Source organism: Lytechinus variegatus, chromosome 14, assembly GCF_018143015.1.
Source record: "Lytechinus variegatus isolate NC3 chromosome 14, Lvar_3.0, whole genome shotgun sequence".
Classification (NCBI taxonomy): Eukaryota; Metazoa; Echinodermata; class Echinoidea; order Temnopleuroida; family Toxopneustidae; genus Lytechinus; species Lytechinus variegatus.
The window spans coordinates 11,089,625-11,200,880 of record NC_054753.1 but is presented as its reverse complement, the minus strand read 5'-3'; the positions used below and the strand labels follow the sequence as shown (position 1 = coordinate 11,200,880).

Here is a 111,256-nt window from a genome sequence, read left to right as displayed (position 1 = left end):
CTCCCTTATAATGAAATAAGTTGCAGCAATAAATATCTAATGCACTAAATCAGTTGACAATCCAATTTTTCTAGTTCTTGGAGGAAAAAAATGAATAAACCTAATTTCATATAATAAAATACAAAAGAACAAGTGGAGATGTGACATCATCAGCCCACCTAATGAATATTCATGACGACTGTTTTAACAAGATATTGCTAAACTTTAAAATTCAATAACTTTGTTATTTGTTATCCGATTTTGATGAAATTTTCTGCATTTTGCTCAGTGAATTCTACTCTATTTATACAGCTATACATACCATCAGCCCGGACCATCCCTTTAAGTCACTGTAAAATGTTATGAACGACTTTAAAACCCCCGAGGTACCTTTTCTATTCAATATTCAATGTATTTTGACGGACAGACTGGTTCTCGGTGTTTCCCAAAATTATTCTTGCGAAAGAGTATTAGCACAGATAATTTATGGACCATTTTTTGCCACTCAATGACAGTTCAAACGATTTCAGTGTGAGAGAAGAACTATAGCATACTTTCATGATTGTTTCATGTTGGAGGTGTAGCTCATTAAAGTTCAAGGAGGCTACGCGACTGAAAAAAGGGCATTCGCCAACGCCAATATCAGCTCCACCAAATCTGCATCATTTTTCATATCGCTTATTTGTTTTCTCTATCCAGGAGCAGTTGTCGAAGGAACAAAATGTCGTGGAACCAATTCATCACCCAAAACTACAACGTCATTATCGTCATCTCCATTCCCATCAGTATATAAATATCACCGTCACTACCTTCACCATTATTTTCTCATCAAATCATCATCATCATCATCATCATCATCAAATTATCAGCATCGTCATTAACATCATCAACATTATCGTCATCATCATCATCATCGTCATCATTATCACCATCATCAAATCATCAGCATCATCATCAACAGCATCATCGTCATCATCACCAACATTACTATCATCAACATTATCGTCATCATCAGCATCATTATCGTCATCATCAGCACCGTCATCATCACCATCATCATTACTATCATCAGCATTATGGTCATCATCATCACCATTACTATCATCAGCATCATCGTCATCATCTAATCGTCACCCCCATCAACATCATCCTCCTCCTCCTCATCATCACATCCACATCCTCCTAACCTATTATCCTGGCAGAGTTTGAAGCTATTGTGCTGGTAAGAGTCTGATGCGGCAAGGCAATAACAGAAGCCACAAAGTTGCAGCCTCCGCCTATCATTGCTTATCTTGGCCCTCAATATATTGCCATCAAAACATTTCATATCACAATTATGATCTCCATAACCGGTATCATCACCTGTTCACCCCCACCACCATCATCATCATTAAACCAGACCTGCCAACCTCTGGGAATGAAAAACTGTATTCTGTGATAAGAAAAACCCCTGTATTTTTCCCCAATAAAGTGTATTTCATAATAAAATGCTTGGCGCACTCGCTCATCGCGGCACTCAATTTGCATGCAAGCTAAAATGCCCACTGCTCTTGCAGATGAAAAAAAAAACAATGAAACATGTGTATATCTCATCCTGGTTTAAACAAACTGATTTAAAAAAAAGTTACCTGAAATTACATTGGTCTAATAACCATATTTATGTACATTTTTTATATATAGAGGTATATAAAGATGATTTTTCTCAATAAATTATGATTAAAAAAAAGGTACTAAATACACCTAAAACGTACTAACTACACCTAAAACGTACTGGTTGGCAGGTCTGTTAAACTCCACCCCCCCCCCCCATCATCAAATCTCATCATCCATAAATCCACTTTCACATCCAAAAGGCAATTCAACATATAAGTCCAATAGTGCATTACATATGTGCCTAATACCATCAAAATTTGTTAGCATTTATTTTACTATCACCGTCGCCCTTTATGAATTCTGTACTCATCCAATTTACAATTTCTTCAGATTTGCCGTACACAAACCTTGTGACCGAGATAAACAATAATTGGAAAAATACCAAAGAACGATTTGAAAGCATTTAACAATCCATATAAGTAATAGTGCAGAACTAACTTTTTTTCTTCTTTTTACAAAAGTTTTACAACTACAATTTCTGACGAAGCATCGATAACACTAACTGGAATATTAACATATTGTATTGATTGGAATCCAAGGGCAGAATTAACATTGAAATATATCACACGTAGACAACAATACATGAAAGTGCATGAGAACGTACAAAATAATCCAGAATAAGTAAATATTGAAGGATGCTCGACTGTTTCTTGGTCAATTTTTCTACCTTGCCCTACTTCTTCAATCACATACGCCAATATGGCTTTACAAAAGAGAACATGCAATTCTTTGATATATGATAATAATAACATGAAAGGCATTTGGATCTTTTTGCAGAACATATAGTACATTTTATCAATAAATTAAGTCAGAATACAAAGTTTAACTACCTGATGGGTTATAAAAAGCGGCTAAATAAACAAATTACAATACATTTACCAGACTCTCTCACACCTGTTGGTCAATCTCTGCGCTACAATGACTAGTCCCAATCGACTCTATCATAGTCATATAGTAGTCAATTTCATTTGTGACTAGTCATCTCTCATAAACAATGCGCAATAAAGAAACTTTCATTTTACAGAAACCTTTGGCAAGTAATATATTACAATGATGCATACAATTTTACAGATAAAAGATAAAAAAGGTTCCAACATTCATTCACTCTCTCTCCCCAAGCGTTTTCAAAAACAAATACTTCAATATAACACCTTCAGCTAAAAAGCTCATACTCATTTCATAATTTATGTAGGTAAATTTCTAGTTTGATAATATTTCAGGAAAATCTACAACAGTAAAATATTTACCTACAAAAAAAGGTACAAAATTGCAAACTGGATAGAAGCAAGGACAAGGTAGATAACAATTGACCAAGACCTAAGCATCATTTATGCAATGCAGTTTTTCTTTATAGGTTTGATTTGCACCAAACCTGAATATTTTGGTGTATCTTTACTTTCAAGGTAGCGATTAAAAACAAACAATATATGGTAAACAATACTGAATAATATGAGCACTTCTTTCTTATATATGGATGAATTTGTACATTTAGAGCATTTTTTCCATAAATACTGATAGCAATGGAAAAAAATGCATGCATCAACACAAAGTTTGCCTTCATGCCACGGGGAAGAATATATACAGTGGATTGCCATAATGCAAACCAACAATCACATTCATAATTAAATGGGAAAGGAGTTGAAGAGTGAAAATTCTGTTTTTAAAACAACTTCTGTTGAAAATGCAGCATTTTTATTCATAAATCTGTGTCCTGATGATTCAACAATTTTTCTGAGAATAAATACAGTGAGATGATGAAGACAGTAAAAAAATGAGTTGATTTAAAGTTTGATTTGCTAATTTACATCGCCCTTCATAGTTTTGCAGTCGACATGGTTTACGAACACTATGCACATTTACATCCGGCATGCAATTATTTTCCCTTTATATTGTACATGGATAAATATTTTGATTCCATAACACAATGATCGACCAGCGCTCATCTACAAAGCGGAGCTCATTTACAAAGCCTTTGAATAGATAAAAGTACAAACAAGGACAGGGGAATTCTTTGAAAATCATATCATGTGAAGCAGGACAACATCTTGCATCTAGCAAGACGACATATTTGTCTAAACTTAAGACAATAAAAGAATCAAATGTCAAACTATCACAAGCAGTTTGAATTCATTTAAAATATCATGATAAATATAAATTACCATAGGTCAACATACCACTTCATATTCAACGATGCATATGTTACATGGATAATTAGGCAAATCAAAAAAGTTTCAGTTGAAAAATACTACCATGAACTAGAAAGCTTGCAAATTCCACTCTAGTGAAAAAATATACAAATTACAAGTAAAAAAATTCATCAAACACGTAAAACGAACAATGTCTACAAATACAGTACATCTAAAACATCTGAGTCATTTTTTTGTTGTTAAATTTGTTAGTGAACCGAAGGCAAGAAACTACACTACGTTTTCTTGTTTCTTGATTTCTTTACAATAGACTGTACAAGTGTGTGTGTAACCTCGTGATAGCTTCTTGGCCATGGAATATACAATGAAGGCCATAATGTGACTGAGGTACCGGATCGTTGGGTGTAGAGGGCGCCCTTCAAGATGCAGCCTCCGCCTGCGGTGCCTCTTCCGTCGCATCTCCGTTCGTCTTCTGCCTCTTGAGGAACTCTTCACCTTCCTGTAAGATGATAAGGGGAATGAAAATGAGAAAATCTATGACATCATTTTCAAATTTATCAGTACAAACAGAAGAGATTCCAAAATACACTTTTGTTAAAACTTGACTGAACATTCAACTTGGTGCCCCCACCCCCAATTCTCTTGTAAGAGACAAAAACCTAGCTAAAATTCCTTTATCTGCACATTCACATTCCACTCTAAAAATTTGACACAAAGGATTCTGATTACACATGTCCACATGTTCTTTAATAATCAGTCAAACTTGGTTTAGCTATTCATTAATCCCTCTCAATAAATTATCCAGGATAAAACTAAATTTTGTTTAGGTAATTGGTATAATACCCCCTCCCCCAGTTGATTATGCATCAAAATGCAGTTGGGAAATTTGTATAATTACATCTACATGTATGTAGAATGCAAATTTTGCTTTTCATTATTTCTATTTAGGTAAACTCAATGCAAGTTTCTGCTCATCTGAGATAGTGAAGAAAAAAAAATTCATGTTGGAAAATTTTTTTTTTTGTTCTGTAAACTCACAGCAAGTGTCTCTGTCATTGTGATTGTTCGTTTGAGGTTTTTCTGTTCTTCATCTTCTCCTTCCTCCTCATCACCGTTCTCCTCGTCATCATCGCCCTCGTCATCGTCATCTTCATCATCCTCGTCACCCTCTACTACCTCTGCATCTGCACATGAAACAAAACAAGGTAAATACACTTTTCTACTGCCTAATGCTATGATTACATTTGCAAACGATCATTCGCATCATTTTCCGTTCAAATTCTGTAGGAGATAGCCCTAAGTCTCTAGCCCTAAGCCACTGTGCTTTTATGGTGAGCTTTCCAACACTCTTTTCATAAAACTTTGAGATATATTGATAAGTAGTCCGCAGCCCAGCGATTGTACATGTTTCAATACATTCATTTCTAATGGTCAGACTATGCTCAAAGAATATGCTCGATAGCACAACAATTAATAAGGTTATGCATGAAACATCACAGGCACTTTAACAATTAATTATTACTTTTAGACAGACTTCAATAATTCTTTGTAAACCAGCACCTTAAATATGGAAAGGCCTCAATGCCTCCTTCACTGGGGTCTGTTTCATAAATACGTACAATGAACACCTTGATTGATTGGCTGCCAAGCCTTGTAACCAGGATAGTTACAATAAATCAAAGTTACCATCGTTGTAATATTTATGAAACAGACCCCTTGCCTTGGATACATGTTGTGCCATTTTAAATTTTCCACAATTGTGCTATAATATAGAAATGTGCCAAACAGACAAGTGGCCCGACCCTGAATATATTTGAACTACACTGCGAAAACTCTGGTGTTGAATTAACACCAGCCCAGAATCTATGTCCACACTAGAGAAGTGTTAAACAATGCCAGTTTCATTTTGGTATAACACCAGAAAGGTGTTTATACAACACCAAATATATTTAAACAGCATCGGTTTGATACCAAACTGGTGTTGTTTCAATACTTCTCTGGTGTAGACATATATAGATGCCGGGCTGGTGTTAAATCAACACCAGTGTTTTTGCAGTGTATAAAGCGTGTACAGAAATATGATCATTGTATTGTATTATCATACCATCTGCTACTTCTTTGAGAGCTTCTGTCTCTGCTCGCGTTGATCCAATGGGTTCATCTCCCAATAGCTCCTTACCCTCCTGTACACAAACATACAAAATAAAATAAAGTAAGAACATTAGTAGGCTTTAACCCTTGCTGTATTAGGCAACTTTGGGCATCTCTCTGATTATTTTTTTTGTTGGGGGTGGGCCCCCCTCCCTATGATCTTGGGAATTTGGTATCAAGATATAAAGTGACATAAGGTGCTGTTGAGTGCTTTATATGTTATTCAAATTAATAGTGTGCAAAATATTAAGACCTAAAGGCACCAACCCCTCAGCAAGTTGTTACTGTGTATTAGCATTTTTTAATGTAAAGTGTCAAGTGATTTAGTCATTGTCGAATGACTAATTCTTCAAGTCAGTGCATGACTTAAAGAAAAAAAACATTGCAACAAATTGGAATCTAATTATCAGGTTTAAAGAACCATAATTGCAATGTACAAAATAAAATATTGAAATATCTGAGGGGCGGGCATTAGTAAATGTTATCTTTCACAGAGCTTTGATTTATTTCAATTCTGAAACAGGCCTAGATGTATCTTGACATTTGCTACAAATGTGAATTCAGGCAATCATTTGCATGCCTACCACCGTGGGGGTTTTCCCTACCTTTGCCGTGACTTGCATGGTGTTATCTCTGGGGACTGCTGGGGGCTCACTGGCAGCGATGGCATCATCAATCTGCTCCTGCTCCCCTCTCGTCCTGGCCATTTCATCGGGCTTGCCAGTAGATTCTAGGAATGCCTCTCCTTCCTACACAAAGACAGAATCAATCAAAATACTTGAAAAGGATGCAAAATACAGTCATAATAATGGAATGAATTACAGGCTAGTTTACATAAGTCAAACATCAGGGGCCCGTTACATAAAACTTTTTACCTGAGAAAACTCAAGTTATTTTTACCAGAGTTTTTGCCCTGTGTTAAAGTCAATGGCAGAAATCAGACTAACCTTAGTTTTCAGTTTTTACCGGAGTTTTCTCAGGTTAAAAGTTTTATGCAACAGGCCCCTGAAGTCCTGGCACCAGAGACTGTTTCAACAGTGGGGGTCTGGGGGTCTGGGGGAAATCAACTTAGAATAGGGAAATATTACATCAATGCATGCTTTGCCTAGTCGGTGAATTGAATTATTTTGTGACTTTATACACTGTACATGTAGTTATACTTAAAATTGAAAGTCAACATACAGATTGTCTCAGATCCTTTAAAGATTGTTGTATACATGTACATTGTACTATCCACTTCAAAGGCATTTTCGCCGCCGACAATTGCTCTGTTATAAATTCTGCACAGTGCACACCAATCAAATCACTGAACTTCAACCATGTATTTATTTAACTACCTATACCATACCCTATCCTTCACCTACAATAAATCCCTATTGCAACCCTAACCCTACATCTCAGATATAATAAAACCTGCAGCACTTGTAGCAGGAGCAATATGTTGTGTCAACTTGTACATGTATCCATAGGCCTTGAAAATGTGTATACATTGTACATGTATATCATGTAATAATGATAATACCAACATGCTTATATGGCGCCTATCACTGCCAAAAGCATCCTTTTGCGCTTCATGGGATATCATTACCCTGGCTTTACTTGTATACATGTAAATGCAAATAATTTTTCACGTACATGTAATGTTGTTCTTTCCTCAAAATAATTTTGGATAAACTTTTAAAAATGTAAATTCGGAGCCTTAACATACAAAAAAATATAATTCACATCAATTTTACAGCTCTGGGTATGCAAATGCCTCCAGAACTCAAAAGATACATGTACTACTTGAAGGGGCCTAGCTTTTAGTCTTGTCCAAAATTTATCTTTCACTAAATACGTTACAATTTACAGTACATGTAGCTGAATATGGGATTCTTTATACACAGACTCCTTTCCATATTCCGCTGGAACTGACCGACTTCAGAGAACAAAAAGTAAGTCAGTTCTTTGACCAGATGACGAGTAATTGAAAGCCTCGCTCAATTACCTTTCAGCAAGGTCACGGGACCCCTGCCTGCATTTGCTGACCGGTCACAGAATGGCCACATCCGAACTATCAATAACAGTTCATAAAGGTCCACATTCCCTCACCCTATCTATTTTTATCATTAATTTCCTTTGTTAGAGTTCAGGGGTGTTATTGCATTTCCCCCTTCAATATTGCATTGCATTGTAAGTTTGTACTGGGTGACTGTTCTGTTGCTGTATCCAGTATTGTATTCTAGGTTAAAACTAAAGCTCACCCTCCAAAGTAAAATACATAAATAAAGGGCTACATGAATACACATACATGTACTGTAGAAAGAATATCCATTATTTTCTTCGGGCAAGGAAGAATATACCATGTAGTTTTGACTTGTTAGGATAAAATTTGTGATGGCGTACACTATAAATACAGGATTAAAGAATACAGCTTTTTCCAGTGTCACATTCAAAACAAAAATAAATTGTTTATTGCATAATTCTGAAGGAGCACTAACTTGACTGATGACTTCCTGTTTCAACATCAAATATGTATATCCGATAATTTCCATGCAACATTATGTTTTAAACAGTTTTATCATACAGCTAAATTGATACAGTATTCTGCAGTTGTATAAATTTCTAGGCTTACATACGCCGCCAGCGTCCTACAATGTATGTTTGAAAATTATAATAATCCAACTAAATTGCAGGCAAACTGAATGCAGCTTTAGTGTACAGAGACTGACATTGTACTTGTATTAATCATACAAATGAGCTCTTATGATATTAAATGGAAGTACATAATGTATGGAGATATCAAAAGCAACTAGGTATATTCTAGACAGGGTATGGTATTGGTATACATGAATGGTAACGGCATGAACTTGCCATTCTGCATACTGTACGTTTCCTTTTAATTAATAACTTCATATTTGAAACAAGAACGCAAATACAGCATCATAGTTCATGCCTGACCAAAGTCTGATCAATGTTTATTCTGGTAGTTTCATTACGCACTTTTATGAGAGATACTCTATCAGTTTGCACATTAATCATTAGAACAAATAATGACTGATAGCGTAAGATGTTGGCAAAGAATTAAAATATAGTACAGAAGCAAAAGAGATTTATGTACAGTATGTGAGTTAAATGCAATAAATGGAATGTTTACTGTACAGAAATGTACTGTACATGTATGCCCTTTGAGCTACTTGTAGTTACTTATTAAAGTAGCACACTAAAAGTGGGAATGTGCTCATTTGTGAGTATACATGTACATCAACATGTACATGTAGTACATAGCTAATGTACAGTTCAAAAAGGTGTAGGCCTACAACTGTTGTACACTGTATTATTTACTAACTAAGACGTTTGAATTTAAATTTATTAAGAGTTTTTTGTATCTTTCCTACAAGCAGCCCCCCACCTCCGTATTTACGATTCAAAATTTAAATGCTAGAAACATCTCTATGAATCATGTTGAATGAAATCAAACGGCAGAAATGGGAACAAAATGCCCGCCAAAAAATATGGTTCACCCCACTGACCCTCATTCAAAGAGTGCGCACCCAACAAACCACTCGCTGATTTATCAATCCATCTTCAAGTATTTGAATAGGAATGGCACACACTGGATGCTCTTTGTTTGAAAACAGAAAGGGGTAGGTATGCAGGCCCTGTACATGACCTCATTTAACCATGTGGTCGCAGACAGGTAGTCTGTCATTTCAGACCCAAAGGTTTTTGTTATCATGTGTCTGTGTTTTTGTTGTGCAATGATCTGGAATCATAGAGCAAAGAATAATCCGAAATCAGAGAATGCATATTCTCTGAACTTTTTGATATAAAATTCAATTGTAGCTTCACATTTTGTATTACAACAGCCCATGTGGACAGCCATAACACAAAAATAATAGTTTTACTGTCTGGGTGATTCCCATGCATTGTTTGTGTAATAATATTAGGCAGATACATGCAGTATAATAGTTTACTTTGGAAATCTGTTGTCAGAAACGAGGCTTATATTGTTATATGTTCCTGGAAGTTAAAAAACATAAACAAAAGCATATTTCCCTACTACATGTACAGTGTAGTAGCTTTTAAGGAAATATGGTTTTACTTTTAATACAAGCTCCAAATCCAAGGGCTAGAAAGGCTTAGAAATGAATCTAATTTTCATATCTGTGGTTTGGTAGGGGTCATTGATTTTAGTATAGAGAAACAACTCTAGGTGACCCCAGACAGAGCCAAGGTTGGCTCACCATTCACAAATGAACAATAGAATAGTACTGAAATCACAAATAAACCTATAAACTTTTACACTCACTATATTTACAAATACTGTACCTGTAAATTATGGGAACTTACAATGTACTATTAAAGGCCTAAAAAAAAGGATGAGTAATTTTATGTCTTCACATGCACCAGAATCATGCATGTACATTTAATTGTAGGCCTATATATGAGACAGTATCAAGTCTTGCATTCTTTTCCAAAGGATATTTCATGCATTGTTCTTGTCTCACATCAGGGGTCCATCTTATAAAGCCACGTGGGTGTTTCATAAAGCTGTTTGTAAGTTAAGAGCGATGTTAAGAACGACAGGTGATCCTTTCTTACGCGCAAATTTCATGCATTGTTCTTGTCTCACATCAGGGGTCCATCTTATAAAGCCACGTGGGTGTTTCATAAAGCTGTTTGTAAGTTAAGAGCGATGTTAAGAACGACAGGTGATCCTTTCTTACGCGCAAAACCCTCGCCAATTTACATGTAAGTTTTTGTGTATACCATTTAGCACAAGAAAGGATCAACAGTCGTTCTTATAGTCCCTCTTAACTTACAAACAGCTTTATGAAACGGCCCCCAGCAAAGACAACATACAAAATGCATGTTTTTTTTTTAAATCTAGATATGAATGTATATCCATATTATTCATTGATTTCTTGATAATTTGGAGTGTTCTCCTTTGTTTATACAAAGAACATTTGCAAATTTCCTGTAGAAAAATTTATGATGACACTGATGGATTTCCATAGAGTTACAATTGATTGGATCAATCGTAACTCTTTGTAGGACGGGGCCCAGAAATTATAGCAATATGCTATCACACTGCAAACATCCCTGCATCCTCAGAGAATTCTTGCAAAGTTATCATCATTTTGGAAAGTATAGTGTTTTAGTAGACCTCTTCTAGTAAAATGCATTTTCTCTTGAAGGTAAATACCACACATTTTTCTGATCTGGGGACCGAAACACAAAGCTTTAGCAATGAACAATCATAGAACATTTTTCTACGACTGATTGCATCGACTACAATGTACAAGCCATTGTGAAAATCAAGCGTACGATTAGTTGCTAACCTCTGTGTTACGGGTTCCTGGGTAGGATTGCTAATAATAGAATACCAAGGTATTTTAAAGTGATGGATTGGGTATGAAAGCCCTGATATTGTGTTGCATTAGAGTGCAAAGAGGAAGTATTTAGTGAAATATTCAAGGCCAGAATGTGAGATATTGGGGAGGGGATCCCCCCCCCCCCTGATACAAAGAGGGAGAAAAACTCTCACACAAAATGTCCCATACATTAAAAAAAAAGATTTCTGCAAACTCTGGCTTGATGAATATCATAAATCAGTTGCATTTTTTTTTCTTCTTCGAATGATGCATATTTTTTAGTTACAGGAAATATGTATGTTTGGATATATTTCCTTCTTTCCTGTTTTTGACTTCATCAGATTTCACTTCAGAATGTAAATCAAAATCTTCATGTGGAAGTCAATATGCGTGCCAAAATACATTTATAAAGAGGATAGCCTACATGATATTATTTCCTTTGATTCGTCTCAATTTTCTCATTTGATAAAAGCTAGAATTATGCTTTTCATTTGTTTGAAGAAGGCGGAGGGGAGTACTACTAATTAGTAAGGCTATTAATGTGAAGTTCTTAAAAGTAGATTTTAGAATCTGTCCCAAGCTCCCACAACTCAAAGAGTTGTACAGATTACAACACCTATCAATATTATCATCTACAAAGGTTGTCGGTCTACACTAAAGAACTTCTGCCATGGGGACCGTACCTTTAGTGTGGCTTCCATTGTGGTATCTCGTTTAACCTCCGGTCTGGCATCCCCTTCACCATCTACTGCTGGGATAAGATCCTCTCTACCCGACCTCTTCAAGAATTCAGCTCCCTCCTGAAATAAAGAGAAATGAAATGAAAAACATGTTAAAAGATAAATGAAGATACATGTACATGTTTTTTCAAAGGTTACAGGTACACATGTACATGAAATCAACTACAAGCAAATGAGTGAAAGTTGCATTTACTAAACTAAAGCAGCATTATCAATAGCTGTGCACTGATATCTTTAATACCTTTGCATTTAATCAAGTAATAAACATATTCACAAATGCGAATTTCTCCTTCTTTTTAATACTTATTTTACATCTTTAAATGGCTACTGCAAGAAAATAAGTACTACACCTGTATACACAACATATTCATGCACATGTAGATCTATGAGTTAATACCTGACAGCAATCAAGAATCAAATACACTATCTAAAATAACTAAAAGCACGATGAATTTCTCCATCCTTTCTATGATAAACAAACTGACACACACAGGATAACCAGACTGCATTTTTTATTCCTTGTATGATCACTAATCACCTTATCCTCATCCACTCTTCCGCATGGCGAAACATAATCGCTAATCCTGTAAATGCACATCAATTCATATTATTGCTGATTAATAGAGCCTCGAAAATCCCCTCGATGGCGTTTCGTCTTCCTCGTCCCTTAGGACGACAAGCCTGTTACGTGCATGATGACCTGTGTGTGCAATGCAGTCTGTACATGTAGGTGCATTGTATGCTGATTTATCATCAGGCAGTAACAAACAAGCCGAGGTAGGCTTTACAGGAGACTTGGCAGCAAAGCATGCATCCATACTTCATGAACACCTCAAGAGGTTCAAAATGAATAAATAATTGCTCAATAACCCAATCCCAGTGACACTACAAAATCTATTTCATGTCAAGCATGCATACAGTTTGTCTTTTTAAAAAATCCTACTAAGACGTGTACAATGTTATGGTGGCAATAAGAATTATTGAGTTTGAAAAATCAACAATACACCCTTACAGCCATCACTGAAATTCATAAGACCCAGGAAATCACTGGAATTCATAAGAATTAGGAAAAATACATCTTTCTTAATGTAATTCTTTTAGAACTACATAGGGCTATTTCTATTCAAATTTTGTATTAAAACCCAGTTAGCATTGTTTGCAAATCATTAGGGCTACTTGTACATATTTTTATACCCTTTGCCCAATGTCCTCCCTCTGTGTACATGTATCTTCTTGTCTGAAACATGGATGTATTTGATTTCACAACTTTCTTTCATCTTTGTGTGTGTGGAAATTTCAAAAGGCTGACCAACTGTTGTTCAAAGAATTATCAGCAACTATCCAAATATAGCCATGCTTTGATGAAAGATTTAAAGAGCACATCAACAAATTTACTGCCCTATATTTGCACTTTGAGAACATCAGAAGTATGCAAGGAAACTAAGCCAAAATCTGAGTTCTTGAATCTTGGTTATTTCATAATTTAATAGACATGGTCTACATGTACTGGCCTATATGTCAGTTAAAAAAAATTTGCCCTTTTTAATACAGGAAATATCACTAGCATGTCTTTTTTTTGCATGGGGCAAAGTAGATCAGTGGAGGACTGAAGGTGTTCTGTCCAGAAAATAGCAAATCTTTAATTCACAGTCAGCATTAGATCCAAGGCAGTAATTGTAACACAATACAAACAGCAAACAGACTTTTTTTTTCTTTTGAGACAGACACGGTTCATGTCAAAATGATGTCGCGAAGAAGAAGATGAAATAGAACTCGGGCAGAAAGGCAAAACCTCAACTCAGCCAAGTCTTTCATAACTATAGAACCCTCTCCATCTAAAAGGCACACTATACAAGGTTATCAAAGGCATGCAAAATTTACAATTATATTTTTTTTCAGGAAGGTTTTTTTTTTATTCTCCTCTGCTCTCTCCATAGTCTACATGTATAGAAATATTTGATTATGCATGATCCATGAGCAGATACATGACTTCAGGGGAAATTGGAGAAAAAATCCCTGCTACATGTACACAAAAGGCATTTTGTGTTAAAAGTCTGAATTAATATTTGAATGATTTTATTACAGCAAATAAATTACAATGCAATACCAGGAAAAGTATTCCCTGAAATCCCTGCTTTGGGTCTAATAGGCCTACTCATGAAATTTGCATTTCCCTGTACACAAGTTTATTAGGATGACCATTTTTAAATTTGAGTCCAAATGTCCAATTATTGAAGCAATTGGGCCTACCTGTACGAGCATTAAAAATATGTATCCAAATATTTAACTACATGTAATTTCCTTCTGATATACATTTTCCAAATCATTCCAATTTGTGGACAAATCTTTCAAGCTGTAAGAGCAAAATGTTGTACTACAAGTATTTTGTAGCTCATATACTGTACAGAGCTAAACGCAATACTACTTTGCCGCCGATACTTCATCTTTTGCATGTGTGGACTGCATCAAAAGACAGAGGACGTCCCGAAAAGCAATCCAGCAATCCAAGGTAATATTCAAAACAGAAATCATCAACATTCATCTGACGTGTATCTCTCTGAGCCTTTTCCCCTGCACACATGCAATATTGATAAGCCAATAATGAACACAGGGAGACGTATAATGTATGATAATGAATGTGGAAGCAGATCGTCTCAAGAAAATAACATTGCAGATGCACAGGGAGAAATGGCCCAGACATTGAACCCATCACAAGCCCCGTTCACATGCAAATCTTCATAGAACTGTCAAATCAATACAGGCAGATGTACAGTGACGTCTGCCTGGCATAACGCACTTACACCCTTGTCATTTCCCCCGACACTTGATATGCAAACCATGATCCCATCTCAAATCTTGAATACATTTCCCACCAAAACATGCAAGATTGTGAGCGTTGTTCAAACCGAACATTTTCACTGACTAAATGTACATGTAGTACATTAACTTAAGTCAGTGAAAATGTTCAGTTTGAACAACGCACATGTATGTACACAACACTGAGAAAAATAAAGCTTCGTGACCACAAAATTCAAGTCAATTACTATGATAATCTTACTGTACATACATACATGTATATGATGTACAGTGTATGTAAAATTGTAGGTTACATTTTTTCTGTACCGCTAACGACCAAGTTTGCAAGAAATCATGAAACTGGTAATGTTACATGTACAATATAACTTTAATGACAGGAATTTGAAGTACTACATGTACATGTATTCAGTATGTTCAATTTTTCTTGTGGCAAAATTCATTTCAAAGAATTGCCTTTCTGTGAATATGAGTGTTTAAATAATACCAACAACTACTAAATGCAATTCAATTTTTAAAATTCAAGATAGCCATGTCAGAGAGATTTCTGAAAAAAAAACCTACAAAAATTTAGCATCACGCCCTACATCTTCTTACCGACATATTGCATGTATGTACTTCCACAGTTTCCCCTAATAATTATGACGACCTAAAGAAATTATTTATTTCAAAATTCAATAATGGTGGACAGAGTACAAGTGTATTTAATGATGGTGTGATAATTTTCTGATATCAGGAAGTTAGGCGGGAGTTCTTGCTACATTGATCTCTTTACACTTTACAGCTTTGGTGATAAATCAAATGTGATGAGCTAAAACTGCATGGTTTTTAAAGTTCAGGTGTATCTGTAACAATCATGTTGTACACAAGGGCAAAGTCTAGTGCATGCTGATGAGCCAATGAAAATGTGTGTGGACATAGACCCCTGTTACATCTGAGAGATTCCCTACCTCGGGCCGGCCCGGGGCCTACCTCGGGTCGGAAAGAAATCAGATGTAAACATCCCAAACCTACCTCGGGCCACCTTTTAGCGAACCTACCCGAGACCACATCCAGAGGTAGTCTCGGGTAGGTATCGGGCCGGCCCCAGTCCGCCGATTCGTAGATGTAAACGCACACAAGCTTTCGAACCTATCTCGGTCCGTTCGCCAGCTGTCAAATTACGTCATATAGTGCGTGCTATCCCCTCCCCAGCCCCGTCGTTCTTCGAATGTTTTTGCGGCATGCGACATGTGAATTGTGATTGATAAAGTCTTTGATTTGAGTGAAAAGAAGCATTTTAAACGTATCCTTTTCAAGTCGATCATATCTTCCACGACTGCTGGGATCGGCTGGGATCATCAGCATTCTTTCAGAATCTCGGGTAACTTCAATTAGCGCGCGCGAATTATTCGGAGCCTAGATCGAGAGCGCCTTTTAAAGGTGTCAGCAATCGGATGCCGCTCGAAACAGTACAGATAGGGTGATAGGGGAGGGAATGAACACTGTGATGTAAACAGACCACATTTCGGACTCGGTCCGTTCGCGAAGCTAATCCACCAATAATCCAGTCAAGGTTGCAAGTGGACTCGGTCGGGTCTCGGGTAGGAAACTTTCAGATGTAACAGGGGACATAAAGTACTGTTCATGGCTTATTGGCTTCACACCACTAAAGTGTGCACATCTCTCTAGGAATGTTCAAATCAGTCAAATTGCTTGGACTACAATAAAAAAATCAACACAGTTGCTACAGCCTACAAGAGGGCATTCAATCACATTGCTTCCCCTCATTTTGACCCTTTGAATCCTGACTTTATTGGGAGTCTGGGACGGTCATGACCCTCGCCCTAAATTACTTGCACATATCTAGATTATTGGCCAAATGAAGGAATACATGATATTTGAAATAAAAATGATCTCCTATTCTCATGACTTCGGATATTGAACCCAGCCATGTCAGTGGCACTCTGTTAGTATTCGGCCTGTCTCGGCTGATGTTCTTTAGCTTCTCCTAACGATAATCTCAAATTTTGTAAAATTCAATAATATCTTAGTCTATATACGGCTAGCTGTGTATTATCACAAGAGCCTCCATGGTAGGGTTGTATTTTATGTTCATCTTATAATGGAAAAACCTAATAAAATGAAAGCTAATCATCGAAGAAATAATAAACTGAAGTAATTGACTGAATATCTCTAAAATGACGTCATCTTTAATAATATAATAATATATACCATTTATGAGGAGCCGATCTATCTAGTTGCCTATTCTGTGGCGCACTATACAATGCATAGTACCCCGGCTGTAGCTCCAGCTGCTAAAGGCGCTTGGTGCATTCAAGGAATTAATCCTGCCGGGTACCCATTTACCTCACCTGGGTTGAGTGCAGCAAAGTGTGGATAAATTTCTTGCTGAAGGAAAACACGCCATGACTAGGATTTGAATCCACGACCCTCTGTTTGAAAGGCAAGAGTCAAAACTACTAGACCACGACGCACCCACACAAGTTTAAAGGTCACCTGATATCTGAAACCCTTGGGGTTTTTTATCACATGACTTGAAGCCTGAATTCCCGCTTTTCGGGTCCAAAGGGTTAATTAAGCCTACCCACCACCATCGCAGATCAATGAATAAAACCCAGGAAGTACAGGTCAACATTGGAGAATGTTTGCAAATTATGCAATACAGTACTCTGAAAAGGCCCAAAGTACATACATGTACGTAGAATCAGGATTGAGATCTTTGTTGCAGTCATTATTTCATTCATTAGAGATTATGCACTAAAATGCATCAATTAAAGTTTGACTTTATTCAAATGCTTTTTCATTCACTGGATAAATATGTGCCTGTAGGTCTTTAATGAAAACAAGTCACATGTACATAGAGTGTTTGTAACTATCTGTGCTGTTCCTGTATAATGGTCCTCTGCTGATCATGTTGCTTTTTAAACCAGTCATTTACCAATGCCATTCACACATATTTTGGAAAATAACATATCAACAATGAAAAAAGTTATACACTTTCCATTTCTTTTTTTTTCTGCATTTCACAGATTTTAATGAGCATAGAACATGCCTATATTCACCTTGAAAGGATTCTATTGCTGGACTCATCAAAATCTCTACAACAATAAACATTTCAGACACTGCATCTCTCAACAACAAGGATAGTGATTAGTGACCGCAAGTTAGACATGTCACGAGTCTTTAGTCTTTGGACAAGTCTTTAATTTACTTCCTAATAAAAGCCATGGCAGGGTTGTAAATCCATATGATTGGTTGGCACAGGTAAATTGATACCATGAAATTATTTTAAAATCATTCATCACATTTAATCATAATACCATACACAAAGATATGCCAAGTTTTCGCAACATACATGTACTGATTACCAATTGACTATTTTTGCTTGGCCAGATAAATGTATTTGTAGTCTGGATAGACAACACCAGTCATAGTAAGTCATAATAGCCCGCCATGGTATCATGGGAGAAGCAGGTGTGTGCTTCAGATGGCACTGATGATGTTGTAATTTAAATATACTTCCAGTGACATATTCGCAAAGATTAGGCTAGAGCCCGGGCTAGAGTCAACATTTGACACAACGCCATTCAAATTGACAGTTATACATGTATGGAGGGAAAGGTTGAAAGGAGAGTGTCCTCTCCAGCCACCCCTCAAGTTTCCAGGAAGTTTGGCCCACAAGAAGTGCATTCCTATTACAAGTGCTACATGTAGGTCAATGCTTTCTCGGATGAAACAATTTTCAGCAGATCATTTCAACAGGAAACCTTCAACCTGTACAATGTACCTGAACATGAAATTTGTCATTTGGGTACAATCAAAGTGCTTTGAAATGGCCAGGTATACATTCAGGTCCCTGGAAATGCATTATTATGGAAACTTAATAACTGCATTATGGACAGTACTCGGAAAAGATCATTGCTAAAATGATAGTGTACTGTACATTAGGGTTTGAGCAGTACTGTACACCACTGGTAGGCTTTTCACTGGAATAACACTTGTGCCCTTTTTACACAGGATTTTCTTAACCCCGGACTATCGCTAACCCCGTACTATCCTTAACCCCGTACTATTTTTTTTACTTTTTACACATGCCAAATTGTTATTGGTAACCCCGGATAAGGAATGTTTGCTTTTCACACACAAAACTCGCTAACCCCGGACTAGTGGTTTTTGTCGATCATTCGTAGTACAAGTACTTCACTCGTACACTTTTTACACACGCTACAATTTCCTTAACCCCGTACTATAGGTGGGGCCAAATTGCCATTTAGCCCCACCTATAGTACGGGGTTAAGCTTAGCCCACTTTCGTTTTACACATGCAATCTTAACCCCGTACTATTGCTCTTAGCACTGCAATTGGTGGGATAACCCTGCTTTTTTGCAGGGCCAAATAATCCCGTACTATAGGTGGGGTTAGCCCACTTTGCCAAAATGCTGTGTAAAAAGAAAGTGGGCTAAGCTTAACCCCGTACTATAGGTGGGGCTAAATTGCCATTACTACATTTAGCCCCACCTATAGTACGGGGTTAAGGAAATTTTAGCCTGTGTAAAAAGGGTAAAAGATTCTACAAATTCTAAATTGGAATTCTGTTTTAGACCCAGGGAGTTGTTTTTTATTTCCCCCAGGGCTACTTTTAAAGCTCATCAGCCCAATCTTGCTAAATTGTATGTACCTTATTTCAGGGAGTCTTTATCATTAGTTTTCCAGGGCTCCGCGGAACAGTTCCGGGGATACATGAAATTCGCCCCGAGACCCCATTTGATTTAACTCCTCAAAGTATGTGTATCTCTGACTCCAAGTTTCCTGAAGTTAATCAGTAAAGCCTCCGGCTCCAAACATGGCACTGGAATCTTTAATAGCATTATTCCATTGTATTAGAGTTGTCAATGAATGGACTTAATAAAATGGAGCCCCCTTAAAAAATCTATTCAACATTTCCCCAAATTTTCATGATTCAACAAATTTCAAGCAAGACTGGAACCTATGCTCAACTTCTGCCAGGATCTACATGTAATTGAAGGACTGTCCTTGCAACTATGTTCCACCTGTAGCTTGGGTCTGTCTCTCATGGTCTGTTGATTCATCAGGGCAGAGAACAATCCACGTAATTAACAAGAGGACTTCAATACAGAAAGCATGGAATCTTCAAAGAGGCTTTTGTGAACTGAAGTGCACATGGAACAGGAAGTTTTCAATTCTTGTATGACTGGCAAAGGACAAAGCTGCAACCAGGCACTGACAATATGAGCAAGTCATTTGTCAGAAAACTTCACAGTTAATACAGAGCCTCTGAAGTTATCTGAATACTTCTAGTACATGTATTTTGAACACAAATTCTAATTTCCATTGTGACCTGCTTTTTATTTGTTTGTAATTGAAACTGAAATCAATTAATATGGTGGGTCCACAATTTGCCTTGATAATCTAAGTGATGATACTATTAGTCTCTTGCTTGTTCATGATGGTAGTATCAATTTCATCTTCAACTTCCCTCTCAGTTTGGAGTGATACTGTACGGCATACATGTATGCATGTGAAGGAAGTCTTTTACTACTAACATTCAACACTCTAGTATTGTAAGTAATCTTTGCAATGCAAAGTTCATCAGAATTGCTGTACAGGTTTCATCTCCATAAATGCGTATTCTAGGCCTACTTCTTACCCACAGTACTTTGCCTGAAGTATCCTGAATATTATTAGCTCCCCTTTACTGCTTGTAAATTATATGGCAGAAACATGTGAACCAAAAATAATATACCAGTATATATTATATTTTCTGAATTTGAACGACATTCAAATTACTGGCCTGATTTATTACATATGTAATAATAATGCAATGTGAAAAATTTTTGTTTCCAACCTGTTGGTAATCTATAATTTTCAATTCCCTATGATGATTTTCACCATGTTAAGTCACTGTAGGTGCAACTGTGCAAGTTAATCAACTTCTATAATTTCCTCTTTTTTTCATTTCCCCCTCAAAATAATGTATGCAGATGATTACTGCTTGTGTAAAGCGGTCACTAAAAAAAGAACAACTTCCTTCAACATATAATGCAAAAAAGGAAGTCTTAAAAAACATGACAAGAAGTCACAAAGGTAATCAATACCACTTTTCCTCATACCAGTGTAGGCCACTAGGCCTGTAACTTTTCACTTGAAAATTCATGTACTGTACCACTTCCCCACAGAGCAAAATGAAAATAATTCACAATACCTCTACACGTACATTCCTAAACTAAAGTAACAAATGCTCTATTTGTATGCTGTGTGAAGTCTTTGATAGAAGGAATGATAAGGTTGGATGTGTGAGTACTATACATGTAGATATGAATATGAAATATATTGAGCACATGTTTATTTCCTCAACCAAAGTGCAGGCAAGTAGTTGGACCATGGACTCTGAATTTTCAATACTCGTAAATGGGCTGGCAAACATGACATGCCAGGCTAACAATTGGCGGGGAAATGGAAAGATCATATCAATTCAAAGACATTGAATGTAACAGGATTCCCCTATGTTGGAAAGGAGTATGTTTCTTCATGTATGCTTTTATTGGTCATTAAAGTGCTCATGAAATAATGATCTAATTCCTAATTCCTCAATTCCTTTCAGAACTGTAGTTAATTTCAATGTTATGCACACGTGTAGAAATTTTGTTTTATTCATGTCCACTATTCCCATTGGCAATTTGATTAAAAATACATCATTGGACTGACTCCTTGTGGACAACAATGCTTTCACACAAAAACAAAGGGGTTAATCGATTTCAGGTGTATTTAAATAACAGGCAACAGTCAACACTCCTGTTAAAATAAATTCTAGAAGTAAAAGTAGATTTCATTGAATACTGCAGTGATTTTTTTTCACAGAGGAGGTTGGATCTACACTTGAGTGTTGAGTACAGTCCTCTTTGTAGAGTATAGTACATGTAGTACTTGAGTGAGGCCACAATACAAAAAAAATCAGATGTGCAGTTGAACAAAACTAAAACTACAGGTCTAGTGCAAGCAAAAAGATGCATCTCGACTAGAACTCTAGAGGAGGGTGAGTGGTCCCAGGTGGCTCCTGAAAGGCTTTTCTCACAAAGTACCTAAAGATCTAGCTGAGTGAAATACGGTCTACATCTGTTTGGCAAGTACTTTGAAGGAATTTCATTTATCTTTTTTTTACTCCTCCTATACAGACAGGTAAGTCATGATTTCACTCATCTATCGATCTAGGTCTAGAATTTATAGACGTACATGTAGCTACATCAAGGCTGAGCCGACTAGAGTAGAGACTAGATTCTACTTTTAGACCAAGGTGTAACTCGTAAGTGCTAGAATCCAATCAGAGCATGAACTGAACAATACAGGAACTTGTCCTTCCCATCCACTATCGAGTGGAATCACCCGAGTGACGCTGTCATCAACTCAACATCAACAAGCTCATTCAAAGTCATTGACAGAAACTTTCTAATCCTCACTCCGCCCTGTCTCATCTGATGCAGTTATGCCCAGGAGGATCTGGATGCATCGTATACATCCAGATCCAAATAAGAAAACGTGTAGATCCAACATTAGACATTAACCTCGCAATAAGTGTGAGTGGTCTAGGCCTACTTTATAGTTAGATTCAAGATCTAGACTAACGTTAGATCTACATGTACATTAAAATTTAGAGTCTGGACCAAGACTCTATCAGTATCACTTGTTCACTGCAACCATCCTGCCTGTGGGGAATCTACAGTTAGGACTATGATATGCCAATGCTGTACATAGCACACACTTTACAAAATCATTAAAATATCACTTTTGTGACCAAAATGACTAATTTCCATACTGTTGCTATTTATTTTTCATTAGTAACTTAGGAAAAAATTTTGTATTTACCAGAGTGCACAAAAACTCGAATTTTGGGCATATTTCTGTGTACGCCCTTTATTGGTAGAAAGAAATATGGCAAGAAAATTCTCATTTTCCAATCTCTATTTTTAATTTAAAAAAAAATGATTTAAAGGGTCAAATTTACATATGAGCCAAGGCAGCTATATGATGAATAGCTGTACTGGAAACTAACAGTGTATTAAAGAAAAACAAGCATTTGTCCCATAGAAAAAGAGAAAATAAGCCGATATTGCCACCCTTTATTTTGCCACACATTGAGATGCAACTGACTACTATACTGAGAACAAGGTTATATCATAACCTGTTCATTGAATTTGAATGAGTGGACTTTATCAAACACTAATAACAGTGACACTACACTACAGTAACAAGTTGGATCTAAATCTAATGCCAACACAATGGTTAACGTTGTGACTGTGAGTGTGAGGCGCAAGGCCTCGATCAAAAATTATTCTGGTTCTAGACTGACTAGTCTATCTAAAAATTTAGATTATTTAAATAACAGTTAAGGCCCAATATCGAATATCAGACTTGAACACGAAGAGATGAAAAAAAATGAAAGTCTTAGTCAACATCCAAGACCAAGTCAAGATTCCAACTCCAACACTCAACTAACACTCACAGTCAAGTCTAGAGTAGAGTGAGACAGAGAGAGAATAACTAGGCTCTAGATCTGGGTCTAGTTAGATCTCATTTCTTTTATAAAAACAAGACAAGGCAACACTGCATTTTCTATTTAAACGATTGGGAAGTTAAAATAAGTTTTGTTACACTTCATTTCAACTCAATGCAGCCTACACTAACGTTTACTTTACCGGCGGTACCTGTGCAAAGCACATGAGCTGTACAGCCAGTAACTTGGTGTAGATCTATGACTGAGTATGACTATGCACACACGTGTGTGTACTACCGGACGGTCGCGGCATAGTGGCAATGCACGTAAAACAACAGTGAGCAGTCTACAAAAAAAGGAGAAGCAGCCGATTTTTTAAATCTCATCACACAAAAAAGGAGATAAAATTCATACAAACATTACCTGTGCTGTGACTTGCATAGTTCCATCGCGTTTAAGTTCTGGTGGGTTGACTTCCATATTTTGTGATGTGAGAAAAAGTACTTACAAGAGAAAAATAAAGAATAATAAAGTCAAGATCAGCCGATCTTTATATTTCCAGAGAGCGCAAGCAGTCACACACAAAGGATTGCAAATGAAATGAATGAACGCAGCTTCCTTGTCAGGAGAGGATGGTCATGTGATGGATTCGATACAAGGCTCTTCTCTGCTCTCTGTTGCCTTTCTATGCAGCTTTCCTTTCCCTCTCCCTCTGCTCCCCCTCTCTCTCCCTCTATTTCAATTTTTTTTCACATTTCATCATCGTTATCCTTCTTTTTTAGGCCTATATGATTTCTTATTCGTATTCTTTCATCCAATTTTAATCATTCCTTCCAATAATGGGCTTGAAAGTCGACTTCTCAGTTCTGAGTAGTTTTCTCTTTCTCTCCTCCTCTTCTTCTTTCTACTTCTTCTTCTTCTCCTCCTCTTCTTTTTCTCTTCTTCTTCTGCCTTTTCCTCCTTCGTTTTGTATTCTTAAACTTTTAAAGATTATTTTCATCTCCTATACTTTTATTATGTGGGGTAAAGTTTCCTTAATCAGACATGTTGCAGGGGGGGGGGGCCTGTGCTTCAATGCGACAGTGATGGTACGGGCACAGGTTTCCCCTTTTTTATTATTAAACTTTCAAACAAGTTGTTTAAACTTTTACATGTTATTCAAAACTTTAAACAAATTGTTTAAACTTTCAAGTTAGTAAAAAGGTTTGAATAATTGTTAAAAAGTTCAAAATATAATTGTTATCTGCTAACTTGTTACTCAGTTATACTTGCTCAGTTAGAACTTGCTTAAAATGTGAAACAAATTTCATTTTCAGAGTGAGAACTCGATGATTACGTGATTTATTTTTCAGTCGCGTGATCATTGTGACAGTGAAAAACTGGCATAAACAACCAAATTTTACGCAAATTATAAATTGTTTAATGTATTCAATCATAGCGTAACGTTAGGCCATTAAAATTATTTTTAAAAAATCAAGGATTTTTTCCCTTTATAGATTTAGGCCCATGCAGTCCTACAATTAAACACATGTTCTTATTAGGTTTTTGCACTTTCATATTTTGCTTGACTATTGGATTTTTCAGTCAGAATGATGTATATCCTTTAAAATCTATAAATCATACATTTTCATACTCTTTTTTAAGTTAAAAGGAAGACGTATACACGCATTTTACTTTTTCTAATGACGTCATAAGGAACCTGAGAGTGCAATCCGTGTTCAATGGACAATCAATTATGACTGCCTCGCTCTCATCTGAATTCGCGGTTCAGCTGTATGTAAATTTATTCAGTGACGCAAAGCAAACTCGCGGCATGATTGGATCGTTGCCCCTCTCTTCACAATGATGATTGGCCCTTAGAGGCTATGAATATGGAAATATGTAAAATTACAAAACGGCGGGCGCGTGGGTTTTCGTCGACTGACAATAAATTTTCTAGTAGTGACTTGCTGCTGCTAATAATGTGCGATGATATCATTATATCCGTTGCTATTGGACACCGATTCGATATGTTATCAGATTTGTTGCGACTTGTTGAAGAGTTCAGCAGAGTTTGGGAGAAAAAGAAAGAAGATGGTACTCTTGGTGGGTCAAAAAATTCATCGAGATTTTGATTTTGTAGTGAAGAAATGAAGTGAGCGATAAGATTACATTTTCGTCTTTCTTTGTTAGAGAACAAAGAATGGTTCTTTTTCGACTGTCCAGTTGTTTGGGCAAGGGGAGCACTTCAGATGGTCACCTGCACGCTTGTGTGTGTATGGGGGGGGGGGAGGAGGAGGGAAGGGAAGGCTCAGGGGCAAGCTGAAGCACCTCCAAGATTTTTTATGGGGTTCCGCAGCTGCGTATGTCATACACCAAAGGCAGCACCCTCTGGGAATCAAAGGGGGATGGGGGCTAATTGATATGGAAATAAAACTTTCTTTCTTGTCTTTATTTAACGACCCGAAAATCACCTTTATTTCAGATTGAAAAGGGGGTCTTTGTTAGGGGAGGAGGACTTGTCATTTTTTTTTGTAAACCTGCACCATCCCTTCAAAAATCGTTACCACTGTACCAGCCCCTGGTGTGGGGTGGAATCAATTTGAGGAACCGAGATGGACACCCCCCCCCCCCCCCGCATCACATTGCTATATCATCCAACATGTCCAAAGCAGTTTGTTGTATTTTTTTCTGTCATTTTATGAATATTTCATTTAAAAGAAAGGAAAAAAATCTTACATGCCGAGCCGGAGATCGAGAAGCTACACACCGTCGATGATAAACAAATCAAGGCAATATACCAGTTCGTAGTTACTTATGGACACCTTTCGTCAAATGACCTTTCATTTCTCATTTCTTTCATTATGATAGGCAGATTTCAAAGTAAGCTTGCCTTACATAGCAGGATGAAGATATTGAATAGACCAGGTGACTAGAATAGCACAGCAATGAACAATTTATTTATGAAGGTATTTGTTGCATTCCTACTTTGAATGTATAGGCCTATCATAGCATGTTGCACAATGTACTTGACAAACTGTGAAATACCAGTCGTTCGTGGACGCATTGTTGTTTTTTTGTACACTGTTAGTTTCCAGTACAGCTATTCATCATATAGCTTGGCTCATATGTAAATTTGACCCTTTAAATCATTTTTTTTTTAAATTAAAAATAGAGATTGGAAAATGAGAATTTTCTTGCAATATTTCTTTCTACCAATAGAGGGCGTACACAAATGTAAATGAAAACCCCAATTAAAAAGAATATATGAATAATCAAAACATAAAAGTTGGTGCTTATCTCATTAGAGTTTAACCACCATGTCACTTTAGTACAAAATGACCTTCCTCTGATCATGCGTAGAATCTTTTGATCATGCGCAGAAAGGAACTACGAAGTGGCTTATTGCAGCGCCACATTATTTTGAAAGAAGCTGTTTTCAAAGCCCATTTGGCATTTCCAAGGGTGGATCCAGGGTTTCCCAAAAGGGGGGAAAATTATTCTGAGGAAAATCAAGCCCCCTCCCCCCAAAAAAAAAAGTTTTCAACCACAAATGAAGGATATTTCGTACCCGAACAAATATGTCTTAAATATTACTCAAGAGGGGACACACCTCTATTTTAATGGCATTTTTACATTACAAATTTGATTCTCAAGGGGGCCGGGGGCACATACATGCCCCCTGATCCGCGCCTGGCCATTTTGTTGTTCATTTATCGTTCCCTTTCACTCTTTTTGGCCTTTTGTTGTTGAGATACATGGGCTGTATATTTTTCAATTATTATTATTTTGTTTTATTCCTAGAAATTTTGAATGGCGGGGGGATTTATAGGGGTATCCAAGATAATATTGGGAACCTTACTATTCCCCATTCTCTGTTCCCATTCTTACTTAAGACGGAGTTACTTATACACTGTAAAAACTGTGGAGTAGGCTGACACCAATTGGTGTTAATAGAGGACCACAACCTGAGGTGATAAACTAACACCCTGGAGATTGAACATAACACCAAAGAGTGTAAATGTAATAACCATAGGTGTTGTAATAACACCTATAGGTGTAGAACTAACACCACCAATTTAACACCGGTGTAAAATAGGTGTGGTCCTCTATGCACACCGGTTAACACCACAGTTTTTGCTGTGTAAGAAGAAAAATATGTCGTAATATGGTTATTTTGTTTACTACTATTGAAATAATCGGATTTAATTGCTCAGAGCAAAATTTATCAGTGCAAAAATCATTGACAAAAAAATGATGAACCCTTAGTTCGGTCCATGATGAACGCCACGCCGATAGGCCTTAATTGTTCTAATTGAAAGAGCGCCATCGCGTGGTCAAAAGCAAGATAGTGTCTGCCTATCATAATTGGGGAAACAGTTATTTTCCTTTTGTGAAATCAGCGCTTGTTTGCTTCTCTTGATCACAGACTGAAGCAAAATCTATACCCTGTAATACGGTACCAGGATTCTTAAAGCGTGAAAACGCTATACTACAGAACACTAAACAGCTTTAGTAATGACAACATTTTAAAATTACCATACAATTATTTAAGGGGGTAGGGCTGCGGCCGGTATATTCAATTCAATTCTGATTTCCATTCAAACATTATATAGGCCTAATATGCTAAAGTAAATCGGGTACAATTTTACGGATGAACATTCTAACATCGGAAATAAAAACGGTATAAAATTGAGCATGAATGGAAATGATGGTGGGGGTACGTCCACTAAAAGTAATGTTTGTATACACTCTAAAAAATGAAGTGCTAATTCAGCTCTTAAAGAGCGTGTATAGTGACTGCACTTCGGAGTGCTGATTTGTCTAGTTCAAATTTGAACGAGAAAAGTCAGCACTCCGAAGTGCAGTCACTATACACGCTCTTTAAGAGCTAAATTAGCACTTCATTTTTTAGAGAGTAAATTGTGGATCCCAGTTGGAGATTACCAAAAAGATACTAAATTGTCGACTTAATCATAATATTTATATACGTAGACAGGAAAGAAAAGGGAGAGGGAACGGAAAGGTGGAAATCAGATTTATGTAAACATATTTTACTGACCAGATACAGAGCTAGTCACACAAAGAGGTCTCCGCAATGAATAATATATTTCGCATTAGACAGAAGAAAAGACCGAGAGAGAAGGGAGTTGCTTTTTTTCCCTTTTCCGTGCATGCTGTTACCCGATTTCATTATCAAAATTACAAAAGTCCTATACCCATTAGGCATTTAGAAATATCATTCAAATTAAAAACAAAATCAAATCCAAATCAGTTGCAAGTAATAATTTTGTTCGCAATATGAATGTTAAGCTGAACCTAATTTAAAGATTCAAAAGAGATGGTGGACTGTGCTGAATCTGAATTCAACACGTAATCTTAAAATCCACATTTTCAATAAATAAGAAAAGCGTCCATCCCCCCAAAAGTGATAATATAAATATTAATAGTAGAACGTAATTCATCCTTGATTGCGCAGGACAGTATTGGTTATATTAATATATTATATTACATTGCAAACTTGCAATGATAATAAAAGAAGGGCGATTCCTAAAACATTTTTGTTAATTTTTCTTTCTTACATACCATGTCCAATCCAAATTTTTGTTCAGTTTTCACCACATCTTATGAATTACTGTTACCATGGTAATGTCTAAAAATACCATTAATTTTGCAACTTTTCATACGATCTGAAATTGAATCATTTTGATTTGAAACTGCACCTACTTGTTTAAAGTGAAAGAGCGCCATATTATGATGATGATGTTGTGTGTGTTATCATGTTATACCGAGGGGTTTTTTTACCCGACTGCTCAGAAAGCACGAATGCCGGTGAGCAAGCAACTGGGGGACCAACGGTTTAAGGTCCTCTCCGAGGGACCTGGTAATGAGGATAAATGCCTTACCAAAGGGCACTAGTGCACCACTTGGGAATCGAACCCGGGTTACCGGAATCCGAAACCCCTGAAACCCTGAGCTATCGAGCCGATGATGATGATGATGATGATTAATAATTTTTCTAGGCTTTTTTTCAGTCTAAAAAGAACAAATTTTTAATACTTCTCTGTATTTTTCTAAATCTGTGACCAGGCATGACAGGCGAAGAGGGGCGCAGTAAAATGTGCTCATTATTTACAGTTAGGGAACAAAATGACAAAACAGCCTCTATAATTTTGATTTACAAACACTCTTAAAACAAATCAGTCAAATTGACTAGACCAGTAGTCAGCTGGGAGCAAATGATTTGGCAATCACTGATATTCACATCACATTTCTGACATATATTCTAGTCAGAAATAACTCTGTTCTAGTAAAATGTGACTAGAAAATAGTCAAATACGACTAGAATAACAGTTGCACCCAACTACCATAGTATTAACTAGTCATTTTTGACTGATTTGTTTTTAGAGTGAATAATGACCTTTTTATTTATCCTTTTTTTTTTGCTTGTCAATTTTTTGATCGGCGATTGGGTAACCCCACCACGATTAGTTGAGATGAACTTTAGGGGTGTACGGTAAGTCTATTTTTTAATGAGTGGGCCAAAGTGAAAAAAAAAATACGTGTGGATCTAGTGTTATTCAATATTATTATTGGTTCCAAACAACAAACACAAAATATTTTGACTGTAGAGTACTAGTACCCATGTCATAAAAAATGATTAATTATTGTTTTGCCCGTGCACATTTTGGTTTGCCCTTTGAGTTTTAAAGATCAACCCTTCCCTTTGTTGCTTTCTCTGATACGGGAGGGGGGTGTTACCGCCTCCGACACCGACGTACGGAGGAGGCCTGCTTTCGGTTCAGTCATAAACAACTGGCGGAAAATTTGAAAAATCAAATACTGCGAGCACACATCGCGAGCTGAAAATGTTCATAATCAGACCAAAAACGAATACCTAGTTTAAAAAAATCAATTTGAAATTCCATAAAAAATATGATTACAGCTCGATGTCCGAGAAATGTTTGTATGATGACTTCAGAACTTGATATTTTATGCCCCATATCAGTCAATTGGGCAAGGTAATTATGACATCGAACAGGCAATGCGAGCACGAAGAGTTGGTGAAAATTTTATTCATTTATTTACATGACAGATTTTTAGAATTTTATTTTCCATGTCTTCCCCTCACCTTATTTCTGTCTTCTTCCTTCTTTTTGTTTTTCTTTCCGTTTTTCTCCTATTTCCCCCTGTTTTCTTTCCCCGGCCTCTTATTTAGCCGTGTGTGTGTGTGTGTGTGGGGGGGGGGTAACGCGAACCCCTGTCCGGCCCGTGGGATTTCCTCCCATGCAACCAACAGTGGCGTACCTAGGATTTTCCACAGGAGGGGGGGGGGGGGGGAACCGTCCGCCAAAAAATTGACAAGCAAAAAAAAAGGTCGTCAATCACAAAGGATATTGTACCAGAAAAAAAGTGACAAGCAAAAAAAAAAGAAAAAAAGGTATTCAAGCTCGTCAGGGGGGGGGGATAAGTCCTTTACATGGGTTGTTACTCGTCAGGGGGGCAGTCTGCCCCCCCCCCCCCCGTAGGTACGCTAGTGGCTACCAACAATAGATTTGTTTTCTCTCTCATTTATGGGGTATAATACCCTCACTATTTGAACAAAGAAATTGCACGTTGTACTTAATTCGAGCTCATCGATCTGAATCAAATTTGTATGCGTCAAAACAGCATGCTTCGATGATCGGTTAATATAGGTTTATATGCCGATGCATGAATCGAATGGGGTGAGAAAAGGTAGTAGTTTTGTATCTTGTTTTCACTTTGTAATAACAGGGGAAGGCATGCCCTTCGCAAAGCTTGCAGTTCTGTTTGAGCTCGTTTGGAAATAAGTATGGCTGCTGAGAATGAGCTTGATGAAGTGAATCGTCTTCTTCCAACAAAGGATGACGAAATGGTCAACGATGAGCAAACGAGTGCTACCGCAAAGGGGATGATCCGGCCATCGACGTCGGCGAGTTATAAGACCTTCGTGAATCGTCGCAAGTAAGATTTTATTCTTAATTATCAGTTGAGGATGCACGCATCGTACGTGTCATGTGTTTCTTTTCCTTTTCTAGCAAAATTAAAATAAAAAGGAAAATAATCATATCCATGGAAGATTCGCCTTTTGAGGCATACGAGATGCACTTTAAATTTTAGCCTTAATCGGGCACGGATCGGGGGGGGGGGGTGCGGTTGCCTGCCGTAAAAATTGAAAATATGTACTAAATGGGGCATCATCACATGCCGTTGTTGAATTTCATCTGGGACAAATTAGCACTGATAAAAATCTGACTATGGATCCCCTTTTAAAGCAGATACGATCCAATAGCGCCATCTCGAGTCCTCAATTACTCATACCTGACCAGTTTCCTGACCCATAATGCTTGTGTAGTCTAGTAATATAGACCCACTTGAATGATTACATGCTAATTAACTACTCATTACATTTATACCGCAATAATTATGTTACCAAGTAGGAAAAACAATTACTTTTCCCCTCAAAACATTTTAGTTTCTCTACACAAATACAATTATAGATCAATGAATTCTCTGTAGTATTCTGAAAGTGTATATTTTCGGACTATGTATTTATAACACACAGTCAATGAGAGACAACAAACAGTTCACTCCCCCTTTAAGTGCTGATAACAACGACGGCACTCACGTACGGGCCAAGTGTGTGACCAAAAACATTCTTGAATTTGAATAGTTATAAATCCATTTTTAAAAGAAATTAAAAAAAAGTAATATAAAGGTTATATAACATTAACATGTTTAGTCAGCTATCATGTAGAAATATTTTTTCTCTCTCCAATTGAGTACCGAAGCGATGACATCAGTTGCCATGGTGATATGGCGGCCTGGTTCTAAACAAATTAATGAACCCGCCGAATGAAAGCGTGTGTTTCTCATAGGAGAAAATTGCTATCGGAATTTAATCGCGCGCTTGCAACCTATTTGTCAGAGAAGCAAAAATACTTTGCGAAGACACCACAGTGACAACTGACGTCACACTTCGGTACTATTATCTATAAATTGTCGCATCTTACCTTTAAAAACAATTCATGTACTGTACAATACTTTATTTTCGTCATACTTAAATCATGGAAACATACGGTACAGAGCATCTTCCACAGCTTTGAATCGTACACTGATCCTCAAAAAAAAGTTCACTGCACTCTCACGCATGCAGATTTCCGTGCTCACCCCCCCCATCCTCTCTTGAAGTAGGTGAATATTTTGCGATTGATACCAAACGGTTTAATTCATGTATACCACAAAGAAATTCTGCCCCATTGACACGTTTTCTACAGCACACTCCTTTCATTCTACACTACAGTAGACACATGGACATAACAAACATCTCGATACCCCATTAATCAAAAATACTTTCTTCAAACTCGATCACAGTGAATGGTTCAAAGCTTTGGAATAATACGCCATCCTATACTTAAAGAACTATTTTTGATTAAATACATTAAAAATATTTTTTCATACAAGCTCACATTGAATGATAGCATTATGTAGATTACATCTGGGTATCCATGTACTGGGATGAGTTTGGCTGGCCTTAAAGGGGAAGTTCACCCTGACAAAAAGTTTATTGTAAAAATAGCAGAAAAAATAATAAAAAATATTGCCGAAGGTTTGAGAAAAATTCATCAAATAATTAAAAAGTTATTAGAATTTCAATTATTTGATTTGTGACGTCATATGCGAGCAGCATTTCTACATAGCGAATGGTAAAAAATCAATGAAATGTCATTTTCTCAGAAAATTGAAAATGGTTTTCACTGTACCTTTTGTATATCAATAGACAAATCATTTTACACCCGATCATGAATAGAAGTCATCAGGAACCATACAAAATTTGAAATTCATGCATTTTGTATTACATAACACATGGGGCAGCTGCTCGTTTATGACGTCACATATCCAAAACTTTGAACTCTAATAACTTTCTTACTCTTTAACGGATTTTCCTCAAACCTTCACCAATATTTTTTACTATTTTTTCTACTATTTTTACAACAAAGTTTTCTTCAGGGTGAACTTCCCCTTTAAGGGATGCCTTCTTTTATCAAATACTTGCATATTTTTATCCAGTCTCTCTTGCTCATCTTTTCTACTTTGAAGCTCAAAATTTATGCTCCAAAGTAAAAAAAGATAAGCAAGACGGAATGGATAAATTTCTCTCCAGTCTTTCACTTTTATTTCCTTTTACATCCATCTATTCTGCTGACTCTTCTTTGTACTTGACCCGTTTCTTCAGCCTCATGCTCCAACCCTGTGTTCTTATTCAGACTACCTTGCCTAACCCTATAGGTGTGCTTCACAAGCCAAACACCTAAATGCATTATACATATTCTGTGATGAGCTGCTCTACATTGTTATCTTTGAACTGTTTGTTGATTTTAAAGGGCCTTTTTAATCGGTTTGTGAATTAAATAAAGATGGATTGAATTGAAGTTGAATTGAATAACTCAGTATTTTGTTTTCTTTTGTAATTTGTTGTATGAAAATAAATAAGAAAGAAGAAGATACTTTGATAAATACAATTATTTTTATCATTTGTTTATTTGTTGCAGTATCGTAAGAATACCCAGTGATTGAAATATATAGTGCTTAAATTGCCCCTTTTTAGGTCTGAATATCAAATATTTTCAGCTCGCGCTTCGCGCTCACATTATTGATTTTTATGATAAAAGTATATTTGGAAAATACCAGATTCTAGATTTAAATCTGAAACACGCGCATGCATTTTTATTTAGATAAGCATTAATATTTAGTTACATACGCATCTTGTAAAGGATCTCAAACATTGTCCAGAACCTAAAATTTTCAGGACAAAAATTAGCTCGCGCTTCGCGCTCGCACTATTTAAGTAGGGCGTATAGTTGTATGAGAAGAATAGCTAAGAAGCGACTGTTAGGACTACCCCTTATGAGAAACAAAAAAATAATCAGCTTTAAGCGGCCGATTGAGGAAACCTTTTTCGCCCCCCCCCCCCTTATTGGTAAAAGAAGACGGGATCTGCCCCTGACTTTTCCTAAATTCCTTCGTTCCCTTCTCCATCCGCATGCACGTACAATAATCTCACCGTGCACCTGTATTTTCTTTACTGATCTTTTATACGGCCGGACGATCTTCTTTACTTTTTACATTGAAAAACTTTAACATTGTCCTGAAAAAATTCCTTTGCATTTGTCGCTTTAGAATGCAATTTCGTATAATTGTATATGTAACTAATTAATGTTTATAACATAAGCAAATCGAATTTCAATGAAGACAATAAAATGAAAATGAATTTTATAACTCCATATAGTATTCTGACTAGTGTTTCTGTACTCAAACCACTCGATACAAGGGCCGCTGAACGGTTTTGTAAGGGGGGCTGACCATGCCAAAAAATCACAAGCAGATTGTCATTTTTACGTTTTTGTACACGGTTTCGGAAAAGGGGGGAGCGGAAGACCCCCCTCCCCCGGTTCCGTAGTCCCTGCCATCACCTCCATATTATTGATTGGAATTTCCTGATCAAGCTAGGGGGTGGATGACTGAGGGCAATACCCCCACCCCATCCCAGCATAAAATAAAGGAAAAAGAGAATGAAACGAGAAAAGGGGGCCGCGCGTTGGGGGGGGGGGGTGCAAATAGAACGTACGATCTCGTGTCCACGCCGTAGGTCTACTCCTCCTTACAATAAAGAAAAACAGAGAATCAGAGATCATATGGGAAAGTAAGAGAAAACAAGGAAAAAAATAATGAAAATGAAAAGGAGTGAAAGAAAGAAAGAAGATAGAGGAAGAAGAGAAGAAAATATTGGTGGAAATTGAGAGTGAAATTAATTTTTGCGAATCGATCTGGGAGTATAATTGGAGCCGTTGTGGCCCAGTGGATTAGTCTTCGGACTTTGAAACAGAGGGTCGTGGGTTCGAATCCCAGCCATGGCGTAATTTCCTTCAGCAAGAAATTTATCCACATTGTGCTGCACTCGACCCAGGTGAGGTGAATGGGTACCGGTATGATTTTTCCTTGAACGCTTTAGCGCCTATTAATATGGCGGCTCAGCTACAGCCGGGGTAATAATATGATACCAATTATCAAAGCGCAGTAGAGTATATGCACATAGTAGCTGCGCTATATAAATGGACCTATTATTATTATTAGTATTATTCAAGCCTTTGTCCCCTCGCCCCTTTCATATAATAATGCCTACCAAAACAATGAAAGAGAGCAGGAAGAAATATGGAAATACTATAGGCGGATCCAGTCCGGTCTAAAGCTATAGCGAGGCCCCTGATTGATGGCGCAAAAATGAAAAGAAAGAGAAGAATTATAAGGGGGGGGGGGGAGAAACAAAGACGGGGAAAAGGAAAGAAAGTATTAAATCAGTATGAACAACAGTGTAGAAAATGCAAGGAGTGGGATAATTTGCAACAAACCTTTTATCAAAATGAAACGTCCACACTCGCGCTTCGCGCTGGCATATATATTCATGAGTACATGCATGGTGCTTAAAATGTATCGTTATTACGTATAGGTTCCTACTTCGCACTTGTGAGATTTAAAATAAAAGAAATAAATGAAATGAAAAAACAAGTTTTAAATGTCTTAATTTCAGGTCATATTTCAACTCGCACTTCGCGCCTGCATTATTTGTTTAGCGGGATTCGCATACCCTTTTCATAAACCTATCCTCCAATTAGCCGCCTAAGAGTAATGCGGATAATTCAATAAAAATTGCGTTCATAACTCCGAAAATAAGCCGCATTATTTTTACGAGCGCCCGTCCTGAAAAAGGCGGATAATCGCCATGACAACTGGACACACCCCCTCCGATGCGGTTGTGTTGGAAAAGGGTGACCTTGTGACAGCACCATGGCAATTATCCGCATTATTTGGAAATGCGTTCATAAACTCAAAATCTTATCCCGATGCCGCTATTATGCGGATAATAGCAGCATCAGAGTAATGCGGATAACTCTTGTCCTCCTCCAATTTTACGACCAAATTATGCTGCTATTAGCCGCCTAAATCATAGTAATTGGGTTTATGAAAGCTTTCCAATGCAATGAATAATTTAGAGCATTTCCTGTAATGCCGAAAATTTGTTTACAAATTATAATTTCTCTTATTGAAGCTTATTAATTTACTATCTATTTTGCATCCACGGCGGACTGCATATGCATAATGAATGAGTCAGAAAGAAGAGGATCGAGGGTATATTCCAGTTCATCGTGACTTGGCCGTGAACCAGAATAGCCCGGTGGTGGTTGTCGCTGCCCGGCAAGCAGTAGGCTAGATGACAGGTTCGAATCCCATTGTTCTGATTTTATGATTTTCATTACAGATCGAGCATGCGCTCTTAGTAGGTCCATGATAGGAGTAATGCCGAAAATGTGTTTACAAATTATAATTTCTCCTATTAGAGCCTCTTTATTTACTATATCGTGCTGAATATAAGAAAAAGTTTGAATTATCCCTTTTCCGTACATTTTTTCGTTATCGCCTTATTTGTTTAGTGGAAGCTATCAACAGTGTGTTTTATAGCTCCATGCTATAGTGTCTCTTTTTTTTCCTGGTCAATATCTTGCTTTGCGATCGAAATTGTTAGGCCAAGATCGGTTTCACGATTTCAAAAGAAAACACTTCTTCGTGTCAGGAGTCATATTAACATTTCAGCTCGCATATGCTTCGCGCTTGTATTAAAAAAAGCGTGCGAGCTGAAATGTTATAAATGATGATTACTGACATGAAGAAGTGTTTTTCTTTTGAAATCGATATATCGATCAATCGTATTTGTATGTGTAAAACTGATTAAAACTCCCTTGCCGTTTTTCAAATCATAGGCCAATGTGCTATTCACGATTCAATTTCCCTTTGTCACAATCGACCTCCCCCCCCCCCCCCCCCCCCCCCCCCATTTCTAGTCGAATGCTTGCGGGCTTAATTGGTCACCCGTAAAATTCGTAAAGTATTATCAAATTCAGTTCCAAATCAAACGTAATGTGATTTTAATTCTAAACGAACCAGAATCGTGTATTTGGCCCTGCTTGCATTTTTTTTCAAATACCCGGGTCAAATACATATAAACTCAACTTCAGACTTGCGAGTACCACATGTCGAGTAGCCTAGAGGCGCGCGCTAGCGAGATGTGTGAATGAATGAATTGGTATCACGTGTACAACGTACAAGTACAAAACGTAAACATAACAATATTTCAACTTCAAATATGCCGCATGCACGCATGCTGGCACATCTTCTGAAGCAGATTTAGACGATTTATTATGCCAAATTGGACAAAAGAGAATAAATCATGGTGTCAGACCGTCCATAGTAAGTATGAGAGACGAGTTAATTTATTTCAGTATGAGGAATGGCTTGTTTTTTCCATGTATTTTAAAATCTGTTCGACAAGATTGAGTTTGCAAATTGCATGCGCTATTTCGTGTGTGTTGACTGTGTTGAGTGTGATAGGCAAGAGATGCGGGATCCTTTCTTTGTACAGTGCAAGACAGTTTCCCCATTGACGTGTGTGTGTTTGGTGGAAATATTTCTCTTATTGTATGAATGGCTGGTTACCAGAGATGTGATAAGGGATTTAAGGTCTTCTTCATTCTTTGGATATTCAAAGAAGGGATTTGTGCAGTTAGTGGCCTGGTCCCTGGAGCTGGGTGATTAAACGCTGGGTTATAAAACGCTGGGTGGTAAAACGCGAGGTCATTCCTTAAAGCTAGAGAAAAGATATTCGCGTCTTGATGTGCGTAAGTTTTTCTTTGCTAACCGAGTGATAGATGTGTGGAACAGTCTCCCAGAAGATGTAGTTACTGCTTGTTCAGTGATTGCTTTTAAGAATAGACTGGATAAGCATTGGGAGAAGATTGCCTATGACTTTGAGTAATTTTCGTTTCTTGTGTGTTTCCATGGGATTTTTCACTGTCTACGATACCCCTGCCACCCCTCCATGCCAACATAAGTAGCGCATCTAATTTTGTCTGAAGGAGAGCAACAATAGACATTTCTACTTTGATCGATGAACAGGCTTCGTCCTACAACATCGTTGGAGTAAACTAAACTAAACCGACATTCCCGGGGGGGCCACTTCCATTCACGAGTGGATACCATGCGCGACCATGGGGTCTCGAAAAGCACCCTAAACACGTAATTTCCATATTCTGAAAATGCGCCCCTTAACAAGTATTGGCTTGTGAAATCCTACCCTTAACAAGTATTGGAAACCAAACGATACTCTTGGCAAATATTCCCTGAAATGAACCCCTTAACAAGTACAGGAATGTTTTATTGTTACGGTTCCTTCGGTCGTTGGCTTTACCTTATTTTGTTTAGTGCGACCCCACCTTCTACACCTCGCGCAAATAGGACTCTAAACACGTAGTGTTGGGGCAAAAAGGACATCCTTTATAAAACATTTTAATTTTGTTTTATCATCCCCGCAAATTCGACCCTAAATACGTAATTTTCCTAGCGAAATAGATACCCTTTTTTCATTATTTTTGTGTTTTTGACACCCTTATCACGTTACGTACGTAACGTGCCCTATCGTGAAAAGGACATCCTTTTTACGTGTTTTTTTGGTCGCGCATGGTATCCACTCGTCAATGTAAGTGGCCCCCCGGGGTTATATTTAGACCAAAAGCTTCGGTCTCTGTTATGTTGGTTGTTCAGCTGAACTCTGTTGGCTTTCACTCACCAAATACAGAGACCGAAGTTCTAGCGCGATCTGTACAGGGGACTCAATGGCCATAGTTTATGTACTTAAGATCGGACAAAACGGGAAGTGAATTTGCGTGACAGCCGAGGTAATTTACTGTTTTTGTTCCTTTTAACTTGATTTTTCTCCGTTTTTTTGGCAATTAATGTCAAGAGGCAATATTAATTTGCATTTTGGTTGCAATAATTGTCAATTTTTCTATTCATTAAAGACAAAAATTGAAGAGCCCCGACGGGGGGATTTTGCATTGCAAGTCCCCTAATGGTGGCTGCACGATAGCGAGCCGTCTGTGTATGAGGAGAAAAAAAAAATGTTAAAAAAACACCATTACCTCCTCGAAACAGACGGCTGCCAGCTGTCTAGGTTATATTATAACCTCGTTCGTAGGATGAGTGGGCTGGAGTGGAGGTCATTTTACATTCATCTAGAATTAGAAATCTACTCTAGTCTAGTCAGTATGAATTCTTGTCTCGCAATTTTTTCAAGGCAAAAATCTGTCTGGGTACTATTATCAGAACCCCCCTTTCTTTCAAATCTTACAACAAAGTACACAAACAGACAACTAGCTTGCTACATCTTTTATGTTACTGTACATGTAGGCCTACAATTATGTAGGGTCGAAAAGAGGTCCATGTAAATCCCAGTCTCTTCTTAAGAGTCTTAGCCTAGGGGATGTTGCAAGAAAATATTTGCGATCAATTGCAAATATTCTGCTGCAATTTTACAACTGTTAGATCACTTTTAGCTGTAGCAAATGGGAAAAAATTTCATGTTTCAAGGAACAGATTAGCAATCAATCACTAATTTGCAATTAATTGCAAGACATACTTGTATTAGGCACCAAAAAGACTTGTAATTGATCACATGTTTCTTGCAACAACCCCATTAGACAATCATACCGGGGGGGGCACTTGCATTGATGAGTGGATACCATGCGCGGCCATGGGGTCTCGAAAAGCACCCTAAATGCACCCCTTAAGTATTGGAAACCCTACCCTTAAGAAGTATTGGAAACAAAATGATGCTCTTCAACTTGGCAAGTATTCCCTGAATTGAACCCCTAAACAAGTACAGCTATATTTTAATTGCTATGTCATGGACGTCGGTCGTCTGGTTTACCTTTTATACCTACATGTACATCATTGGGTTTAGTGTTGACCCACCTCACTCAAATCATACTTTAAACATGCGTTGACTGTTGGGACAAAAGGCATCCTTTTCTTTTTAGTCTTGATTTTTTATATCCTCACAAATTTGACCCTAAACACGTATACGGTAGCTTAATTTCCTGGTGAAATACATAACCTTTTCCCATTATTTCAGTGTTTTTGACACCCTTATTATGGTACGTACGTAACATGCCCTATCTTGAAAAAGACATCCTTTTACGTGTTTTTTTGGTCGCGCATGGTATCCACTTATCAATGTAAGTGCCCCGGGGGGGGGGGGGGGCAATTATATCTAGTAGGAAACATCATTTTTCGTCACCTGCTTCTAAGTTAAGACTGTTTAAATGGGCACCTTACCAAAGTCTGAGCATGGACCTACTAGGCTACTAATAATAAAATATTTGAAGCATCTTGTTGCTAGAACTTACACGTATCATACAATTGTCACCTTATTCTTAGAATAGTCTACAGAGCTGCTAATTAGTAGGGCCTTATCATATTACGATTTGGAAGGGAAAAGGGACACTAGATACTTTGTAATTTTTCCCCTCGAAATAGGATTTTTAAAACTTTTTAATATAAGAATGATTTTTTGTAAGTTTTCAAAGTTATTTTTAGGCTTGAAATTAAGACAGAAAGAAAAAGAGAGTAGAATTTTCACAATTATGGTTGTCGGCTGTGTCTTCAGGTCCAGTATACTACTGTCTCACTCTTCGATGCTGTCGTAAATGCAACTTTTGTGAAAGACACATGTATCTAACCTATAATTTGTATCATGTTGAATAATTGGAGCCTGTCAAAACTTTTGGCAAAGGGTTGGTCCATTAAAAGGGACCTTAACCTTGACAAAAAAGGTCTCATGTAAAAATAGCAGAATTAAAAACAAAATGTTGAAGGTAAATGCCAGTTTTGGTAACGATATCAAAATGAGTTTGTACAGAATCCAATGAAATTACCACCAAAGTGTCTGTATAAAACATACATGTATGTGCCAAAGGATTCTGGAAGAAATTGTGTAATTGCTGAGAAATCAGCAAATAAGCACAGGATTCGGGTCAAGCGTCGGGCCCGACATTCAAAGCAATGATTATACACTGTCCCACGTGCGCTTATCTGTGTTGTTGATCTTCGGTGTGAACATTTTTCAGCATAGATTTCAAGATTTCACAAAGTTCAGTTTATGTAACTGTACCGGATCTAGATCCTCGATGATATACTGACGATTAAGCCTTGTTTTACAGACTTTCTCATGAAATTGGTGTTTACTGCAACTACTGGCATTTCTCTTTTAAGGTTTGAGGAAATATCAATCAAGATTTGAAAAAATTTTAGGAATTTATTTATTTTTTAATTTGTGACATAATACATGTATGTGAGCAGCTGCTTCATAAATCATATCTTTTAAGAAATGAAACATTTGGTTTCTGTTGTATGGTCAGTTCCCCCATGTCTGCGCGGTCTCTTAAGTCTGCGCACCCGCGTATCTGCGTGATTTTAGTTGCAGACGATACGCAACGAGCGCGAACTTTACACATGCACTACATAGACAGGTATTAATAAAAAATCTGACTCAAAATGGTGGAAAAATAATGAATTCAGGGCATTTCATGTGACGGCCTCAAAATGCAGCATTTGTCATCAAAATCCCTGAATCGTGTGCAAAGCGGATGTGTGCGCAGACATGGGGTACCATTTTTTTTTTCAATCTGAAAATGACTGCCCGAGGTTTTTTCAAGAAAATCTTATCCTTTCACTTTTTAATGAGAAATTTGGTACACTTTTAATAATATAAGGAACACTATTAACCAAAAGATTTTGTGAAATAAGAAGAAATTCATGTTAAATCTTAACTCAAATTGTTTGGTGCGCAGACTTGGGGCCCACCCACCACCATACCTTCAGTATTCATGTATCAACATGCTCCTGACAGAATTTTTTTTGTCACCGTTAATGTATTTTATATCACATTACTTTATGCGAGTCAGTGGCTTATTTATTACAAATCCAAAACTTACAATTCTACTAACTTTCCTGTTTGCTGGAGTGTCCTTAAATCTTCACTAATATCGTTTATTATTTTTCTGATATTTTTAATATAGCAAACTATCTATCAGTATTGGTGAATTTCCCCTTCAAAGCTTTATAGTTCAAGTTCTAGTACAGAAATCTATTTTCAATGGGAAATGGTTGGAAGAAATCCTGTTTATCATAAGCCAGAATTAGAACAATAAAGTGTAATAAAAATAATTTAGGCTTGCTTAAAATAATATTCATTTCATGACCACATTCTTCTCCTGGTGCATCTAACACAGGAAATAACATGTTGGACCACAGTATAACTGGACAGGAATTTTTTTCATAAGTTTTCTGATTTTCATTTCTCGTTTCTCTATAACTAATCATTTTCCTGAAATATATATTAAAAAAAAATATTTTAGAACTTCTTCACCTTCAGTGTAAAGTTCACATGGGTAAGGCAACCACTGTATTGTTGATATTGTGCATTTGATTGAAAGTTTCCTCTTTACAATAATACTGCCCTCTATAGTTTGAACTTGGAACCTGTACCTTGTTTGACTCACATTGTGAATGTTGGCCCTTCAAAGTAGATCAGGGATATCAATTCTACAGCCATCCAAGCCTTGATTCATAAAAAAAGGCATTTTGCTGTGTCCATACATGGCATTAGCCTTGCAGATTTTTAGTTCTGCTTCAGTTCTGCATTCATGTAAGTTGCCAATTATTTAATTTCATTGTTTAGCACTTTATATTCATATTACAAATCTGTATTTAAAAAAAAAATTATGTTAATGACCAGTGGTATTTGTATCTGTAATTTCACCAATATTCTCACATTACTCCCAATTTAGCAATCCTACAATGTATGTACACTGGGCCACCGTCTCCCTGAAAAACAATTTATCATTTTTTAAAAGATTTTATTTTTAGCTTTTCACTGTGAGCATGGATCTTCACGGTATCCCTGTTCATTAGTAAAGGGGAAGTTCACCCTGACAAAAAAGTTTATGGTAAAAAGATATTGCCGAAGGTTTTAGAAAAGTCAATCAAAGATTGAAAGAAGTTATTACAATTTTAATTACCCGGTATTTGATTTGTGATGTCGTGAGCAGATTTCCTACATATCATGTGTTAAAAAGAAAAAAATCAATGAAATTTCATTTTCTCAGAAAATTGAAAATGTTTTTTACTGTACCTTCAGTAGGCTATGTCAAAACAAATCATTTCTTACCTAACAAGAAAACAAAAATAAGTCATTATGAACCACTAAATATTGAAATTTATGCATTTCATATCACATAACATATGGGCAGCTGCTCATTTATGACATCAGAAATAATAAAAATTAAATTCTAATAACTTTCTTATTCTTTAATGGACTTTCCTCAAACATTCAGCAATGTTTTTTTACTATATTTTCTGCTATTTTTACAACAAATTGTTTTTCAGGATGACCTTTAAAAGCTACACCCTTTTCAGATACTTATATTCCGATTCCTCCTCTTCCAGATCTCTTGTTACCCCCGTTTCCTTATCCTGGGGGAAAGATAATTTGTCAACTCTTCCTCTAAGTTCTGGGTTAGGGTTAGTCTTCCTGAAGTCATTTAAAAACATTCAAACTTAAAAAGGAAAAAAACCTCATAAACATTGATAAATATTGAAAGGTTTACGGTAAACATTGATAAAATTCTTCTCAATTTCCTTCATAATTTAGTGCCTTGAGCACTTGACTGAGTGGATTTGGCGAGCTATCTACATGTAAATCAGATATTCATTCGGTTACGAACATTCAAAGGTGCAAACACTTCCAAATAGTTTTTAAAGCATTTCAAGGCAGTGGCTGATCTAGACAGGTTTACATACAATACAGTTTTACTTGCCTTATTATTTGTCCACAATGGTTGGCCTAGGCCATCCAAAGTACAATGTATTGCGTCCAATCTGGTACGATCTGCCCTATTTGAAGGTCTGGTGAAAATTCTGAGTCTTTACAGTTAGTGAAATGTAAAGTGGTCCATATTGACCATTTCACTGAGGGATGATAGAGAGGGAGCTTCTAAGGCAAGGCATACATGCAAAAGAGCAGTTCATACCCAGGCGTTAAGATTGCAATTAGACAAAGAGTTGAACGAGACAGAATTTTGATTTTAGAAGGATGGATCATGTTGAACAAATTACACCTGATAGATTCGCTGTAGTGTTCCTAGGCAAAGAAATGGCAAGCTTCAATCCCCTACAGAAAATTAAGCATGCCGCTTGAAAATTTCTGTAGGGGATCATTAATTTTGTCTCTTGTTTCTATCCATATTGTGTCTTTTTTCCTTCAAAACAGTGGATAGATAATCAATGATTGTTGCCAATTTGAGGTCCAAAATAAAATTGATTATCGACCTTGTAAAAGCTGTGTACTTCTATAGAAATTGCAATCCATGACATGTACATGTAGGGGAAGGCGGGGTAAGGCGAGCATAGGGGCAAGTTGAGCCACCAGCCCCAGGCCAATAATGAATGAGTCACATTATGGTGGTGTTATGTATTGATGACCCATTGCATAACACTTAATCCCACCAAATTGTTTTCAACTTTTAAAAAAAAGTACCTTTTTAGAAAGAAAAATGCAAATTTTAGCCAAAAAAGTAAAACAAAGGTGTGAAATAGATAGTAAAGTGCTTTTTACCCACACTCATCTTTAAATGATATAAAGAAATAAGAACAATATTGTTAGTCCAGGTATGGATTCTCATTCTTGTCAGTCTTTTACATGATGGATGCATAAGAAATGTGTGGATGTGAAAATATTGCATGAAGTTAGGACTGGGGTAAGTTGAGCCAGCCAACATGGGGCAAGTTGAGCCATGGTAATTCTTATGGTAATGTATAGTAAAAAAAAAAAAAACCAATCTTTAAAAAGCCATTGATCTGCAGGCATACATGTAAAGGAGCAAATCCATATGACAGTTCTTTTACTTTTAGAGGATGTTAGTATTTATAGAGAATATTGAAGCAAGTGAAAAGACTTTAAATAAAAATTGGCTTCCCACATACATTTTGGACATAGTTTTTGTGGCTCAAATTACCCAAGAAGGTGGCACAACTTACCCCACATATGGGGCAAGTTGAGCCATTTGACATCGTTTTTTTTCAAAGGTCGCAATGACTTTTAGTGTGGGGGTAGAAACGTAATATTTATAGGTGAAAAATATTTCCCAATAATCAAATTTAAAGGCAAGTTACTGACATGTATTCCTACAATATTATTCAAATCAATTCTTAATGCACAAAGTGTCACAATTTACCCTGCCTTCCCTTACATATTATCAATTCCCAAATCTAAAAACCCCTGAAAATGATTAGCAGTACACATCCTTCACATTACTTTCAATAGGTGGTTTCAAACCGCCTCGATCACAAGAATCCCTGTTAAATTACGAGAACTTTTTAAGGCTAAAAAATACCTGTTAATTATTCCTGCATTCACACCGCCCCGAAACACATCCTTCGGGATAAGTTCCCGAAGTTACGAGCATGCGCAGTGTGGTCTGTGGTCTGATAAGCAGGCAAGGCTTGAGATTCAAAATCACTAGCCAGCAGCCACCCGCGCCGCCGCGCCCAACGACACACTGGGCTAAAAGTTCCCGTAATTTGCTTTCACATTGCCAAAATACCTGCGACCTTGGAAAAATCCCCACGAAAGTTCTTGTAATTTCGCCAAGTACCTACTATTTAGCGGGTATTTTCTTTCGGGGAAATTACGCGTAGTTTGCTTTCACATTACCAAAATACCTGGTATTTTCTGATCGGGTAAATTTACCGCTCAGAGAATACCTGGAACTGGCGAACTTCGAGGCGGTCTGAAACCACCTCTTGTGGATGGTTCCAACTTCCGAAGTACATGCTGTGTGAGTATACCTGTGGGCGTGTATAATTTCTGGAGTTAAACGCTTTGAAGATTGAAGCAATAGTGTATTCTCTTTATTTGTTCTGATGCATACATTACTTAAGGGAGACTGGGGTTAGTTGGAACATGGGGTAAGTTGAAACATTGTAATTTTCTTTAACGCCTGTAAAATAAATTTATGCAATTCTGCCCTCAGTTTATTGCTATTAATAATACAACAGTGTTGAATTATTATTGCAATAAATTGAGGGCAGTATTGCATATATTTACTTTACAGGCGTTAAAGAAAATTACAATTTTTCAACTTACCCCATGTTCCAACTAACCCCGGTCTCCCCTACCATTAATCAGGCGTGCAATAATATTTAAAATAAAATATATAATTACATTTAGTATATACCTGCATTATTTTGAAGTTTGAAGGGGGTATATAGGATTCTTGCGCATCAAACTACTTCCTCAGTTAACCCATTCTCATGAAACTTGGCACACATGTTGGTGTTAGGATAAAGATGTGCAAGACATATTTTTTGTATGTGTTGGAAATTGTTTTGCCATGGTACCAGGATATCATGGCAAAAATAAGGTAAAATATTGCAGTTTGAACTACTTCCTCAATTTTTAACCAATTCTCATGAAATTTGGCACACACATTGGTTTTGAGGTGAAGATGTGGAAGACATATTTTTCCATGTGTTAGAAATTGTCAAGGTAAAGATGTCAGAGACACATATTTTGTGTTCGTCAGAAGTCATGTTGCCATGGTAACGACATTACATGTATATGGTGAAAATCTTGCGGGTTGAATTACTTACCGGTAATCAATTTTCAACCAATTCTCATGAAATTTGGCTCACTCATTGGTTTCAAGGTAAAGATGTCCGAGACGCATATTTTGTGTATGTCGGAAATCGAGTTGCCATGGTAACAACATGTATGCCACAAATTAGGCGAAAATCTTGCAGTTTGAACTACTTCATCTATTTTTGACCAATTCTCATGATATTTAGCTCATGCATTGGTCTAGGGATAATTCTAGGCAACACATATTTTTCCATGTGTTGGAAATTGTTGCCATGACAATGGCGTATGGTGGGGGTATTCATCACCCTCAGTGATACTTCTAGTTTTAATTCTCATTTTAGTTTAATATTTTCATTTTTATCCTATCCATCATTATTGTATGAATCTCCATCATCATCAACAACAACAATAACATCATCATCATCAACATCGTGGTCATCATCATTATCATCATCATCTGTGAAACTAGGTGCCACCGTAATTTTCTATACTTCCTTACTTACAAAATCATGGAGGCAAAAAATTAAAAAAGTGTACATCAACCAATATTGAAGAGATTTTGAGCGTTATCCTTGTCTTTTGTTTTCTTAAAATTCAAAACTTGTTGGGGGTAGTCTTGGTCTTTATGTCAGGTCTGATTCTTCGCAACCAGAAAGATTGCCAAGCCAAGCAACAGGACCATGTATTTGATAACTCTATTTTAAGCCATCAAATAGAACTCAAAGCTTTCCAAAGGATTTTGTTGCCATGTAAAGGCCCGGTCACACCGCCCGAGCGTTGTTGGAGCGGTCGTGGAGCGGTAGGGAGAGGGTCGAATTTCGCTCACAAAATTGGGGAAAAAGTAAAAAAAATAATCGAAATCGAAAATGGTGAACGGTAGCGAGCGGTGATGATTTTTTTCTCTCTGCTCCACGACTGCTCCAACAACGCTCGGGCGGTGTGACCAGGCCTCAAGACACCAATCCTATGAGCAATTCAATCACAGGACTTTGAAATTTCTCTGATTTTAGTTCGGGGATGGAGCAAAGAAGTTCATAGCAACATATATTCCTCATAAGTTTTGTTTATTAAGATAGTTTTGAAGGATTTGATGATATTCAAAACAGGTTAAAAGCCCTTTACCCCCCCCCCCCCATTGTCACAAACAGGATTTCTTTAAAGGGGAATGAAACCTTTGGAACAAATAGGCTTGTGTAGAAACAGAAAAATCAAAGAATGAGAATAAAGAAAGTTTGAGAAAAATCGGACAAATAGTGAGAAAGTTATGAGCGTTTGAATATTGCAATCACTAATGCTATGGAGATCCTCACATTGGCAATGCGACAAGGATGTGTGATGTCACTGATGAACAACTTTCCCTTTGGTGGACTATGAAATACCCTAAAAATGTATATTTTTACTTTTTCTTATGATGATACAAACTCTTTATCCATGATGTATTCTTAAAAAAAAGGAATTACATGCCCTCATGTAGAAAGAACAGTATGATTTATGGATAGATGTGATAAAAGAGGCAATTCAAGTGAAATATATACTAAAGTAATGGGGAGAGTTGTTCACAAGTGACATCACACATCTTTGTCGCATTGCCAATTTGCTATCTCCATAGCATTAGTGATCGCAATATTCAAATCCTCATAACTTTCCCATTTGTCCGATTTTTCACAAACTTTCGTTGATCTGTTTCTTTGATTTTTCTGTTTTCACACAAGCTATCTTGTTCCAATGGTTTCATTCTCCTTTAACTGAAGCAGATTTGAGAATGAGGAATAAACATGTTTATACTGTCTTCTCACTATCTTGATTATTTTCACTTTTCAGTACCTCTCAAAATGGTGTACAGATGGTGGGATTGCCCCCCCCTAAAACAATCAAGAAAAAAAAAGGAAAGAGAGAAGAGTGAAATATCTTATTACAGTACAGGCCTGTTACAGTATCCTCAATATTATGTCAAAATCTATCACGACATTGGATATTTGTAATAAAGTTGTCGAACTTTTTCCCGCTGGCTTATACATAGCCCCCTCATCAATAATTTACTCCATATCCATTTGTTCTTGTTCCCCACTTTTCACTCCCAGCACACTCTTTTTTTTTTTTACAATAACCTCAAAATTGTTGAAGAAAATATATATTTTTTATCACTAGGTGGTTTCAAACCGCCTCGATCACAAGAATCCCCGTTAAATTACGAGAACTTTTTTAGGCTAAAAAATACCCATTAATTATTCCTGCATTCACACCGCCCTGAAACATACCCTTTCGGGATAAGTTCCCGAAGTTACGAGCATGCGCAGTATGGTCTGATAAGCAGGCAAGGCGCGAGATTCAAAATCACTAGCCCAGCAGCCAACGACCCGCTGGGCTAAAAGTTCCCGTAATTTGCTTTCACATCGCCAAAATACCTGCGACCTTGGAAAAATCCCCGCGAAAGTTCTCGTAATTTCGCCAAGTACCTACTATTTAGTGGGTATTTTCTTTCGGGGAAATTACGCGTAGTTTGCTTTCACATTACCAAAATACCTGGTATTTTCTGATCAGAGAATACCTGGAACTGACAAATTTCGAGGCGGTCTGAAACCACCTACTGAGTAAAGAAGATTTCTGCTCAAATTGAATTACCCTGGGGGTGTGTTTTAAAAAGCTGTTTACATGTACATGTACGCCTGACTTACCAACAAAGGAAACGTGAACTGCCAAGTTGTTTTTTCTAAGATTTTTCATCCGTAACTTCATTTATGGCATACATGTAGCTGTACTATGAAACACTTGCTTTGATTTTGATATGGTTTTGTACACTACACGACTTAATGAAATTTCAATTTGAATTTTTTAATTTTTGCAGTAATCTCATACTGCCACAGAAAGATATTTTGGTACCTGAGTAGGGAGGTAATATGCAAGCACTGATTTATATTTAAAGGACAAGTCCACCTAAACAATGTTGATTTGAATAAAAAGAGAAAAATCAAACTAGCATAACGCTGAAAATTTAATCAAAATCGAATGTAAAATAAGAAAGCTATGATATTTTAAAGTTTCGCTTAATTTCACAAAATAAGTTATATGCACATCCTGGCTGGTATGCAAATGAGGATACTATGACATCATCCACTCACTATTCCTTTTGTATTTTATTATATGAAATATTCTTATTTTCTCCTCATTTTCAAGTGATGCAACTATTAATTCCTCCATGAACATGTGGAATTAGCATTGTTCAATACTATATGGTTTAGTCAAGTTGGTCCTGATTGTCAAATCTATAAAAAAATGAAATATTGTATAATTCAAACAATAAAAAACAAAAGAAATAGTGAGTGATGGACATCATCGACTGACTCACCTAGTTGTGCATATCACTGTTTTGTGAAAAATAAGCAAAAATCTAAATTGTCATACCTTTCTTATTTCATATCCGTTTTTGATGAAATTTTCAGCACTATGCTAGTGTTGCATAAAGGGTCGTTAAACAATGTCGCCTGGGTTTAACCGGCCATATAGACAATTAATAGCCCTTCACTCACCTCCGTGCATGAATGAACATTACGCATGGCGCGCCCACAATACCCCCAAATATGTACCCCAATGACCAATTAAGAGTGAGAGTTCTGTGTCTGGAGAATGAAGGTCAAGTCAAGTACGTGTTCAGCCGCAACAAACAGGACCTCTAGACCTTCGCTGGACTCGGGACACCACGTACTACCAAGGAATATTATACACCTTGGAGCTAGGGGCAATTAATTCAGTAAGTGCCTCAATCGCAATACATTACTAGTATGATTTTTCTCTATTCAAGTAACCATTTTTTGTGGGGTGGACTTAACCTTTAACAATTAGGCTATAAAATATCTTGAGTAAAGTCTAGATTCCAAACTCTCTGCATCAGAATTTACCGGTAGTCTCCCGGTTCCAGTCAAATATATTGCTGTAGTCACACGCGTGACCAAAAAATGCGTTTAAATGGGTGTTTTTTCAGTTTTGGACGTGGGTCGCGCGTGCACTCGTTAAGGGTATCAAAAACACTTATTTAAAAAAAAGGGGTAGTTTTAAGGACTTGTCAACTGCAGGATCAAATGTCTTAGGGTATGTTTTTTTTCAAAGCTCTTTTTTTAAGACTAGCCAAACTTGTTTAGGGTATGTTTTTTTTCCCAAGCTTTTTCCGCGGGGACATATTCTGGCGACAACTTGTTTAGGGGCCAAAATGTGTAAATATAGGCCTACACCTGTAAGGTCTGACTAATGTGACTGACCACTGGTCAGAAGATCAATTCAAAATTGGAGGTGCCACTATTTGTGTCAGTTTTGCATTGTTATGGTCAGAGCTACATGTACAAACAATGCTTTTTTTTCTATGACCAAGTGTACAGTAAGCTTCATACTTTGCTCTGCTTTAGAGAAGAAATTATCAATTTTTCAGAATCCATTCCCTTTTATGAAATCCTTTTCCTTTGTCCTGGAACCCTGTTGCTTTTGGGGCACTTTAAAGGCTTTATGATATTTCATATTGATGTATTTGATTGTTACATGTACTTTGATGTCAAAAGTGTACCTCTCTCAGGCTTCAAAGTTTGAATTTTCCTTTTTTAAAGGTACACAGTGTGTCTACAATTTTGGGGGTACATGTACGTACCTCTCCCTCTGAAATCTGAGCTTCGCAACTGAAACTCTGACTCGTTTACAGAGTTTAAAGGTAAATGCCAGTTGTGGTAACGATGTCAAAATGACTTTTTACAGAATCCAATATAATGACCACCCAAGTGTCTGTTTATATGAATAAAAAATATGTGCTGAAGGATTCTGGAAGAAAATGTGTAATTGCTGAGAAATAAGCAAAATAAGCATGGATTCGGGCACTTCCGTCGGGGTTTTATTCCAGCAATATAATAAACACTGTCCCATGTGTGCCTATCCATGTTGGCGATCTTCAGTGTGATTGTTTTTCAGCCTAGATTTTATGATTTCACAAAGTTTGGTTTATGTAACTACCAGATCTAGATCGACGATGACTTAACCTTGGTTTTACAGTCTGAAATCAGTGTTTTACTGCAACTACTGTCATTTAGCTGTTCAAAGTAGTCCATATTTATATCGATATTTATGTATTTGGTTTTGATTAAACCTTTGATGTCACTTGAGTAGACAATAATGCTCTTATATAACACCAGTATTCTTGCTCTTTAAAAGGTAGAAATTAGCAATATTTCTGTATGTTTATAATGAATTAAAAAATCCCAACTTTGATGATATCCCGGGGGGGCCACTTAAATTGACGAGTGGATACCATGTGCGACCCCAAAAACACGTAAAAAGGATGTCTTTTTCAAGATCGGGCACGTTACGTACGTAACGTAATATTAAGGGTATCAAAAACACTAAAATAATGAAAAAAGGGTATCTATTTTCTCTAGGAAAGCTACGTGTTTACTTTAGGGTCAAATTGGTGAGGTTTTAAAAAAAAGACTAAAAAGGATGTACTTTTTGCCCCAACAGTCAACACTACATGTACATGTTTAGAGTGCGATTTGCGAGAGGTGGGGCCGTACTAAACCCAATGATGTGGGTAAAAGTAAACTGACTCCTGTGACATAAAATATCGCTGTACTTGTTTAGGGGTTCAATTCAGGGAATACTGGCCAAGAGTATCATTTTGTTGCCAATACTTGCTAAGGAATATGGAAAATATGTGTTTTGGGTGCTTTTGGAGACCCCATGGTCGCGCATGGTATCCACTCGTCAATGGAAGTGCCCCCCCGGATGATATCACATGAAGCAATAATATCACACATGCTTCAATGGTGTCATTCCCCTGTAAAAGTAGAATCAGCATTTTTTATGCCCCCCATGTTTATGAATTCTAACTTAATGACAAATGTAAAGGGCTGTGCAAATTTGATTGTCGTAACTTCGATATCACTTGACGATATCACTTGAAGTGATAATATTGCACTTGAATTTCTTTTCTTTTTATGTTTTTGGTTTTTATATTGCTAGCATGCCAATCTACACGTATTGTAAATATTGTGATTCTTTTTTTATTTGTTATAAAAAACATATTAAAACAAAATAAAATGGGACTATGAAAAAATAAGATTCAGCTGTGCACATACTGAAAGGTGAAAGACATTGTAATAATGTCTACATGTATAATGAAGCATCAAATGTCTCCATCCAGGGGGTGGGTTGGCTTCTGTTATTTAATGCTCAAAATGGATTTCACACAAGAGAGAAATTTCATGGGGGCTCAGGACAATTTCACCCCCATTATGTTCAAAAGAGCCCTTGGAAGTAAAAAAAAAGAGAGCCCCCAAAATCCCAATTCACTGCAATTTTTAAGCTTACCGTATCCAATAATGCGGATTCAGTTGCGTAAAGGAGCCCACAATTTTTTTTTAAATTGACAATTTTTGCCTGCCTCACACAATGTATTATCTTTAATCAGAGGGCAATATACACAAGTATTTTATCATGCTGTTACGTCCACACTAAATTATGCCTCAAATATTATTTTTCATCAGCTAGCGTGGAAATCTGAAGACAATTACTACTGTAAAATAAGTATCCAGGCCGTTGAAAGTACAGTATTTTCCTCATTTTCTCGCAATTTTGATAACCCTTTTCAGTGTATATTACAATCGGCTGTGAAAAAACCCCATTCTTGCTTTTGTATTTGAGCATGGTGTTCACCTTGTAATGGCATTAGGCCCCTGGCCTAGGTCTGAATACAACTCTGTATGCCAATGATTGAGCGGGGGGGGGGGGGGGGGGGGGGGCACTCAAAGAAAGATGAAGAGAAATATAGAGAGAGTTGGAATGTAGAGGATTAAGGTAGTGTGACAGAAAGAGGATCCAGTTGGGAAAGAAGAAGAGCAAAAGGATATTTCTTTGGTCATCAAATTCTGGTTATCATGTACCACAATTCATGCATGTGCATAAAGGGGAAAAAATAAATGGGGGCTCCAACGAATCTGCACTGAAATGCCCTACAGAGTCCTGGAAAACTGAGAAAGAGCCCGTGAAATTTCCGTAGAGTCCAATGTAAACTGTATTACAATTTTATAGCAAAACTGGGCAAATATCCCTCAGAAAAATAAGAGTATTTTTTCCATGATGTGCATTTTGCGCTCCCGTGATTCTAGCAATAAAAGTAAAAAAAAAAAAACTGCAGTGGTAAAATTACATTTACTTTGGCTCTATCCATGGATCCTACTATGCTCTATCCCATCAGGTACTTTTTTACTGTTAGAGGCTGTTCTCATTGCGCTTTCTAAAACAAGTTTACTGGAAACTGGTTCAGGAAACCGGTTTGTAAGATCGCTTTGCTAGCGTTCCCACTTGATCACACGAAAAAGGTTTTCAAAATCACTTCACATGAAGCGATCTTGTTGCTATTGCTATGGAAACGCTCTCAGTGGGGTGACACGTTTCGCGCGAAATTGGAAACAACAGTTTAGGCATTCTACACCTGTCGTTTGGAGTAGCGCGCTCATAAATGTGCGAAGATCGCTTCCCGAAGAACGGTTGTGTCTTCACTCTTCGCGCTAAAACCAGTTTGAGGCAAAGCGATCTTGAAAACTACACCGGGAGGTGATTTTCTGAACTGGTTTGGAAGATCGCTTTGACTGTTCTCACTACACGTTAAACTAGTTTCCACTATAAAAGTAGTTTTAGGAAGGTAGTGAGAACGGTGTTTTAAGCCAATAATGGCGAAACTGAATATGAGCTATCATAAGAATTGTAACTTGTCTTGGGAAATATACATGTATATCACAAAGAATGGACATGTACCAAATATTATGAGCATTGGTCCCCTCCCCCTTCTCTGTCTCCCTCTTTCTCTCTCTCTCTCTCCTTGTTTGTTGTTAGAAATGTTTTGAGCCTTTTGGCATTGAGAGCCCCTCTCTCTCCCCACCCCAAAGGAATAAATGATTATATTATCCAGTTACAATAGGGACCTACATGTATATTTGCACACACATACATGTACCTGTATGTACATTTCAACTGGTATAAGCAAGGAGTTACCAGCATCCCTTTGTGTTTGTATGGTACATAAAAGAAGGGTTTGGACTCTGGAGGGGAGTTATTATTTACATCTCAGCAGAGGCTAGGTTACTTTTGTTGCCTGTCAGTAGCTTTGCTGTGTTTGAGTGCATTAGGTCTCACGATTTTAGTGCTCTTGGAAAGGAGAGGCAAGTGCTTTTGCTGGAAAGGTGAGGTGGTGAATTATTCCGTATTTATCGTGGGTTTTACGAGATTGGTTCCTTTAAAGGTCAAGTCCACCTCAGAAAAAATGTTGATTTGAATCAATAGAGAAAAATCAGACAAGCACAATGCTGAAAATTTCATCAAAATCGGATGTAAAATAAGAAAGTTATGACATTTCAAAGTTTCGCTTATTTTCAACAAAATAGTTATATGAACGAGCCAGTTACATCCAAATGAGAGAGTCGATGATGTCACTCACTATTTCTTTTGTTTTTTATTGTTTGAATTATACAATATTTCAATTTTTACGAATTTGACGATTAGGACCTCCTTGCCTTAAGCACAAAATGTTAAAATAATGGAATTCCACGTGTTCAGGCAGGAATGAAACTTCATTTCACATGACAATGACGAGAAAATAAAAATATTTCATATAATAAAATACAAAAGAAATAGTGAGTGAGTGATGTCATCAACTCTCTCATTTGGATGTAGCTGGCTCGTTCATATAACTATTTTGTTGAAAATAAGCGAAACTTTAAAATGCCATAACTTTCTTATTTTACATCCGATTTTGACGAAATTTTCAGTGTTATGCTTGTTGAATTTTTCTCTTTTTATTCAAATCAAGTTTTTGTTGGGATGGACTTGTCCTTTAAGTATCTGACTCTTTCCATCAGTTTTATGACTTCTTTTTGTATCATCCATTTCTGTGATACACTTCTTATATCCATTCTTTGTTGGTTGTGTTATTTACTTTATTCAAGTTTTAGACAGTGATAAATTACATTAAAGACATCACAGGTATATTGTTTTTATATTGGATGGCAGACCTTGGTTTCCAAACAAAACAGATATTGTAGTACATGTATCACAGCACAACACAATTAGTTTCAGTACCTGGAAGAGTAGTCCTGTTAAAGTGCTTTCATACCGAAGGTAAAGTGGTGTTACTCCGGAGTAACTTCGGATTGGGCTTGTACTGCGGACCAACATTACACCCCCTTTCAAAGGTAAACTGGCAAGCTCTGCAGCGGTGTATCTGCAGTCGGTTCCGTAATTTTCCAAGCTAGTGGCGCGTGGAATCTCCCCCATCCGGAAATGAATGAAGTTTTGCACGAGATAGGTGATTCTGCACTTCCTATGCGGACTAACTCTGTTTGTAACCCTCTTCTCAAAATGGGTTGAGTACTCTGCTTGAATCCGGATCAAAATAATCCTAGAATTTTCATACTGCCCTCCAAAGTGGAGTTAGCTCCTTCTGGACTCTGGAGTAACTCTACTTTGGCTGTCAGTATGACAGTAGTATATTAGTCTGCAGACTTCAACGAAATTTGACTAATATTTTTCTTGTTATAAACATTTTTTTATAAACATGTAAACCTTTACAAACAACAAGCCATGACTTGCAATGGGAGGTTGTCTGTTTTCTTTATAGAAAGTGTTCAGCTGGAGGATTTTTGCTAATTTCAAGTGGATCAGAATACATCTAATGCTTTATTATGTTAAATTTCAGAAAGTCAACCCCTTAAAGGTAAAAGCCAGTTTTGGTAACGATATTAAAATGAGTTCGTACAGAATCCAATGAAATGACTACCAAAGTGTCTGTTTGTATTATCATATGTGCCAAAGGATTCTGGAAGAAATTGTGTATTTGCTGAGAAATCAGCAAATAAGCACAGGATTCGGGTCAAGCATACATGTAGAGTCTGACACTCAAAGCAATGATTATACACCTGCCCAACGTGGGCTTACCTGTGTCTTCAGCATGAACATTTTTCAGCGTAGATTTCAAGATTTCACAAAGTTCGGTTTGTGTAACTACAAGATCTAGATCCTCGATGATATACTGACATCAGACAATTAATCCTTGTTTTACAAACTTTCTCATGAAATCAGTGTTTTCTTCAACTACTGGCATTTCTCTTTGAGAACTTTATTTTATTTCATAGTAACTTCATTCTGGTTGATTTAGATACATGTGTGTGGCTGTGTGTGTATTTTAATACCATCTTAAGCAATTAACGTACAAAGAATAGAACATCTAGTTTCTAAATATGTTCAGGATGGGGAGTTGAAAACAATTTGATGACTTGGCTGAATATTAATATATGAGACAGCAAGTCATGTGACAGTTTGTTCCCTAGTTGATTGAAAATCATTGTGCATATTCTTAAACATATGTTGCTATGTCAGATTGTGCACATATGCAGGGACAATATGAACTGTGAAAGGACCTTATGGCTTTTGGTCAAGTTTTCATAAGTTTTTTTAATTGTAATTTAATGTAAAACAAAACAATTAATGAAAATATACTACAATACAAGATATCAAAATGGTTAGACACGAAAAAACAAACCTTCAAATCCATGGCGTGTGAGAGGGAGAAATGTGATACATTCATGTAATACAACAAAAACATAATCCTCTACCATAGGTACATGTATTTTGGCTCCTTGAAATGTGCAGTAATGCAGCAGTAGTCACCCCAGCCAAGAGACCTGGGTAGGGCCAGCCAACGCCCCCTCAGCATTTGATTGGTTGCGGACATTAATGAAAAAAAATCAATTTCAATTTAATTTAGAAAAAAATAGCAAGTTACCAAGCATATCATCGTTTGAAATATGCAGCTTTAATCTTTTATGCTTTTGTGTATACGATTCAGTTGGCTTATTGAAATAAAATTAAAAAAAAGATTCCACATTATTTTTTTTTGCATTTAACAAAGTCCTGAAAGCTAATTTAATGGAAACAATCACAAAAGAAGCAAGATCATTCTTCCCTGTTTGCCTCAAGTTTGCTTTGTAAAATTTCAGGTCCATTCAAGTTCACCTTAAAGTTTTTTAGGTCACCTTTTTTCTGTTTATGGGTGGGAATGTAAACATTATACAACGGAATCCAACCACCAAAAAGTTGACTTGTAAGCACTAAAAAGAAGAAAAGAAAAATCAGAGAAGCACGTCGGTGAAAATTTGAAAAAGAGGTAGATGATCATGATAATGATATAATTAGTTATTGGGATTTCAGCTTGAAAACGGCCATACTTTCTATTTCTTGTCTTATTTCTTTCAAACTTTTACCATTCTGTCTTCTTTCAATATATCGTACAGAGTGTGAATACCCATTTAAACATTTTCAGTGTATTTGTGGAATGCAAGTTGAAGGAGAAGGCTGTAAGTTATTCATCCGAGAACTGTTTTTCAGTAGATAAAGGGGTTTAATTCGATTATGTATTATCAATCATGCACAAAATAGATAATTGAATGGCATGAAATGTACTTTCTGGCTGGATATGTGTTTTGTGAACACATGTTTGGTATTGCAAATTTCATTAAACTCAGATAGTGAAACCTTTGGACCCGCACCCTTCAGAGTAAAATCATGAATGCTAGAATGAAACATTGTTACAATAATGATATTGGGCAAGAAAGTTCTTGTAAAACTTTAAGCCTACTTCCAAGGTATGAATATTCTAAGACACACCCCCCCAATAGTGGATGTTACATGTAGATGACGAGCTCTGAATGGCTGTCAGGTAAATGCGTGTGGTTTTAACATCTATTTCTATCAATCAGATACATGTATGATTATTTATGTCTATTAAGACCAACCTCTAACTTCACTATTTGAAATATGTGAAGAAGCAACATAAGTGAAATGCCTTGCTCAAGGGCGTTATGCCAGGTTTCGACCATGAACTATCATATGTGAAATCAGGTTCCTTTGTAGAATAATCAAAACATTTGATTTCACCTTGTTAAAGACTGACTACCAGTAAATATATTCTCAAAACATTTTGCTTTGAAACTGAAGATACTGTACATTTGCAAGGTCATCTGATAATTCACACACGACTCCTGGAGAATTTGATAATAGAAAAAAATTGTTGCAGTAATTGTGACATTTTTTTTTCCTTTTCAATGACAATCTATGAATGCATTCTTGGCATATATGATGTTACTGAGGACATCTCTCATTTGTTTATCTATATGTGTTATTTTATGGTCATTATTCAACTGGGCAATTCCATAAAATGATCTACCTTTTTGTACATGTATGTCCGACCTCCATTTTTCTTATTTCACTTCATCAGCTGACCAAGTCATGGTCCTTTGAGACCATAACAGACTGTCAAAAAGAACACAAAATCTGAGACAGAAAATTTCATGAAGGTAATGTTATCATTATATACCTTTAGCATTAGAATGTGGCATGTCACTATGCATTTTTTCCAAATTCTTTTTGTGCAGTGCCTATGAGAAGACAATGGGGACGGGTGAGGTGACAAAGTATACCATCGAAGAGGATCGAGATGAGAAGCTGGTAAGTGTGTTGTCATTAGAATCAACCTTGCTCTCATCATTACCGTCATCAACATCGTCATCAACACCATTATCATCATCATGATTACCATAATCTTAGTCATTATCATATCATATCACTATCACCAATATCTCCACCATCATCGTCGTCATCATCATCACGATCATCACCATCTTCACCATCATCATCACCACCATCATCATCGCCATCATCATAATCATCACCATCATCATCTTCTTCACCATCATCATCTTCTTCACCATCATCATAATAATCATAATGATTATAATGGGCATTTATAAAGCGCTATCTATCTAGAAATATTCTATTCCGAGCCATGTTATTATTATCAACCTGGCTTTAACTGGAGCTGCCTTTTAGCGCTCATGCATTCAAGGAATTAATCCCGCTGGGTACTCATTTGCCTCCCATGGGTTGAGTGCAGCACAATGTGGATAAATTTCTTACTGAAGGAAATTACGCCATGGCTGGGATTCGAACCCACGACCCTCTGTTTCAAGTCAGAAGACTAATCCACTTGGCCACAGCGCTCCATCATCATCACCATCACCATTACCGTCACAATCATTTTGAGAGAGTGCGTTTGAGGGGAAGCTAGAGGAGGAGGAAGGCGGGAAGGAGGGGGAAGAAGTTGGAGGCCGTTAAAGAGGAGGGACAGAAACTCTTTGTGATTACATGTAAATCTAGTTCAAATCATCATTTTCTTCATAATCTTCTCATCACCATTCCCAGATATGCATCGGCTACCAGCGGAGTCTCCTCCGGTTGATCCTGGTCTATTTCTTGGGGGTCATCACGGCTGGATTCTTTCTCTTGGTGGTGTACTACTGGAAACCTGACTGGGGTCTCAAACTCACTCACTCCAGGAGCTCCATGCAGAAGGCAGACTCCATACTCATTGAGGTACAGCCATCTTTTGTTGTCAGACTAATGTTACAGTCACACTGGCTGAACAGACTCCAGACCGACAAAAGCTTTTATGTTGCTACCAATGACCACTCAATGGTTGACATGTGTTGTTTTTATTGGGAAACGAAAAGAGAACGTAATGAAATGTTTGCGCTGCGCCCTAATTTACTGGAAATTATCATGCCTAAGTTATTTGGGTGATTTGGGTGAGATATTTTCATGAAAAAAATGTTGTCGTAGGTAGACTACATTGGAAAATACATGTATATGTAATCAAAGTGAGTTCATGTAAAGGATGGAGTTCAGATTAAAATTTCATTTCCTCACATACTAGATTAAATTTTTTTTTAAATCTCGGCAAGTGTGCGTCCGGATAATACATGTAGATCCTGATAAGGGGAGGCCGGATAAGAGAGGTCAGACTGTAGTAGGTAAACTAAACTGAACTCAGTGTAGTTCTAGCCATCTGCAGCCTACCCAGATGGCTTTAATAGGGAACTCAAAACCTAACATCAGGAATCAGTAATACCCCTCATTAGTACCGGTAAACAGATAGGGCTTTCGACAGACATAGCAAACTGAGATAACACAGGGCATCGATTGCCTTTCTGTTGAGATTACATTGAGAGAGGTCATTACCTTTCATTAAAGGAAACCATTAGCAGGAAATCATTAAACAAGAAATCATTAAAAGGGAAATCAGTATTGGATACCAGAGTTTGGAGAAAAATATCTACCGCTATAGTAAAGTCATATTAAGCATTAACATTTAGTACCGTAAGTAATGGTTTATTAACAGCACCTGTGCCATAAAAATCGGTTACAACATGAGTCTGTTACTCACTGTACAGTTTTCGACAGACATAGCATATTGCAAACTGTGATAACACGGCATCGATTACCTTTATGTTAAGATTATATTGAGAGAGGTCATTACCTTTCATTAAAGGAAACCATTAGCAGGAAACCATGATTAAACAAGAAATCATTAAAACTGAAAATCAGTAATGGATACCAGTGTTTTGAGAAAAACATCTACCGATATTAGTATTTATATTTTGCGATAACATTCAGTTGTTACAATTGTTATGTTGATGGTTGTTACATCATGTGTTGGTTCTGATTGAGATTTATGTGAGAAGATATGTCATAAGATGTTGAGGGAAGGGAGTTGGATTGAGAATGTACACCACGACTGCTGTTTATTACTCTAACTACTGCTACTACTACTACTGCTACTACTACTACTACTACTACTACGACTACTACCGTTTCCGCTACTACTACTACTACTACTATTACTATTACTACGACTACTACCGCTACCACAAGTACTACTACTACTAGTACTAATACTATTACTACTACTACTGCTACTACTGCTACTGCTACTACTGCTACTACTGCTACTACTACTACTATTACTACTTCTACTGCTGCTACAACAACTACTACTACTTCTACTACTACTACTACTAGTACTACTACTACTACTACTACTACTGCTACTACTGCTCCTGCTACTACTACTACTACTCCTACTATACTACTGCTACTAGTGCTACTATAACTCTTCCTAATATTTTGCAAAGCTATATTACCACCAGTAGTATGTACAACAACAAGAACAATTACCAGCACTACTAATACTACAGGAACAAAACAGTTACTGCTGCTCCCAGGGTAGTGCCACCGGTGGTATGGCTACCCTCATGGTATTCCAAGTCGTGAAGACAAAAAAAATGATTTTTTCAAATAGTGAAGAAAAAAAGGGGGGGAATAACAAGTGGGAAGTAAATAGAAAGAAGAGAGCATAGTTTGTTTCAAAACTCTCATATTTGATTGAGGACAAAATACATATAGGCCATCATGCCCCTTCATCAAAATACATGTACCCTGGTGCTGCCTACCTCTAAATTTTCTTGTAAATTGTCTTAAAAACAAGAAATAATTTATCAACATTGCTGATTTGCAGGTCCTCCATCAAATGTAAACATTGTGTAATGATTTTATGTTGATTTTTATTCTGCTGAATGAATTGAAAGCAAAGATCACAATGCTTCCATTACTGCTCCTCCATCCAGAGTACTGACAACAGTTTTAATGATGCATGCATTAGCCAAAGATCCACTCTGTAAATTAGCTGTTATCCTTGATCCTATTCCTCTATTTGTTTTTGTTTTATCTTATTCCAGTGATATTGAGGAAATGAATGCCATGTTAATGCAGAGAGTTCATTTCCGATTGTTGTTAGATTGAGTCAGATATTAGTTGTTAGGTTGTAATGTGGGAAAAGTAAGGCGTTGAAGGTTTTAGCAAGTAAATGTTTTAATTCTGTCGCTATCCCAATTTCAAATTTCTCATTTTACAGTGGCAGGACAGTTTTGCAGGGCTTGCCCACCCCCTCGATATTTTTAGAATCACTCATTGAACTTGTACATGGTTCTTGTAACTAAATCTAAGAATATTGTCATATGCGCTCCTCTATTTTAAAACGTGCTTTATGAGTCCCATCAGGATTTCTTTTTTTTTTAATCCTTGATCCCTGCTGGTTTAAACCATTAAAGAATTTCTAAGGCCCATAGAACCCCGGCTTAACTTATGCCATACTAGTAGTGTATTAAAGGGAAAGTTCACCCTGACAAAAAATTTATTGGAAAAATAGAAAAATAATTTTAAAAATATTGCATGTTTTAGAAAAATCCATCAGAGTTATGAGTTATTAGAATTTTTATTTGTGACGTCATATGCAAGCAGCATTCCTGCATAGCAAATGGTAAAGAAATCGATAAAATGTCATTTTTCTCAGAATTTTACTGTAACTTATATCAATAGACAAATCATTTCACACCCAATCAGGAATGAAATTCATGCATTTTATATAACATAACATATGGGGCAGCTGCTTGTTTATGAAGTCACAAATCCAAAGCTTAAAATTCTAATAACTTCCTTAGTCTTCAACAGATTATCCTCAAACCTTCACCAATATTTTTAATTAATTTTTCTGCTATTTTTACAACAAACTTTTCTTCAGGGTGATTTTCCTCTTTAAATCTGTGTTAAAATCATGGAAAGCCCAAAATGTCAAAATTGCATTTACATAGTTTCCAACCATTATTTGGCCCTTTCCTCATGTTTTAATAATGAAGAGAACTATTTCGGTAATCATTCCCAGTCAGTTATGAGTGATTTGAGTATCGAATGAGCTGATAATTACATGTACACTGTACTTGTACTGTTATAGATATCTGTCACACTTGACTATTCATAATTAAACCACAACTTTTTAATAGACAAGAGCTTGAATTAAACCTGATTTCAGAATATGGGCCAATATGTTTTATGACACTGGTCAACCTTTCACAATACAGTTACCTGTAATTATGTAAAAGTTCATATTGATGCATGTACCGGGATGGTCTTAATTCAAGTAGACAAATGGGAGGGGAAAAATGAATGTTTTAAGAAAATTAAAGAATAAAAGAGCTATGAAAACCCCCCTAACTCTGAAATAGAAAGGTTACACCAACCCTCTAATGTTCTTTTCTTTTATTGAAATCCATTACATATCTATCGGGTTGAACATTCCCTTTTAATACAGAACACACATATCACCACTTTATTTTATTTTCATACATGTATTTGTATAACTACATATTCCTGTTTTTATCATGATTATTTCAAATAGGATTGCTTTCAGAGATTCCATGTTGTTCGTGTGATCAGGGAGCAGGTTGGAGAGTAAGTAGATTTTTTTTGTGTAAATTAACTTAAAAAACCCCAATATACAGTTGTATATTGAGCCAACACACCGTGTGTTTACTCAGTTGGTAGAGTGTCCTTCTCACAACCGGGAGGTCAGGGATTCAAATCCCGGCCACGTCAGACCAAAAGATGTTAAAAGATGGGAGTTGCTGCTACCCTATTTGGCGTTCAACGATTAAAGGGATGGAGCTTTGTCGATCTGGCGCTGCACACCAGCTGCCAGGTGGGCCCACGATCGATTGGGCAAAGCAAATTTTCAGAGTATTTCATTTCAGGTCTATTTTTTAACAATAAAATATGGATTTTCATTTTATTTTCTAAAAAATTAGTGAATCCTACCACAATATGCCCTCCTTCATGCTGAGTGTTGAAAGTAGACAACAACACTACAATGTTCGGCAAGCCCAGAGAAATTTAAAAACTCTACTGAATGTATTAAATATCTTATCGCCTGACTTCACAATTAAATATCTAAAACATAGCAGAACTTGAACACTTGATAATTTTCATTTTCTGATGGGGTTCACTAACTTTTGAGCACCTCTGAAGAATATCCCAATTTTCAGACATTTTAGCTACTCACCATTATAATAATATTAGATCAAGAGCCTATAGCAACAGATTACCTGTTGTTTGAACATCTAAATTCTTGCAAATCAATATTATTATGCCAAACCACACTTTGATTCGCCCATCTAGATGGTATCACTTTCGGTGTCCGTCCGTCTGTCTGTCCCTCCAATAACTTGTTTACTTCAGTTTCACTTAACCGAGGCTCATATAATTTGGTGTGTATGATACTAGCATTTATCCCAGGAAGCCTATTGATTTTGAGGTCCAAAGGTCAAGGTCACAGTGACATGTTTTCATCTTACCCTTCTGCAGTCCTTGTAAACGCAATAACTCCAGTTTTACTTAGCTGAGGCTCATATAATTTGGTGTGTATGATACTAGCATGGATCCGAGGAAGTCTATCGATTTTGAGGACCAAAGGTCAAGGTCACATTGACATGTTTTCATCTTACTCTTCTGAAGTCCTTGTTAACGCGATAACGTTAGTTGAACTTAACCTAGGCTCATATCAATTGGTGTGTATGATACTAGTATAATAGCAATTCTATTGATTTTGAGGTCAGACTGTCAAAGATGAAATCGCCACCTTCCACTTTTCTTGCTTTACCAATAAACTCAATTTTTCACGTTACAGGTGGGTGTATTATGTGTTCACTTTTGCAACACTCTTATTTTTAATTAGAATCATTTGGCACATAATTTGTTAATTTACATTCATGTATCAGAATCATGGATGTTCATCTCATTGCACGTTTTTTGGCTGCAGTCAAATAGTATCTGGGTCTATAAAGTATTGTTCATAGATCGCCTGCTAACTAGCTATCATAATATTGACACAGTAGCAAAGATCTCTTTAACAAGTAGTTTAGCAAATATTGATTATGTAATACACTACTCTGATTTCTGGGATATCTCTCTATTTGTAGCTTCTCTCCCAGGTTGAATACAGTTGCTATTTCACATTAATGATATAATTATGACATCAATATGGATTGAAGAAGAAAAATGAAAAATACATGTAAACTTTCATACTGTACATGTTCGTGTAGATGTTGCCCCTTTAATAGTGGAATCGTAGCATTTGTTCAAAGTGTTTTCTAGATATGATGTACATGTATATCATACGTTTATTGCAGTTGTGACAATTCAGTGAGCTACTCTTTATAGATCTGCCACTTGTTCAGTGTCAGACATATTCCTTTTGATATCTATACAGAGCCCCGTCTTACAAAGAGTTGCAACTATCCGATCACCGATCGACCCCAACTATAGACGGCCAGCAACGCCAACATCTAGAATGCAACATCAAAAAAAGTCTTTTGTTCAAAAGATTTCTAGATCTATATGTGTATTCATACATTCATTGTAGTCATGACAATTCAGTGTGCTGCTCTTAAAGACGTACAAGTTCCTGTAGGAAAAATAATGACATTGATGGATTTCTCTATACAGTGCTTCCCAGAAAAAAATGAAACCGAGATTAAGCGATGATTTATCATACATGTAACTTAATCACAAATACAATAGACAAATGACCTACAAACATAAAGCTCAAAATCTCCTCTATCATCTGATATTACTTCGATTATTCCAAATCCACGCGTGAGTGAGCAAAAACAATTTGAAGAAAGGATACCAAAAACTCATTTGGCGGGGGTATCTGAATTTCAAAAAGAAAATCACATATCGGCTCTTGAATGGTCAAGAAGTAAAAAAGTTATGTTCTCTCGAAACAATGCTTGTATTTCCATAATTTCATTAAATAAACATGTTTTCACCGGTTACCCACAGAAGCAATCAGATGGTTAACAAAAGACTAAATGCATGGCTGATCGTCAACAAACGGAGTGTCAAGTGAGTTTGAACGCTTGCCTGTGGAACCTCTTAATTTTCTGAAATTATTGAAATTCAAGCCTTATCTCAAATAACCAGAACTTTGTTAATTCTTGACCATTTTCTGTAATTGAAGTATCAAATTGAATGGTAGGCCATTTGTCTATTATATTTGTGATTAAGTTACATGTATAATCATTGCTTAATCTCGGTTTTGAATTAAAAGGCAGATATTGAACTTTTTAAAAATGTGGTTTTCTTTTTGAAACCCAGATATAGCCTGTCAAATTACTTTTTGGTGTCCCCTCTTCAAATTGTTTTTGCTCACTTATGCGTGAATGGGGAATAATCTAATCAATTTCAGTTGAAAGAGGAGATTCTAAGTATTTCATTGGTAGGTCATTTGTCTATTAGTGATTAAGTTATGATAAATTCATCGCTTAATCTCGGTTTCGTTTTTTTTCTGGGACGCACTGTATAGTTTAGGTTAATAGGATCAGTCACAACTCTCAGTGAAACACCCCTTGGTCTTAACCTTGATTCTATTCTTACCTTGACAGGGTGGTGGAGAAGGAGATCCTCCAAGACGTGATGAAACAGGATGTCCTCATGAACGACACCTTCATGTACTTCCGCTTCCATAAGATTAAATTCTTCTGGAACCCCCAGGAGAAGTGTTTCTTCAAGCTGAGGTGAGTTCAGGGCCATGGGCGCTGGGTGAAGGGGCAGCTCCCACCCTCTACACACTCCATTCTGGTCCACCCCTGTACCTTCCTTCCCCCTCCATCTTCTACCACCCCTCCACCTAGTCTATAAGCACAGACTCAAATTTGGCACATTCGGCAAATTATTCCATGTCTAGAATGAAGACGAGATTCGAAACCCCCTGGTTGCACGGGCCTAATCACAATTGGCAGGCAAAAGATATTCATTCGTTGCTCAATTTTTAAATTTGATATTGCTGATTGACAAAAATGAATGAATATTACTGACGATCCAACACTGATTCTAGGGAGGGTACCTACTGAACTTACTTTTTCCAAATGGGAAAGATATATCACCACTATGGAACTATATTTTTACTGGCGGAAGAATTAGGGTCATTTTACTCTCTCAAGTGATGAATTTGGTCCTGTCAGGTGTAGTCTTCATAAATGCTGATTTACTTTTAAAATGAGCTGGTCGAGGTACCCTTTTCTGGTCAGATATGGAATGTCAGACATTTATCCTATCCACTGGTAGTAAACATTCAACCCTCGAATTTTCTCCTTATTTTTTTAAGTGCCACTGTAACACACAAGTCTATGGGAAATGAATTCGGCCTGTGAGCCCCCCTGTCTTTGTCAGAGCAGGTAGAATCAGCTACAGTAGGGGAGACCGAGGGTAGTTGGCACGCGGGGTATTAAAGTTGAAACATTGTAATTTTCTTTAACGCCTGTAAAATAAATTTATGCAATACTGCCCTCAATCTATTGTAATAATAATTCAATACTGTTTTATTATTAAAAGCAATAAATTCAAGGGGGCAGTATTGCATAAATTAATTTTACAGGCATTAAAGAAAATTACAATGTTTCAACTTACCCCGCGTTACAACTACCCTGGTCTCCCCTACATGTGTGAATCTAGGCTCACTACTTCAGACTCGGCAGGATGCACTCTGCAGGAATTGAGGGTCTGTGTTTTCAGACTCCAACTCTACCTGCGTTCATCAGGAGGGGATGGGGGGGAGAGACATTGAAAAACAAGACAACCACTAATACTGACGGCAATTACTGGCCCTTCAAATTCGGGGAGAAGCTTCTATTAATGATTTGATATAAACTTAGGTCAAGGAAAGGAATTATTTTGCAGTCACAGTATAATAAATTATGCATTGGCTTTCTATTTCCAAATAACGCAAAACCTGGGTCTTGAGAGATAGTCTATGTAGCAGTTTTTTTGTTTCTGTGACATAATTAAATTTTAGATATATATGTTCTACATGAATAATTAATTCCTTATTTTTCTTAAATTTCCTTGCATGAATTAAATTAATGTTGATTCATAAAGCTGAGCTTATGCACAGCTTTATACGCAATTGGTGAACTGTTCTTGTACTTCAGCTGCCTTATTTTGTGGGACTGAATTTCTTTAATAATCCTGGTAACATTTTGACCAAAAACCTTTGCAATGTGATGCTTGCTAGTACAAAGATTGGTTTTGATTTCTAAGCTGATGAGAATTTTAGCGATTGTCTCCTAAGAGAAATATGTCACCAGGGGTCCGTTGCAGAAAGAGTTGCATTGAAACGCAGGTAAAAAAATCAATTGCAAGTCCAAAATGCATGTTGTTGATTGGTTGAAAATGAAGTTGTGCTTGGTATTTAGTGGTGCGTTTGATTGTAACTCTTTCTGCAATGGGCTGCAGATATTCATAAAATAATTGTGCATCAAGTCCTGGGTACCGTGACACAAAGGTTAGCGATGAATCGCTAATTTCAAAGGACGATTCTGATTGGTTCATAGTCTACTTAGCAACGATGATCTTGATTGGTCATTTCATTTAGCGATTGATGCTAACCTTTGTGTTACGAGACCCTGGTGTATTAGTTTATAAACAGCGTTATCCAGCCTCAAGATATCCATTTGTCTAATAATTAAAATTGTATACAAATTAGCTTTCTGTTGTTCAACGAGTAAGAAAAAGCATACAAATGCAGCAGGTTTTCTGGAAACAAATATAACCTTTGATCAGGGAATTGAGCACGTGGCCACAGCATGATGAAAAATAGCATGCAGCAACATTCAGCCAGAAACCAATGAATAAGAAATTCAGAGATGCCAAGTTCAAAGACCAGCTATGCGTGAGATTTTCTGTGAATCTGAGTGAGATCACAGACATTGTGTACAATGTATATGGGGATAGGCTGTGATAGTTGGGTGAGACAGAGATTTGAGGGGATGAACAAGAGTCCAAATGCTTGAGTCTCACGCATAATGCGTGAGACTTGGTAGCTCTGGAAATTTGATCTATGAATAAGGAATGTTTGCATTTGCTTGTGCTGTCATATTAACAGATAGATATAAACTTAGATCAGAAGAACATGTATGATCCGGCTTTCTGCTAAAATATAAAAAAAAATGGAAATAGACTTTGGTCAAGAAAATGATTGGACTTTTGATCCAAGGCGTGAAGATATTATTTCCTGCATAGACAAGTTTGATACAACATTTTGTTTCCTTTGAAGTATTAATATTTTTCCTGAGGAAATTCTGTGGAGGAAAAAGGATATAGTGAGGGGGAAATAAAGTGACATTAAAGTGACACTATGCTCTATCAAATATATCTCTCAAATATTCATTCTGTTCCAATAAACATAGTCATTTTATACATTTGTGACAGAAATTTAGTAATGCAGGCTAAATTTTGTTGCAGATGACTATTGGTTGAACTCATAATCTTTGCCTTGTCATGTGATGCACATATGGGCCCTGTCTTACAAAGAGTTACGATTGGACGGCCAGCAACGTCAACAACTATTATGCATGTTTGTTCAAAATAATTTGAAGCTATGATGTATATTCATGCATTTATTGTTTTCTTGAAAATTCACTGCGCATCTCTTTGCATACAAAGGACATTAAATTATGGCATTGATGGATTTCCATAGAGTTATGATTGATCAGATCAATTGTAACTCTTTATAAGATGGGGCCATGATTTTATACACCCAGTGTTTTCCATCTCCCTTTCAATTTGTAACACTAAGTCCTAGTGATAAGTTGATTACCTGTTTGAGGTTTATGGCGCTGTCACACCTTGGCGTTTTAGACAGCGTATGCCCGACGTATCAAAATTTCTCTAAAACATCGGCATACGCTGAGCTTTGATTCTTTTTCAACTCTTGGCGTATACTTAGCATATTCATAACGAGTCGGACGTATACATAACGTATTAGTAACTTATATCGAATGCTTTGTTAACTTATAAGTAACGTATTCCAACGAATGCTTAGCGTATTGCTGACGTACACAACTTATGCCCTACGATAGCCTAACTTACCGGCAGTGTATCGCTGACGAACACGTGTCTCTCGAATGGCATGGGCATCTGTTCACCATGAAATCTTCATGAGTTCTGATGGGTTCCTCCTGTGAACCCCACCTTTATATACCAATTCCTATAAACATTGTCAATACGCCATTATACGGTAGCTGTAAGTTATAAACACGTTCAGTAAGTTTTGTGGTCGTCCGGTCCGGAGGACGTCTTCATACGTCAATATACGTTGGAGTTAAGTTACACATACATGTACGTTCAAAGCACGTTACTCATAGGTTAGAAGTAAGTTTTAGGGTACGCTGGACATTATCTCGACATCCATCGACTTATGAGTAACTTACGAGTAACGTGTGTCAACGATCGCGTAACTTGCCTACAACTTATGGCCCGCGTATGCGGGACGTATGAGCCATTAGCTGGCATACGTCGAAAAATTTTGTGCAAGCATGACTTGTTTTCCTCGCCGTATGACGACGTATACCAGTGTGTTTTAGCGTACTCTTCACGTATGCAAAACTTACCCGTAACGTATTCGACATATTCCAGCGTATTCGCCAAATTCCTCATACGTCGGGCATACGCTGTCTAAAATGCCAAGGTGTGACAGCGCCATTAAAAAGCAATAAACCTGTGAAGTGATTATTGCCATTTTGGTTCATTACTCTTGTTGTATTCTACCCACCAACGAAGATCAAATCAAATAATGATAAGAGCTCAATTTTGTGTCTAATATGTCTAGATCCCGTTGTGTACGTGATGTATATGTTTTTATTTCTGATTGTTTGCACCCAGTTCATTCCCCTAAAGTGTTTTTTTTTATCTGTTACAAGTTTGAACAGCAATTAACCAGTGAACTTCTAATGAAGATCAAATCAAACATGATGTATTAAAGTTCTGTGCCAAGTGACAGTCAGGGCTTGAAAATGATACATGAAGCCAAAGTCGCAAATTTAATACTTTTAAGTATTAACATTAAAATCATTCCTAAAGTTCTGTTTCTTTAATAGGAAACAATGAAATTGCTTTCTTTAACGTGGAAAAGAGCCTTAGAAACATAAAAAAGAAAATGTCAACAAACTTTTTGATTTTCAGCTTCTCTTGATTTTAGCACAGAGTAGGACCATGGTCTAAGTTAAACCAGACGTAAGTCTATGGGCCTGTGTCACTAACTACATTTACAATTAGCATATCTCAAGTTCCAGTGATATATAATTTGTTGTTGTTGTTCTAGGGGACTTGAGAAGCAAACTACTAGCGATGAGATCTACAAGCGAGCTAACCTTGGTATGGATGTTCGTGAAACTGCCCAAAGGTAAGTTAACATCAGTGATGAAATTGAACTGGACTGAGGATGATAAGCCCCCCCCCATACGCCAATAATAGTTTGAAGTAGACTTTTGAAATAAGACCTTCCTGTTTTGAATTACCACTTGACACGATGCAAAAGGTAACTTACAATAATCAGAAGCAGCTAAAATAGCCCTATATAGATAATTTTTTTTGTCTGGGTTACACATGCTTGAATCTGATCATCTAAAAGTATATCTGATCAGGGTCCTGTAACACAAAGGTTAGCGATTAATCGTACGCTTGATTTTTACGATTGATGGTACAATGTAGTCAATGGGATCAGTCTTAGAATAATTCTCTATGATCATTGCTAAGCTTTGTGGTACAGGCTCCAGGTCTGGTTGCATTCCAGTAGTGATCCAGGGTCTCATCTGGAGTTGTGTGAAAGGTCCATTGGTATCGGGCATGCCGTGGTCTAGTGGTTCTTACTCTCGCCTTTCAAACAGAGGGTCGTGGGTTTGAATCCTAGCCATGACTCGTTTTCCTTCAGCAAGAAATTTATTCACACTGTGCTGCACTTGACCTAGGTGAGGTATATGGGTACCCGGCAGGAGTAATTCCTTGCATGCACTGAGCGCCGGTGATGGTAGCTCGAGCTAAAACCGGGGTAATAATAGCATCGCTTTGTATCCTCAAGCAAAAAGCGCTTTATAAATCCAGCTATTATTTTTATTATTATTATTAATATTACTGATATTTGAAGATGAGTTTTCATAATTCTGTTTGGGTTTGTAAATAAGTCCAATAACATTATTATCTTTATGTTTGCAAATCAGAACACTTTTAACTTGATGTCAAACAGCTTTCCTTTTTCTGTTTTCTTAATTTCTTATTCTGTTGTTGGGTTTATACAATTTGGGTATGATTTATTTATAATGATTTAAATATGTTATTGGGATTTTATGACATCAAACAGCTTTCCCTATTATTACCTGTCTCTTTAATTCCTTATTTTGCAGTTGAGGTTCATACAGTGTGAAGGTGATTTATTTCCCCCATAATGATTTGATAATGTTTATTGGGAAATTTAGAATCTTTCATGGTTATTCATTGGCAACCAGATGTATTGGATTATTATGGATATAATGATGTTTAAATTGCTCTTCCCCTATAAGTTTGGAATTACCCACCATGTAATAAAGAAATGCACCGCTGATATGGATGTAATATTATACAATTTAAATTCTGAATTCAGAAGTTACAGCACATAAATAGATATATATTAAATGGTATGTCTAACACATGTAGTTAATAAAAAGGAATGAGCGATTGTAACAATCATGGAAATAAAACTTGATAATTATTACAGTTATTACCGGTATACTTATTATGGTTAATGAAAATGTAATGATAAATATTATTCTACTACTACGACGACGAAGAAGAAGAAGACAACGGCGACTACGACTGACTATGACTGTGATGACATCTATGATTACTATTTTCTACTACTTTGCTACTACTATTTCTACTTCTACTACATCAACTACTTTTGCTTATAGTGCTACTGCTTACCTTCTACAACTATTGCTACGTCTACTTCTTAAAGGACAAGTCCACGCCAACAAAAACTTGATTTGAAAAAAAGAAAAATCAAACAAGCAAAACACTGAAAATTTCATCAAAATCGGATGTAAAATAAGAAAGTTATGACATTTTAAAGTTTGCTTAATTTCACAAAACAGTTATATGCACATGATTCTGGTTGGTATGCAAATTGGCAGACTGATGACGTCACCCACTCACTATTTCTTTTGTATTTTATTATATAGAATATTCTGATTTTCTCCTCGTCAAGTGAAACAAAGTTTTATTTCTTCCTGAACATGTGGAATTGCCATTATTTTAACAGTTTATGGTTAAGTTATGTTGGTCCTTACATGTATTGTCAAATCTGTAAAAATTGAAATATTGTATAATTCAGACAATAAAAAACAAAAGAAATAGTGAGTGATTGACGTCATCGACTCTCTCATTTGCATATCGCTGAGTTGTGCATTTAACTGTTTTGTGAAAAATAAGCAAACTTGAAAATGTCATAACTTTCTTATTTTACATCCGATTTTGATGAAATTTTCAGTGTTTTGCTTGTTTGATTTTTCTTTTTTTCAAATCAAGTTTTTGTTGGCGTGGACTTGTCCTTTAAGAAGTAGACGTAGCTAGTTTGAATGTCATTTGATTTTCCAAGTCCTCTCATTTCCTCCTCTTTTAGGAGAGCACTATATGGAGTGAATAAGATTGTTGTACGTGTAAAACCAATCCTGCTTCTCCTAATTCAAGAGGTAAAGACAGATTTATATTATTTTGATTATCAGTGTTTGTGGTTTATACATGTATTTTGTGTTTAAAAACATTCATTTTTTTTAGCCATGTCTTTTGTGGAAACAGGGTTCCTACAATTTATTCAGAGGTGAATTCTCTGAACCCCAGTTTAACTTAAACTTAAGCCTAATTCTGTGATTTTACCATTGAGAGCAAAATGTGACACAAATTTATGAAAATACATCTAGCACTTGTGACAATGGAAATCTGTCTGGAAATTATAACTCTGATTACTTACTAAAAAAAAACGCATAAGAAATATTAAAGAAAGTTTTGACTTTCAAGAGAGGAATTACTTATTGTCAAAAATATATGGGAAAATGGTTGTAAGACAATGGCAGCTATAATGTCTTGTTAGTGTATGTGTGTAACAGCACAAATGCAACAGTATACAAATAATGCACGTAAGCACGTGCATGCAGGGCCAAATAATGAATGATGTGCGAGAAGAACCAATGGATATAGGCCTACCGCACCGAGGTCCGCAGGACCGAATGTGGTTTATCCATTTGGAGAGTCAAGCATAGAGTTCATTATTTAGGTCCTCTATGCACAAGAATGCGTGTATCGTTTGTTTTATACAACTCCCCCTCCCCCCCCCTCCTCCCTCATGTTACTGAGTTGCCCCAAATGCTCTATTTGGTCCAAATTCTAGATAATTCCAGATAATTCGAGACCTCGCACTATCCTGCACTCTGATGTCAGAGTGCAGGATAGTACATTTGGTATGACGTCAGAGTGCAGGATAGTGCATTTTTGATGCAATAGTGCAATTCGCTGAATATCACGTGATCCGAATTGGACCAATCAGATTACAGAACATTCTTGGGAGTTATATGATATGAAGGTTGCATATTCAGCCTCCCATTTGCTTGCATACAACAAGCTATAAAGTAAGTTGTTCTACATTGTCTGATTTTTTTACTTAGTGATAGTCATTAAAGGGATGGTTCAGGCTGAAAGTATTTGTAGTTAAATAGATAGAGAAGAATTCACTGAGGAAAATGCCAAAAATTTCACCGAAATCGGATAACAAATAACAAAGTTATTGAAGTTTAAAGTTTAGCAATATTTTGTGAAAACAATCGTCATGAATATTCATTAGGTGGGCTGATGATGTCACATGTCCACTTCTTCTTTTGTATTTCATTATATGAAAATAGGTTTATTCAAATTTTTTCCTCCGAGAACTAGAAAAATTGGATTGACATCTGATTTAGTGCAATAGATATTTATTGCTGCAACTTTTTTCATTACGAGGGAGACATTATTCACACAAGTATGAAATAATGAAAAAAATATGATTTTATGTAATGACATTTAAGAAAACGGAAAGGAGATGTGACATCATCAACCCACCTAATGAATATACACGACGACTGTTTTCACAAAATATTGCTAAACTTTAAACTTCAATAACTTCACTATTTGTTATCCGATTTTGATGAAATTTTCGGCATTTTGCTCAGTGAATTCTACTCAATGTATTAAGATATAAATATTTTCAGCCCGGACCATCCCTTTAATTATTCAGTGACAAATATCAGAGGTTTCCCATGCACCTGGTGTACAGCATTAAGGGCCTGCTCGAAAAACATTTATCTTTATGATGGTAACTTTACAAAGAATCATAGATATATCTTGATTAATAACTGAACACTTGGTTCATAATCAATAAAGTCTAATAAACTTTAACCACATCTGTATTAAAATATTCTTTGTTTTTTCTTTCTGTTCCAGATTTTGAATCCATTTTACATCTTCCAAATTTTCAGCGTGACTGTATGGATCGTAGATGATTATCTTTACTATTCTTTCTGCATCATTATATTATCAACTCTCTCAATCTCTATCTCACTGTATACCACAAGAACTGTAAGTATATTAACCTTCAAGTGTGTGTGAAGGGGGGGGGGGGGTGTTTCACCTGAATTTTAGCAGCATGTGCGGAAGTATCAGGACTATGACATGATGTTTTCTTAATCCCATTTCTTGGTGTTAAGACTTGCCTTTAGTGAACAATACAAAATACTTTTTTATTAAGAATTGGAATTCTTGATATTTTATGTTAATGAATACAGTTCTTGTTTTCTGAATGCTTGAAAGAAAGAAAGAAAGAGGATTAAAGTAGAAAACAGCTTGCCAGATGAATGGTATGCTTGGCTTGCTCAGTAAAACAATTCACTGGCAGGCTTAAAAATGTGGACTGTATGGGAAAGAAAATGAAATTAGAGTATGAGGTGAATTACAAGTCTTTATTGTCAATGACTTTTATGAACACTGAGAGAGATTTCTTGCATTTCAAAGAAATGCAACAAAAGCTTTTTGTCTCGTCCACCAGAGGTGAATGAGATACTTAGGGATCCAAATGTTGTCCGTCTGTCACAAACCTAATGACACATAACTCCACAACCGTAAGTTGCTATTCAACCAAACTGGGATGGTAGATAGACTTGGGGGGGACCTGCATGTTATGCTGCAGTCGGAGGTCACATGGTAAGGTCAAAGGTCATTTTTAGGTCAACATTAAAGTTGACGTGCAAGGCTCTTACGACAAGTGTTATTCCATCCCAGTCATTTCAAAATGAAGTTTCGATACAATTCCGTTCTGCGCCCCCGCAAATCGCGATATTTCTGGTTATTTTCATAAGTGGGCGAGAAACAAAATCGCTTTTGCCTTGTGACTTCACTCTCGCCATACATGTACATATGAAATTATAGCAAGATGTTTCTAAAAAGTGCATATATAATATGCACAGGTTATTACAGACAAAATAATGCCTTCTATCCCCCCCCCTTTTTTTGGGGGGGATGATAATCATTTTGGAGGAATAATTTCCTGTAACTGTCAATGAGCGATATCACTTTTAGGAAACAAAAAATATCAGGTCAGGGTCTTGCCATATATTATAAGCCATAGTTTTATTAATTTTGGGGTGCAAATTGGATTCATTTCAGCTTGTTGATCAATTCAATTTATGGATATTCTAGGGAGTATTGGAGTGTCTTGTCAGTGATTTTCGCTCACAAATATGTCCTGAGCCTATCAGATGCAAGGATTTAAGTAGCTTCTAACAGTTGACAATGAAAAATCGGACAATATTTGTTACATGAAATGATCCCCATGTTTATTAATCTTAAAAATGTAATGGTTTTATTCTTCAGCAAGCAACAACTCTGAAGAGTATGGTCAAATCCAACGTTACAGTGCAAGTATTGAGGCCCAACGGAGGTAAGCAAACCCAAGTCCATGTTATATTACTGTGTTATTATTCTATTAAAAAATGGACAAATTGGTTTCTCTTGAATGAATTCCCCTTCGAAATGCAGATTTTTACAGAAACCTGTTCATAATGTCCACCTGCTAATAAAAAAACACCCCTCTTTGGCCCGTTGCATAAAACTTTTTCCCTGAGAATACTCTGGTAAAAACTGAAAACTAAGGTTAGTCTGATTTCTGCCTTTGACTTTAACACAGGGCAAAGACTCCGGTTAAAACAACTTGAGTTTTCTCAGGTAAAAGGTTTTATGCAACGGGCCCCTGGTGTCCTTGGGTGGTCCTAATATACAGGTTTTACTGTGCTGGGAAGAAGGTCCCAAAATATTTACAAGATGTGAAAGGTAGAAAGAAGATGTGAAGTCTCATCAAAACAAATTGCAAAGATGTCTTAAAGGGATGGTCCAGGCTGAAAATATTTATATCTTAATACATAGAATAGAATTCACTGAGCAAAATGCTGAAAAGTTCATCAAAGTCGGATAACAAATAATAAAGTTATTGAAGTTTAAAGTTTTGAATAAACCTAATTTTGAATAATAATATACAAAAGAACAGGTGGAGATTTGACATCAGCCTACCTAATGAATATTCATGTCGACCGTTTTCACAAAATATTGCTAAACCTTAAAATTCAATAACTTAGCTATTTGTTAGCCGATTTTGATGAAATTTTTGGCATTTTCCTCTGAATTCTACTCTATATATTAAGCTATAATACTTTCAGTCCGGACCATCCCTTTAAACAATTGGAAGACTAAGTCATTGCCCCCCTCCCAAAGTTTATCAGGGTTGAAGCGGGCAGAATGTGAGAAGTCACGAGGGGAATTGAGCATAGCCCTGCTAACTCGGTTGGATTCGGTAAAATGATAATGGGTGCGAAGTGACACGAGTTGTTGCCCTTGTTTTCAAGTTTCACACTGTGATAAGTCGATCAAACACCCATTCTGATGGATGTATAATGATTTATGATTCTTGTATACTATAGTTTAACATATCGGCCTCGTTTATCCTCGACTTTGACAGAGATCGAAACGGTATGGGAAGATCAGCTAGTTCCCGGTGATGTCATTATAATACCATCTTGTGGCTGTACTATGACTTGTGACGCTGTCTTGGTGGCTGGCAACTGCATCGTCAATGAGAGCTCCCTCACTGGTGAGTATTGTCGCACATTGCATTGTGGGAAGTTTATCGACGTGCATTGCCATTGACATTTTATGCCTCTCAATAATATCTTAACCATAACTAGGTCTGCTCTTTTGGTAGATCTAACAGGCGGGGTTTAATAAAGTTGTCTGCAGTGGGTTATTTTTCAGATGCCCTCGCATTCAAGCTAATAACCCAAAGCAGCTGGAATTTGTAGGCCAAAAATTTGTTTGGAGTCCCATTTATTCATTCCTGTGTATGGTGCATGTGACCATCAGCAGACCTTGGCCATTGTGTTGGTGATTCCCAAATCTTAGTGTAGACTGATTCTTTGGCGCTTTATGATCAATACGTAACATAAATTTAAAGGGGAATGAAACCTTTGGAACAAATAGGCTTGTGTAGAAACAGAAAAATCAAAGAATAAGAATAAAGAAAGTTTGAGAAAAATCAGACAAATAATGAGAAAGTTATGAGGATTTGAATATTGCAATCACTAATGCTATGGAGATCCTCCTATTGGCAATGCGACAAGGATGTGTGATGTCACTGATGAACAACTTTCCCTTTGGTGGACTATAAAATACCCTCAAAATGTCTCTTTTTGCTTTTTCTTATGATGATACAAACTCTTTATCCATGATGTATTCTTAGAAAATATGTATTACATGCCCTCATGTAGAAATAACACATGATCTATGGATAGATGTGATAAAAGAGGCAATTCAAGTGAAATACATACTAAAGTAATGGGGAGAGTTGTTCACAAGTGACATCACACATCTTTGTCGCATTGCCAATTTGCTATCTCCATAGCATTAGTGATCGCAATATTCAAATGCTCATAACTCTCATTATTTGTCCGATTTTTCTCAAACTTTTGTTGATCTGTTTCTTTGATTTTTCTGTTTTCACACAAGCTATCTTGTTCCAATGGTTTCATTCTCCTTTAAGACAAGATATTTTCATTATTCAATTTCCCAACCATCACTAGGTATCACAAACCTCAACAATTGATAGTGGAACAAATATTTACGATTGATTGCATTGACCAAATAATGTATAATGTGTCATTAAACTGACCATGCAATCAGTTTCTTAATCTGTTGGACAGTGTCATGAAGCTGTTTGTAAGTAATAAATGACTTATCGCACAACTAATGATCATTTCTTAATGCTAATCGGCATATCCCTTGCTGACTTACCACCCAAGAACATGTTCCAGTTGTTCATAAAGTTGTTCGTAACTTAAGGAACAGCTTTACGAAACACCCACCAGAAGTGTACTTTATCTTTTGTTGTACTTTCTCTTGTATCAAGGTGAAAGTGTCCCGATTACGAAGACCCCCCTCCCGTGTCCGGAGAGTGGAGAATTAGAGTATTCAATGGATCAACACAAAAGACACACTCTTTTCTGTGGAACGAACATTATTCAGACAAGGTTCTATGCAGACGAGCATGTCAAAGCTGTCGTAGTACTTACAGGTGTGTTATTCCGTCTTAATTTAAATCGTAGAGTGGGAAAATTAATGTGATCACATTCTTTTTCAAATTTGCAACTGCTTTAAGGTTACCCACTTTAGTGACATGAAGAAGAAGAAAATTGAAGTCATAAAACGTGTTAAGTTTATATATAAATTTTCTGTATTTCATCACCGTATTAAGATTTCGTTCATTAATGTGTAGTCTGTTGTTATTTTCCAAATTTCATTTAATCTTTACAATATTTGAATCTCATTTTCCTTTTCATGGTTTAAATAATTGTCCATCAATGTTATCCATAGAAATAATTGTCCATCAAAGTTATCCGTAGAAATCTGTTGATTATTTCTGGTAGGAGGTAAGGGGCTGTTCGGTCCATTTGAAAGTTGATTTTTTTCTTTACATTATTCATGCTATCTAATGTAAAGGGATCATTGATATGTTTCTGTTGATAGTTTTGTGTATCCAGGCCTCTTTGATTGTGTGTGTGTGTGTATTTGAATTTTGTCAGACGTGTATCAATCAGATATGATTATTTACATCAGGGACCGACCTTTAACGTCACCATCCGAAAGACGTGACCAGGGCTCGAACCTCGAACCTCTGCATCAATTTGTAACTTCCCCACAGCTTGGATTACAGGCACACGCCACAACGCCCAGTTGTATATACGTCAAAATCATTTAATATTAAAAGCATTATAAAACAGAGAAGTTAGTTTGTTTTTAAAATTTAAACAAATTTATTTTCATTATTTCGTGAATTTCATTCATTTCATTATTTCATAAATTTCAAGAAAATCGTTTTTTTTTTCCATACAGGGTTTTCAACGGCCAAGGGTATCATGGTTCGATCCATTCTTTATCCAATGCCGACAGAAATCAAGCTCTTTAGAGATGCTCTGCTATTTGTCGCAATCTTGGCTGGCTTTGGTAAGTCTGTTAAGAGGGGATACTGATTCAATCCATTCATGACATTCATGGTTTGGTCCAACCACGTTCGATGCATGACTGTGATAAAAATAATACAAAATACATCACAAGAAAGTGAAAAAGACACCTTGTTTGAGCCAAGTGCTTATGAATTGTGTACTTTCAAGTGTGAGAAAGGGAAATGTTATTGAAATTATTTTTTTCTCAAAAGAGACAAAAATTTAGTGTATTTTTTAATATAATCTTTATACTGTAGGTATTTTTAGAGTTGTATTTATTATAGCAGCACTTGCATCCTCTAAGAGACATTTTTCCACTCTGCACCCAGGTTGGAATTCTCAAGCACCTAATAAGAGTTGTATTAAACACTATATAAATGATAAATATTTCCATTATTATCATAACCATTCTCTGAATAGGTATTTCAGTTTGTACTATTCAAGAGTGCAATTGATTATTTTCATTTTCTCTTTGTTTCATTGCAGCTATCATTGGCTTTGTCTATACAGTTGTTGTGCTAGCATTGGATGGGGTAAGTGAAATGGGCTTATTACGAAAGTTTTTCAAGATTAATTATGTTGTATTTTCCTCAGATGCCAGTAATTTTCAGTGTTTATGTTGAGTGGTTTCTTATTTTAAGTGCTGAGAGACAAATGTAAAAATTATTTCATAAGTGTATTTTTTTCTTTGTAAAGATTGTATTTTCTTATCATTGTTTGTTTTGAGATTTCAGTGCATAAAAATCATTATTATTTAAGTATAAAACATCATGGATAAAGTATTGCATGACAAATTTGTATAGAAAGACAGTCACATGAAACGTATTATTATCAACCCTACAACTTTTGTCGGTCGACTACTGCTTCTTAAACGTTTTGACCACCTACCGATTTGTATTTATTCAACATGCTCGGCCTCAACATTAAATGTTTATATTGAAGAAAAAATTGAGAGGTCCTCTCAAAGCCACTCGAATTTGCATAAATGCAGAGATTTCAGATAGGATACCACTCTTTTTCTGATTCGAGTTCGTCCCTTTCTTGTTAGAGTCTATAGATGCAAACCAGAGATATCCTTCTGGCAAGTGTCGTATGAAAGGACTTGACCGTTGTTTATCTGACAAGTACCATTTATCAGACAGTAACCATAGTAACAGTGCTTCTCAGCCAATCAAAATCACTAAAAGTTTTTAAACTTGTAGGACAAAATGTTGCATGCTTCTTTAAACATTGGTATGGTGTATCCTCATTTCACTTTCTCTGTATTGTCCTTTCCTGTTGATAATTGTAGACGCAAACCAGAGATATTGTTCTGAAGTCGCTGGACATCATCACCATTGCTGTTCCACCGGCTTTGCCAGCTTCGTTAACCATCGGCATGGTCTATGCTCAGTTCAGATTGAAGAGACGAGGAATCTTCTGCATCAGCCCGCAGCGGATTAACCTATGTGGGACTCTGGATATAGTCTGCTTTGATAAGGTGGGTAGAATGATGATGTGGTGGTGGAACTCGTCCTCATGATGATGTGGAGGTGGTGATGATGGTGGTGATGAGGAGGAGAATGATGGTGATGATGATGATGGCGATGGTGGTGATGATGATGATGATGATTAATAAAGATGCAATAGATACATAAATAATGCAAGAGGTGACTTATTAAAATTGTTTCATAAATTTGTTCGAGTCCCATTATTCCCATTATTCTAACTTGAAAAAAAAATGGTGCAGTAATTTTGTTTTATAAATATTCAAATTAACAATCTCAAAACATCTTAATTGAATTAGATTTCATAAAATGTTGGTGGTGGTGAAGATGATGATGATATGTGATGGTGGTGGTGGTGGTGATGATGATGATGATGATGATGGTGATGATGATGTGATGGTGGTGGTGGTGATGAGGATGATGATGATGGCAGTGGTGGTTGTGGTGATGAGGATGATGATAATGATGATGGTGGTGATGATGATGATGATGATGATGGCGATGGTGGTGATGATGATAATGATGATGATGATGATGATGGTGATGATGATGATTAAGAAAGATGCAATAGATACATAAATAATGCAAGAGGTGACTTATTAAAATAGTTTCATGAATTTCTTCGAGTCCCATTATTCTAACTTGAAACAAAAAAAAAATGGTGCAGTAATTTTGTTTTAGAAATATTCAAATTAACAATCTCAAAACATCTTAATTGAATAAGATTTCATAAAATGTAAAAGTACTTTTTTTTTAATTATATGAAAGTAACTACTACCCCTTTATTTAATTCATTTTCACTTTTAACTGCCCCATTTTTTACAAATATCCTCTATTGTAGGAATAATATATTGACAGCTGGGTAATAGACTTTGTAGTGCAGTATCGGTTTTAATCAAAATTGAAATTGTCTTTTTTGCTATTCATGCATCAAATGAATGTGCTATAATTATCTAGATAAAATGGTGACCTTCAGTCAACTGAACTACATTTAACAAAGCAAGTTCAAAAGGTTGACTGACTAGGAAAGGAATGGTGTGAATTACTGAAATCAACCTTCCTGTAATGAACATCATGCATCCTGTCACCCTACATTCCAAATCAACAAAGATGTTAATTACATCAAGCCACCTGTCAATTACATTGTGAATTTCACTTTGTTGGAATGTTGGTATACTGCACTCTTGTAGATGACTGCCAATCATAGTACTAATGTTGATAGTCCCAATGTCTCCATCTTTTTTTTATCATTGCCGAGTTCAGACATTTCTGTGAATTTATCAAGTTGACAGACCTTACAATCATACCTAATTAAGAAACAAGGATGGCAAACAACCCATCTAAATCCAAGGCTTAAAGGACAAGTCCACTCCAACAAAAACTTGATTGGAATAAAAAGAAAAAAATTCAACAAGCATAACACTGAAAATTTCATCAAAATCGAATTTAAAATAAGAAAGTTATGGCATTTTAAAATTTCACTTCATTTCACAAAACAGTTATATGCACATCTTGGTCGGTATGCAAATGAGGAACTGATGACATCACTCACTCACTATTTCCTTTGTATTTTGTTATATGAAATATGAAGTATTTTTATTTTCTCGTCATTGTCATGTGAAATGAAGTTTCATTCCTCCCTGAACACATGGAATTCCATTATTTTAACATTATGTGCTTCAGGCAAGGAGTCCTAATCGTCAAATTCGTAAAAATTGAAATATTGTATGATTCAAACAATAAAAAACAAAAATAGTGAGTGACATCATCGACTCTCATTTTGATGTAACTGGCTCGTTCATATAACTATTTTGTTAAAAATAAGCGAAACTTTGAAATGTCATAACTTTCTTATTTTACATCCGATTTTGATGAAATTTTCAGCATTGTGCTTGTCTGATTTTTCTCTATTGATTCAAATCAACATTTTTCTGAGGTAGACTTACATTTAACCTTTTGAACCCTGACGATCGTGATCGACACCCTGAATTTTTTGCAGATATTAAGGAAAGGAAGGAAGGCTTGACATTTGAAATAAATTGTCTGATAATCTCCTATTCGCATGATTCGAGCCAAGCCATGTCAGAGGCACTTTACTTTGCTGGGACCCGGCTGATGTTGTTTAGCTTACCATACTAACAAAAATCTCAAATTTTGTCTGAAAATCGCTGCTTTGACAGAAGTAAAATTCAACTACAGCTTTACATAGTCTGTATACGACTCAGACGAGCCTCCTTGGTAGGGTAGTATATTTTGGTAATTTTTAATGCTAAAACCTTATGAATATAAGCCAATCATCAATAAAATTATAAGATGAAGTTATTGACTATTTCCCTATTAATGACATAATTTTTACATGTTACCTGATGTCTAAAAGCCTTGCTTTTCATATCACATAACTTGAAGTCGGTATTCTGGCTTTTCAGGTATATGCAGCATCAATATCAAATCTTAACCTAAAGGTTAAAGGTTAAGTTTTTGAAATGTCATTATAACTTAGAAAATATATAGACCTAGTTCATGAAACTTAGACATAAGATTAATCAAGTATTACTAAACATTTTGCTTGAGTTTCACGTCACATGACCAGGGTCTAAGGTCATTTAAGGAGGATGAACATTGACCATGTTGGGGGTATTTGTTAAATTACCATCACATCTATGTAAATGTATTGGTCTTGTTCATAAAATCTAGACATAAAAGTAACCAAGTATCACTGAACTTCTTGTGCGAGTTTCAGGTCACATGACCAAGGTCAAAGGTCAATGGACTTTGGCCATGTCGGGGGTATTTTTTTAATTACCATTAAACTCTGTAATCTGTAATCTTGGACATAAGAGTCATCAGGTATCTCATGCGAGTTTTAGGTCACATGACCAAGGTCAAAGGTCATTTAAGTTTTTGAAATGACATCATAACTTAGAAAGTATATGGACCTAGTTTATGAAAACTTAGGCCATGTTGGGGTAATTGTTGAATTGCCATCATACCTTTGAAAGTTTATGGATAGAGTGAATGAAATATGGATATGGGTGTAGTAGACAAGCCACAAGTCTTAAGTCACAGTTGAAATGTCATTTATGGTCGATGAACGTGGTATTATGTCATTATACATGTATGAATGGTGTTTTTGTGAATGATTATTTACTTAGTTTTCAAAGTTAGCACGGCTGCTATATTAAATCACGTAATGCAGGCGAGACTGCCAGAAGCGTTCCACTTGTTTATCTATACATACAAACTCTTCGGTAGTAATTTTATTGGATTCTATTCGAATTCATTTTGAGATTTTTTACCTTTAAACATTTTATCATTACTTATATATTTATGAATCCTCTCATTGTTTTTTTTTTTCAGACGGGTACTCTAACAGAAGATGGTTTAGATATGTTGGGTGTACAGGAGACTTCCAATGGAGGGTAAGAATTTTTTATTGCCATCTTTTTTATCTTACAGGCTTAATATTGCATTAAAGCTAAGTAACTGTACTTGCAGCAGACAAGTTACTACGTGAGAAGGTCTTTATAATCTAGGCTAATTGCCTCCATAACATGGTAGATATGGATCTGGGGGCCGTTTCATAAAGAAGTAATAACACATACACGATGTCTATTACAAATTTCCCCTCAGCCAATCAGGTTAAAGGATTTCAGTAGCTTTATATAACTGTTATTTTAAATTTGTTATTCTAATTTTTTATGAAACAGGGCCCCTGGTTTATTTACATAGATCTAGATCTGTGAAATCATGAAAACGAGGTTGAAAATGACCAAGTGAAGGTCACCGACGCAGACAGGCATGTGTGGTGCAGTTTATTATTAGTTTTTTAAAAAATGGCTGGACGTTTGACTAGAATGACATGCTTGATTTGTTAATTTATCAGCAATTACACACTTTTCCACCTGAATCATATGGCGATTTTTGAAATTTTGATTCATGCATATGAATGTAGGATTTCGTGCAGGATTGAAATGAATCCAATGACTGGGGTAATAATATGCTGTAAAGCGCTTTGGGCCATTCCGGGAAAAGCGCTATATAAAGATTGGCTAAAAAGTATTATTATTATGAATGTACATGTAGTGTAGATTGTAAGCTCTGTATTTGAGGCCTCTGGTTGAGGTGACATGTTGGCATTGGAACTCATCATTATTTTCTTTATATCCAGGTTCTGTCCCTTGGTGACGGACGTGAAGTCCCTACCCGTCGGCCCCTTTGTATCTACCATGGCAACGTGTCACTCGTTGACCTACATCAATGAGGAGATTGCCGGAGATCCTCTGGACGCGAAGATGTTCGAAGCTACAGGATGGGTAAGTCAGCTTGAAGGGTTTTGCGAACAATGTTTCTGCGATTGATCGCACATTTGAAATTGATTGCATGGCTTATTATCAATTTCTGGAGGCCCTCTTGATGGCAAGCTACAAGATGGATAAGCCAGATTGTGGGCTGATGCAAGAAAAAATTATCTGTAGATTATTGCAAATTTCAAATTGATATCAATGCTACTAAATAGGTTGATTGATTTGGGAGCTAAAACTGGCTCTGTAAGAGACTTATGACTATTGTAGAATTTTATTTTCTTTTCATTATACCTTTCTCAGGGCTGGACAAAGTGAAACAAGCAAAATTAGATAAATACCTGTGCATGTTTTTTTTAACATTCATGTTAACTTCTCCAAGCCAAATAAAGCTTACTCTATTAAATGTCTGTAAAGTAATGGATTTGAAAGTTAGGAATGCAGGTTTGCTTTGTTCGGTTTAATTTCAAGGAAATCATATTTTGTACGAAGACAGGCTGATACTGATGCATCGATTTCTCAATTTCTTCAATTGTTTTCTTATTGTTGAAGTCGATGCAAGAGGTTGGTGCTATGAGGGTATGTAGGTTCTTCAGATTTATGTCATGCTTTCATCTATCAGATCTTCACTTCATTTCAGCCGGCTGATCCATATTAATCTATGCTTATCACCTACAGTGTTTGATCATCAGAATGTGTCTATTTGGTAAGACAGGATGATTGCCTCTTTGCCTCCCAACTACTACAATAACAATGATGATATTTAAAATCAACCATGAAAAAATCAGGGGGAAATGATAGTAATGTGAAATTAAAAAAAAAATTGAACTTATACCCCTTTCACAAACCCATCCTCCAATTATCCGCCTAAGAGTAATGCAAATAATTCAGTAAGAATTGCATTCACAAACTCTGAAAATAATCCGCACTATTTTTTTACGAGCGCCGGACCTGAAAAAGGCGGATAATTTTTCATGGCAACTGCACACGCCCCCTCCAATGGGGTTGTGTTGCAAAAGGGTGACCTTGTGACCGCACCATGGCAATAATCCACATTACTTTGAAAATGCGTTCACAAAGCCCAAATCTGGTCCTGATGCTGCTATTATACGGATAATTGCAGCATCGAAATAATGCGGATAACTCTGATCCCGCTCCGATTTTACAACCAAATTATGCGGATATTATCCGCATAATTGGGTTTGTGAAAGGGGTATAAGTGAAGTAAAGTGAATAAAAGGAAAAAAAATTATACAACAGACAGGGAGAGAAGAGGGGGTGGAAATAAATAGAGATAAGGGGAGAGAGTAGGGGAAATAAAAGAAAGAGGGAGTGAGAGATTGATGTTCGTTAAAAAAGAAGTATAAGAAAATTAGAAAGATTAGAAAAAGAATAATCCATAATTAATCGCTGTGAATATTAAAATGCATTCTTTCTATGTATAGTATGATCTTTGAAGGTACATGTATTATATAAATTTCAGAGTGAATGTCGATTGTCCATGTGATATTACCTACACTATTAATTTGGTAATGATATTGATAACAATGATAATATAAAACAAACTTATATTGATGTATTTAGCTGCAGTGTTTTGGTCATGTTTATTTATTTCTACATGAACACAGGACTTCTATTAACTAAAGTAAAGATGTAAGTTTTGAATTTAGATTTGGAGACAGTGATGGAGAGCTCCTTATATCAATTAGCAGGCTATCCCATAGTTTGGAGTCAGCAGCTGAAAATTTGCGATCACCAAGTGTGACTTTTGTTTTGCAAAAGGGGATCTGGAACAATATACAAATAATGAATATTTATGAGTGCAATTGACAGAATACTTCATGAGGTGAAAGATGAAATGATCCATTCAAGGAGGCATAGCAGAGATGAATGGACCATTCATTTCATCTTTCACCAATTTAAGTATTCTGTCCATTGCAGGAATGAAAAGAACATTCATTATTAAATGGTTTATATGACATTTAAATTGTTTTTTTCATATGAAAGATTTAAAAAATATGCTCATGCACTGCGAGCTTGGCCTGATGATTATCGTGCACATACAACATGTGCGCTGCAGTTTGGATGTGCGCGTGCAATGGAAGAATTGCGCAATGAATGGATCTAAAATTGCACTGATGATGACATCATTGTAAAATGGGATGAATGATCGATATGGACCAACCAATCAAATGATAAGGTTCTATCAAGGTGTCATATAACAATAATTAATAGCACATTTATTTCAAGATTAGTCAAATTACTGATGCTTTGTGATGGGTATTAGTTAAGTGTACATTTCAACATGACACCATCCTTACATGATCCTGTGACTCAGATATTACACTGATTGTAATTTGTTAATAGTGACTCTGTTGACCAATGTGCCTATACAATAATGGTCTTCATTAAGTGATTGATTACACACATTTTGTTGTAAAATACCAGAAAAAATATATATATATATTGATGAAGGTTTGAAGAAAATCCATCAAAGATTAAGAAATTAGAATTTCGGTTTGTTATTTGTGACGTCATATACCAGCAGCTGCTCCATATATTATGCAATATGAAATGCATAAATAGTAAATTTTGAAGGGATTGTGATGACTCTTTTTTTTCAGGAGCAGTGTCAAGTGATTTGTCTGTTGATATACTGAAGGGAAAATAAAAACCATTTCACATTTTGGAGAAAATAACATTTCATTGATCTTTTGAAGGTATTGTTTAACTTTGTGAGCAGCCGATTTAAAAAATTCTCAAACCAAGATGAAACATGTGTACAAGTGCATGTATTAGAACTAATAAACCCTGAAAACAACCATTATTGAGAATGAAAAGCTAAAACTACAAGGCAAACCCCGATTTTGTAAATAGGCGTCTTATAGACGCCTAAATAGTACACATAACTGTATGGGATGAAATTAAGATGGTGTTTCCTGTCACTTTTTATTTCAATTTTTGAAGCACTAAATAATGATTTTCGAATGCAATTTTTTCTGGGCTTCATTTTTGTAACATATCACAGACACAGGTGACAAGTGTTACCTTCTAGCTTAGATTTTTTTAAAGTCAAACCAATGTTAACCAATCACTTTAAAATATGCTATGTGGGAAAGCTGCTCGCTCATGATGTCACAAATCAAACACTTAGAATTTGAAGAACTTTTTTTATTCATTGATGGATTTTCCTCAAATGTTCAACAATATTTTGTTATTATTTTTGTCTGCAATTTTTACTATAAACTTCTTGTCAGGTTGAATTTCCCATTTCATTTTCGGGGCGCGGAACACAAAGCATAGCGATGATCGTAGAACATTTTTCTATGATTGATTGCATTGAATACAATGTACAATCAAGCGTACGATTAATTGCTAACCTTTGTGCTACGGGACCCTGGGCTCTGAAACACAAAGGTTTCCAATCAATCGCTAAAGATCAATCAAGACTGTCATTGCACGTTCAGTCTGTTTAAATTTGTAACCAGCAACCAATCAGTGCGGTTCTTTCATACTTACAATTCATCGCAAATCTTTGTGTTACGAAGCCCTGGTGTATTCCTAAAGGTCAAGTCCACCTCAGAAAAATGTTGATTTGAATCAATAGAGAAAAATCAGACAAACACAATGCTGAAAATTTCATCAAAATCGGATGTAAAATAAGAAAGTTAGGACATTTCAAAGTTTCACTTATTTTTAACAAAAAGGTTGTATGAACGAGCCAGTTACTTCCAAATGAGAGAGTCGATGATGTCACTCACTCACTATTTCTTTTGTTTTTTATTGTTTGAATTATACAATATTTCAATTTTTACGAATTTGACGATTAGGACCTCCTTGCCTGAAGCACAAAATGTTAAAATAATGGAATTCCACGTGTTCAGGGAGGAATGAAACTTCATTTCACATGACAATGACGAGAAAATAGAAATATGTCATAATAATAAAATATGAAAGAAATAATGAGTGAGTGATGTCATCAGTTCCTCATTTACATACTGACCGAGATGTGCATATAACTGTTCTGTGAAATGAAGCGAAACTTTAAAATACCATAACTTTCTTATTTTATATCCGATTTTGATGAAATTTTCAATGTTTTGCTTGTTGAATTTTTCTCTTTTTATTCAAATCAAGTTTTTGTTGGGGTGGACTTGTCCTTAATTTTAAACCGGGAAAGTTATACAATGTACACCTGTACTTTTTCACATCCTCTTGTGTGTGTATATGTATGGAATACATGGAGTCTGTGGTACAATCATATTATGAGCAAAGAAAGAAGGACAGGCTATTATTTGTTGTTTAAATAATGGCATGCCCCTCACATTCTTTAACCAGAGCGATCCAGTGCTACTGTATGAAGGTTGATATACCATTGTCTAGTGTTATGAGAGAACATTGGCAGATTGGAGGGGCAAGCCAGTTCACATGTGTTAACATTGGCTTGCCCCTCCCTCCGATCCTGTGATATGACGTTTCAGCACCACTGTATGAAGATTCATGTACATGTATCATTGTCTCATGGTGATGAGAGAAGGTTTTGATGATTGGAGGGACATGCCACTATATATTTGTTAACAAAGGCATGCCACCAATGCTTTGTCATATCTGGGGTCCGTTGCAAAAAGAGTTGCGTTTAGACGCAAGTCAAAAAATCAATCGCAAGACCCAAATGCGCGCTGTTGATTGGTTGAAAATCAAGTTAGAGTTGCGATTGATTGCAACTCTTTCTGCAACGGGCCCCTGGACAATCTTGAGGCAACAGTATTAAGATTCGGTGAGCATTGATGCGAGGACATTCATCTATGTTTATTATCAATGTAACAATCATTCTTGTACTATTAACATGATCAAGTAACCGTAACAACAAGTTCACAATCTCACTATTATATGGACCATGATTATTATGCCATCGCCCCATTCATGATGAGCATTCTTAATCATGTTCACCATGCTTATTCCACACTGCAGCTTCCTTAACCCATACTACGCCGTGGATGGTGAATACTGCCAAATTTTTTGAGTGATGGACATTTTCCTAAACTTCAAATCCCACTCAAATATTTGAATTATGAGTATTTTCACTAGGCTCAGATTTAGACCCAAGTATTTGAATTAACATTTTGCTCAGACTTCAAATACCTTGAAAACCCAGTATCTGTAATAAAATTTCTACTCGTTCAGGCCCATGGTCTAAAATTGAAAAGATAATCCTAGTCATATTTCAGCTATAAAGTTTTATGTGATCATTATTTGTTTTATATGGTTATTCACAATTATTAGTATTGTTGTTTGTCTTTACTTATGTACAGCTTTCTGCTCTTTACTTTCTACAATTAAATGACAAGTTATGTAAGATATAGTTCACTCAGTTTCATGATAATTTTTTTTTGGTGATTTTACTAAATTATATGTAGACTGTAAAATGATACTGCTTCCTACTTTTACACCGCACATTTTAAGTTTTTGGGTGTGATTAAAATACATTGGCCCGTATTCTGAAGTCGGGTTTAATCTAAACTCTGGTTTTAAGTTGTGGTTTAACTATGGAAAGCCAATAGAGGTTCCTTGTATCAGCTCATTTGACTCCCAAAACAATATTAACTGTGTGGGAAGGATAAGTATGACAGTTGTCTTCACCATTGAAGAATTAGTAAGAGCACAGTAAACATGAGAAGCATTCAGTGTAAAAAAAAAATTGAAACGTTTGGCTTCCCATAATTTTGGCACAGACTTAGACCATGGTCTAAGTTAAACCCAACTTCAGAATACAGGCCATTGTATTTAAACTGGAAAATGCTTCCTTTCTTAAATTGATATGCTACGTTTTCCTTTCCTGCTTAATTTAGAGCCTTGAAGAGTCCAACCCAGCCGAGACCAGTAACTATGATGCGATGGTCCCAACGATAGTCCGTAGTCCTGGTAAACATGCCGATCTTAAAGCAGGAGGAGATAACAATGCAGAGGTATGCCCTATTTATCAACTCCTTGTTAATTGTTGTATTTTTTAAAAGTTGTTAGCAAGTCAAAACCAACAATCTTTCGATGATTAATAGATTCTCTTTATAGATCTAAAATACATGTATATATTTGACGAGGGTTGTTATACTAAGGTCAGCAAAAACTGGTGTGTTGGCTCAGTTTACAGAGAAATCGTCTCACAACTGGGAGATCGGGAGTTAAAATCCTGGCCGCATCGTACCAAAGACGTTAAAGGATGGGAGTTGCTGCTACCCTGCTTGGCGCTCAACAATCCTAGGGAGAGAGCTTTGTCAATCTAGTGCTGTACAGTGGCTGCCAGGCTCATGATTAATTGGGCAGAAAGAATCTTCGGAGTATTCTAATTCTGATTTCATTTCGAACAATATAATATGGATATATATATTCAAAACTTAGATTTTTTTACTTTGGAGTTCAAGTTCTTCATGACTTTTATTTACTTCTCATGTATCAATAATGAATGTAGGCTTTGTCATGTAGCATGACAAATCATAGTGGTTCTGACTCTCGCCTTGTAAACAGAGGGTCGTGTGTTCGAATCCCACCACCGTCTGGCGTCCTTTGGCAAGGTGTTAATCCATACTTTGCCACTCTAGACCTACACGTAGGTGCTAAATGGGTACTCGGATGTAAAAGTCAATGTACATGTAGCTTGTCCAGCACAGTGCACGCCTCACCAGCGACTGATTGGAATACTCCCCAGGGAGTGGAGGATGTGCATACATTATGTACAGGAATGACGGGGTAATAATATATCTGTAAAGCGCTTTTAGACATGTCGTTCCGATGTATTAAGCGCTATATAAAATTATCATTATTAATATCCTTACAAATAAAAACTGACATTTGGAGAATGTATTAGTCAATAAGATCGCTGAGGGATACTTCATCCTTATTTTAATGGTTATCTTGCTGATTTCATTCATCTATCTTGAAGGATCTTGGTGAGATCGGTATCATCAAACAGTTCCCATTCTCATCCAGCCTGCAGCGAATGAGTGTTATCACTAGGGCCATGAATGCTAAACACATGTGTGTCTATACCAAAGGAGCTCCAGAGAAAATTGCTTCTCTTTGCTCATCCGACAGCAGTGAGTAGTCATTTTATTGTTGATGATGATGGCCATGATGATTATGATGATGTTGATTATGAGTGTTATCACCAGGGCGATGAATGCTAAACACATCTATTTCAAAGGGGCTCCATAGAAATTTGCTCCTCTTTGCCTGCCCAACAGCAGTGAGGAGCCTGTTAATGAAGATAACGGCGATGATGATGAAGATGGTGATGATGAGGAGGAGAAAGAGGAGGGTGGGGAGGTGGATGGTGAAGATGACATTGATGACGATGATGATGATATTGATGATGACGATGACGACGATGGTGACAATGATGATTGATGATGATGATTATGATGATGATGACGATGGTGATGATGATGATGATGCTTTTGTTGAGTATGAGTGTCATCACAAGGGTCATGAATGCCGAATGTGTGTGTTAACACCAAGAGATTTCAATGAAATATTGCTTCTCTTTGCTTACCTGACAGCAGTGAAATCCATATTGTTATTTGTGATACCCATTGGATATTATTGATTTTCTTCCTCTATTTCTTGATTTTGTTCCCATGTGTATGTCAATGTCCTTTCTCTGGTATTAATCAACATCTCAATTTATCTTTGTCTTTCTTGCTCCATCAGTCCCTAACAACTTTGAGGACACGTTAAGCTCCTACACTGCGGATGGTCTTAGGGTGATAGCGTTGGCATGGAAACCACTTGATCCCTCACTACAGTGGCATAAGGCACAAAAAATACAAAGGTACTCACTTGTTTATTGAGATATCATATCTGTTAGTCATGAACATTGCATTGTTCTTAATGGTGATGTCCATAACTTGCTATCATTGTGATTGGTTGAACATGATCTATATTTTTACTTGAATCTATTCCAACCCTTTGTGAAGAAGTACCTATTACTCTGTTATTCTTACTATTAATGAAGACCAATTTTCACTTTTTTTTTACAGTTGAAAATGAACTGTGGATTCCTCAAAGAAAAGCAAACTAAAATTAGAGACCATTTCATTGCTGCAAGAGCCCCAACAAGCCAAAATTGAAAACCCCTGTGCTCGATCGTTGATCCTATTCTTAAGAAAACAATTCAAATTGAATCAATTGCAACTCTTTGTGAAACAGTGCCAGATGTGAAATAATCATTTTGATGTTTTTATTTGTTCCTTTGACAGAGATGCAGTTGAAAGTGATCTTCACTTCCTTGGTCTAATGATTCTACAAAACAAACTGAAACCAGAGACCATTCCAGCGCTTCAAGAGCTCCACCAAGCCAAGATTAGGACCATTATGATCACAGGTAAGTTACAAATAAATTGATCGATTAGCAAGTTTTCTTAGTCAAACTTTGTAAGATATTTCACTCCATTGATAACATGTGTGTTTATTCATTTAAAACAGTACAAATGAAACTATAAAGATATTTCATAATATCACCCTTGCTGACTCTTCTACTTGTGCACAACCTCAGCAATCTTAGTATGACAAAACATTGTGGTGAATGAATCTAACATTAAAATGGTGCTGATGGGCTATTCCACATGAGGAAAATTGTGAGTTCACTTCATATTCTGTTACAGGTGACAACATCCTGACTGCGATCAATGTTGCTCGTAAGTGCGAAATCATCCAGCCCGGAAAGAGAGTTGTGCACGTGGAGGCTGTGCCGCCGCTCAACGGTGACAAACTGGATGTCCAGTATCAGACTGTGGAGTTTCATAAGGAGACGGAGGAATTGAATACCAAAGAACCCGTTGTAAGTTTCATGTGTAGTTTGCTAGCTCCGTGTTTTGTGGGCTTATTTGTGACCATGATTTGTAATGCCTGATTTTCATGGGGATAACACGGTTAAACAATTAATTTCTTATGAAGGTTTTCCAAGGACATGAATATAAAAAAATGCAAAAGTTGCAAAATTTATTGCATGTGCGTGTGCATGCTTTGCTCGTTGAGTACTTTACGCGTTAGTATGGTCCCATATACTGTTAATTGTGTCATAGAGTACTTTTCTTTGGTAAATTGCCAACTCATCCACTCACCACATGGTCTGCTTCATTTAGTCTAATGCCATTCAGTTCATCAAGATTTCGTCTAACAACCATTCCGTCCAATAACCATTTGGTCCAATAATCACTTGGTCTAGTCACCAGTTCGCCTTTGACTATTTTGTCTCATTATCAGTTGGTCTAATATTCGTTTTATTTTCTTTCATTTTGCCCAATTAACACTTAGGGGTGGTGCAAGAAAATATTTGCAATCAATTGCAAATATTCTGATGCAATTTTACAATTGATTGATCACTTTTATCTAGCAAATCAGATTACACTCCTTGTTTCATGGAGCAGATTAGCAATCAATCGCAAATTTGCAATTAATTGCATGGCATATGCTTGATTTCAAGAACGAAATAGACTTGCAATTGATCGCAAGTTTCTTGCAACCCCCCATTAGTCCATTCCGTCCAATAACCATTTGGTCCAATAATCACTTGGTCTAGTCACCAGTTCGCCTTTGACTATTTTGTCTCATTATCAGTTGGTCTAATATTCGTTTTATTTTCTTTTATTTTGCCCAGTTAACACTTAGGGTGGTGCAAGAAAATATTTGCAATCAATTGCAAATATTCTGATGCAATTTTACAATTGATTGATCACTTTTATCTAGTAAATCAGATTACACTCCTTGTTTCATGGAGCAGATTAGCAATCAATCGCAAATTTGCAATTAATTGCATGGCATATGCTTGATTTCAAGAACGAAAATAGACTTGCAATTGATCGCAAGTTTCTTGCAACCCCCCATTAGTCAAATTAGACCAATTGAACTATATGGCTAATGGACCAACTGGTTATCGGACAAAATGATGAGTGGACAAAATGGCAATTAGACCATGTGGATATTGGATGAACTGATGGTAAACTATTTATGATAGTAGACGAATTGGCAATTGGACAAATTAGCATTGGACCAAATGAAAATAAACCCTTTTCCTTTGCCCCAGGGTTGTGCGTTCGGCAGCACACACCGTGCTCCCTCCAGCTTATAGATCTTGATGATATGTACAAGTATATTTTATTTTTGGTGGAGATGACCTTCCAATCATTCATCTTCTGTGCTTTGACCATTTCAGGGAACCAATGAAATTGCCATTGACATGATGAACCAGAACGGGACGACCTTTGCCATGGACGGCAAGACGTTTGGGCTGATCAGAGAAATGCAACCAGAACTCATGGATAGGGTAAGAGATTTCAGATTTAGAATATTTTATTTCTTATGACAATATCTACAAAATTATACAAGCTTATATAAATTATAATATAGCTTCGATGAATAATGAGAATAATGATATTAAAGGACAAGTCCACCCCAACAAAAAATATGATTTGAATAAAAAGAGAAAACTCTAGAGAAATATAGCTTCGATGAATAATGAGAATAATGATATTAAAGGACAAGTCCACCCCAACAAAAATATGATTTGAATAAAAAGAGAAAACTCCAACAAGCATACCACTGAAAATTTCATCACAATCAGATGTAAAATATGAAAGTTATGACATTTTAAAGTTTCACTTAATTTCACAAAACATTTATGTGCACATCTTGGTTGGTATGCAAATGAGGAAACAATTACCGTGTTTACACTTAATCGGCATTTGGTTCAGAACCAAAAGCCGATGCAGAATCGGCTTTTGCTCGCGGTTCAGTACTGCGAGCCGATGCAAAAACCTGAAATAATATGCACACCAACAATATACGTCATAATAAAGACAACGCTGGATCAGTGCGCTTACAATTACGTCACAATGGTAAAGTAAATGAAATGCGCACAAATTGCCAGTGCAGAAGCGGCTTTCTGTTTGCACGTTGTAAAAAAGCCGATTCTGCATGGGCTCGCGGTTCAGAACCTACTACTTGGGTGGTGCAAATTGCCGGTTCTGAACCGCTAGCCGATTCAAGTTACTCGCATTTACACGCTATGAAAAAGCCGATTCAAATGCCGATTAAGTGTAAACACGGTAAATGACGTCAGCCGCCCACAATTTCTTTTGTATTTTATTATATGAAATATTCTAATTTTCTCATTGAAACAACGATTAATTCCTTTGTGAACATGTGAAATTAGCATTGTATAATATATGGTTCAGTCAAGTTGGTTCTTTATTGTCAATCCGTAAATTAAGGCAAATTCCAATAAACAAAACCGTGTATTCAATTTTAAAGTAAAATATACTGATCAAACTTGATTGCAGTATTTAGTATGAGTTTGCCAAGCTGATCTGCATTCTGTACTCAATGAATTCTATTTAAAACTTTCATTTCTTTCAGATTTTTTACTACTTATAATTGCTTTAATATTTGTGCATGTCACTAGAAAATAACTGAAAATTTGACGTTGAGAATACTGAAGACGCAGAATTGCATTTCAGAACAAGGAAAACTGTGGACTTTAACTTGATGTTAATATTTCTTCCAGCTTGCTGTCCACGCTCAAGTCTTCGCCCGCATGTCACCTGACCAAAAGATGCAACTCATAGAAATCCTACAGAAGCTGGAATACCATGTCGGTATGTGCGGGGACGGGGCCAACGACTGTGGCGCCCTCAAGCTGGCCCACGCGGGGATTGCACTGTCCGAGGCAGAGGCATCCGTCGCCGCTCCGTTCACGTCAAACGTTCACGATATCTCCTGTATACCTGCCGTCATGAAGTGAGTCCAAGCTTGGAATTTACTTTTCATAATTGAGAAAAATTGACAAGCTGAGGATTAATGAAGTATTCGTAAATTGTAAAACTGAAATGAACTAAGACCCCATTCTCATTACCACCCTCAAACTAGTTTACTGGAAACTAGTTTCAACTGTGATGAGAAACCAGTTCGGAAAACCACCTTACGATGTAGTTTTTATTAGGTCGCTTTGCCACATTAAACTGGTTTTAGTGTGAAGACACAACCGTTCTTCGGGAAGCAATCTTTGCACAATATGAGCACGCTACTCCGCCGCACACTGTGTATAGAATGTCTACGATGCTGTCAAATCGCACGTCACCCCACTGGGAACATTTCCATAGCAACAAGGCCACTTGAGGTGAAGTGGTTTTGAAAACCACGTACAGCTGATCAAATGGGAACGCTAGCAAAGCGATCTTTCAAACTGGTTACCTGAACTGATTTCCAGTAAACTAGTTTTAGAAAGTGTAATAAGAACTTTATCTTATTCTCTTAGTGGACAAGTAAATTAAATTCATATATCATCATAGTCATCATGTTGTGTTATTATTTAGAGATTTACATCTTTATCTTGTACATTTTAAGTGATGTCCTATAAATATAATGCAGTTAAATTGATATTTTTGAGAAATGAAATAGAATTATACTTTGAAATGAAAATGTCTCCCATCTATGTTTGTATGTAACAGAGAGCGTCGAGCATTGCCCAATAGTCCTTCAAAATTTTCAAATTCATGGCCCTTGGTCAGAATTGAACCCAGAAACTTGTGATCTGTAGTCTGTCGACTTATCCACTAGACCAAGACAGTTTTACAGTCAAGATTGGCCTTTTCTGCCATGTAGTCAAATTGTAGCTTATATGGAAGAGTCTTAAATTTATATTGAATTTAAACAGATATATTGAGCCTTACAAATAATGTAAATCACCAAACTGTACTTACAGGTAAATGCCAGTTGTGGTAACGATATCAAAATGAGTATGTACAGAATCCAATGAAATGACCACCAAAGTGTCTGTTTGTATAAATAAAACATATGGGCCAAAGGATTCTGGAAGAAATTGTGTAATTGCTGAGAAATCAGCAAATAACCACAGGATTCGAGTCAAGCGTCGGACCCGACAATCAAAGCAATAACTAGACACTGTCCCACGTGCGCTTATCTGTGACGGTGATCTTCAGTGTGAACATTTTTCAGCGTAGATTTAAGATTTTCACAAAGTTCAGTTTATGTAACTGTACCAGATCTAGATCCTCGATGATATACTGACAATTAAGCCTTTTTTACAGATTTTCTCATGAAATCAGTGTTAACTGCAACTACTGGCATTTCTATTTTAACTACAAAATTATCTTGTTTATTTTTGCCTGTAACAGAGAGGGTCGAGCTGCGCTTACTACATCCTTTGGAATGTTCAAGTTCATGGCCCTGTACAGCATGATCCAGTTCACCACTGCGACCATCCTCCTCTGGGGGTCGGGCTACATCGGCGACCTCCAGTTTCTCTATATCGACATCATCCTCTCCACCGTGGTCATCCTCCTGATGGGGCGGAACCAGGCGTACCCCGTCCTGTCCGAGGTCCCGCCCCCTCCCCAGCTCATGACTGTCACCATCATCTTCTCGATGGTCTCCAACGTGATCGTCCAGATCATACTGCAGGCCGTTTTATATGTGATTGTTCAGAAAGAGCCTTGGTGAGTATGATGATGTTTATGATGATGGTGGTGGTGGTGATGATGGTGGTGGTGGTGATGGTGATGGTGGAGGTGATGTTGGTGGTGGTGATGATGGTTGTGATGGTGATGATGGGTGTGGTGGCGATGATGAGTAGGGACAGTGATTTTCCGTTTCAAAAAATGGCCTTTTCCGTTTCAGAAAATCTCAAATTCCGTTTCAGCACGTCAGAAAACGGAAATTCCGTTTCCCCATAGACGTTGTACACACGGAAAAGTGACAATTCCGTTTACACATTGAATAGCAAAATCAAAGCGCATACACTCGCACTGGCCAAAATTTGTATCTGCTACTGTACCAACAACACAATAGAATCCGTTCTAATCGGATCTATGCTGGTGTATTTAATGATTTTTCAAACTGATTTAGCATGCATACATCCTCACCTTTCACATAATTAGCCTTATTTTACGGTGAAATTAAATTTCATCGATAATTTTGGGGTTTTTTGGACATCGTTATCATCAGTCAACGACTTTCGCCAATCCGCCATCTTGGATTTTAAGACCACGATATCGTGCTGTTACATCTTCAAACGTAGAGGGCAGCAACACACGACCGTGCAGTTGAGCGATCTGAAGCGATGTGAAGCTCAACCCGGCCGCGGCCGGCCGGGTACGATCGCGGGGTATTATCGAGTGTGCTGATGTCGAGCGAATTCACGATGTGTGAATTGTCATGATTGTAGCGAAGTGAGATTGTGTTTTCTGGGGTTTTGTGGCCATTTAATATTCTCATTTTGTTGTTATTTTGGAGTAATTTCTGTTGCTATTCTGTGTATTTTGAGGGAAAATACGTTTTCCGTGATTTTCCGTTTGAAATGCCACTTTCCGTTTCAAAAGGCCTTTTCCGTGAATTCCGTCTTTCCGCGATCGCGGAAAATCACTGTCCCTAGATGAGGAGGAAGAGGATGGTGATGATGATATTACCATCTTCTCATTGGTCTCCAACGTGATCATTCAGATCATCCTGCAGGCCATTTTATATATGATTGTTCAGCAAGAGTAAATTGATGACCATCGTCATCATCATCATGACGGTGTTCATTGAAAATGAAACTAAAAAGTCATTAATATTGCACTTCCCAGTCAATAGGCTGAATTTTGGACAGATTTACAGAAGACACTCATGATCTGTATAACTAGTTCATTTTCTGCTCATGATTTCTTATAATTGTTATTTTGACTCCCAACTTTAACTGATTGTGTTTTTTTCTTGTCAGTTTGTTCAATTTTTGTGTATTTATTAATTTTATTTCTGTTTTATATAAATTGTTAATTTTGCGCCTTGAGTGTCATCGAGAGATATGTGCGCTATACATATCTCTAATTATTATATTATTATTAATTCTCTAGGTACACGGCTCCTGAATATGATGATGATGGAGTCTATGTCCTCAGCTTTGAAAACACTGTGATATTTATGTTATCTTGCTTTCTATACATCAACTCGGCCGTAGCATTCTCACCAGGGGCACCATATCGCAAAGAGCTTTACACCAATTGTAAGTAAATATGCTTCAATCCATTTAAACCATTGCGCTACAGGTTACACATGTAAATCATGTTGTGTCAGTGAAATCTGTTCGACTTTGGAGAAATTTCACTTTAGAAGATGTAAACAACACGTTTTGCATAATCTGGCATAAAAAATTAAGTCATGGAAAATCTTTGACAAAGTTTGTGGTCATGGAAAAGTCAGGGAATTTGGTAAATTTCTGAAAAGTCATGGAATTGCATTTACCTCTTGGCTATAGCAGCTTTCCAGTTTGTCAATGATAAACAATCCTTTTAAGGAGTACATACATGTTGTTCACCACAAAAGCTGACATTATTCTCTCCACCATGAAAACCTTTAAAGATCACCTGACATCTGACTGTTGCAACATTTCGCCAATTACAAATTGGCTTCGTCGGGTTAATGACGATGAAAGGGGTGGCCTTTATGTTTGAGATTGTGCATATTCTTCATATAGAATTTGAATTCTCAATATTCTGTGTTGTAAACAAAATGCAATTCTTGACATCACAAAAGGGATGCTTTATAACAGGAAATGCATATGAAGGAGAAAACGACTGGCTACTTGTATTAACTGTATGTCGTCACACGCTGGCTAAAACCTCCTGGTTCCGCCACTCAAAGGTTACTGATTAATCATATGCCTGATGTTCATGATTAAATGTACATTGTAGTCAGTGCTCTCAATCGAAAAAAAAATTCTACAATGATTGCTAAGCTGCTGTTGTGTTATGGGCCCCAAGTATGACAGCCACATAAGCACTCAGATCCTATTAGGGGGAAAGTGCAGTGTAAGTAAATTTTGCAGTAAGGAAAAGATTGGTGTTGAAATTCAATAATTTTTTTATTCATGGTAGGGCCTTACTGTGCAGCTCTTTTGATTCTCTATGGGATGAACCTCTTCCTTCTTTATGGACCTCCTGAGAAACTAAGAGAGGAATTCGAGGTGAGTAAAAAAAAATAATTTTTGGCAGTGTTAACTTCATGGAGGAGGCAAAATGAAAAAAAAGAAGCAAAATTTGTAACACGGAAAGCTCATGCTTGTTGCTTCCTATGATTACGTCAATGATCCAGGGACTATTAGGGTTTAGTGATTTCTTGGAAAACAAAAAGTCTTTTACCATTTGAATAGGATTCAGGAGACAATTAAAAGAGAAGAGAGGCGGGGCAAGAAGATGTGAGAGGATGCAACAGAAAACTGGGATGACTTAAAACTTGATATTTAAAACTTACCAGAACCATGGAAACAAGATTTTTTTGTTGTTGCTTGTTGTGCATTCAGATCATGGATATTCCGGACTATGGCTTCAAGACCATCATCCTAGCCTTTGGGGTGCTTCACTTTGCCATGGCCGAGATCATCGAGCTCTTCCTAGTTCCTTGGAACGCCCTCATGTCGTTCCTGAGCTGTCGATGTCTTCGTCAGAAGACCCTGAACACCTTCCAACGCCTGGAGATGGAGGAGGTCAACCAGTTGTCATGACAACCACCACGTTTCAACCACTCGCCGGAGCAGCTCTCAAAATGTTGGTCTGATTTGAAGTTCATCTTGGAAGAGAAGACTTATTGGATGAGAGCATGTGCTCCTTGAAGAGACAGAGACTATCTTTCGCACAAATTTTTTAAAACAATTTTTGTTTTTGAGGAAGACTGTTTTCATGTAGATTTGACATTCTTCTGAATCATGTCAAATCGAGGCAATTCAGCAAGCCATGTGTGAACGGGCCTTCTTCAACTTCTTTGTATGGAGTGCTCAATGAATTTTAACTTGTTTTTGTTGCAATGTTAGACCTTTCTTATTATGGTTGCGAAAAAATACCAAATAAATTCTAGAAAGTACCAAATGTCCTCCATGTTTATGTTGCCAATTTGATCATGATAAATTTCATGAAAATGTGAATGTGTGCATTTTTTCAATTTTTTTAAAAGAGATATATATTTTTTGTTATACATGGGACCATTTGAAATTAAAATGCAAGTTTTATGAAGTGAATCCACAGTAAAATCCACAATAAAAAAACATGGTGATAATGAAATACTTCCAACGTTTGATAAACTACTTAATCATGATTTATAGAGATGTTCTGTCTTGGACATTTTCACTTCCATATGTGAAGTAATAACAGTCATTTATTATGACTATGCTTTGTCTGTATAATACCTGTAATCACATAATTTTTTTAATCATGGCTGATGCTATTTTAGTAAAACCTCTTCTTTTTTTTAATCGGACATTTGATGCAGAATAATTCCACATTTCCTTTGTAATTGTCTGAGTACAATTTGACATTAACCTTGAAAGTTGAGTGATCCTGTAAAAAAAAATCTTCAAATTGGTACTCATTTTAACTTTGTTGAAATGTTTAACCAGTTGCCTTAACTTGTGACCAATTTTTAGAAAGAAACATATTTGCTATGTTAAACTTGTCACATAAGATTTTTTTTCCTTTTTATCAACCCCCTTTAAATCCATTACTTGGAAATATGTTCTCTAAACAAATGTTTAACTGTAACATAATGTATGTATGTGTTTTTTTATACTTTCTTTTGTTTTTATATGCTTTCTTTTATTTCTTCTTTTTCTACTCAGGTCTATTGTCAAATATTAATTTTGTCTGAAAACTACATTCTTCAAGTTATTACCTTTTTTAAAACCAAATAATGTTGCATATTATCGAGGGATGATATATAGAGGTTTGAAAAAAAATGATGAGTGCTAAGAGTAACAAATATTCTTTGTGTAAGTTTTTACAAAGGATATTCATTGTAATTTATTCTGTGCATGCCAGAAATGTATTAATATTCTAAAATATGTTGTTACCACATGGGATAAACCCATTTGGTCTACTATCTCTTGGTCTAATGGCCAGTTGGTCTAATAACCACTTAGTCTAATTCGCATTAGTCTAATGCCCAGTTAGTCTGTTTTCCATTTTGTGGTCTTATTGTTATTTTTTCTTTACTTTGCCAAATAGAATTTGATTTATAAACATATCATATCACCTAATCATGTAGACTTAAACCCAGTGCACACTATCGGCATGTTTCTACAGAGGATTGTTAAAAACAGATTCTTTTCGGAATCTAAAAACAAACCTGTTTCTACATAGCGAATAATCCGATTAACTCACATTTCGCATTTCAAATACCGCATCAACATGGCAATAACCACCTCCCTGTGGTGGGTATGAGAAACTGTATTTTGCACAATGCAGTTTATCAATAAAGCGCATCGCGTCTGTTTCCACAGGAAAGTTTTCCGGAATTCTGGATACTTAGGCGGGTAATACCGTTTAACGATTCTCTGTAGAAACACGCCGGATGCGACACAATTGAATGATGATCAGATTGCAACAAAATCACGGTGCAATCGCATGGCATAATGTGTGCTGGGCTTACATGATGTCAGACCTAATGGATTTAGCATGGCTGGAAATGAGATCTGTAATTATTATGGGGTAAATGGCAAGTAGGCCAAATAGTTGATACCCAGGGGGCCAGTCAAATGTATTGCTGTACACACGCGTGACCATAAAAAACTTGTTTAAAGGGGTGTTTTTTCAGTTTTGGACGCAGTCTGCGCGTGGACTCGTTATCTAAAGGGTGTCAAAAACACTGAATTTCAAGAAAAAGGGTGGTTTTGAAAGACTGGTCAATGGTCAATAGCGAGATCAAACGTATTTAGGGTACCGGTATGTTTTCCCCCCCAAAGCTTTTTTTTAAAGACTAGCCAAATGTGTTTAGGGTATGTTTTTCCCCCAAGCTTTTCCCGAGGTCATATTTTGGCGACAACTTGTTTAGGGGCCAAAATGTGTAAATAAAGCCCGCGAAAAACTTGTTTAGGGGGTTATTTTGCGCACAGAGAAAAACTCGTTTAGGGGGTGTTTGGAAATTCCTTGGTCACGAGTGTGTATATTTGACTGCCACCACCCCCCCCCCCCCCTGGGTTGATAGACAGAACTAGTTGTAGACTAAGTAGGATTAAATCATGTGGGATGAGACCAAGTAGAATGTAGATGAAGCGGGTGTATACCATCGGTAATTTCTATGTATTGCCATCATGCCACAAGGACTCAACTGCCTTCTGATTCTTCGAATGTTTTAATGAAGATATACCTCTGTAGTTGGTTTATACACTGCTATTCAGGCGATGATTAGTTGTTCAAGCAACTTCAATTGTTGAATGTCAAACATGTAGTACATGTATGTTCATTGTAATTGTAATATGACACATTGAACGTGTGTAAGTGATCTCTGTATTTTGAGAAGTCAAGCTACTGACTCCATTTTGCCATTTTCCTGTACTTTTGTAATGAAGAATAATTTGAGATAGAAAACGGGTTTGAGAATTTGCAGTATGAAGCACTTTGGCATATACACCTGTATTATTGATATCTGAGTCTGTAAACTCATTGAAAAAAATAATTTTAATCTCAACTTATGTTGTTTTGATTTTGTGCCTTATGAATATACATTGAAGAATGTTTTATGATTTGACATCTTTTAGAAATTAGCAATATATTGATTTTAGGTTTGTAAACTTAGACTACTGTAGTGTGTGAAATGTAGAATATTAATACTTGTATTTCGTCTTTTGTTTTTGCAATTATTATTTAAAATTAATAGCCACTAATTTTGTGTGATGAATGGCAATTGTACTGTATATGTTTCAACTCTATGTTGTGTAACATTCAAGTAATCTTTAAGGGAAAGAGAGGTTGAACTGTATCAAGAGTATGGCAATTTGAATACGAGGTATAACAGAGCCACTTATTTAAAGATTTGTCAGTAACTCTTAATTCAATGAAATAATGAATTACACTATATTAGTATGATTGTAATAACTCAAGTTATCTCTTTAAACAAAAATAATAATAATAATAATAGGCATTTATATAGCGTCATCTATCTAGAAGTATTCTATTCCGAGGCGCGTTGTTATTATTATTACCCCGGCTTTAGCTTGAGCTGCCTCTCAGCGCTCATGCATTCAAGGAATTAATCCTGCCGGGTACCCATTCACCTCACCTGGGTCGAGTGCAGCACAGTGTGGATAAATTTCTTGCTGAAGGAAATTACGCCATGGCTGGGATTCGAACCCACGACCCTCTGTTTCAAAGTCAGAAGACTTATCCACTGGGCCACAACGCTCCAAAAAGAAAAAAGCTTTGATGATTCGTGCAACCCAATGAAGAGACAGCAGCCTAAAATTCACATATTTGTTGCATTTTTTTATCAACCCCCTTTCCAATTTGGAATCAGCCGTAGTTTTACACAATTCAATTCAATTTATTTTTCATTCTTCAAAATAATAACAGTTCACCATGAGTTTGCTAATATTATTCATCAAAATGAAACCCAAATAGTGGATGCATATTTTAGTAATTAATTCTACTTCGTGACATGGCAAGAATTCAATGTAGACTCGCATATGGGACCCAAAGTGGAGCTTAATTACCTTCAACACCTAAACACAAGGTGATTGGTCTCCATATAATAAGATACCAGATCACCCGGCCCATGTATTTACTATTAAAATTACTATGTAAAAAAATTCAATATCAGTATGTGGTGGAAATTGTTTTATTCATTTTTTATATTTATTTAAAATCTCTTAATTCTGTCAGGTATTACCATAATACTCCAGATCACTGCATGTCATCATTTTGAGAGGCTTACCGGTAGTAATTGGTCATTGGTGTAGAGGAGTGATTTGAATAAAGTTTTCTTTCTAACCTCATCATCTTAATGTACCGGTATATGGTTAGGGCCCTGTTACACAAAACAATCAATTGATTGCATGATTGATTTTGTGAGTGAATGTACTCAATGATCAGTGCAATTAATTCCAAAAAATCAGTATTATCATCATCAATCATCATGCTCCATTTTACATGGTCCTGGTGGGCGTTTCATAAAGCTGTTCACAAGATACGAATGACTTTACGCTCGACTGGTGATCCTTTCTTTGCTGTGTGATATCCCTATGTAATTGTTTAATGACCTAAGAACATGTTCCAGTTGTGCATAAAGTCATGCGTACCTTTACGAAGAGCTTTATGAAACACCCACCTGGACCGCATAGTACAAAGGTTAGCAATTAATAGCTAAATGAAATGGCCTATCATGATCATCGTTGCATGCGCATTTTGCTTTGTAGAGTGACTAGGAACCAATCAGAATTGTTCGTTCAAATTAGCGATTGATCACTAACCTTTGTGTTACTGGGCTCAGGGCTCCATAACACAAAAGTTTGCGATGGATTGCAAATATGAAAGAACCGCATTGATTGGTCCCTGGTCAGAATTATATACCAAATACGCATGTAACATTGATGTTGATTGGTCAGTTCATTTAGCGATCAATCTCTAACCTTTGTGTTATGGGGCTCAGGTCTGTCTTTGACTGTGTCAAGTTGGTTATAGCATGTAAGTACTTACCTGTAACTTCCCCTACACCATTGCTTAAAAACAAACTGTTTTCCTTGATAATTTGACAATTAATGATTTCACATAGACTTTTTTTAAATTAAGACACCAATGTATTAAAATAATGTACATGAATTGATTCACTTGTATTCCTTTTTTGTACTTAGCTTCCATTAAAACAACTATTTTTGAATTATTTTCAATAATGATTTCAAGAGAATATATTGCCAATTTTTAATTAAATTATGAAACAAATCGATGTCAATCCAGCATCAGAGTCTTTGACAGGTGCAAAATCAATTTGTATTGTAATTATTTTGTATACATGTTGTCTCTGGCTAACATAGATGATCACGTTGGGCCGTTTGATTGTGTCAACCATTCATTTTAAAGAAAATGCATTCTGTCCTAAAGATCGGGGGGTGTTTCACAAAGTTAAAATATGACTGTAAGAGTAAATGCCGAAGTGTTCATGATATCCGAGTAATCTTATTGATCAATATGCAGTAGTGCTTGTCCTCTTCGCATGATGTGACCAATGCAGTAATGCCTTTTATACCGCATGCAACTAGGGATTGAAGTGTGACTTTAAACCATACTTGGATCTTTGTGAAACACTCCCAAGTCCCGTCATCAGGCATATGTAAACAATGTCTTGTTTATCCAAGTTACCATAGAAACAGACACATGTGCTTCTCAGCCAATAAGGATCCAGGAAAGTGGTCAGATAAGAGATAGCAAACGTTGGTAAAATCCCCCCCTGATTGAAATTCAGTCCACTTACTAGAAATATTCTCCCCCTTGAGGAAATACAACATCCTTAGCAATTAATAACTTGTTACCCCTTCAGATAAACTATCAAACATATTTCATCAACTATTCTCAAGCATATTTCAATTTAAATAAACTGCATATCCGATTTACTTACAACTGTAATTGGTATAATTATGTACATGTATGTTAATGTAAAGAAAATGATGTAATATGCCTAATATCATTGGGATCCTGTTTTGCAGAGGGTTGCAATACTGAATAGATTCAAGTCAAACTCAAAATGAGATTGATCTGAAATTGTTGAGATTTGACATCAATTTTAATTTCAGTTTGATGTGAACCAATTGCAACTCCCAATAAGACAGGATCTTGTCAGGCCATTGGATCAAAATCATGTCTTCATATTTTTGTAATACAGGGTATGTCAATAAAAATACACAGAACTGAAGTTGTTGATGGTGTGTTATGTTTTTAATGAGATAGTGAAACAGTTTAATTCAATTCAAGTGGGAATCACTTGACCGTAAGAAGACTGTGGCATTTTGTCACTGTTTTCATCAATCATCCCTAAAGAATTTTTGTGGCTATTTCAAAATTTCATGAAAATGGAGATTTGTTGATATTATTTTTTTTTGGATAGCTGTTAATTTGTTATCCACCTAAATAGAGAAAAATTACAAATGATAACATTGAAAATTTCATCAAAATTGGACGTAAAATAAAGTTATGAAGTAACATTTCACCTCACTTAATTTCCCCGAACAGTTTAACATTCATCACAACTCGTCAACGATGAAGTCTTCCAATCACTATTTTGTTGGTATTTATTGTATAAGATATGAAGCAATCTATTTTTTTCCTTGTTATGTGATATAAGTTTTGATTCCTCCCTGAACATGGAATTGACATTGTTACACCGTATTGTGATTCAATGATGAACTTAATGTCAAATATAAAAAAAAATATTCTAAATGAAATACAAATACTAAAGTAACATGTGACACTCACTTGCATCATCTATCGTGTGCTATGCAGTCAACTGTTGTGTGGGAATAAGCAAATTTTGAAATGTGCTTGCTTTTTTATTTGAAATCAGATTTTGATGAAATTTTCAGTGTTATTCATGTCCCAACTCTTACTCTTCTTTGTTCGGAGTTAATTGGGAGCACTCTAGTTTGGGCATCTTTCGTTGCTCACTTTAGTGACTACAAAATGCAATTAACATGGCCTTGCAATTATACATCTCTTGCTACCAGTCATACTAAAAGGGAAGCTCCACCCGATGATCAAGTTGATTTGAGCACAAGTATAAATGTCAGAACATTGTCAGGTAAACGAGTACTGACATTCCAGAAGTCACCTCAAATATTGGCCCAAGGTGAAGTCAAAAGCATCTTACAGACAAGGCCCGTAACATAAAGCTTAGCAATGATTGATGGCATTGACTACAATGTACAAACAACCGTAAATATCAAGCATACGATCAATCGCTAACCTTTGTTTTATGGGACCCAGGGGTGGTATTCTGGAACACTTGTCTTAATTTTGTCACTTCTCTCCAAGATGTGACACCGCTTTGTCACAAATCGGTATTCTGAACATTGTCTTTTCCCTGTCGTAATCAAAATCGTTAGTTCCCAGTGGGAGCCCTTCTAGCCAATAGGAAGGCCCCTTGGCAGGTAGGGTGTATCCCCAATATAGTTGCTGGCATCGCGGAACCATGCATATATAGATGCACTTAATTACAAAGAGACAGGAAGCTTTGAAGGATTTTAGAGTAGAAAAAAAAGGAAAACAGAAAAAAGGAGGAATTAATATGTAGGACCTAACTAATTTTAGCATGAAAAATTATTTTGAAAATTGTCATGGATGAGTGAAACTAATACCACAATCTAATCTAAATGATATCATATGCTTGACATTCAAGTCGGCAGGATATCGCAATATTTGGTACTAAAAAATATGACAAAATTTATCACTGCCATCCCCGTCATAACTTTTGCTTGTATAAAAGGATTACGCGCATTTAAAACCGTGTATTTTTGGTGTGTGCAAAAGAGTAGGCAA

At 36.5% G+C, this 111,256-nt stretch overlaps 2 protein-coding genes across 5 annotated transcripts; one reads left to right on the top strand and one right to left on the bottom strand.

Annotated features, from left to right (window-relative positions):
- Positions 1–1,870: 1,870 nt before the first annotated feature.
- Positions 1,871–23,962, bottom strand: LOC121427191 (nucleolin-like). The gene is made up of 6 exons (XM_041623461.1): positions 23,777–23,962; positions 11,971–12,087; positions 6,536–6,679; positions 5,884–5,962; positions 4,818–4,963; positions 1,871–4,278 (listed from the first exon to the last, which is right to left on the bottom strand). Exons 1-6 carry the CDS (start codon positions 23,831–23,833, stop codon positions 4,198–4,200), a joined length of 624 nt encoding a protein of 207 aa, XP_041479395.1. The 5' UTR covers positions 23,834–23,962; the 3' UTR covers positions 1,871–4,197.
- Positions 23,963–31,047: 7,085 nt separating this feature from the next.
- On the top strand, positions 31,048–106,242 carry LOC121428224 (probable cation-transporting ATPase 13A3). Of its 4 annotated transcripts, none has more exons than XM_041624840.1 (28): positions 31,048–31,318; positions 59,402–59,474; positions 60,228–60,398; positions 64,096–64,148; positions 67,139–67,270; positions 71,854–71,934; positions 74,185–74,254; positions 76,035–76,169; positions 77,460–77,526; positions 78,598–78,729; positions 80,041–80,205; positions 81,024–81,134; positions 81,620–81,666; positions 82,425–82,613; positions 85,978–86,039; positions 86,789–86,933; positions 87,474–87,500; positions 92,771–92,887; positions 93,859–94,012; positions 94,626–94,746; positions 95,174–95,298; positions 95,579–95,754; positions 97,129–97,239; positions 98,479–98,711; positions 100,109–100,429; positions 101,825–101,973; positions 102,845–102,933; positions 103,270–106,242. In XM_041624840.1, exons 1-28 carry the CDS (start codon positions 31,167–31,169, stop codon positions 103,468–103,470), a joined length of 3,609 nt encoding a protein of 1,202 aa, XP_041480774.1. In that variant the 5' UTR covers positions 31,048–31,166; the 3' UTR covers positions 103,471–106,242. The 4 variants fall into 4 exon arrangements, with proteins under 4 accessions (XP_041480774.1, XP_041480775.1, XP_041480776.1 ...); XM_041624842.1 differs by lacking the exon at positions 31,048–31,318 and adding an exon at positions 37,475–37,657; XM_041624843.1 differs by lacking the exon at positions 31,048–31,318 and adding an exon at positions 42,811–42,950.
- Positions 106,243–111,256: the final 5,014 nt, after the last annotated feature.

Coding starts and splice junctions, on each gene's coding strand:
- LOC121427191 (XM_041623461.1), bottom strand. CDS start 23,833: ATGGAAGTCAACCCACCAGAACTTAAACGCGATGGAACTATGCAAGTC. Junction 6,680..11,970: donor CAATGGAAGCCACACTAAAG/GTACGGTCCCCA, acceptor GTCTTTGTGTAG/GAAGGAGAGGCATTCCTAGA. Junction 4,279..4,817: donor CAATGACAGAGACACTTGCT/GTGAGTTTACAG, acceptor ATCATCTTACAG/GAAGGTGAAGAGTTCCTCAA.
- LOC121428224 (XM_041624840.1), top strand. CDS start 31,167: ATGGCTGCTGAGAATGAGCTTGATGAAGTGAATCGTCTTCTTCCAACA. Junction 82,614..85,977: donor ATATAGTCTGCTTTGATAAG/GTGGGTAGAATG, acceptor TTTTTTTTTCAG/ACGGGTACTCTAACAGAAGA. Junction 86,040..86,788: donor CAGGAGACTTCCAATGGAGG/GTAAGAATTTTT, acceptor CTTTATATCCAG/GTTCTGTCCCTTGGTGACGG.